The sequence below is a fragment of the Lepus europaeus genome, chromosome 9, assembly GCF_033115175.1.
Source record: "Lepus europaeus isolate LE1 chromosome 9, mLepTim1.pri, whole genome shotgun sequence".
Classification (NCBI taxonomy): domain Eukaryota; kingdom Metazoa; phylum Chordata; class Mammalia; order Lagomorpha; family Leporidae; genus Lepus; species Lepus europaeus.
The window spans coordinates 123,404,306-123,527,310 of NC_084835.1; the positions used below are offsets into that span (position 1 = coordinate 123,404,306).

The 123,005-nt window shown below is 56.6% G+C and overlaps 1 protein-coding gene across 6 annotated transcripts; it reads left to right on the top strand.

Annotated features, from left to right (window-relative positions):
- The first annotated feature begins 3,383 nt into the window (after positions 1-3,383).
- Positions 3,384-119,494, top strand: ZNF236 (zinc finger protein 236). 6 transcript variants are annotated; one of them, XM_062201816.1, is made up of 31 exons: positions 3,414-3,469; positions 17,202-17,344; positions 18,368-18,532; positions 30,615-30,793; positions 35,630-35,754; positions 37,863-38,035; positions 40,051-40,194; positions 43,166-43,369; positions 44,171-44,399; positions 49,133-49,405; positions 50,515-50,718; positions 56,496-56,637; positions 57,145-57,405; positions 59,547-59,800; positions 61,711-61,812; positions 62,164-62,315; positions 64,576-64,679; positions 70,730-70,881; positions 73,169-73,381; positions 79,907-80,186; positions 82,672-82,775; positions 84,180-84,545; positions 85,812-85,957; positions 86,051-86,291; positions 86,519-86,698; positions 95,751-95,938; positions 102,101-102,232; positions 106,888-107,085; positions 110,816-110,945; positions 114,185-114,361; positions 115,210-119,493. In XM_062201816.1, exons 1-31 carry the CDS (start codon positions 3,415-3,417, stop codon positions 115,329-115,331), a joined length of 5,538 nt encoding a protein of 1,845 aa, XP_062057800.1. In that variant the 5' UTR covers position 3,414; the 3' UTR covers positions 115,332-119,493. The 6 variants fall into 6 exon arrangements, with proteins under 6 accessions (XP_062057804.1, XP_062057800.1, XP_062057801.1 ...); XM_062201817.1 differs by having other exon boundaries at positions 85,842-85,957; XM_062201818.1 differs by lacking the exon at positions 3,414-3,469 and adding an exon at positions 4,583-4,894.
- Positions 119,495-123,005: the final 3,511 nt, after the last annotated feature.

The window sequence follows — 123,005 nt, forward strand, 5'->3', positions numbered from 1 at the left end:
AGGATGTGGCACCCCGAAAGATTCCACTTGGCATACCAGTCAGTCAGAACTGAAATCCCTTACCTGATGAAAAGCAGTCTCTGGAAAGACCCTGTCATAGCCACCCCCCTGCCCCCAAGCAACTTGTCTTCCCAGAGCTGAAGAGTCGGCACCGTATCCAGACACGGTGGACAAGGCGCTCCTGCCTCCTGTCTTTCCTAAGGTGTGAGCAGCTGGCAGAGAAGCCCTCAGAACTGGAGGTGAGATTGATGGGAGAATTCCAGGCCCTAGTAGTGCCTGTGACCCTAACAGCAGAGTGGCTGTAGGGGAAGCTAGGTGAGAAGTGGTTGGCTTTGGCTCATAGGCATTGGGAGCAGACAGAACTGGGAAGGGGCCAACCGAGGGCTTGGTAAAAGAGGACAAGCCGAAGGACTCCCAGGCACTAACCAGCAGCAGAGAGGAAGAGGTGTTTATCAACCAGGGATCAACCTCAAAACAATAAAAGGGGCCCAAAGGAGTGTGCACCATACGACCCATTTATATAGAGCATGAAAGATTCAAACTGGCCTACAGTGACACAAAGCAGAGACTCAGAAGGGGAGGAGGGAGACGGTTGCTTCCAGGCGCTGGGCGTCGTCACTGTGGCGCTGGTTTCGAGGTTCCTGCACATCCAGACTTACCGCAATTTACGTCAAGGGGGCCCAGAAAAGCTGGGGCACAAAAGGTCTCTGCTAGGTTTCCAGGGTACAGGATGGCAGGGATGAAGTGCTCCTATAGGGCTGAAGAGCCAGTGTGGCCGAGTGGTCAGGTTGGTGAGGTCGGAGCAAACTTTCAAGACGCATGCTTGGGAAGCCGGGGACGCAGTGAGGAAATGGCTGAGCTCGGGGAAGAAACCCTGGGCAGCAGGGCTCACTCTTGTTTCCGTGTCAGGCAGGCCTGCTGGCTGCGGACAGCGTTCTCCATCTCACTTGGATTTTAGGCTCCGATGACCTCAGTCCTTTCTGGGCTGTGCCCGCTCCAGCTGTCTCTGTCCTCAGCCCCAGACCCGCGTCCTCACGCTGCAAGCCTCACGGAACAAAACGCAAAGTCCTCGGAAGCCCCCCACCCCGACCTTCTTCCTGTGCTTCTCACATAATAACCAGGCTGACAGGATGATGGCAGGGACCAAATTTAGGGCCTGGGACAACAAACAGCCAAAAGAAAACCCACGTGCCACTGGGGTCCCCACGTGGGAACGGGCTAGCACTAGGAGGCGATTTGCGTGCCGACTCTTTCGTATACCGGTCCAAGTAAGACGTTCCCGAGGTTCCCGCAACACCTCACTTACAGCAACTACTTCGCTTTCATGCAGATCAGGCAAAAACCGCCCACTTCCCGCTCTGGTTCTCAGGTTTACCAATCTTGCTTTGGTGTTAGACGTTTATCTTCTGCTAAGAGATGGTATTAAGAAACAACACCATAAACCTGGTTGGGGGTAATGTCGAAAACACTGCTCACCAGGGCTGCTGCTGTGGTCTAGCAGGCGAAGCCTTCGCTGCGGCGCCAGCGTCCCATGTGGGTGCTCATTCGTGTCCTGCTGCTCCTCTTCTGACCCAGCTCTCTGCTATGGCCCAAGTGCTTGGACCCCTGCACTCATGTAGGAGACCCGAATGAAGCCCCTGGCTTCTGACGGGCCCAGCTCCAGCCTCTGCGGCCATTTGGGGAGTCAATCAGTGGATGGAAGACCTGTTCCTCCCTCCCTCCAGCTCTGCCACTCAGTGAGTCTTTGTTTACAAACTACCGCTCCCCTTACTACAGCAACTTCACTATGCCTTCGTAGCCACACAGGACAGCAAGCTCGCAAGACCAGCATCAGGGAGAACACGCGTTACTCAAACCGCAGATCAGCTCTGTGCGCTGCCCAGGTCACTATGCTCTTCCTGCTGGGCAGCCTAGGGGCTGATGATCGATCTGCTTTCCAACCATAACAGACCTCATGCAGTCAGTCTAGGCACTTTATTTTTCTTCATCCTGATTTTTCATCTATATATTTTTGCAAATGGCTTCAATCCTTTTCAGATCACAATAGGATATAAACCCACATACACCCCAAACACCCGTATGTCCATTTTTCTGGTTTGCCTTCTCACACACGCACAGTGCTCCTGCAGTTATCAGGTGCGTCCTCTCTGGTGCAGCCAGAAGCCACGTGGGATTAAGGGTAAGCAGATTTGGTTCCTATGCTGGGTCTCCTCACACCCACGTGGCCTCGGCCGATTACCGGAGTCCTCCGGATGCAGGCGGCTTTGCCCCTTGTAGGAGCCATGCGAGCAGAGGCGTTTACGTAAACGCTCGGGCTAACACGACAGCTACCAAATCCCGTCTCAACGCCCAGGGCTTCTCCGGACCCGGAGGAGAACGTGCAGACGCACCGCCCACCAAGGAGCCTCGGCTTACTTTTTTCTTTCTTCTCTCTTTGCTCGTCATGGCCTCCAGCTGTTACAGATGCAACCGGTTCCTAAGGCCCAGTTAAAAGAACACCTTTCTGGCTTCCACTCACTCGGGGCGGAGGGGCGTGTCTCCGCGGCTCCACCGGCACCTGAGTGCGGCGGGGTCGCTCCGGCCCGCCAGGTCAGGGGGCGCGTCTGTCCCCCGCGTCCCCGCAGCCCCCAGCTCTGCGCACCGCCTCGGGGGCACCTGCGGGCCACCCGGCGCTCGGGCGGACGCGGTCACCGCGCCAGGACACGCAGCCGGCTGCCCGGGCCTAGGGGCTCGTGCTCTGGCGGACGCCCACCAGGCTCCTCCGCGGCCCAGGCCCGCCGGCGCCCGCCCCCAGCCCCGCAGCCCAGCCCCAGGCCCAGGCCCGCCGGCGCCCGCCCCCAGCCCCGCAGCCCAGGCCCAGGCCCAGGCCCGCCGGCGCCCGCCCCCAGCCCCGCAGCCCAGGCCCAGGCCCAGGCCCGCCGGCGCCCGCCCCCAGCCCCGCAGCCCAGGCCCAGGCCCAGGCCCGCCGGCGCCCGCCCCCAGCCCCGCAGCCCAGCCCCAGGCCCAGGCCCAGGCCCGCCGGCGCCCGCCCCCAGCCCCGCAGCCCAGGCCCAGGCCCAGGCCCGCCGGCGCCCGCCCGGCCAGGTGACGCCGCCGCCCGCTCGGCCGCGCCGGGCCCGCGCATGCGCCCCGCGCCGCCCCCGCCCCCACCGCCCCGCGCCCAACGCCCCCACCGCGGCCCGCGGGCCATGGAACCCGCCGAGGCCGGCGCGGTGCGAGCGCCGCCGCCCGCGCGCCCGGGCGCCTGCCCCCCGTGAGCCCGGCCGGCCTCGCGCGGGCCCCGGCGCCGGGCCGCTCCGCCCGCCTCCGCCGGCTCGGCCCCGGCCCGGCCGGGCGCGCCCCCGCCGCCACCCGCGCGTGCGCGCGCCCGCCGCCGAGAGGGAGCGCCGAGTGAGGGGTGGTCCGCCGCCGACGATGCCGCGGGGCCGCCCCCCGAAGCCCAGGGACGGCGCGGCGCGAGGCGACTCCGGTAAGGCCCGCGGCCTCGCCCTCCGCGCCGGGCGCGGCCGCCGCCGCCGAGTGCCCGGATGGCGCGGGGGGCGCCGGGAGCGGCGCGGCGGGCGGGGGCCGCGGACCCGGGCCGCCGACTGGCCGGGCGGGCCGCAGCGCGGGCGGAATGATACGGCGCGGCGCCGCGGCCCCTCCGCGCGCTGGGCCTACTTTCCTGGGCCGGGCGGCGCGGGCGGGGGCGGCCGCCGGCCTCGCTCGCTCCCTCCCTCCCGCCCCGCCCGCGCCGCCCTCCTCCCCCGCCCGCCCGGCCGCTCGCGCCCCCTCCCCGCGCCCCCGCCGAGCCCCCGCCGAGCCCGCGCGGGGAGGGGGGGGGAGCGGCCGGAGGGGCCGGGGCGGGGGCCGGGGCGCGGGGAGGGGGGCGGGGAGGGGCCGGGCCGGCGGGGAGGGGGCGGCGGGGTCTCCGGCTCTCGCCCGGCCTCCCGGGCCCGCGGGGCTCCGGGCCCGGCGCACACAGTAGGCGCCGGCGGTCCCGGAAGCGGCCCGGGGCGCGGCCGGCAGAGGGCGCCGCGGCCGCGCACACAGTAGGCGCCGGCGGAGCCCGGGCTGCCTGAGGCGCCGCGGCCGCGCGGGAAACGCCTGAGGGCGCCGCCGCCGGCCGCGCTCCGTGGACGCCCGCAGCCCGGCCCCGCGTGGACGGCCGGCGCTCCCTGCGCTCCCTGTGGCCACGCCAGCCGGCGTCCACGCGGGGCTGGCGGGGACGGGGTCTGCGAGGTCCGCGGGCCCCGTGGGCGACACCCGGGCTGGAGTTGGTGCCCGGCGTGGAGAGCCGCAGGACCCACGCGGGCTCGGTGTGCACGGAGGCCGTGTCCACGCGGTCCTCTGCAGTGTCCGGCCGGCGGAGCGGCTGTGCTGGCCCGGGCTGCTCGGTTCCCCGCTGACAGCCCGGCTAGCCGCGGGCCTCCCCGGCCGTGTCCCTGTCCACGCCTCCCGGGGAGACTTCCCGGTCTCCTTCCCTGGCCGTGTCCCTGCCCACGCCTCCCGGGGAGACTTCCCGGTCTCCTTCCCTGGCCGTGTCCCTGCCCACGCCTCCCGGGGAGACTTCCCGGTCTCGTCCCCCGAGACGCGCGGCCTCGCACCCGGCCGTGTCCCTGGCATCAAGCCGGGGGTGCCCGGCTCAGACTTGCTGCCCCTCGCCAGGGCATGGTTCCCCGGGACGGGAGGCCACGCCCGGTAGCCGCCCCTGGGTCCCTTATCCCTCACCGCAGGGACCCTGCTGTCACCCTCCTGTCACCCCTGAGGCTGGGCCACGCCGATGTCGTGGGCCTCCTAGTGCCCGCGGGCTGGACGTGCCCCACCCCTGCCTCACCAGAGCCGCCTGGAGTCCACGCTGCCCGGGAAAGGCCGTCTTGACTCCGTACACGTTTTAATATGGATTCGTTTTTCTGTAAGAGATACAGGACCGTTCACGTTTTTGTTTCTCCTGGTGTCAGTTCGATACGTTTATTTATTATTTATTTAAAGATTTATCTATTTATGTGAAAGGCAGAATTACAGAGAGGCAGAGAGAGAGGTTTCCATCCGCTGGTTCACTCCCCAGATGGCCACAGCGGTTGGAGCTGTGTCCATCCAAAGCTGGGAGCCAGGAGCTTCTTCCGGGTGCAGAGGCCCAAGGACTTGGGCCATCTTGTTCTGCTTTCCCAGGCCATAGCAGAGAGCCGGATCCGAAGTAGAGCAGCCGGGACTCAAACTGGCGCCCACGTGGGATGCCGGCGCTGCAGGCGGCTGCTCTACCCGCTGTGCTACAGTGCCGGCTGTGGTATGTTGTAAGAGTCATCTAAATTTTAAATTTATAAACAGCACAAAGGTCCTAGGTGTCCGCTGGAGACCCATGGCCTCCCCTTTCCATGTCTTTTCCTCTCAGATTTGCCAGGGTTTCTCAGTTTTACTGATCGCTTCAGATAACCCAGTCTGGGTCTCCACTTCCACGTGTAGTTTTTTATAGTAATTTCTTCTCTTCATTTCCTCCTCTGTTTCCTGTTGTTTCTTCTCACTTCTTGATGTGACTTCTCCTAATTTTCAGCTTCCGTTTTATTACGTACATTTGAGGCTGCGTGCTCGAAGCTGCTGCCATTTCCACTGTGCCACAAATATCCTGTGAAAAAGGCCGGGGCGGGCGAGGGCCGGCAGGCGGGAGAGGACATCTGTGTGCTGGGTCGCTCCCCAGCGTGTCCGGACATTTTGACGTGCTTATTTTTCTCTTCATTAAGTTCCAGATTTTTTTTCCAATTCTCGTTGTGATATCTTGCAGTTTACTCAAAAGTGTACAGCCTAGTGTTTAAGCATTTGGGACTTTGGTTTTTTTTAAGAAAGATTCATTTTTTACTTATTTGAAAGGCAGAGTTACAGAGAGAGGAGGAGAGACAGAGATCTTCCATCCACGGGTTCACATCCCAGGTGGCCACAATGGCCAGGGCTGGGCCAGGCTGAAGTCTGGAGCCTGAAGCTTCTTCTGGGCCTGCTGTGTGGGGGCAGGGGCCCCGGCACCTGGGCCCCCTCCTCTGCTTTTCCCAGGCCATCAGCAGGGAGCTGGATTGAGAGTGGAGCAACCAGGACTCAAACTGGCACCCAGGTAGACGCCAGTGCCCCAGGTGGGAGCACAACGCCGGCCAACATTTGGGACTTTTAAAATCAGTTCTTGTGGTTGATTTCTGGTTGAGTGGCACAGTGGTCAGGGAGCACACCTTTCATCGTAAACGTGGAGCTTGCTGAGACGTGAGCCACGAAGTTTTACACTCATACGTGGTAAACGTTCTGTGTGCCTGAAGAGAGTACGTTCCGTATCGCTGCTTTTTGTCTTCCAGTCACTCCAGAAAATGTGTTAAGTACTGCGGTCTCCCCCGGTGACGGTGACCTGGTCTCTCCCTCCTCGCCGCCTCTCAATCTCCGTGTTTTCTCAGCCGTGCGGGACATGTGCTTTATCTGCAGCAGTGCCTGGTCTGCTGCTGGTGCCGGCTGGGTCTTGTTCTGTCCTGTCAGTTTGTCTGTCCGCCCTTGATGTAGGTCGTTCCTCCTGGAGAGGTCGCGTAGGTGACTTCTTTCTCTTTTTAAAGGTGGTCTGACATTCTTGTCTTTCAGGCGGCGTGCTGAGTGTGACTGCCTTTATGCAGTTTTGGATGTATAGAAGTTGATGTTTAACATCTCACTCTTCGTTTTATGTTTGATTCATCTTTTCTTGCTCAGCCAAGTCTTTGATCCCTCCGTGCTAGCCTGGCACCTGCGCACTCTCACTGTTCTTTCATGATTGCCCTAGGGAATACGGTGTGATTCTTCAGGTAGTAAAATGCAGTATAAATGTGTTCTTGTGCCACGTCCCAGACGGTTCCTGGGCCTCGGATGGCTTTCGTGCTGCTGTCCACCCCGCTGTTGGCAGTGCTGTTGGAGTGCATTGTGATTGTGCTTGGCGTTTAGACTGGAGGACTCAGGATGCTTCCTTGTGGCGCTGGCATGCACGTGACGTAAGCGTGCTGTGGTTTCTGGAAGGCATGGTTCCTGGCGTTAGCACGCACGGCGTTCTGCAGCCATCGACCGGAGATTGCTCGGAGCTCCACCTTGAGCTCCTTGGCAGTCGCTCCGTTACCCCCTCCCTGGTCGCTGGCACCAACGGACCTCCTTTCTGTCTGTGGATATGCCCGACCCGATGTCTCGTCTCAGTGGACGCGCGGTGCGCGGCCCCTTTCACCGAGGTTCTGTTGTCAGCGCCCGTCCGCGCTGTGGCACAAGTCAGTGCTTCCGTCCCTTCGGTAGCCGCTCACAAACTGCCGGTGGATCCGGTCGTCCGTTTATCGGTTGGTAGTCAGTCAGATGGTTTCCTCGTTGGGCTGTTGTGCGAAGAGCTGCTGTGAACATGTACACACTTCTGTTTGAACGCTGGTTTTGGTTCCTTGGAGTGGAGTTGCTGGGCCGCAGTTGCCAGACGGTGGGGCTGTGCGCTTTGCCATGGCCACCGGCGGTGTTCGCGTTCCAGTTGCTCTGCGTCCTCACCAATGCTTGTTATTTCCTGTTAATACTCACTTTGGCCATCCTCGTGAGTGTGACACAGGCTCCCATTGTACCTCTGTTTTTGGGGGAACTTTTCATTATTGTGTGCAGAGAACTCAACAGTGCACCCCCATTGCAGCTTCTTGGCCTTCCGCTCAGGAATGGGTAGCACAGAGTTTGGACCCGATGCATTGCCTTACTAGCGATGAAACGTAGAGCTCATCCTGTCTGTCATTGTAGTTGGGCCCAGTGGCTTCCACTAGCTTAGCAGGAGCATCTTTGTCTCCCAAGTTCACCTGCTGAGGGTGATGGTGGTACAGGTCATCCTTGGAACAGGCGCCCTAGCCTGCCTTGATGACGTGGTAGGGGAGCTCCTGACGACACAGGACAGCCAGCTCTGTGGGACCCACGTCCTGAGCCCTCTTCCCCTCCACCCAGGCGCTGACAGTGTTGACCCCCACTCCAGGCATGGGCCGTCTCCTGGTGGGGACATCCCCTTTACCTGAGGTTGCTTTTCAGCCCAGGCCAGTGGCCTCCGCTGCTTCTCTTGCTTTGTCTCTGCTCCGTGCTGGCGGGCAGCTCCCGTGGCTGAGTAGCTGTTTGCTGGTCCAGGGCCTAGGGAAGCTGGCTGATGGCAGGGGCCACTGGCAGCCACTGCAGCTGGACACGTGGGACCATTAGGTGGGGTCCCTTTGGGCCAGCTGCCTGTCGAGTGCCAAGGTCCTTGGACTTCTCTCCTCCCGCTGCCTTGTGCCGGCAGGGGCTGCTTTCCCTCGGCCTCTTTTCCTCTTGGTGTCTGGGGCTGCGGGAGCGCTCACCGTGATTTTGATGTGTCGTTCCCTGGTGATCAGTGAGCGAGGATCTTCTCACGCATCTGTTGGCCATTTGTGTTTCTGTGGAGAAACCTGCAGTTTTTTGCTCATTTATCTTGATGGTTTCTCCCGGGTGTTGACCTGTGAGAATCTTCCAGTGTTCTGGGTACTAGACTCGTGTTAGGCAGAGGATCTGCAGGTTTTTCCCGCATTCTACAGCTTATCTTTTTACTTTCTTGATAGCGTCCTTTGACACAAAAGTTTTTAATTTTGATGAGGTCCAATTTATCTGTTTTTTTCTTCGGTTGCTTGTAGCTTTTGGTGTCAGAATATTTAAGAGCTCCTCACTAAATCCACAGCCATGAAGCTTTCTCCTTACGTTTTACAGTTTTGTTTCCCAAATTGAGGTCTTTGACCTGTGTCAGGTTAGTGTGGTGTGAGGTGAGGGTCTGCGTTCGCTCTTTCTCCGTGGGACGCCCTTGATCCAGAGCCACTTGTTAGAGTCTGTGCCTTCTGTACCGGCCGACCTTGGCGTTCTCTGATTCAGAGGTCGGTGACGGCAGGTGTCTTAGCTTAGTTCTGACCTCTGCTCTGTCCCCTTGGTCTGTGTGTCTGTCTTCAGGCTGGTCCCACCCTGTTTTGCCGTGTCTGTTACACTTCGCATTGAGACACATTGAAAGCCATACGTGGGACAGCATTGTGCTTGTTTTGAGCAGTCCCCTCGCAGAGGCTGGGGGTGCCTGCCGCTCTGCGCTTTTAGGAGGTGGTAGTTGTGCATCACCGTGTGACAGACCAGGGCTAAGGCTCACTGTTGCTGGCGATGCTGGCGATGCTGCAGAGAGCATGCCGGGGAGGCTCACAGACGGAGTGCTCGGTAGATGTCAGGCAGAGGTGGTGGATGGGCAGTGGCCTTTGGGGCGGTGTTGGTTTGCTGAAGGAGGTTACATAAGAGAGTGCAGTGTACAGTGTATCTGTCCCTTGGAGGGACAAGTCCTCCTTGGTGGTTTTTTTTTTTTTTTTTTTTTTTTTTTTTGACAGGCAGAGTGGACAGTGAGAGAGAGAGAGAGAAAGGTCTTCCTTTACCGTTGGTTCACCCTCCAATGGCTGCCGCAGCTGGTGCGCTGCGGCCGGTGCACCGCGCTGATCTGATGGCAGGAGCCAGGTGCTTCTCCTGGTCTCCCATGGGGTGCAGGGCCCAAGGACTTGGGCCATCCTCCACTGCACTCCCTGGTCACAGCAGAGAGCTGGCCTGGAAGAGGGGCAACTGGGACAGAATCCGGTGCCCCGACCAGGACTAGAACCCGGTGTGCCAGCACCGCTAGGCGGAGGATTAGCCTGAGTTTTTTTTTTTTTTTTAAAGATTTATTTATTTTATTTGGAAGTCAGTGCTATAGAGAGGTAGAGGCAGAGGCAGAGAGAGAGAGAAAGACAGAGACAGAGAATCTTCCATCCGCTGGTTCACTCCCAAAATGGCTGCAACAGTCAGGGCTGGGCCAGGCTGAAGCCAGGAGCCAGGAGCTTCATCTGGGTCTTCCACATGGATGCAGGGGTCCAAGCAGTTGGGCCATCTTTCCCTGCTTTCCCAGGCGCATTAGCAGGGAGCACTGGGAGTGGAGCAGTCAGGACTGGAGCCGGCGCCCGTGTGGGGTCCCGACATTGCAGGCGGCGATTTTACCTCCTGCACCGCGGCGCCGGCCCCAGAGAAGTCCTCAGTTTAAGGAGGCTGCGCTTCAGCCGTGCTTGAGAAGACAGCGCGTGACACGTGCAACCCCTTACTGCCTTTTCCGCTGTGTACGTGACGGCGGTGGGGGAGCCGTGGAGCGCGGGAGGTGACGGGAACTCCGGGCTGCACTGGGTCCAGCTCGCAGGGACTCGTGGTTCGCTGCCGGGGCAGGATCAGCATACTCTCTGTGAAGGGCCGCTGGTGAATGTTTGGGTATTGTGGGTCATACAGTCTGTGCTCTAAGTGCCCGGTCTGCTGTTGCAGCCTGAGCGCCCACAGGCATGCTAAGGAGTGTGGCTGTGTTTCGGTGACAGCTGGTTGACAAACAGGGCTGGGCCCTCGTCCCCCAGCCTGGCAGGAAGGACAGGCCTGGAAAAGAAAGCTGTGTGTGGGACTTTGAGGTGGCTGTACCGATGTCAACCAGAAAGTGTGGTCAGCTCAGTGAAGAGCGAGGGCCTGTCGGCGTGCTAAGACGTCTCTAGGGTGCTGCCCCCTAGGCCGCCCCCTAGGCTGGCTGGTTGCTGGCTGGTTCCTGACAGCAGAGGCCAGCTGTGGCTGCAGAACTCTGTTGAGCTTTTGCGTGAAGCAGCCGTTCGACGCCTGGCCTCTTGGTGAAGGTAGGAGATTGGTCCGTGGGTACCATCGCGGGGCGTGCGTTCTCGTTTGGGTCAGTTTTGTTCTGTGTGGACCCCTCCAGCACGTCTCCCCGTTCTCTGGGGTATTTGTGCTGTTTTAGTTGCTGCCTGTTGTCAGCAGTGCTACTGTGAGTTCTAAACTTGCCTGTTTGGTGCCTTGATGGGCACGTTTTTCCTGGGCGTATGCCAAGAGTGGAGCTGCCAGGCTTGAGGGTGTTCAGCTCTGCTGGGCACTGCCAGACGGTTCCCAGAGTGGGGTCACAGTGACTTGCACGCCAGCGGAGTTGTCACTTCCAGCGGTGCCACACCCTCAGCAGGACTCCAGCCTTCCTGGTGGGCATGCGCCCTACTGGGTAAAGAGCATTTAGCAAGATCCTTTCTGCCCTGCTTAGAACCCCGGTCTCCGGTCTCCACCATGCCCACGTGAGTAGGGGGACCCGTCTTTATCCTCACCGTGTAGGGCAGGGTGTGGTCGGCAGGGCGAGGGGTGCGGGCCCAGCGCGGAGGAGGCGAGTGCTCTGACTCGGCCGTGTCCCTCGCCGTCTCCTGGTCTGCCGGGTCCCTGCCTTTCCGGGTCTGTTGCAGGTGGGCGTGGCGCTCCCCTGCACTCTGGACCCCACTTACCCCGCGAGCACACACGCTCCTGGTGCACTGCTGATGGCAGGTGTGTTTGTGGGAGTGGCAGCCAGCAAACCAGCAGTTGGTCTAATGTGGGAGTTAAGTTTTTTGCACCGGCAGAGGAAGGCCAGCCTGGAGCTGCGACCTGGCGAGGCGATGAGGCGCAGACACGCAGGGTTTCTTTTGTTGAGATTTTACTGTAGTTTCGTTATATTTGGGTGGCGCGGGTGTCGTTTCCGAACATACATCCCCCCAAGTTTAAATTGTTTTGAAAGCAAACACTTCAAAGGAATTGATGCTCCTTTAGAGTTGGCAAGGGTGAGGCAGCCACCGCGGCGTGACTGGGGCTCCGGCCACACAGCCTGGGAGCTGGCACAGCGGCTTTGAGTGCACACCTGCTGGCGGCACCTCCGTTCCGGGGAAGCACTTTGCCCACGTGCTGAGGGCGTGCGCTGGGTCTGACCCAGCTTCTTCCCTGAGCTGTAGGCCTATTTGACCTCATGTGGCGTGGAGAACGCTGCTGCTTCAGGATGCAGTTGTCATTGAAATGCCTCTCATCTGACACCCGGGGGCGCTGCGGCGTGGCTCCCGCTGAATGTGTTCATACACAGCCCCAGGCGCACATGATGGTGAGCTGTCTGGACATTGGGTGCCTTAGCTGAGGGAGCTTTGGCTTTGAGCTGAAAACGAGCCCTGGGGTCACGGCGGGCCTTGGCTTCCCTGGAGCTGAGGCCCCTGAAGTTTAGCTTTGCTTCCTTTCCTTTAAGCTTCTGTGAATGGGTAGTACATGACCACGGGTCATAATTCAGTTACTGTGCTGATTATACGAGTCCCTTCTTAGCCTGTTGTCCAGATAGTTAAGTTGGTTTTTATACAGGAAGCCCATGTGATTGTCTACAATCTTATTCTGTAGTTTTACAAGAAACTATGCATCTGCAACATATCTCTGCCCCTCCCCCACCCCCCTCTCATTTAAAGACATGGTAACCACTTTCCATGGGATGCTTTTGAGGGATTGTTTTTCTTATTGATTGATTTGAAAAGCGGAGTGACAGAGAGAGAGTCTTATATCTGCTGGTTCACTCCTGAGATCGCTGTAATGGCCAGGATGAGCCAGGCCAAAGCCAGGAGCCGGAAGTCTATACAGGTCTCCCACGTGGGTGGCAGGGGCCCAGGTGCTGGAGTTGTCCTCCTCTGCTTTCCAGGCACATTAGCAGGGAGCTGGATTAGAAGTGGAGCAGCCGGGACTCAAACTGGCACTGTGATATGGGATGCTGTCATCGAAAGCGGTGGCTGAACCCACTGTGCCACAGATGCCAGGGGTTGTTTTCCCTTGTGAGTTACGGTTCATTTCTGGCATACAGGTATTTGAGGAAATAACGCGAGAACACAGGAAGAGGGAGACTCCTTGGCTTCCCATACGTGTCAGGTCAGGTGCTTTGGGCTCGACAGGTGGGTGTTCTGCCCAGAGGAACGAGGTGCTCCAGGCGTGCTCAAGACCCAGTCAGGGCATTCGGTTTTCCCAGAGAGATCCTGCAGAGAAGAGCACAGACACGTTGAGGCTGGCTCCTGGGAGCAGCTTGTACACCTGTACAAGCTGAGAGTGGCCGGACCCAGCTACGGCTGGGAACCGACCATCCGCCTTGCGTGGTTCTGAGGGGCAGGCCGTGAGTCGGGAGTCTAAGTAGGAGCTGTGTTGATGGGCCACGGGGACTTCAGGTGGCTGGGCAGAGGCTGTCAGGTCGTGAAGGCTCTGGAGACACTGGCCTGCTGTGGGAAGCGTTGGGCAGGTGCCCCCACTGTGTGGGAACCTGAACGCTGGCCCTTGCGGGCAGAGCAGCAGCACAGAGGAAAACCTGGAGGAGAAAGGAGTTAGTAACAGGACAGAGAGTGCCAGAGAGTAGCCAGGGTGTCCAGGGAGTGCTGGTGACGGGGCACCGGGGGCCGAGGGCCTGGCCGTGCCAGCATGGGGAATGCAGGGTGACAGGCAGTGGGCACTGAGAGCACACAGGGAGGTCAGCTGTATTTTAGAAAGTTTTTAAATTCAAAACATAAAATCAAACGAATGGTTTGGGGGTTAGAGTTACTTTAGGAACAACCTGACGTGTTTCTCATTTTAGTGTTGAGAGTACTTCATGGGGCTACACGCGTGGCAGAGGTTGAAGTGGGTGCACGAGGCGTTGGCGTGCAGTAGTGCAGTGGGGTTGGCTGGAACTTGGCCGCGGATCCCGGAGAGGCATTTTGTGTAAGAGAACGGCACACAATATAGGATCTGTAGACAGAGACGAAAGGCAGGCCTTTGCTGTTAAGACTTGGCTGGTGAGCCTGCTTGGCTGCGCTTGATCTAGGAGGAGGAGGAGGAGGAGGAGGAGTTTGGAGATTGCGCCTATGGTCCGTGCATGTGTGTGAGTACCTGTCGTGGTCTAGGGGTGTGTGTGTGCATGTGTGTGAGTACCTGTCCTGGTCTAGGGGTGTGTGTGTGCATGTGTGTGAGTACCTGTCCTGGTCTAGGTGTGTGTGTGTGCATGTGTGTGAGTACCTGTCCTGGTCTAGGGGTGTGTGTGTGCATGTGTGTGAGTACCTGTTCTGGTCTAGGTGTGTGTGTGTGCATGTGTGTGAGTACCTGTCCTGGTCTAGGGGTGTGTGTGTACATGTGTGTGAGTACATGTTCTGCTCTAGGTGTGTGTGTGTGCATGTATGTGAGTACCTGTTCTGGTCTAGGGATGTGTGTGCACATGTGTGTGAGTACCTGTGTTGGTCTAGGTGTGTGTGTGTGCATGTGTGTGAGTACCTGTCTTGATCTAGGGATGTGTGTGCATGTGTGAGTACCTGTGCTGGTCTAGGTGTGTGTGTGTGTGTGAGAATGCCTGTTTTGGTTGAGGTGTGTATGTGTGAGTTCGTGCCTGTCCTGGTCTAGGTGTGTGTGTGCACGTGTGTGAGTACCTGTCCTGGTCTAGGGGTGTGTGTGTGTGTGCATGTGTGTGAGTACCTGTTCTGGTCTAGGGGTATGTATACACGTGTGTGAGTACATGTTTTGGTTTAGAGGTGTGTGTGTGTGAGTTCGTGCCTGTCCTGGTCTAGGGGTGTGTGTGTGTATGTGTGTGTGTGAGTACCTCTCTGGTCTAGGGGTGTGTGTGTGTGCATGTGTGTGAGTACCTGTTCTGGTCTGGGTGTGTACATGTGTGTGAGTACCTGTGCTGGTCTAGGTGTGTGTGTGTGCATGTGTGTGAGTACCTGTCTTGGTCTAGGTGTGTGTGTGCATGTGTGAGTACCTGTACTGGTCTAGGGGTGTGTGTGTGTGAGAGAGTACCTGTTTTGGTTGAGGTGTGTGTGTGTGTGAGTTCGTGCCTGTCCTGGTCTAGGTGTGTGTGTGCACGTGTGTGAGTACCTGTCCTGGTCTAGGGGTATGTATACACGTGTGTGAGTACCTGTTTTGGTTTAGAGGTGTGTGTGTGTGAGTTCGTGCCTGTCCTGGTCTAGGGGTGTGTGTGTGTGTATGTGTGTGTGAGTACCTCTCTGGTCTAGGGGTGTGTGTGTGCATGTGTGTGAGTACCTGTTCTGGTCTGGGTGTGTGCATGTGTGTGAGTACCTGTGCTGGTCTAGGTGTGTGTGTGCACGTGTGTGAGTACCTGTGCTGGTCTAGGTGTGTGTGTGTGCACATGTGTGAGTACCTGTCCTGGTCTGGACGTGTCTTCATACGTGTATGTGAATGCCCGTGAGTGCCTGTTCTGGCCTGTGTGTGTGTATGTGTGTCTGCTCTGCCCTGGGAGACATGGTACGTGTCTACTTCCAGAAATCCCACAGGAAGTTCTGCTTTCAAAAGCAGCCGCCCTTAGCCGGGCTGGCCCATTGGGTGGCCATGCACCTGATCACACCCTTCCTGGCTCACTGGGCACTGAAGACTCTCTTGGCTGTGAGGCCAGAGACCCCAGGACCGTGGGCCTGTGCCAGACGCAGAGCAGGGCTCATGGCTTACCTGCAGCCCCTCTGTGACCTCTTGTGGGGTTGGAGCCTTTATCCCAGGATGGGCCTGTTTGCTGGACCTCTTGCTGGACCACTGATGTTCTTGGGGAAAATACCCATGAACTTGAAGGTGTGGTTTGGAGGCCGAGGACACGGCTCAGAGAGAAAAGATTGAGAGGACGAAAAGGAGGCGCCATGTTGAATCTGGAGGCCACTTGGTCTAGCAGGAGGGGCTTCGGGGGGGCCGGGCCTCCTGGTTAGAGAGGGTGTCTTGCAGCAATGGGCGCAGGAGAGAAAGTCACAGTTGCTTTTCTTTTTTTTTTTTTTTTAAATAATTTGTCCTTTTTTATATTTAAAAGATTAATTTATTTATTTGAAAGGCAGAGTGATAGGGACAGAGAGATCTTCAGTCCACTGGGTCACTCTCCAAATGGCTGCAATGACCTGGACTAGGCCTGACCGCTACCAGGAGCCAGGAGCTGCATTGGGGTCTCCGTGGGGGCATCTCCCGCTGCCTTCCCAGGTGCGCTGTCAGGGAGCTGGATCAGAGGTGGAGCAGCCAGGACTCCAGTGGGATGCTGGCTCTGTGCCCCAGCGTGGGCCCCTGTTTAACATCAAGCTCCACGTGGAAACTACAGTACCTTTGTTTTTCTCCTCTAGTCACACTTAGAATTACCGGTTTCCGTTTGTTGATTAAATGGCTTCTCGTGCGGGGTCGTGTTGAGGAGCGTTAGCACGGAGGCTGTGAGCCTTGCTTTCCTCTATGCTGAAATCGCACTTCAGAAGCTAGGTAGAGGCGCTCTTTCTGCGCCGTACTCGGCCGTAGGTTAGGACGCCAGCTACTGAGCTGTTGGACTCACTCTGTGGAGCTTGTGGTCCGTGCTCATGGGCACACTGGGTTGTAGGTGAGCCGACCATGGGCTGACAGCCCCGGCCTGGCGGAGGGGAGCTTCCTGTGGCTGTGCTGCTCCTGAGTGGACCCAGGTGTCTGTGGATTGAATTTGACCCTAGGATTTGTGTGTGAGCATGTCTAATCCTTACAGATGAGGTGAGCTGCATGTGTGTTCACTTAGCGCATCATGGATACGCAGGACCCTTGATGGTGTTCTTGGCGAATCCTGAGATTCTTCAGTCATGACGTTGGTTGTTGTACCGGTCCGTGTTTGAAAACACCTGTGTGTTCAGGGAGGGTCCCTGGGATGAGTTTGTGGACACTGAGGGCTGGTCGAGGCACTGCAGCCCCTCGTCTCCCAAGCCGTGGGGGGCCACAAGAGTGTGTGAGTTTGTGGACACTGAGGGCTGGTCGAGGCACTGCAGCCCCTCGTCTCCCAAGCCGTGGGAGGCCACAAGAGTGTGTGAGTTTGTTTTTTGCTTAATCTTGCTTTGCAACCATTTTCTGAGATAGACTGAATTAGTGAGAGTTAGCCTATAAAGGCTTTTCTATGTTTGGTGAGTGGTTTGTGAATCTGTGTATTTTCAGTGACTTTTCCAAGTGACTAGGTGAAAACTCTGTGTCTTGTAGTGAAATAACCCTGAGAAGCTAGGTCATGGTGCATGCATGTGTGTGTGTGTATGTATGTGTGTAGGTGTGTCTGCATGTATGTGTATGCATGTGTGCATGTGAGCCTGTGTGTGAGCTTGTGCAGGTGTTTGTGTAAGGGTGTGTGTGCAGGGGTGTGGGGGTGTACACCATTGCATGTGGGTGGGTGGCTGTCCAGTTTCAGGAATCCAACCACTGGTTTCTAAACATCCCACCAACAAGGATTTAGAATTCTCTTTTCCCAGATCTCCATCATCTTAACAGTTCTCATTTCTAACTTTAAAACATGTTCATTTAAAAAGTTCTCATATCATTAACTTCATGTGATATTTGGTTTGTAAATAACAGCCACAGAGTTTGGTTTCATTGATGGGATCAGAATAACAGCGGTATTCATTGTCTGCACCTGTGCGGTTTTGTAGATGGCGCTTTACCATTGAATGCAGAGAACACTAACTATGACGAGCCAGTCCCAAACTTCCACAAGTGTGAGATCTGTCTGCTGTCTTTCCCCAAAGAGTCCCAGTTCCAGCGCCACATGAGGGCTCACGAGCGAAATGACAAGGTATGTATTCCCTGAGGGAGGCCCGGCTGCGAGCCTTGCGACAGCGGCGGCTCGGTCAGCACAAAGTTTCTCCCGTGAATTAGGCTCCTCAGTCGTACAGCCCCGCGTACGATGTACGTAGTTTGGCATTTTTCCTCGTTTCTGAGAGCCTACTCTAGGGAATCAGTGTGCATTGAAGTCATTGTGTGTGCACAGAGAAATGCTTTAAAAGTACAATTTTTTGGTAGCTTTGACTGCTGGTGTATTTTGAAGGGTTTTCTCCAGCAGGGAGTTTCGCCCTGCGTGGTCTCGGCTGTGCGGTGGTCGTGTGGAAGGCGTGGGTCTGCAGGGAGCAGCAGGAGCCCCAGCAGACCGTCGAGCCCTTTCCCGAGGGGCCCCGTGTGGAGTCTGTCACGAACTTCGGTGTCGTACAGGGATGGTCAGGCACAGTGGCAGTTAGGAGGGCTTGCTGGCTTTTCCCCGAGTAGGGCACCTGGAAGCCGGGAGCTCTCTGGGTTGGCTCTCAGCCATCTGGCGGAGCCGCAGCTGTAACTACGGAGCACCAGCACTGGGCCCTTGGGTGGCATTCTCCTACCAGGCTGATAATCCCAAATCTGGACTGGCCCTCACCAGGCTCTGGGCCTTCAAGTAAGAGGCAGGATCCCTCCCAGCCTGGGAAAATTTGGGGCTGACATAAGCAACTCTGTTCAAATCTAGAAAAAGTGGGTCTGATGACTTCGGTTACTTGAAGTGGATTGGTTTCCGAGAGTGAGTGGGTCAGAGGAAAAACCCCCAGTGAGCGGAAGTCTGTCCTGTGTCTGCCGGGGCCCCCTTGCCCGAGACGCTGCGTGTGCTCGAGAGCACGGCCGGCCTCTGCCGTGTCTGCTTGGGACACGCGGACTTGAGGTCCAGGGCAGGCTTCCCAGATTTCCCGGGAGACCGGCTGCAGGCTGTGCTACTTGCTAAGGTTCTAGGAGCAGTTACTGAACACGCGTGTGCGGGACAGTTGTATTTCAGGGCTTTTTTACTTTTCTCTCCAAATAGCCACATCGCTGTGACCAGTGTCCCCAAACATTCAATGTTGAATTCAACCTGACACTGCACAAATGCACCCACAATGGGGAGGACCCCGCCTGCCCCGTCTGTAACAAGAAGTTCTCCAGAGTGGCTAGTCTCAAGGCGCACATTATGCTGCACGAGAAGGAAGAGGTATTGTGACCGTTTCCCTGTGCTCTGCCGTGAGTGTGAACACGCATCTGATCGGTAGCAGGGTGTTAGGTGTGAACCAGCTGTCAGGGATCTCATGACCATTTCATTTGCCTTGGCAAATCTCTGGTTCACCAGTAAAATGTCTTATTTCGTGGCTCTGTCAGTAGCTAGGGGAGAGACATTTTAATGGTAGTATACTTGTATGTCCGCGTGAGGGGCCGGCCGCATGTTACAGCAGGTTAATGAAACTGGCATTCCATATCAGAGCACTGGTTCGTGTCCCGGCTGCGCTGCCTCTCATCCAGCTCCTTGCTAATGTGCCTGGGAAGGCAACAGAGATGGCCCAAGCACTTGAGCCCCTGCCGCCCGTGTGGGAGACCCATACGCAATTCCAGGCTCCTGGCTGAATCCTGGTATAGCCCTGGCTGTTGTGGTCATTTGGGGAGTGGACCAGCGGATGGAAGATCTCTATTTCTCTGTCTCTTTCTTTATCACTCTGCTTTCAAGCAAATAATAAATAAATCTTTATGGGGCCAGTGCTGTGGTGTAGTGGGTAAAGCCACTGCCTGCAGCGCTGGCATCCCATAGGAGCACCGGTTCAAGTCCTGGCTGTCCCACTTCTGATCCAGCTCTCTGCTATGGCCCGGAAAAGCAGCAGAAGATGGCCCAAGTCCTTGGGCCCCTGCACCGACATGGGAGACCCGGAAGAAACTCCTGACTTCGGATCAGTGTAGCTCTGGCTGTTGCAGCCAATTGGGGAGTGGACCAGCAGATGGAAGACCTCTCTCTCTCTCTCTCTCTCTCTCTCTCTCTCTCTCTCTCCTTCTCTCTCTGTGTAACTCTGCTTCTCAAATAAATGAAGAAATCTTAAAATAAATAAATAAAGGTCCACATGAAGTAGGTCCACACAAGCAGAAGCTATCCCTATCTTCACCCCCTTCTTTAATTTTTTAAAATTTATTTTATTATTTGGAAAGGAAGCGAGACAGAGACAGACAGGTGGACAGAGAGATCTTACATCTAGTGGTTGACTCCCAAAATATCTGCAGCATCCAGGGCAGTCCGAAGCCAGGAGCCAGGAACTCAGTCCAGATTTTCCATAGGGCTCGCAGGGTCCCAGCCACTGGAGCCATCACCTGGGCCTCCCAGGAGGCACGTTAGTAGGAAGCTGGGATTGAGAGTGGAAGCTGGACTTGAACTCGGGCAGTCTACCCTGCCGATGTCCCGCGTGATGTCTTAACTGCTACACCAAAGCCTGCCTCCCCAAGCCCCCTTGTTCAAACAGGGATGAACTTACGTAGGATTCCACGGTGGCCAAAAATACTTTTTCCCCCTTGAAGATGATGGAATGTTGTTGCTTGGCTCCTGGATGCCTTGTCGGGTGGGCGTCCGGGGCAGAGCAGAAGGTGCTGGTGGCCAAAGCAGGGGGCGGTTCTAAAAGGCTCCAGGCACAGGGTCCTGGGCAGAGTTCAGGAATGCGGGCGCCTGTGCTGGGCTGGGTGTCTGATTGGAAGTGCGAGTGGCTGTAGCTTTGAAGCTGTGCACGCTCTTCTGCTTCCCATCCCAGACTGCTCCTGTGGCGCGTAGGAAGAGTGAGAGCGAGGAGGCAAAGTCAGCCCTGTTCCTGAGGTAGTCACTGATCATGACCTGGTGTGTTTTCTTCCTGAAGCACACAAGTGCCTACAGTATTTCCATTGCAGAGATAAAATTTATATCCTAAAAATCAAGTTTGTGTTTTCTATGGGGGTCTGCGTCCTCTTTTTATAAGTGCCTTTAATTTTTGTTTTTAAATAATCTTATTTTTGTATTGAAATCTTACTAGACCAGCAGTTCATGTTTATTCTGAAAAATGGTAGAGTCAGAAGCGAGTGGAAGCCCCGTGGCGGGGGCTGCAGCTGGCACGGCTGGGGGGCTGGCTGGGGGCCGGAGCTCTGGCTGGGCAGGAGCAGTCTGCACAGGTCTGTCCTATGCCAGAGGTGCAGTTAGCAGGGCCTCGTGCATGTCACACTGCCGGGATTTCGTGTTCGCACCACCGGTATGTTGAACACTCTGATCCAGCCAGTGCACGTGTATGAGTGTGTCACAACATCTGTTGTACGCCGTGGGTGTATAGTCAAGAACTTTTTTTAAATCTTCTGTAATCTCCACATTTGGAGAGAACGCATGGGCTCCTGCAGACTTTCTCTGTGCCTGCTTTCCGTGCTGGTTTTTGGTGTTTGGAAGCATAAGCGTACCGTTTTCTGTAGTCATTGTTCTCCACTTGCTTCCCCATCAGAGTGAGGCGCACATGGACTTGGGGTCATGTTTAGTCCTTTGCTTTATTTCTCAGCACTGGAGCTGTTCGTTCATGTTCAGTCTTACAGATAACATACCCATGTATGCAAATCTTCCTGTGCGTCTTCCGCTATTTCCTTGGGGTGGGCTGTTACAGTTGGATTTGGTGAATCAGCAGATGAGCGTCTTCCCAGGTCTTCACAGACACCACCTTCTGTTCTAGAAATGCGTGTTGATTCAGATCTGCGGGTGTAGGAACGCACGTCTCCTTCAACTGCAGTGCTGTTGGGAAGTGGCCTAGTTGTACTTCTGGAGAGCAGAACTGTGTTAATGTTAGACTAGTTTGCAGTGAGCACACTGTGCCCACAGGCAGGAAGCAGTGCAGAGTGTGCTCACTGCACTCGGTGCAGCCTCCCGGAGCCACTTGTCCTTTTGTATCCTCCGGAGGACAGGGCGTCTCACGCTCATGCAAGTCTCCTTTACACCTTCGTTCATCCAGCCCACATGGCTCACTGCCCTTCTTCCTCGGAACATGGTGCGTCTCAGGGGTGTGACCTAGGGTCGCAGAGCTGGCTCCTCCGATTGACCCCGGCCGTGTGTTACATTGGTCTGTGGTCAGAGGGGCGCTTCAGGCCCTCTGTGTCCACAGAGCTGTGAGGAGCACAGGTGTGCAGGCACAGTTCACCAGATGAGGAGCCGCCCTGTCACCACCATCACTTGTGAGGATGAAGACGCCTGGGCGGATATAAGTGGACAGCTGATTCTAGAGATGGAATTGTTAGAACAAAGGATATGCAAATCTCAAATTGGGGGTTGTTCAGTTGTTTTTCAGAGGGGTTTTCTCAGCTGATACTCCAGCCAGTAAACAGTACATGGCCATACCCAAGTCTTCGTATAACCTTCAGTATTCTTGTAAATCTTGTCTTTGCCAATCTGATAATTGTAAGATGGGATGTTTTTGTTGTTTTATATTTATTTGAGTGAAATTTACTATGTTTTTATTTTTTAGCCATTAATATTTTTCTGTCTTTTAGGTTTTTTTTAAGGATTTATTTATTTATTTATTTATTTGAAAAGCGGAGTTACAGAGAGGCAGAGGCAGATAGAGGGAGAGAGAAGTCTTCCATCCACTGGTTCACTCCCTAATGGCCAAAAGGGCCAGGGCTGAGTCAGGCCTAAGCCAGGATCCAGGAGCTTCTTCTGGGTCTCCCACATGAGTGCAGGGGCCCAAGGACTTGGACCATCTTCTGCTGCTTTCCTGGGAACTGGATCAGAAGTGGAGCAGCGGGGACTTGCTGGTGCTCCCCTGGGATGTGGGCGTTGCAGGCAGCAGCATAACTCACTGTGCCCCAACACTGGCTTCAGTTTTCTTTGCTTTTGAGGAGGGGGGGGGAGTGGACTCAGATTACGGACTTGCTCTTGTAGATTTATGCAAATGTGTGTGTACCTGGGAGTGTTTTCTGCCTTCTGTGATGGAATTCTTTCTGGTCTGTGATTATTATTTTTTTCTGGAAGATATTTTCATTATAGATTATTAAAAATTAAAAAAAATTGTATTTGAGAAGCGAGACAGAGATGGAGGGATAGAGGAAGGGAGAGAGAGAGAGAGAGAGAGAGAGAGAGAGAATGTTCTCTCATCTGCTGGTTCACTCCCCAGATACCTGTAAGAACCAGGATTGGGCCAGGCCAAAGGCAGGAGCTGGGTGCTCAATCCATTTTGCTCCAGGAGGAGGCAGGAGCCTAAGCACTTGAGCCCTCCCCTGCTGCCTGCCGGGTGTGCATCAGCAGGAAGCTGGAATGGGGTGCAGAGCTGGGGCAGGAAGGCAGGCACTCTCACAGGAGATGCTAACAGGTGGGCCAAACTCTTATCTGTTTTCATACACACGGATTGGAGAGGCAGAGAAGCAGAGCTCCTGATTGCTGGCTGTCGCCTCTCCGGACGCCTTCAGCGACCAGGGCTAGGCCATCGATGTGCTCGGGGCTAGGCTCAGCATCCACTCTTGGCAGATATTTTTAACTCGCCATGCACTGAATTGTTCAGTCTACTCCTTTATAGATTATGGTCCTGTGACTTCCTGCTCTGACATTATTTAGAAGGAGTCTCACCGCATCTTCTAGTGCAGGCCCTGCACACAGAAGGCAGCCCACACTCCTTTGAGAACTGGGGTTTCTGCTGCTACTTCCAGCCCTGGTGCCCCTCTGCTGGGCGGCACCACCCTCACACACTGCTCTGCAGAAGCCCGGCTGCTGCTTACCCTCCCTGCCCCTGGGGCAGGGAATGAAATAGGTCTTCCTCTTCCTCTTCCAGTTTGCTTGGGATCCAAGGCCCCCAGTGAATCGCCCTGGTGAGGAGCACAAAGACAGAGCCTGGGCAGATGGGGGCTGCGGGCAGGGGTTAACTGTTTGAAGGTTTGGAGATGAACGTCCCTTGAAAACCAGGAGACACCAGCGGTGCCCGCGGTGTCGTGGGGGCCCAGTTCCCCTCACGTTGCCTGGGGCCATGTCTCCTTCTGCGGTGTCTCCAGTGTTTCTCTATCATAATTGGCAAATGTCTGTGTGCTCTTATTTCTCTTCCCTGGCTTATTACCTGGGAACTTCAGAATTTTGTGTAGCTTTTTAGCTGATATTTTAATTTTGATTGCGTTAAATTTTGGAGTTGTTTTGGGAGGGAATTGAACATGTTTCCAGTATTGGTTCCTTGTGGGAATGTGCCGAGTCAAAGCCTCATCGGGCAGCGTCTTGTTTCTGTGTACTCAGCACACCAATTAAATGTATTCTTAAGGCCGGCGCCGTGGCTGAACAGGCTAATCCTCCACCTTGCGGCGCCAGCACACCGGGTTGTAGTCCTGGTTGGGGTGCCGGATTCTATCCCGGTTGCCCCTCTTCCAGGCCAGCTCTCTGCTATGGCCCGGGAAGGCAGTGGAGGATGGCCCAAGTGCTTGGGCCCTGCACCCCATGGGAGACCAGGAGAAGCACCTGGCTCCTGGCTTCGGATCAGCACGATGCGCCGGCCGCAGTGGCCATTGGAGGGTGAACCAGCGGCAAAAAGGAAGACCTTTCTCTCTGTCTCTCTCTCTCACTATCCGCTCTGCCTGTCCAAAAAAAAAAAGTATTCTTAAGTAGGTTGAGGGAGTCTTTCAGTAGTTTGTTTATTATTTGTTACTAGAAGAGCAGGCATTTTGTGTACTGATTTTAGAGGCTCTTTCCTACCAGGTCGTGTTGGGTTTTTTGGGTATGCATCCCAAATGATAGTTGGGTGGTAGGTTGTTTAATTTCATTTTCAGCTGGCATTGGGGGTTTGAGACAAGCCCAGGTCACATCTGTCTCTGGGGAGGGTACATCCTCCTCACGTTTTCCTGGAAAGTTCAGATTTCAGAGTTGCAAGAATGGGTGGACGAATATTCGCACCGCACTTTTTAGACTCACTGATGGCTAACATTTGTGAAATCTCACCTTCCCTGATTTTCTGAACAATTTTAAAACAAGTTCCAGACATCACATTACTTCACCGCTAAATGCTTGAAAGATTTGTCTCCCCAAAGACGGTACTTCTCTCATCACACAACAGTGATCCCAACGAGAACCGAACAGCGCCTTAGCAGTCCGTCCTCAGCTGTCCTCATTGACAGGGGAAGGGAGAGACTCACACAGATGTGTGTGTGTGGGGGGGTGGGGAGAGGAGTTCCCAAAGGAGGAACCCTGACCTAGCATGTGAGGGTCAGGTGGACGTGGTGCGGGTGGAGGAGGACGGGGTGAGGGTCAGGTGCACGTGGTGTGGGTATAGGAGGAGGGGTGAGTCAGGTGGACGTGGTGTGGGTAGGAGGAGGGGTGAGTCAGGTGGACGTGGTGTGGGTAGGAGGACGGGGTGAGGGTCAGGTGAACGTGGTAGGAAGATGGGCTGAGAGGTCAGGTGGACGTGGTGTGGGTGTAGGAGGATGGGGTGAGGGTCAGGTGAGCGTGGTGTGGGTGTAGGAGGACGGGGTGAGGGTCAGGTGGACGTGGTGTGGGTGTAGGAGGACGGGGTGAGGGTCAGGTGGACGTGGTGTGGGTGTAGGAGGATGGGGTGAGGGTCAGGTGGACGTGGTGTGGGTAGGAGGACAGGGTGAGGGTCAGGTGGACGTGGTGTGGGTGTAGGAGGACGGGGTGAATCAGGTGGACATTGTGTGGGTGTAGGAGGAGGGGTGAGGGTCAGGTGGATGTGGTGTGGGTGTAGGAGGACGGGGTGAGGGTCAGGTGGACGTGGTGTGGGTATAGGAGGAGGGGTGAGGGTCAGGTGGACGTGGTGTGGGTGTAGGAGGACGGGGTGAGGGTCAGGTGGACGTGGTGTGGGTAGGATAACGGGGTGAGGGTCAGGTGGACATGGTGTGGGTGTAGGAGGAGGGGTGAGGGTCACGTGGACGTGGTGTGGGTATAGGAGGAGGAGTGAGGGTCAGGTGGACATGGTGTGGGTATAGGAGGACAGGGTGAGGGTCAGGTGGACGTGGTGTGGGTATAGGAGGAGGAGTGAGGGTCACGTGGACGTGGTGTGGGTATAGGAGGACGGGGTGAGGGTCAGGTGGACGTGGTGTGGGTATAGGAGGAGGGGTGAGTCAGGTGGACGTGGTGTGGGTGTAGGAGGATGGGGTGAGGGTCAGGTGGATGTGGTGTGGGTAGGATAATGGGGTGAGGGTCAGGTGGACATGGTGTGGGTGTAGGAGGAGGGGTGAGGGTCACGTGGACGTGGTGTGGGTATAGGAGGAGGAGTGAGGGTCACGTGGACGTGGTGTGGGTATAGGAGGAGGGGTGAGGGTCACGTGGACGTGGTGTGGGTATAGGAGGAGGAGTGAGGGTCACGTGGACGTGGTGTGGGTATAGGAGGACGGGGTAAGGGTCAGGTGGACGTGGTGTGGGTGTAGGAGGACGGGGTGAGGGTCAGGTGGACGTGGTGTGGGTGTAGGAGGATGGGGTGAGGGTCAGGTGGATGTGGTGTGGGTAGGATAATGGGGTGAGGGTCAGGTGGACATGGTGTGGGTGTAGGAGGAGGGGTGAGGGTCACGTGGACGTGGTGTGGGTATAGGAGGAGGAGTGAGGGTCACGTGGACGTGGTGTGGGTATAGGAGGAGGGGTGAGGGTCAGGTGGACGTGGTGTGGGTGTAGGAGGACGGGGTGAGTCAGGTGGACGTGGTGTGGGTAGGAGGACGGGGTGAGGGTCAGGTGGACGTGGTGTGGGTGTAGGAGGACGGGGTGAGGGTCAGGTGGATGTGGTGTGGGTAGGATAACGGGGTGAGGGTCAGGTGGACATGGTGTGGGTGTAGGAGGAGGGATGAGGGTCACGTGGACGTGGTGTGGGTATAGGAGGAGGAGTGAGGGTCAGGTGGACGTGGTGTGGGTATAGGAGGAGGGGTGAGGGTCACGTGGACGTGGTGTGGGTATAGGAGGAGGAGTGAGGGTCAGGTGGACGTGGTGTGGGTATAGGAGGACGGGGTGAGGGTCAGGTGGACGTGGTGTGGGTATAGGAGGAGGGGTGAGTCAGGTGGACGAGGTGTGGGTAGGAGGACGGGGTGAGGGTCAGGTGGACGTGGTGTGGGTGTAGGAGGACGGGGTGAGGGTCAGGTGGATGTGGTGCATGTGTGAGCATACGGTAAGGGTCAGGTGGATGTGGGTGCAGGGCTGGAGGAGTGACAGAGCCACTCGCTCAGCATCCTGTGGGTGGTCCACCCTGTCTCAGTTACTTTGTGTGTCATTAGGGTTCCGTGACCCTCTGGCACGGCCTGGCAGTTTTACTCCCTGGTTAGATGCACGGGGTCTGAAGGGATTGGAAGTAGAGTCGTCGTAAGCCAGGGGCATGAGCGCCTGCCCTGGGTCCTGCTCCGCTTATCCCTAGGGTTTCCTGTTCTACGCTGATGCTCGATGATTTTGGAATTCCCTGGTCCACACGATTTTCACCGTTTTGTGCCTGCAGCACCTGTGGAATCTCAGCTTCACAAAGCTGCGATGCTGTCCACGCTCACCTGTCTTGACTGGTTTCTGCATGGTGTGGACCCACAGGGCCCTGACCTTTTCCTTGAGGATAGAACCTGGCCTCAGATACCCTGTGGGGTTGTCTTAGACTCAGGCCTTTTTTCCCTGTGAACGGATGCATTGCTCCGTGTTCACAGATGCGCGGGGTGACCTGGGAGCCCAGGGTTGAGTGTGGAGGTTGTGGTGGGAAATGGGAGCTGGGCCCAGGACAGTGGTGTCCTTTGTGCTGCCCACAGCACAGGGCAGCAGGAGGGCGGGCCCTGTGGCGGGGCCCGGGAGGTGAAGCTGGGTATGGGTGAGTCCTCTGGCGGGGTGAGGAGCGTGGCGCAGAGGGCGGGAGAGGTGCCCTCCCACAGCGCAGAGGGCAGAGGATATGCTCCATGTACCCCAGGAGCGCCTCAGCACTCACTGCGGCTTCCCCGGGCGTGGAGAGCGGGTGAGAGTCGTTTCCAGAAGCCTGCAGGTTCCATGCGGCCCTTCCCAGGCCTGCCTTCGTCACGTCTTGTCGGTCATAGACTTGCCCCGGTTCTTCTCTGGGTCCTTCCCAGATGGAGCCCAGAGTCCTCCCGGTCGGCTTTGCTTGCTCGGGCCCTGTTTCTGCTGCTGTGTGGAGGAGGGTGGCAGCACGCCGTGCTCGAGCCCCGGGGTCGTGGCAGTGGATCGTTTTTGGGGTTTCCTGCAAACACGTCAGTCATGTGTGCTTGCTCCCGCTCCGCTTTTGAGGGTCCAGAGCACTGATTGGTTTTTCATTGCTGAATGGCCCGCAGTGGCCCGCAGTCTACCAGGACGAATCTCAGTCAGAGAGGCGAGCCAGGGAGGTGATGGCAGTGTTTAATCACTTGGGAGAGATCCTTACCGTTCACATCGCCTTGCAGCTGGCGTTGCTTCTTGAATGGGCTGTCTGCCCGAGTCCTGGAGCCCATACCCACAAGTGGACAGGAGGCCTCCCAGGCCCATGGGTGCTGAGGGCAAGGTGGGTTCTGTGGGCCCTGAGCCCTGCCTGAGGTCAACAAAGGGAAATGACTTCTGGGAAGAAAGAATCTTCCCAAGGAGCCCTGGGGGGTGGGGTGCAGAGGAGGGGAATCCGCCCAGGGGCTTCTTGCTTCTTACGGCTGGGGCCAGTGTGGGGGCAGGGGGCTGGGGATGGGGGCAGTGTGGGGGCAGGGGGATGGGACTGGGGCAGTGTGGGGGCAGGGGGCTGGGGATGGGGACAGTGTGGGGGCAGGGGGATGGGGCTGGGGCAGTGTGGGGGCAGGGGGCTGGGGATGGGGCCAGTGTGGGGACAGGGGGATGGGGCTGGGGAGTGGCTGGGGCAGTGTGGGGGCAGGGGGATGGGGATGGGGACAGTGTCGGGGCAGGGGGATGGGGATGGGGACAGTGTGGGGGCAGGGGGATGGGGCTGGGGCAGTGTGGGGGCAGGGAGATGGGGCTGGGGAGTGGCTGGGGCAGTGTGGGGGCAGGGGGATGGGGCTGGGGGCAGTGTGGGGGCAGGGGGATGGGGCTGGGGCAGTGTGGGGGCAGGGGGCTGGGGATGGGGACAGTGTGGGGGCAGGGGGATGGGGCTGGGGCAGTGTGGGGGCAGGGGGCTGGGGATGGGGCTGGGGAGTGGCTGGGGCAGTGTGGGGGCAGGGGGATGGGGATGGGGACAGTGTGGGGGCAGGGGAATGGGGCTGGGGCAGTGTGGGGGCAGGGGGCTGGGGATGGGGAGTGGCTGGGGCAGTGTGGGGGCAGGGGGATGGGGCTGGGGGCAGTGTGCATGTCCTGTCCTAGCCTGCTGGAGCCTGAGAGGCAAGCTTGCCCCTGGGAAGGCAGGGGTGGAGGCGGGTGATGCTTACTGCTGGCCGCACTGCACCTGCAGAGGTTGCCTCAGGCTGCTCTGGGGAGGAGACTGGAGCATGCAGAGGGCCGCCGCTTCCCCAGGGGTGTGGCTTCATCTTGGCTGTGGCCTGAGGGCGGGGAGGGGCTCCATCCCGCTGTCGCCTTTGCTCAGTTCCCCGAGTCTGTGCGCTCCAGGCCCAGGGTCCTGAAGTACGTGAGTCTGATCACTTGGTAATAAAGTGTGGGAATCGGAGATGGAGGTGAGCCACAGCTGCGACAGCGGGCGTGAGGGTCAAGTTTTAGTCTGTAATTAAGACAGGTGCTGTGGCCGGCGCCGCGGCTCACTTGGCTAATCCTCCACACCTTGCAGCGCCGGCACACCGGGTTCTAGTCCCAGTTGGGGTGCCGGATTCTGTCCTGGTTGCCCCTCTTCCAGGCCAGCTCTCTGCTGTGGTCTGGGAGTGCAGCAGAGGATGGCCCAAGTGCTTGGGCCCTGCACCCCATGGGAGACCAGGAGAAGCACCTGGCTCCTGCCTTCCAATCAGCGCAGTGTGCCAGCCGCAGCACCTCGGCCGTGGCGGCCATTGGAGGGTGAACCAGCGGCAAAGGAAGACCTTTCTGTCTCTCTCTCTCTCACTGACCACTCTGCCTGTCAAAAAAAAAAAAAAAAAAAGGAGCTGTAACAGGGTGGTTGTTGATGAAAGAGAAATGTTTTCTTCAGATTACACTTGCCAGACACACCCTAGAGTGCAGAAGTTGTACAGATGTACATGTTTATGTATTTATTTTGAAGAGGCGCTGTGCGTTTTGATAGATGAATTTTTCCTTCTGTCAGTTTCCTAGAACAAAGTTTCTGTCAGCAGGTTGCACGCAGCCGAGTGGTTCATGACTTCTTCACACGGCAGCCACACAACAGTTCCAGTTTACAGGGACCCAGGTCCCGGACGTGTGTGTGTGTCTGTTCTCGTGCGTCTCTGCAGTGGCTTTGGGTGATGGGGTTCAGAGACACCGGCGAGCTGGCGCTGGGCAGGGTGTGAGGGCAGCATCAGTGACTCACCCTGCTCTTTGGAGATGACGCATTGCATCTGTTGACAGAGCTGCCCCCTTTCACCTGGCACAGCTCGTTGAGGAAGATGTTTCCGGAAAGGACTATGTGGGGGACCCTCGGGGTGAACGGACAGCAGCGTGGGTGGAGTCACAGTTGAAGTGGTTATTGAGCACTTACTGCATGCTCTCTGCTGTAACGTCCCCTCTTACGCCTTCATGACAGAGGGGAGGGCAGGTGTTGCTGGGCGCCCTCCCACGGGGCAGTGGGTCACGCTGGGTCCGTGCAGCAGGTGACTGGCAGGCCAGATCCTGTGCACCAGCATCATCTATTGACATGAAACGTGAGTGATGTCAAGCTTCCAGGAGCCACGTGGAGAGCAGCCAGACAGAGGAAGGACACCAAACAAGCAAAACGAGTTTCAAGTCGTGCATGTCGGTTATTAAAACATACCCAGAGTATTGCTGATTCACATATCAAGGGTGATCAGGAATTTCGTGTTACTTGTTTCTGCCCCGAGTCCGTGGACCCTCCCTCTAGCGCCACACTCAGTCTGACTGTCCAGAGGCATCGTCCACCCCACTGCAGACCAAGCTGAAAGAATCCGTTTAACTCAGGGTATGAGCTGATGTTACACTCTGACTTGAGCCATCTGTAGCAACCTCTGAGGTCTTCCTGGAGCAGGTAGACTGGGTGCCCGTCACCCAGCAGCCAGTGAGAATCCACCTTGCCCAGATGCTGTGTTGTCGTCTTTCCTCTTCCCCGTGTTTCTGTCGTTTTCTTCCAGTAAAGAAATGGTTCTGCATGTTCAGATTTGTGTACAGTGCTGTGTTTTTTGATGAGTAGAGGATGATTTGTGCACAGGCCGCTTGTGATACTCGATCCTTTGAGAAGCAGTTCTTTTGAAATACTTGCTCTGCTTATCAGTGGCGTTTTCCTTTGCAGAACCTCATGTGTTCCGAGTGTGGAGACGAGTTCACTCTGCAGAGCCAGCTGGCCATACACATGGAGGAGCACCGGCAGGAGCTGGCCGGGACCCGGGTGCACACTTGCAAGGCCTGCAAGAAGGAGTTTGGAACCTCGTCAGAGCTCAAGGAGCACATGAAGACTCACTACAAGATTAGGTAGGAGGTGTTGCCTGCCGGAGCTCGCTGAAGAGGCCGACATGATGCGTAGTGGAAGCGGCCTGCCTCCAGTCCGTCACGTGGAAATATTTGCTGCTTTAGAAACAAGCACACAGCAAAGTGTAACTGCACAGCCGACTGGGGTCAGAATGGCCTCTGGCAGGCATGGCTCATGTGTTCAGGAGGCAACGCCTCCAGCAATTAGTGGGCAGCCGGCATGACCACACCCGCCACACTCAGGGTAGCCGCTGAGTGTTGCTGATGGGAGCTGGCCAGGTGTGTGACGGAGTCTCGGTGGACCTGGCCAGCACCTTCTGCAGGGAAGTGGTTTGTTGCTGGCAGCGCCAGAGAAGGCACATGTGCCCAGCACGTGTGTTCTCGGCCTCGTGTGAACGTGCGTTCCTCCTGAGCGTCACCCTTTCTCACATCTTCCCTCTTCTGTCCCTCTGCCCAGATCAGATGCCGGTGCCATCATTTGTCACCTTACTGAGTTAGATTCTCCAGCAGACTCTAAAAGCTGGTGTCAGTTTCCATTTTTACCGTGGCGTCGTCGGCGTTCGGCTTGTCCTGCCTGGGTGCCGGTGGCGAGGTGCATTTCCGGTACCAGGTCCCACACCAGGGCGGAGCCCTGTGACCGGCCGGCTGCCTGGCGCGCCGTGCTCTGCGCAGAGCTCATCTCACACGGCACTGTTGAACCGTGCGTTCTCCGTGCACCCCACATGCTTGCTTTGATGAAGTTCCTCTTTTATGTCGATTAACACGGTTTCATTTGCTTAAGTTGGTCTGCTTAAACTTACTTTTATTTTACATAGAAATTTATCATTTTTCTTGGCTTAAAATTTTAATAGTCATTTGCACAAATGTAAATGCCTATATGGCTTTATTTTATATATTTTTTATGTTTAAAAAGTTTTTGTTTAGCGTGTAACACTTGGGTGTACAGAATAAACAGATCGGACAGGCAGCCCGCTGCGCGCGTCCTGGTGTTTGCAGCTGTTCCTCTGCTCCAGCTCTTCACGCACTGGGAGTCGGGGGCCGTGGTTGCCCCTCACCGGGAGTCGGAGGCCGTGGTCGCCCCTCACTGGGAGTCGGGGGCCGTGGTCGCCCCTCACTGGGATTCTGGGGCCGTGGTCGCCCCTCACTGGGAGTCTGGGGCCGTGGTCACCCCTCACTGGGAGTCTGGGGCCGTGGTCGCCCCTCACTGGGATTCTGGGGCCGTGGTCGCCCCTCACTGGGGAGTCTGGGGCCGTGGTCGCCCCTCACTGGGAGTCTGGGGCCGTGGTCACCCCTCACTGGGAGTCTGGGGCCGTGGTCGCCCCCCACTGGGAGTCTGGGGCCATGGTCGCCCCTCACTGGGGAGTCGGGGGCCATGGTCGCCCCTCACTGGGAGTCTGGGGCCATGGTCGCCCCTCACTGGGCAGCGCTGCACCGGGAGTCTGGGGCCGTGGTCGCCGCTCACTGGGGAGTCTGGGGCCGTGGTTGCCCCTCACTGGGGAGTCTGGGGCCGTGGTCGCCCCTCACTGGGGAGTCTGGGGCCGTGGTCGCCCCTCACTGGGAGTCTGGGGCCGTGGTCGCCCCCCACTGGGAGTCTGGGGCCGTGGTCGCCCCTCACTGGGAGTCTGGGGCCGTGGTCGCCCCTCACTGGGGAGTCTGGGGCTGTGGTCGCCCCTCACTGGGGAGTCGGGGGCCGTGGTCGCCCCTCACTGGGCAGCAATGCACCGGGAGTCTGGGGCCGTGGTCACCCCTCACTGGGAGTCTGGGGCCATGGTCATCCCTCACTGGGAGTCGGGGGCCGTGGTCGCCCCTCACTGGGAGTCTGGGGCCATGGTCGCCCCTCACTGGGCAGCGCTGCACCGGGAGTCTGGGGCCGTGGTCGCCCCTCACTGGGGAGTCTGGGGCCGTGGTCGCCCCTCACTGGGGAGTCGGGGGCCGTGGTCGCCCCTCACTGGGGAGTCTGGGGCCGTGGTCGCCCCTCACTGGGAGTCGGGGGCCATGGTCGCCCCTCACTGGGCAGCGCTGCACCGGGAATCTGGGGCCGTGGTCGCCGCTCACTGGGGAGTCTGGGGCCGTGGTCACCCCTCACTGGGGAGTCTGGGGCCGTGGTCGCCCCTCACTGGGGAGTCGGGGGCCATGGTCGCCCCTCACTGGGCAGCGCTGCACCGGGAGTCTGGGGCCATGGTCGCCCCTCACCGGGAGTCGGGGGCCATGGTCGCCCCTCACTGGGGAGTCTGGGGCCGTGGTCGCCCCTCACTGGGCAGCGCTGCACTGGGAGTCGGGGGCCGTGGTCGCCCCTCACTGGGGAGTCTGGGGCCGTGGTCGCCCCCCACTGGGGAGTCTGGGGCCGTGGTCGCCCCTCACTGGGCAGCGCTGCACTGGGAGTCGGGGGCCGTGGTCGCCCCTCACTGGGAGTCTGGGGCCGTGGTCGCCCCTCACTGGGGAGTCTGGGGCCGTGGTCGCCCCTCACTGGGGAGTCTGGGGCCGTGGTCGCCCCTCACTGGGAGTCTGGGGCCGTGGTCGCCCCTCACTGGGAGTCTGGGGCCGTGGTCGCCCCTCACTGGGCGGCGGCACTGCACTTGGGGAGTCTGGGACTGTGGTCGCCCCTCACTGGGCAGCACTGCACCGGGAGTCTGGGGCCGTGGTCGCCCCTCACTAGGCAGCACTGCACCGGGAGTCAGGGCCGTGGTCGCCCCTCACTGGGCAGCACTGCACCGGGAGTCTGGGGCCGTGGTCGCCCCTCACTGGGAGTCTGGGGCCGTGGTCGCCCCTCACTGGGAGTCGGGGGCCGCGGTCGCCCCTCACTGGGCAGCACTGCACTGGGAGTCTGGGACTGTGGTTGCCCCTCACTGGGCAGCACTGCACCGGGAGTCTGGGGCCGCGGTCGCCCCTCACTGGGCAGCACTGCACTGGGAGGCTGGGACTGTGGTCGCCCCTCACTGGGCAGCCCTGCAGCATGTTCCGTCCCCTCCTTTTAAAGTATTTATTTACTTGAAAGGCAGAATCACAGAGTAAGAGAAGTCTTCTGTCTGTTGGTGTTCTATTCCAGGCTGGGCCACCTGGAATCTAGGAGCCAGGAACTCCATCCGGGTCTTCCACATGGATAGTGGGAACTCAAGTACTTGGGCCATCATCTGTTCCCTCGCAGGGGCATTAGCAGGAGGCTGGACTGGACACATGGAGTGGCCAGGACTTGACCAGGCACTCCAACACGGGACGTGTTGTCCTAAGCGGTGCCGCAGTTCCTGCCCCAGAATGTGCTAGTCCCTTTTTTTTTTTTTTTTAAATTTTAACAGATTCATTTATTTATTTGAAAGGCAGAGTTTACACACACACACACACACACAGATATCTTTTATCTGCTGGTTCATTCCCCAAATGGCTGCAACTGCCGGAGCTGGGCTGGTCCGAAGCCAGGAGCTTCATCTGGATCTCCCACATGTGTGGCGGGGGCCCAAGCACTTGAGCCATCTTCTGCGTCTTCCCCAGGCCGTTAGCATGGAGTTGGATTAGAAGTGGAGAGCCAGGACGTGAACCAGAGCCCATGTGGGATGCTGGCGTTGGCGGCAGTGGCTTTACCTGCTACACCGGAAGGCGGGCCCCAGAATGTGTTTCGGTACCCATCACCCAGCCTCCTCTTGTCCCTCTCTCCCCCTTCACAGCCTCCGGTAGTCACTGCCCTGCCTTCGCATAGATTGTCGTTACTGTTGTTTTTAACTCTCACGTAGGAAAGAAAACAAAAGGTGCCTTCTGTGTCTAGCGTAATTGACATGAGGATCTCCGGCTCTGTGCAGTTTGCTGCAGATGTGAGGATTTCATTGTTTCTGTGGCTGAGTACTGTCCCATCGTGTATGTGCACCCACCTCTACCCAGCCACGCAGCCACTGAACACCCCGGTCGGCACACCGTGCAGTGTGCGGGGAGTACAGGTCTCTCTTCCATGCGCTGCATCTACAGCCAGAAGTGCGTTATCTGTGGCCTCTGTACTGTGCTCCGTGTTTTCATGTGCACCCCTCCGGGGGTGTGTGGGACCCGCGTTCCGCAGCCATTCTGACCGCAGCGAGATGGTACGAGATGGTAGGGCCTGGAGGTTTCGCATCGGCCTGATGGCTAGTCTGTTGAGCATGTTTTCACCTATGTGTTGGCTGTTTGTGTTTTGTCCTTTGAGAACTCTGTTCATATCCGTTAGCTGAATTCTTTGTTGTTGAGTTTGTTTCGACTGCTTTGTGTTCCTGGAGTGTAACCCTTTGCCGGATGAATCATGTGTAGATGTTTCCTTCCAACCTGTCAGTTGTTTCCTCACTGTGGATTACTTCCCTGTGAAGAAGGTTCTAAAGTTTGATAGAATCCCGTTTACCGTTTTGCTCTTGCCGGCTCCCACGAGGCCAGGCCCAGGAGAGAGCAGCCATCTGCCTTGGAGCGCGGAGGAGAGGCTGCAGTTGTTGGAGGCTGGCGTTTGGACCTGTCAGTCCCAGGCGATCCTGGGAGCCGGGAGCCTGGAGCAGTCGGCACACGCGCAAGTGGCTGTGGGAGTCACACTGTAGGGCTACCCGGGCGAGCTTTTTCTCAAGACTCTGCCTCCCCTGCCCCCTGCCCACTGTTCTGGTTGTTTGACCCGGAAAATCCAAGTTTCTCTTTTCATCAGATATGAGTGAAACGGATTTGATGATATTGAATATACAGAGCTAACACATGTGTACACACACAGACACACACACACGGTTGACTTACCATTGAAACGCGCTCCGATGACCACGTGGCTGAACTTCCTGGTGGGATTTGTGTTGGAATCTGTGCTACGGGGGACTCGTCCTAATAAGTGTTTCCCCTGCCTTGCATTAGGGTGTCAAGCACGAGATCCTATAATCGCAACATCGACAGAAGTGGGTTCACGTACTCGTGTCCACACTGCGGGAAGACATTCCAGAAGCCAAGCCAGCTAACCCGGCACATCAGGATCCACACAGGTAGGGAAGCCTTGTCCTCTGCGTCTCGAGGGAGGCTGCACCTGTGTCCTGGCTCAGGTCTGGCCCCTGCAGCTGCACGCTGTCCTGATGAAGCTGCTGGCTCCAGCAGTGGGTTCCTCTCCTGCTGGAACTCGAGGCGGTCGGGCCGGTCACTGTCGTAACTGACAGAGGAAGCCCGTGTCTAGTGCCGTGGGGAAGTGGCTGATGTGCGGCAGGCCAGCGGCGTCGGGAGGGGGCGCCGCTGGTGCTTTTTTGTTGGTGTGCTGTTTGCTCTCACTGAACCCACCGATGCTTGTGGAGGGATGAAGTGTCAGGTGCCGTGGGAGGCTCACCAGATCTCAGCTAACACAGAGCACACTGGTCTTCATTTCCTCCTATAATTTTGCCTTTGCTAACTGGGCTGTAAAACATTCAGTAATAAAAATTTCGTTTCTCCACGCCTCATCTGGGTCCTCGCTTAGTTGTGCTCGGATGTTTGAGAATGAGCCGAGCACTCGTGGAGGGTTACTCTGCCTTGGCACGGACCCCTCTGTCTTGGTGTGAGGCCTGTCTTCTGAGGAGGACGGAGGAGAACAGCACAGGTGTTCGACTTGGCCGCCGCCGGCGCGGATGAGGCTCTGCGGGTCTGTGCGTGGCTGCGGTGTGTGTCAGCCCCTGCCAGTTGTGCCACGCCTTGTGGCTTTTCCCCTTCTCCCAATTTCGGTGGAATGTCTCTGGGCCGTGTGCTGTAGGAAGATTTTGAAGATACCTGCCAAGGGGAAAAATTGTCTTAAATATGTGCTAATGCGTTATTATAGTTGTGAAGTGCATACTGTAGTTTGTATGCCTTGGAGTTACAGTCCAAAGAGAAAACAGTTTAGAAAAATGTTAACTTTCCCCCAAGCAGAGCTGTGAAGTAGGCCATGGAGCGAGTACTTCCCCGGCCCACTTCCTAGACGCCGTTTACCGTTGCCTGCCGCTTGTGTTCTTGCCCTGCACACGTCAGCGCAGACACCCAAGCACCCTCCGCCCCAGAGGTCCACGGGCACAGGCCGCACACCTGTCCCTGGGCTTTACACACCCTTGTTGCTGCCGCCTTTGGCCCGTGGGCTGCCTGCTCGCCCAGCCCTGACAGCTCTCTCTCACCGGCCAGTGGGGTTCAACAGGAGGAAGCTGGCCTGTGAGGGAGGTGGGGGCGGTCATCTGCGGGCTGCCACTGCCCCCTTCTCTCACCCACGAACTGGGCTTGGTCTTGGGATGGAGGTGCCTCGTGGCTGCGTTGCGATGCAGTGAGGAGCCTTCTAGGGGACCATGGTGCGCCTGGGGGTGCGGAGCAGGCAGAATGTTCCCGTGACCCGCAGCTCTCAGTGTGCTCCCTGGCTGCCCGCCCCTGCTCCCCACCTTAAATCAGGGCCATCTCCTGTCGGGGCCACTCTGAGGTTGGTGTGTCCGATTCATTTATCAGCGCGGGTAAGAAGTGTTCCCAGAAGCAGGCCCCGCTGTTTCTTCTTACTCCACTGCTTTCCTGTGGAGTCAGGGGAGGACGTTCTGGGCAGCGGGGTTGCAGAGGCCCAGAACAGAAGCGTGCCTGGTGTGTCCAGGGAGCGGGGGCGTCGAGCAGAGCAGCGGGAGTGGCTGGGGGTGGGTGGGAGGCTTGGCACAGGGGCCCTGCAGATGCTGCGGACCCCCAGCCTCTACTAAGAGTGGGCGGGGACGCCCTGGAGGGTTCTGAGCAGAGTGCCGCTGACTTAGACTGTCAAGTGGAGAAAAGCGTGTGGAGGACCAGAGTGGAAGCGGGAGCCTGCTTCAGGGCAGCGCGGGGGGTCCTGGGAGAAGGACGGTGCTGCAGCCCAGGGTGCCCTGGGTGCAAGGGAAGGGATGGCTGCAGGGCCTTCATCCTGCTTGCCTGTGAGGTGTGTGGCCCCGGGCAGGTTTGGGAGGGGGTCCAGGGGCCAGCTTTGTAGGTGTTAATTTTGCGATTTTGAGTAGACTCTTGTTAATGTGAGTCTGGAATCCCAGAGAGCTGTTTTGGCTGGAGGAATAGCTTTGGGCTGTTGCGTCTGGGTAACATGCATATTCTGCATTCATTTCAGAATGAGGAAGTGACTTTTGGTGCCTTCTCTCTCTAGGTGAACGGCCATTTAAATGTAGTGAATGTGGAAAAGCCTTTAACCAGAAGGGGGCGCTGCAGACCCACATGATCAAGCACACAGGTGAAAAGCCCCACGCCTGCGCCTTCTGTCCGGCTGCGTTTTCTCAGAAAGGGAACCTGCAGTCGCACGTGCAGCGAGTTCACTCGGAGGTAACGGGCCGCTGGGGACCAGAGAACCCGGGAGTCTGACATTCCCTTAAAAAGGCGCTTGTGTGTGTGCCGAGCGGACCGCGCCTCAGAAGACGTGTGTGTGGAACCTTTCTGGTTTGTTGTTTATGGGAGACACAGTCAACGTGGTCTCTGTCTTTGATGAGGATTTTGAAAATCATCCACGTAGCTTTGTGGGTTACAGCTGCGTCAGCCTGATCGGTGTATTTCATTCCTTCAGCAAACCTGAAACACGGACCCCGTCAGGTGTGAGAAATTGAAAGACAGGGACTAAAAAGGAGAAAACAGCACTTTTCCCAGTGCTGCACTTCCCGCCCCTCCCCCCAGAGCTCAGGACCCACATTTCCTCCTGGGCGCCTGGTGAGCGGCTTAAGCCTGCGGTGCTCCCTCTCCTGTCTTCCTCTGGAAGTAGTTCTGTTAAGCAGCTGAACTTTGACTAATTGTCGTCATGTGATGTCTTATTCATAGTCTAATTGTAGAATATGAAGAAATCTTTAAGCAACACAAATAACTTTTATCATGAGTTAATTTATTCTATAAAACTGTTGTGCAAAATGAAAACTCTGGTTTTCCTAAAGGCAGTGTATGTTTTTATTTTTCCCTTGGAGTAATAGCTTAAATAATAAGTGAACTGAGAGTAAATTGTGTACTTTTAGCCAAACCTAATAAAAACAAGCAGACATTATCTTTGCTCTTAAATGAGCATAATAAAATTTAAAATGGAAAATCCTCACACACATCACATAGTTTCATAAGCAGATGCAATGAGGTACTTTAAAAAATCTTTCTGGGGGCGGGCATTGAACTGCTGAGACACCTGCATCCAGTGTTGGAGTGCTTGTGTCCGTTCCCTGCCCTGGCTCCTGAATCCAGCTCCCTGCTAATGCAAGCCCAGGGAGGCAGCAGTGAGGGCCCAGCTAACGGGGTCCTTGCCCTCATGGGGAGACCTGGGTTGAGCTCCCGGCTCCCAGCTTCCGCCCTGGCCCAGCTCTGGCCGTGGCAGGCATGTGGGGGCATGAAGCAGCAGACAGGAGCTCTGTCTCTTTGCTGCTTCTCTTGCTCTGGTTCTCAAATAAGTAAACACAAAGGAAAAGAAATCTTTCCATTGTTTGAGGCCCAGAGGCATTGGGAAGGGTGTGTGAATAGTAGTGAGGAGCTGATAATGTGAAGTGGGGAGTTGCCTTGAGTGAAGGTGGCTGCTCACGGTAGAGAGAGAGAGAGACTGTGTGTGTGTGTGTGTGTGTGTGACACACAACAGTCCCTCACTAAGCCCCAGAACAGCCCGAGGTGCTCCCCAGGGCTGCTGAGTGACTATGGGACCTGTACGGGGTGGACTGTTCCAGAAAGGGCCTCTGGCCTGGTCTGTGGCTAGTGCCCTCTCCTGTGGGGTGTCCCGAGCGTCAAGCTGGCCTCCCAGTGAGACGCCAGGTGTGGAATGGTGGACTGATGGAGCCTCCCTGGTGGCAGGGGTGACCGTGCTGGGCCGAGTGATCCTGAGAGAGCGTCTGGCGTGCTGTGTTCTTGGTTGTCTCACTGCCCCCTGGAGTCTGTTTCCGGCTTAGTGGTCACAGTCATGTGGGATGTAAGCACTGGTGATGACAGCTCGCACTTGCTGCGCCCATCCTTCCGGCCGTGTCAGCCGTGGCCCCCGAGCTCGCTCACGGCCAGGCTGCCGTCTGACCATGCTGCCTGCACTGCTGAGGGATGGTCAAGCCGCATACCGAATGGGGAACGTCTCAGACAGGACAGCCGTGCTGTTCTCCTTAAACTGCCTGAGTGACTGGAAGATGCTGCTGCACTCTTGAACCGCTTGTCATTCACAGGAAAGATGTCCGCTTCAGCGTCTGGCACCGGCAGTTCCGGCGCAGTTGGGTTGTTGATGTTAGATGCCATGGTACACTGCTCCTGCCGCGCAGGAGGGGATGCTGGGTGCTGTCGTCGAAGTCTGCTAATGTAACGGTTGTGAAAAGGCTCTGCCTCCTTGTGTCTTTCCTCAGGTCAAGAACGGGCCCACCTACAACTGTACAGAGTGCAGCTGTGTGTTCAAGAGCCTGGGCAGCTTAAACACCCACATGAGCAAGATGCACGTGGGCGGGCCGCAGAGTACCACGCGCCCCGCAGAGACTGCCCACGTCCTAACGGTGCGTCCAGGGGGCTGCTGGCGGGAGGCCGCTGCGTGCCTCTGCCAGTGGACCATGTAAACCCAGAAGGTGCCATGTGGACATAAGGTGGCCGTGTTTCTAGATGTCCCGACTGATGGACTGTCAGTGACCGTTCAGAATGAGACGTGTGTTGTCATTTGTATAGTCAATGTCACTGATGATTAACTGCGTTATCGTTCCATTATAATTTAATTACCTTCTGTAGATGACATTTCTTCGTTTCTAGAGTGACTGATGATTTTTTACTAGCCCTTCTGCGAAAATAAATTGTATTTTCCAGTACATACATTTAAAAATTGCACACACAGACATTACCCCTGTACGCAGCACACACAGACACACATACAGAGATGTTACCCTGCACGCAGTGCACACACACACACACGTTACCCCTACACACAGTACACACAGACACACACACCGACGTTACCCCTCCACGCAGCACACACACATGGTTCTGTCCTTTTGTGTTAGGCTCAGCCTGTTACTTCAACGCTACCCTCTCAGTTGATAGGAAGAGGCAAAACCTAAACGTGGCCTATGGCACCTATGAGGTGTTGCCGTTAAACACAGATCTCGGAAGTCCTTGGGTGAGCCCCAGATGCCGCTAGAATGTGGCCCCGATGGGTAGTGGCTCAGCAGCGCTCCGTGAGCCCAGGGCAGACACTTGCCGCTCGTGTGAAGTCCACATCCGCCTCCTGCCAGCATGGCACCTGGGCCCCGGCAGGGCTGGCTTGCCATCACTGGGATCACTTCCAGTGTCTGGCACGTGGGCCCCGGCAGGGCCGGCTTGCCATCACTGGGATCACTTCCAGTGTCTGGCACGTGGGCCCCGGCAGGGCTGGCTTGCCATCACTGGGTTCACTTCCAGTGTCTGGCACGTGGGCCCCGGCAGGGCCGGCTTGCCATCACTGGGTTCACTTCCAGTGTCTGGCACGTGGGCCCCGGCAGGGCCGGCTTGCTAGCACCAGTCCTTGCTCTTTCTTGCCTCCTGTCTTTGCAGCTTGCTCCAGTTCCTTGGTCTCTTCCTGATCAGGGAGAATGTTGCAAAACTGGAGAGTAAGATCTAATAGTAAAGTCTTGAGAATTGTGTTTTGAATTGAGTATTCTTTATGTAAAAATTCTGTGTAAATTAACCAAATATTAAAGAGTTTTCATGGTTTCTGCTGGCAATATACAAGTCAAAATGTAGATGCATTGTCGAATAACCTGAAGTAATAATTCAGATTATTTTAAAGTTCATGTTCGCAGTACAAAACGGAAATAGCAGGGCAGGGGTGGAAGCCTGGCTGCCCGTCGCCCGCTGCCCTCCCGGAGCTGTTTGTGGCACGGCCAGGGCAGGTGCGCGTCCTCCCGCTGCCGCCCAGCGTCAGTGTCCTGCCCCGCGGCTGGTTCTGCACGCTCCTGATCTTCCGACCTCCACTTTGGAGACGTCCTCTGCTTCCTGTGGTGGCTGCACTTTTCACTTCCTCGTAGTCATTCCTGTTTGTAATCAGATTTCTGATTTCTGAGGCTCTGCTTGTGACCCGGTTGCCGCCGCCTCAGGACATTTGCCCGGGTTGAGGCACTTTCCTCTGGGCTCTAGTTACAGGGGTCGTCTCCCCTCCCCGTCTCCCGCGTGCTGGGAGGTGCAGCGGGCAGCCCCGTGCCCACTTCCCCCGGGGCAGGGCTCCCTCAGTGCCAGTGCCAGGCAACCAGCTCCCACCGTGGGGACCTGGGCAGCACCCAGGGTGGTCGTGTTCGGCCGAGGCGCCCTGGTCCTCCCCGGGCAGGCCGTGCGCGCTAAGCCCTGCTGCACCTGTCCTGCAGAGGACAAGGAGCTTCGATTTGGGGACTAAGTAGTTTTTCTGCTGTTTTTTTCATTCATTAAGAAAGTTTTGGTAGAGCAGTTTGAGGTTTATAGGAAATTTGAGCAGAAGTTACAGAGAATCCCCATGTCCCCTCAGCCCTCGGTTCCCCTGTTGCTGACACCACACTTCGGTGTGGTTCGTGTGCTCTAGGTGGGAAGTGCACAGGACCGTGTTCAGCTGCAGCCCGTGGTCTCCCGAGGGCTGGCCGGGGGTTGTGTGGCCTGTGGATGCAACGCCCAGGGCCCCAGCTCCGCTGTCTTGCCGTTGCCTGAGTTTGTGTGGGAACCCCAGCCCTCCTCGCGTGTTCTTGGCTGTAGCATACGGAGTTTTTTCCTCTAGTGTCCCTGGTTTTCAGAAGTTTGTTGCATTTCTTTGACCTCAGCAGTTCCTTATTTTTAGATTTTGTGGGTTTATACTTTTTAAGTTCCTTCCCTTTGTTAATGGGCCAGCAGGAAGGTGCAGGCCTGTGTGTTAATGACCCCATGGACTTGGTCGTCGGCACTGCGCGCTTCAGGTCTTTAGAACGGCACAGCTCACCGAGGTTGTTCTGTTAATAGCCAGTATTGTGCGTCCCAGGAAAATCGGCAAAGCTGGCGTTTAAAATTGAAGTTTAGGATAGCGAGGTTTTCAGATTCTTTAGAACATTGCTGGTTTTTCTTTTCTATTTTTAATCAAAGAGCAGAATTGTATATTTATTCATTGATGTATTTCAGTGCAGCATACAAAGTGTATTTAACAACATAACAGGGAGAGTCAAGCGGGCCCTTGTATTAAGAGAGAAACTGGCCAGAGCTATGGGCTCCTAGCAGCTGTGTCTGTGCCCGGTGGCTGTGAAGGACACGCAGCGCCCCCTCGTGGACACGTGGGAAGGCGCTCACTGAGACCCCCCCAGACGGAGGAGCCCTCCAAGGGGAGACCCAGGGGCTCGGCTGGGTGCCAGGCCTCCCCCACGCCCCTTGGGGCACCGCAAGGGCTTGGGCGCCTGTTGGGAAGCTGCTGTGGGTTCCGTGAGGCTGGTGGAGGGCTCGTGCCGGGATGCATCTGCCAGTGGCCGTCCTGCGGGGGACCGTGTTTCTGACGGCCGCGTTGCTGTGTTTCAGGCCACGCTCTTCCAGACTATACCGCTGCAGCCGGCAGAGGCCCAGGTTGTGTCCACGGCGAGTCAGCAGAACTCCCAGGCGGTGACCGACGTCATCCAGCAGCTCCTGGAGCTCTCGGAGCCGGGGCCTGTGGAGTCCAGCCAGTCCCCGCAGCCAGGGCAGCAACTGAGTATCACCGTGGGCCTCAACCAGGACATCCTCCAGGTGCAGCCCGGGGCCCGCCGGAGACAGGGCTCGCTGCCGGGGACCCAGAGAGCAGGGCCTGTCAGTCAGGTGTCCTCACTGAAAGCTGGTCTGAGTAGAAAAGCTAGAACCAAAGGAGCTTGTCCAGCGGCTCATGGGCAGTGTAGACCTCTCCATGCTCTGCTAATCTAAGTTAAAGGAAGCCGAGAGCAGGCTTCTCCAAACTTCTCTGGGGTTGGCCCCTGTGGGTGGAGGCGGCGGGAGGCTTGGCTGTGCTGCTGCCCGGCAGGCATGGGTGTCCCCAGAACAGCGCAGGCCCAGGGCAGGGGAGGAATGGTGGGCCTGGAGCTCGCCTCTCTGTCCGACCCCCGCCCAGAGTGGCCGCCGAGCCTCTTCCAGACACGGTGCCTCCCCCCACTCTCTGCTGTTTGTGTGAGCCAGACTCTGCACCTTCCTGGTGACGAGGGGGCCAGGGGTGTGCAGTCTGGGTGTCTCCAGGGTACACCCGGTGACCCTAGGCTGCCCACATGATCCCAGGTCAGACTCTCAGCAGTGAAACTGATTAACTTCGCTTCCCCTTAGTGTAGAGATGAGTGAAAGCTTAAGCTTAATGTCTGGGCTGGGGGGCTGTCAGATCCCCAGGGGATGTTTCTGGCCTAGCCTTGGCAGCCTGGCTTCCGCGCGAGGACTCGGAATTGCAGGCTTGTAGTTTGTGGAGTGGAGTGAGATGTGGTGGGGAAGCTCTGTGACGTCTGTACTTGACTTTGGCAGGCAGACCTGGGCCGTTGCATCTTCTAACCTTTTAGTTCTGTTCTGTCTCAGCAAGCCTTAGAAAACAGTGGGCTGTCTTCAATTCCAGTTGCAGCACATCCCAGCGACGCCAGCCACGCCAAGGCCTCAGCCACACAGACTCAGAGCCCAGATGTTTCCAACGTGTCCACCGAGCCAACGGACCCCCCAGATGCAGAGCAAGAGAAAGAACAGGAAAGCCCAGAGAAGCTGGATAAAAAAGAAAAAAAAATTATGAAGAAGAAATCACCATTTTTACCCGGTAATTGTTTGCGGGTGCCAGCTTTGGGTGTCCTGGAAGGCGCCGATGGGGGTCCGGTTGCTGCAAGTCTGGCTCGGGCTGCCCTGGAGTGGTATTTAGCGTGGCAGCGTGGCAGCTGTGACGTGTCTTGAATCCGGCCTCTCCCCCGGTTGCCTTCTTTCCGGCGGCCGGTCTGCTGCCGCGTCCCAGGCCTGAGTGCGGAGCGCTCTGAGTGTTCTTGAGATCACTGCTTCCTTCAGTTCCTGCCCCCGGTGCCTGGTGCACCGTGGCTGCCTTGCCTTCCTCCTCACTTGCACCTGCGTGTTGCGCATGACGACTCCTGTGGGGCGCGCCCACCTCACCTCACCTCTCCTCTCTGAGCCCAGGCACCTGGCCCGCCCTCATCGCAGTCTTCCTCCACTGTTCGGCCACGCCACGGAGGCGGAGCTGGATTCCTGCTGTTTCTCACGTCCCCGCGTTTCCTGGACGCGCTTTTCCCCATCCACAGCCCTGTGCTGCTCTGCCTCCGTTCTCCCTGCTGGCCCGGGCCACCCTGGTGCTGCCTGCCCTGCGCTCCTCCCGCGCCCCCAGCACCCGGCCTCTGTGGGTCTCGGGGGTGTCAGTTGCTGCCTGTTCTTGTGTGAGCCCACAGTGCGTCCTGTGGAGCTGGCATTTACCGGGTCTTCCCTGTCTCCCTGGCACACTGCTCTTAGGAGACTTCTTCCTGGCACGTGGGCAGCAGGAGCTTTCCCACTACACGGCCTGGGGCACTCTTCCCTGGAGTGTGGTAGTGGGGTCTGGCTCTCTGTTCCCTGGATGCAAAGTAGGGTGCTGGGGTCTATGCGCCGTAACCCCTGGGACTTCCAGGCTCAGGAGGGCGAGGAAGGAGGAAGAGAAGCCATTGCCGCACTCTGATTAGCTCTGTGTTTCGTGGGTTGTGGGTGTCTGGTGCTGGGGCGAGCGGGGGCTTGGGTGCACACATCCGTGTCTGAGTGCCCGCTGGAGTGCTGAGCTAGCTTCTTGCTGCTGCATCCTGGGAGGCAGCAGGTGCTGGCTCAAGTGCGTGGACCCCTGCCACCCATCTCAGAGGCCCAGATGGAGTTCTGGGCTCCTAGCTTTGGGCCGGCCCCGTCTTAGCTGTTGCAGGGAAGTAAAACAGTGGATGGAAGGTCTCTCTCTGTCTCTCTTGCTCTCGCTGTTGATCTTGCTCTGACTTTCAAATAGGTGAAAATAAACAAATAAACACATAAGGAAGTCCCCAAACGTTTTGTATTAAATTTGTTATCACTGATATTTTATCTGATCAGGCATTCCGTGAGGATGTGTTTGAGCTGTGCGGGTCGAGGACGACAGTGTGCGCCTGTCCGCCTGCTAGAGTTTCGGCGGGGACGCAGAGTCAGTTGCTGGCGTTCTGGTCTCTTTCTGATGAGTTGTTGGAGCTCTTGTGCCTTCTGGATGTTAATTCTTTGCTGTTAAATTTGCTTCAAGTCTCTTCTCCAGCTGAGTGCTGCCTCCCTCTGCAGTGTGTTTTGATGAGTACGTGGATTCAGCCACTCACGTTTAATGAAGGTAAACTGGCCAGACTTGATAATCCAGGCGCCTGGTGTCTGGTTTAAGAAATTCAAAAATTAGCCGTTCGCGTTTAATTTGTCCATTTCCCTGGCCTTTAGTGTGGTGTGTGATGTGTTACGAGGCTGGCATCTTGGGTTTTCTGTGCTGATCATGTGGGTAATAGTTGTCTAGCGCCTTGTGCTGAGAACTCTGTCCCCCGCAGCCGCGTGTGCCGTGAGCTTGGTTATCTTCCTGGTGTCAGCTCTAGGCTCTCGGCGTGGGCCGCGTGTGTGCGTCTGTGCTGCTGTGCGTGGGCACCGCTGTGTGAGGAAGTGGATACCTTGAGGGCGGGGTGTCTCTCGCACCTGCGAATGCCTTTCCCTCCTGTACTGCGGGCAGGTCTTGCGCATCCTCTGTACGACTTACTCTTCTTATTTTCTTTGTTGCTGCTGGAAACCAGGGGCAGGCAATGTCCAGCCTGCGGGCCACTTAAGGCCTGCAGAATCATTTCGTCTGACCCTGGCAAGCAACCGCAGGTGGGACTCGAGATTGGAACTTGCTCTCGTGCCTGGCTTTGGCTCTTCTTTTTGTTTGGGAACCGTGCCTCCAGCGAGGGCCTCCATGGCAGTCAGGTGCTGCCCACAGAGCTGAGGCATCCGGAGTGCTTGAGCCTGCACTCCCTGCAGGACCCATCGGCCTGGCGGCTGCCCCCCACCCTCCCTGGGGACCCATCGGCCTGCGGCTGCCCCCAGGGAATACCTGCTGTTCTGAGCGGTGGCTGTTTCCCAGGGGAGCCTCACTCCTGCGGCCTCGCCCGTGCAGTGAGGAGGGCAGGGCCCCTGCTGCTCTGTCATCCATCCCTCCCAAGGCAGCCTTTCACCACACGTGGGCAGGGTAGGTCACCTACGTGGACGTTATTTTTCAAGTCGTCTTTTTCCACCTACTCCCTGATTTTTCAAAGTGCTTGAGTAGCATTCTGCTCAGTGACTACATCACGGTTCGCTTCACCCGCTGTTGAGGAAGTACGGGGATATGTAAGTTATTTGCGGACTTTTGCTGCAGTGGGTGCGTCATAGACATGTGTCCATGTACCTGTAGGGCACATCTCCAGAAGTGTTGGAAGCTTTGAAGGGTACATTATATAAGATGGTTGTAAGGTTATACTTTTGAGATAATTTCAGTCTTAATAGAAATGTTTCAGAAACACAAGAGAGAACGCCATACACCTAGCGTCGGTGGTGTCCGACTCACTCTCTCTGTTTTCCTATTTTTTCTCCTGAATTTTCTGAGAGAGACTTGTAGATACCACAGAGCTTCAGAAAATTCTTAGAAAAAATAAAAATGCAAAATTTCCTTGAAGTTTTGAAGCCCTTCATGTAATATCCTAAATGCTTTCTAAGACCCTAAATAACTCTACACCCGTGAGCGTGCGTTTCCTAAAATCAAGGCTGTCCTCCTACATCACCATGGTGCCGTCATCAGTACCAGGGAGCTGTACGCTGGTCTGGTGCACGGCCCTCCCTCAGTCGCTGTGTCGGTAAGTGCCCGGAACTCGAGGAAGGCAGTCTTGTCCGTCCTCTGAGTGCTGACAGCAGAGTGGAGTCACAGCCCAAGCCCAGCCTCTCCACAGGCTGCGCTCAGCTAAGCTGATGGGTTAGGAAATGGCATCCTAGTGTCCTTGTCATCCGCGTTTTCTTACAAGGAGTGGGGTGAGGGCCTTCATGTAAAGAAAACCTGTGTTTTTCCTTTAGACTAGTTCTTTTTTTTTTTTTTTAATATTTATTTATTTATGTGAGAGGTAGAGTTACAGAGAAAGGAAGAGACAGAGGGAAAGGTTTTCTTTTCTTTTCTTTTCTTTTCTTTTTTTTTTTGACAGGCAGAGTGGACAGTGAGAGAGAGAGAGAGAAAGGTCTTCCTTTGCCGTTGGTTCACCCTCCAATTGCCGCCGCGGCTAGCACGCTGCGTACAGCGCACCGTGCACCGCGCTGATTCGAAGGCAGGAGCCAGGTGCTTCTCCTGGTCTCCCATGGGGTGCAGGGCCCAAGGACTTGGGCCATCCTCCACTGCCTTCCCTGGTCACAGCAGAGAGCTGGCCTAGAAGAGGGGCAACCGGGACAGAATCCGGTGCCCCGACCAGGACTAGAACCCGGTGTGCCGGCGCTGCAGGCGGAGGATTAGCCTATTGAGCTGCGGCACTGGACGGAAAGGTTTTCCATCCACTGGTTCACTCCCCAGATGGCCACCAATAGCTGGAACTGGGCCACTCCGAAGCCAGGAGCTTTTTCTGGGACTCCCATGTGGGTATAGGGGCCCAAGCACTTGGGCCAGACGCATTTAGCAGGGGCCTGGATCAAAAGTGGAGCAATGGAGACTTGAACCTGTGCCCATGAGATGCCTGTGCCACTGGTGGAGGCCTAGCCCACTATGCACAACGCCAGCCCCTCGACTAATCTTAATTTTTGTTGGCTGTGATACCCCGAAGATGATAGTGTTTTGCCAGCTGTTTTTGTAACATGCTTGCTTCTCTTTTTGACCATGTTGATTTTATCTGGGTTTTTCATCTGAAATGTGTGTATGTTTCCATTTCTTTCGGTGAATAAAGCTAATCAAAGTTAAAAAGGCAAAAGCGAGCCTCCTGGACTTTTTTAATATTTCAGAGATCATTTTACTTAGTACATTTTCATGAGCTTTATTGAGATTGTTCTTCAGTTGGAAATAGTTTTAAATTTTATTCAGAGTTGACTAGTATTTTGAGTTGTAAAAGATAAAACTTACATTTGATCTGGAATTCTGCAGTATCATATGTCCTGTTTCTTTGTCGTAATTGTAAATTCCATTTCATGGATGAAGAAATTACTGCTGCGTCATTGTTTGTGTTTGTAACATCATCTTGGGATGTCAGAGAGGCTCGGAGAATTCCTGCTCTACCTTCCTCCCTTCTCGTGTCTTCTCCGAGTGAGCCGGGCGTTAGTGACGGCGTCCCTCCTGTTCCCGCGCGAGAGCCGATCTGTCCTGCTGCCTCCTGGGGGTCCTGTCGCCTGTTCCCTTCACTCTTGTTCCTCGTGGGCTGGGGACTGTGTGTGTGTGGACTCCCGGGGTCTCGCGCGGGGCGAGCCGTGGTCCTCGGTGACTGCTGGCCATGGCTCAGTTGCCGTGCTGCACCTCTGGGCCCAGCTGTGCTGTGTTCCGTGCCCTCGCTGCAGGCTCCATCCGAGAGGAGAACGGGGTGCGGTGGCACGTGTGTCCCTACTGCACCAAGGCGTTCCGGAAGCCCAGCGACCTGGTGCGCCACATCCGTATCCACACGCACGAGAAGCCCTTCAAGTGCCCGCAGTGCTTCCGGGCCTTCGCGGTGAAGAGCACGCTGACCGCGCACAGCAAGACGCACACGGGCATCAAGGCCTTCAAGTGCCAGCACTGCATGAAGAGCTTCTCCACCTCGGGCAGCCTCAAGGTGCACATCCGCCTGCACACAGGTGCGCCGCGCAGAGCCCCACCCCCCACCCTCCGCCGGGGTGGCCTTCCCCCCCTGGAGCTAAGGACGGAGAGGGGGGCTTGGACGAGTGGCGCTTAAAGATGAACATAGGACTGCAGGGTGAAGAGGCTCCTCCTGGGGGGCCAGATGGAGGGTAGCCTCAGCCTGGGTGAGTTTTCTAAGGAGGAGACCCTCTAGGACCCGTGCGGGGGACTCGTGGTCTTGAGCCGGCAAGCAGGGGAGGCTTGGCACCTTGGGGCCAGGGCCCATTCGCAGAGGCCTTCAGCAGGAAGGGAGCCGAGAGCGTCGCCCTACCCTGCGGTGCCTCTCATCAGCACGGATGCTGTGTGGGCTCCACGTCTCCTTAAGGAACAGCATCACTGAGATCTAATTCGCACATCGTAAATTCTCTCCTTGAAAGAACACGATTCACAGTTGTGCAGCCCATACCACTGAACAGTGTTGTGGCATTTTTATCACTCCCGTGGAAGCCCGTGTTTGCGAGCAGTGTCTCCGTGTGCTCCATTAGCGTGCCCTGGCTGGGCTGGCCCTGGGATGAGTATTTGGAAAAGCTGGCGTTGCTCAGCTGTTGTCTGGGGTCTGCATTGTTATTCCCTCAGACAAGGGGGGATGCAGCGGTGGGGGACAATGAGGGCCGGTCCCCACTGTCATTCTCATCACTGCTTAGAGCCGGTAGCAATCACTTGGCGCTGGCTTGGAGACCGCCAGGTGCCGTGTGGCATCCCAGCAGCCACCTGAGAGAGCCGGGGGAGGGTTGGTGTAGGGGTCTGGGGTGCTCTCCATGCTGTGCAGTTCTGCAGGACTGCTTGCTAGTTGTTGCCATGTCTGTGTTAGTTTCAGGCTTTGTCCTGAAAATAGTCAATGTTCCTTTTTTACTTAAAATTCTCCTATTGCATGCCTTAACATCTGTAATATGCATTGTACAAACATGAGGGAAAATAAAATAATGGATGAAGTCCTTGAAATTCCAGGCGTGGAACAGCAAACTGAACGTTCAGTGGTGTTGGAGTGCAGATGTTTTACGTTGGCACTCTGTGTTGAGGTGCCGTTCCCTGAAATGATTCTAAAGTGTGCTTTTATTTTTCTCAGGAGTTAGACCTTTTGCTTGTCCTCACTGTGACAAAAAGTTCCGAACCTCAGGCCACAGGAAGACCCACATTGCTTCCCACTTCAAACACACGGAGCTAAGGAAGATGAGGCACCAGCGTAAGCCTGCGAAGGCCCGTGTTGGCAAGACGAACGTCCCTGTCCCCGATATTCCTTTGCAGGAGCCGATTCTCATAACCGACTTGGGTAAGGTGGATTGCAGAGTGCTCTTGGGATTGGTCCTATGCTCTTTGCTCTGGGCCCCTGTGTAGGATGTGGCCTTGGGATGGTCCATGTGGCTGGGTAGTATGAGGACTTAGCATGGCCCGTGTGGCTGGGTAGTGTGAAGACTTAGCATGGTCCGTGTGGCTGGGTAGTGTGAGGACTTAGCATGGTCCGTGTGGCTGGGTAGTGTGAAGACTTAGCATGGTCCATGTGGCTGGGTAGTGTGAACTTAGCATGGTCCGTGTGGCAGGGTAGTGTGAACTTAGCATGGTCCGTGTGGCTGGGTAGTGTGAAGACTTAGCATGGTCTGTGTGGCTGGGTAGTGTGAAGACTTAGCATGGTCCATGTGGCTGGGTAGTGTGAAGACTTAGCGTGGTCTGTGTGGCTGGATAGCAGTATGACTTATTGTGGTCCATGTGGCTGTGTAGTGGTAGGAGTTAGCATGGTCCGTGTGGCAGGGTAGTGTGAACTTAGCATGGTCCGTGTGGCTGGGTAGTGGTATGACTTAGCATGGTCCGTGTGGCTGGGTAGTGGTATGACTTAGCGTGGTCCATGTGGCTGGGTAGTGTGAAGACTTAGCGTGGTCTGTGTGGCTGGATAGCGGTATGACTTATTGTGGTCCATGTGGCTGTGTAGTGGTAGGAGTTAGCATGGTCCGTGTGGCTGGGTAGTGTGAACTTAGCATGGTCCATGTGGCTGGGTAGTGGTATGACTTAGCGTGGTCCATGTGGCTGGGTAGTGTGAAGACTTAGCGTGGTCTGTGTGGCTGGATAGCGGTATGACTTATTGTGGTCCATGTGGCTGTGTAGTGGTAGGAGTTAGCATGGTCCGTGTGGCTGGGTAGTGGTATGACTTAGCATGGTCCATGTGGCTGGGTAGTGTGAGGACTTAGCATGGTCCGTGTGGCTGGGTAGTGGTATGACTTAGCATGGTCCGTGTGGCTGGGTAGTGTGAGGACTTAGCATGGTCCGTGTGGCTGGGTAGTGTGAGGACTTAGCATGGTCCGTGTGGCTGGGTAGTGTGAGGACTTAGCATGGTCCGTGTGGCTGGGTAGTGTGAGGACTTAGCATGGTCCGTGTGGCTGGGTAGTGGTATGACTTAGCATGGTCCGTGTGGCTGGGTAGTGTGAGGACTTAGCATGGTCCGTGTGGCTGGGTAGTGGTACGACTTAGCGTGGTCCATGTGGCTGGGTAGTGTGAAGACTTAGCGTGGTCTGTGTGGCTGGATAGCGGTATGACTTATTGTGGTCCATGTGGCTGTGTAGTGGTAGGAGTTAGCATGGTCCGTGTGGCAGGGTAGTATGAACTTAGCATGGTCCGTGTGGCTGGGTAGTGTGAAGACTTAGTGTGGTCTGTATGGCTGGATAGTGGTAGAACTTAGCGTGGTCTGTGTGGCTGGATAGCGGTATGACTTATTGTGGTCCATGTGGCTGTGTAGTAGTAGGACTTAGCATGGTCCGTGTGGCAGGGTAGTATGAACTTAGCATAGTCCGTATGGCTGTGTAGTGGTATGACTTAGCATGGTCCGTGTGGCTGGGTAGTGGTATGACTTAGCATGGTCCGTGTGGCAGGGTAGTGTGAGGACTTAGCATGGTCCGTGTGGCTGGGTAGTGGTATGACTTAGCATGGTCCGTGTGGCAGGGTAGTGGTATGACTTAGCATGGTCCGTGTGGCTGGGTAGTGGTATGACTTAGCATGGTCCATGTGGCTGGGTAGTGTGAGGACTTAGCATGGTCCGTGTGGCTGGGTAGTGTGAGGACTTAGCATGGTCTGTGTGGCTGGGTAGTGGTAGGGTTTAGCGTGGTCCACCTGGTGTCCAGAACTAGAACCTTTAGAAAGATGATCTCTCAGAACTGGAATAAAACTGGGAGCCATGCTGTCCTGGTCTGTCTGCGCTCCTCCCACAGTTCCGGAGGCTGGGCGCCTAGGATCCGGGTGTGGACGGATGTGGTGTCTGTGAAGGGCAGAAGGAAGGGGGAAGGTCTCCAGGCCCCACCTCTGATTGTTGCCACATTGGGAGTAGGCTTCAACATGTGGCCCATAAGCGTACAGTCGGTCTGTGTGTGAATTTACACTTCTTATTTTTTAAACATTTATTTATTTTTAAGATTTTAGTTATTTATCTGAAAGTCAAAGTTAGAGGGAGAGAAAGTGAGATCTTCCATCTGCTGGTTCAGTCCTGAGATGGCCACAATGGCCAGCCTGGGCCAGGGCGAAGGCAGGAGCCAGGAGCTTCTTCTAGCTCTCTCCCACGGGTGGCAGGGGCCCAAACCCTTGGGCCATCTTCCGCTGCTTCTTCCAGACCAGTCACAGGGATCTGGATTAGAAGTGGAGCAGCCAGGAAACCAGTTGGCACCCATATGGGATGCAGGTGTAACCAGTGGCAGCTTTACTGGCTACGCCACAATGCTGGCCCCTCTGTCTACCCTTTTTCCCAGGCACTTTACAAAGGATCTGGATTGGAAATAGAGCAGCCAGGACTCGAACCTGCCCACATGGGATGCCAGCATTGCAGGAGGCTTCACCTGCTGGGCCAGCCCTGAGTCCTGATTCCTGAGAGTTCAGTGGGATGCCTGGGGTCCTTGTAGGCATCACAGGTGCCTGGATCTTAGCCTGGTCAGTGGAAGCTGAGTTCTCCCGTGTCTGGGCCGAGGACGGCGGGTGGGAGTGGTTCTGGGAGATGGCATAACGGTTTCTTACCATGTCTGGCTTCACTGTTATTTCTATTTGTGTCATCACTTCTCTGACTCTGAGTACCCCGGGGCCAGAGCAAGGATGCTGCTCTCCTCATCTGTGTGGGAAGGATTTTGATAGAAACTTGATGGGGAGAGGGTTTAGGTATAGAATTCTCACAGCGACTTGGCTTACTGGGCCAAGTCTGGATATTCCAGTCCAGCAGAGTTCCTTAAACCACAGTGTGTTGTACACCAAGACTGTCACTTTAAAAGAATTAGGGTGCACTAACAATACTATACCAGGTAATTTAATCTCTGGTCAGTAGGGGTAGATGGGCCTGATGCACTGGAGGCCAGGATCCCAGGCCACGGCTCAGCTGACAAAGGACAGGCTGGCAGGAGGAGCGGTGTGTGCAGGGCGAGCTGTGGTGTCGGGAGGGGGTCTGGGAAGCAGAGTTGTGGCTTCCAGGGCCACAGCAGAAAGGGCTGCAGGAACTGGAGAGGCAGGTGGGCGGTTTCTCAGGTCAGTGGTGGGAGGCCTGCACTCGAGGGGGATGGCATGGATGTGGAGGGCTTGCTGCGGGCTGCAGGCTGGGTGGCCGGGTGTGCAGGCGACCAGGCATCTCCAGAGGAGACTGTGGGTCACTTTGCTTCAGGGGAGGCTGGAGCGTCAGCAGTGGTGGCTGTGTGAAGACCCCGGCATCGGCCATAACCAGGAGCCTGGAGAGCTCGAGGCTCGCCTGCTGTGGTGAGCTTGGTGTCCAGGTGGCTGTAGGGAGCCCACACCTGGGGCCTCCCTTGGGCCCTGCCTTGCAGTCTGACTGCCTGGGAAGCCTTGAGCATGCCTCATCCTTGCTCCTCAGACAGATTCTCTTTTTTTGTTTTAATATTTTATTTATTTATGTGAGAGGTGGAGTTACAGAGAGAGGGAGAGACAGAAAGGTCTTCCTTCCGCTGGTTCACTCCCCAGATGGCCGCAACAGCCAGAGCTGGGCAGAATCGAAGCCAGGAGCCAGGAGCTTCTTCTGGGTCTGCCATGCGGGTGCAGGGCCCAAGCACTTTCCCAGGCCACAGCAGAGAGAGAGCTGGATTGGAAGGGGAGCAGCCGGGACCAGAACCGGAGCCCACGTGGGATGCCGGTGCTGCAGGTGGATGGTTAGCCTAGTGTGCCACAGCGCCAGCCCCCAAATGTTTAGTGTGGGAAATGGCAGAAGCGACACAGGTTTTCCTGTCCATGGTGTGCGCGGTTTCTTCCCCGTGAAACACGTGTGAAACTGTCATTGGGGGGTCTTGGGTCTTAACAATTAGGAGGTGAACGTGGAATTCCTGGTCCATCTACTTCACTGGAATTCTGTTTCTCTCACTTTGATGAGTTTGATTCTAATTACTTAGAATTTATCATATTCAGTATCGGTCTGTCTTACTGCTTTTGGTATGACTTATCTAATGAACAGCATGAATCCGTCTTCCTGGTTGTATGTCACACAGTTCACTTTAGTGCAAAGAGGAGAATTCCAACAATTCTGTTTGGTGGGGCCGGCTGCTGCTGCAACACCAGCATCCCATAGCGGACTGCTGGTCCAAGTCCCGGCTGTTCCTCTTCTGGTCCAGTCTGCTGCTGATATGCGTGGGCAGGCAGTGGAAGATGGCCCAAGTGCTTAGGCTCCTGCCCTCCTTGGAGGAGACCAGGATAGAGCTCCTGGCTTCTGCCTGGCCCAGATCTGGCTGTTGTGACCATTTGGGGAATGAACCAGCAAGATGGGAGATCTCTTAGTCACTCTGCCTTTCAAACAAATGCACACGTCTTTTTAGTAAAGTGGTCTGAGAGACCATTCTATTAAGTCCAACAAGGAGCAAGAAAATAGCCAATCAGATGTTATTCGAAACTTATAATTTTAAAAATTTTTTTATTTTATTTTTATTTTATTTGAGGGACAGAAAGCAAGAGCTCCCATCTACTGGTTCGTTCCCTCAAATGCCACAAGGGTCAGGGTTGGGCCAGTGGCTGGAGCCAAAGCTAGGAGCCAGGAGCTCAATCCAGGCCTCCACACCAGTGGTAGGAACAGTTACTTGAGCTGTTACCCATGGCTCCTGTCCTCACCGGCAGGAAACTGGGGCCAGGAGTGGAACTGGATGTTGAGCCCGTAAGAGATTGTACTCTGGTATGAAACTTGGGCATCTTCACCACTGGTTAGGTTTTGTACACTTGGTAGACTTCGGGCATATTCTTATTTGCCATTTTGGTGAATATTCACATGTTTTGGAGGTGCTGGACAGCAGTGAATGCAGTGAGCCAGGGAGGGGCTCCCAGTGGGGGAGCAGTCAGTGCCTGCCTGGTGGACTAGGAGATGGCATCCCATGAGCACAATGGTGGAAGCTTGGAGGAGACGGGTTTTGAGGGAAAAAATTGAAATGGAACCTGGACTTTTAGGGAGAGTCAGGAAAAACAGTGCGTCCAGAGATGCGTACTCGTTGCATGGAAATTGGTGTGGCTGGAGGAGGGGAAGGGTGCGAGTGTGGCGCTGGTTCAGGTCCCAGCTGCTCCACTGCCAGTCCAGCTCCCTGCTGATGCCCTGGGAAAGACCTGTGCGGAATTCCTGGCTCCTGGCTTTGGCCTGGCCCAGCCTCAGCCGTTGTGGCCATTTGAATCAAGGGATGGAAGATTTCCCTCTCTGTCATTCTCTCTTTTTGTAAGTCTGCCTTTCAATTAAATAAATAAATCTTAAAAAGAAAAATTTTTGGTAATCCCTGATTCACCTACATTTTGCATGTAATTTTGTAAATACAATGTCAGCCATGCCTGTATAGAAAGTAAATGTGGAGATCCTAAAAACTGTCTCTGGGATCGAGGGAAGTCATATGACGGTGGAGATCCTCCTCTTGCTACGAACAGTAAACTCAATGACAAGTGTTCCTCCGTAAGTGTTCTCTCAGTGCCAGCTCCTGCCCAGCCGAGGGAGCGCTGGGCCCCAGGACTGGAGTCTGTCGCAGAGTGTGCAGCGTCTGCGTGACGCAGGTGCCCTTTGCTCCACGTTAGTACTTGCAGCATGACAGCAAATCTTTCCTGCTTTGTTTGGCTCTGTAGGTCTTATCCAGCCCATCCCAAGAAACCAGTTTTTCCAGAATTATTTTAATAACAACTTTGTCAACGAAGCAGATAGGCCGTACAAATGTTTCTACTGTCATCGTGCGTACAAAAAGTCTTGCCACCTGAAGCAGCACATTCGGTAAGGCCATGGGTGCAGAGATGGAAATGGTTGTGTTGCCTTTTGATGTTTACAGTATCACATCTGACCCACAAGACACTATTGATAATTAATAGTTTTCATTGTTTAGTGTCTTGACTAAGATATTTTACCCAGAAATTTCCACCAGACCTTGTTTTAATCCCTATCATATTTCAGTATTTTCAGTTGCAATGAAAAGTGAAAGAACTACTTGGTTTATTTAGCATTATGTTTACTTTTTTATCTGTATTCGTTGTTAATTCTTAGTGCTAGTTCAGTGGAAAGAAAGTGGCAACTTGACCATGACTGAGTGGAGTCAGGAGGACAGTGTGGTTCCCTGCACACCCGCACTGCAGCAGCCGTGTGACCTTGGGGCCCAGGGCTTCTCAGCTGTGAGGTGGCAAGAGCTGCAAGCGTGGCTAAGACGTGGTGGTGGTGAAATAGTGGCAGGAGTACAAGCTAGTCGGAGGAGTGGAAGACATTCCTGGCAATATTTCTTCTTTGTAGGTCACACACAGGTGAAAAGCCCTTTAAGTGCTCTCAGTGTGGAAGAGGCTTCGTGTCTGCAGGCGTGCTCAAGGCACACGTACGCACGCACACGGGGCTCAAGTCGTTCCAGTGTCTGATCTGTAACGGGGCTTTCACCACAGGCGGCAGCTTACGGCGGCACATGGGCACCCACAACGACATCCGGCCCTACATGTGTCCCTACTGCCAGAAAACGTTCAAGACCTCACTCAATTGCAAAAAGCACATGAAAACCCATAGGTAGGTGTGCTTCCGGGGCCACCTTTCCCCGTCTTGATCATTCCCAGGTGGTGCTGGGGGCTGCTTTTAGGAAATACTCGTCTTTGACTCCTGTGTTAGTATCTGCAGCTGGGTACGTGGGCAGAAGAGATGGAAGCATCAGTGTCAGATGGTCTCTTGAGACCCCTAAACTAAACGTCCACGTCTTTCTTTTACCATGGCACGCATGTAGTCTGTGCTGGCTCGGTGCCTTGTCCGCTGACAGTGGGCGATGAGCTGAGATGCTGGGCTGCGTCTGACGCAGTCAGGAGGACGGGATTTTGGAAGAGAAGTCTCCGGTGGGCCTGTGACTCCCGGGCATGGCATTAGCACGGCGCGTTGCTGCTCATTCTGTGTCAGCCGTCCATGAGGCCTCCTTCAGTGTGACTGACGGCTCGGCCTCACAGGGCATCTACAAGCAGCGTGTTTGGACCTGGCGCAGCGTGTTTGGACCTGGCGCAGCATGTCTGGACCTGGCGCAGCGTGTCTGGACCTGGCGCAGCGTGTCTGGACCTGGCGCTGGCTGCCTGAGCCCTTGAGCAGCACAGAGTCCTGTACCGTACCGTAGGGCGTGGCTAACGTGGCAGCCGCGTCTCCCTCCGGGAAATGCGATGGAAGTTACAGCAGGAGTACTGACCCTCCACCCGAGAATGCTTACTTCTGAGTGGTGTCACCCTCACGCACGCCATGGAACCCTGGCAATGGTTTCTGTGGTGGTTTGGCTCTGGATGCCACGTGCCGTCCACCGAGTCGTCTTGTTTGATTTGAGCAGATGGTGGCTTAGCTGAGACCTGTCCCCACTGCTCAGCCCAGTATTGGTGGCGCCGGTGAGCATAGGGCGTTCCATTCAGTTATACTTACTGCCTTTCCTGGAGGGAGTTATGTGCCACGCTTATGTCCGGGGACTGGGGGTCTGCATGGCCTTGACACGCAGGATGCCTGCGTCTGTTCACTGCCATGGGGTCGGGTCGCCATGTCCTGAGGAACTTGGACCTCGCTTGCCCATGGCCTGTCTCTGTCAGGCAGCCAGGCCTCTACAATGCACCTTCGGTGGTAGAGTGGCGACTGTGAGTGTTAAAGCCCTGTTTATGCAGCCAGTGGCCAGTGGGCTGATTGTGGGACCCGCTGCCTGCCGTGGCCTGCCACGGGCTCGCGTGTGGTGCTGAGGAGGAGCCCCCCAGGCCGAGGGCTCTGCGCCTGACAGTGGTGCTTTTCTCATGTGCAGTGCGGGCACCTGCTCCTGCAAGGAGGGGGCAGGCTCAGCCGCCAGCGCGCTCTCTGAGGTCTCGGGAGCTCCAGAACGCTTAGACTAAAAATAGGCATAAAAGGCTGCAGTAAAATCCATGAAAGCGAAAGTTGAGTGAACAGAACTCAGGTGTCCACCTGGTCAGGTGCTTGTGCAGACCGGGGCCCTGGCCGTGGGGCGGTGTGCCCCGGCTTTGCTGTCGTGGTCGCAGTGCGGGCCTCCGTTCTACAGCAGAAGCAGTGGGGCATGGACTCTTCTGGGACATCAGAAAGGAAGAGGGGAGATTTTGTTTGGAACTGAGTAAGGGTGGACTTCAGGTGGGCAGATTGAGAGGAACCTTGGGTGGATCGTGTGGGTGTGGAATGAGAAGGAAGGAAGAGACGACACCTCGCCTTAACCTGTGCAGGCACCGAGCCAGCCTGCTGAGCAGGTCTGTGTGTGAGGTGGGTTGTTTTTTTTTAAGGTTTTTTGGATTCATTTATAAAACTCAATTCTCTTTTTTTCTCTTTGGAAAAGAGACTGTTGGCCTTGATGCATATGTGCTGGGTGTGTTTTGTACCGGCTCACCTGGTGTGGTTCTTTGAGCCCTGGGGCCCTCTGTGGGATTGGAGCTGGGGCGTTGCACTCTCAAATGGTGGCATCCTTTCTTGTCCTGAGACTCGTGAAAGCTCAGGGTGTGCTGTCCTGCCTCCCCGTGTGCCGTGGCCTGCAGCCTGAGACGGCACTTGTGCATGAGATGCCGTGATTTCTCTGAATTGCTCAGAGTGACGTAATTTTTAGCTGCATTGTCGTCACGACTTTAAAATGAAACGTGTGACGAGTAGGTGGTTGGCAGCGGTGCCAGCATCTAATTGCACACGTCCTTGGCCTCTCGAAGGTACGAGCTCGCCCAGCAGCTGCAGCAGCACCAGCAGGCCGCCTCCCTTGACGACAGCACCGTGGACCAACAGAGCATGCAAGTGTCCGCCCCCATGCAGGTGGAGCTCGAGAGCTCCGAGCTGCAGCAGACGGCTGAGGCGGTTGCTGCAGACCCCGAAGCCATGCTGGACCTGGGGCCACAGCACGTGGTGGCTGCAGAGGACACGGCACTGGGTCAGCCGCTGACCGATCAGCCTTTGGACGCAGATGAAGGTAAATGTTCCAGGAGGGCTGAGGTCAGGACGACCCTTGTAGAGTGCCGTAGCGCTTCACCCGGTGCAGTGCTTTGCTCCCTCATCTCTGACTTCTCTCTGTGTCTGAGAGGTGGAGGGAGACACACAGAAGAGAGCGGTCGTCTGCTGGTTCTCTCCTCGCCTGCCCACGGTGGCCCACTAGTTGGTGCTGAAGCTGGGAGCCAGAGTGAATCTGCGTCTCCCACGTGGGTGGCCTCAGCCCTGCGTGCCGGGCCCTGTATTAGTAGGAAGCTGGACTCAGGAGCAGAGCTGAGTGCTAAACCCAGGTGCTCTGCTGTGAGATACAGGTGTCCGAACTGGCAGCCTGACTTGCCGCCCCATGCCTGCCCCTTAGATCACAGTGTGTCTTGGATGTGCGCGTGTGCACGGATGCCGCTGCGTGTCTACCGTTGCTCCGTGTACTCCTTAATCAGACTTCCACTCTCCACCGTACTAGGTTTTTGAGGGCAAGTTTTTTGTTTTTTTGAACATCTGATTACTTGGTAGCAAATAAAGTATGTGAAATCTTCAGACTGTCCATGTTTTGGTGTGGGTTCTTCCCAGTATTTTGGTGCAGGTATACAGGCCCATGTGTACCCACGTGCGTGGTTTGGTATGCCTCCAGAATTATGGAAACGCAGTCTTCATAGGCCTGCTTCTGTGTGACATTGTGTCCCTTAACACATGGACAGTGTCCTTCCTCCCAAGCGTGCCTTTACGCGGTCATTGGTACTCTGCTGTGGTGCCCCGGCTGTCCACCCACAGGTGGAGCAGTCAGGGAGCTTTTGCCAGGATGGACAGCACTTCACAGAAGGCCTGTGCCGTCACAGGCAGTGTGCCTGGTGGCCACGCTGACCTGTGTCCTGGCACAGGTGTCTTCTCGGGCAGCCCTGGTGACAGCGTGCTGGCAACGTCTTTTCACTTTTTGGGCGTGGCGTCCCCACATTGATTTAGTCTGTGGGCAAGGTCATATGCCTCATCCCCAGTGACACTTGGGCCTGCACGTACCCTAACAGCCTTTAAATGGCATTGAACATTCTAACAGTTTAGAATATTACCTTATAGAACAATATCTAAGTTTTAGGAAAAACTGGAACAACTTTATGAAGATAATGCCATAACCAAATTTTTAGCAGTATATTTATGCTTCCTGTTTTTTTCCAAAATAAACTGTTTAAAATTTGAATACGTATGCATGTACGTATTTTATTTGAAAGGCAGAGAGAGACAGAGACGTATGCCCACACAGGCAGGGCTGGGCCCTCAGTCCAGATTTTCCATGGGTGCCTCCAGCACCCAAGCCCTTGAGCCGTCAGCACCGCAGCTCTGGGTGTGCATCAGCAGAGTGCTGGACTCGAGAGTGGAGCTGGGACTTTAATGCAAGCACTCCAACACGGGATGTGGGCATCCTGAGTGACCTCCTAACTGCCGTGCCACACCTGCCCTTAGGGCGCTGTGGAAAGAATTTTTATGTTTCTTTATGTTATATTGCAAAGGCAGACGCACAGAGAGACAGAGATCTTCTATCTGCTGGTTCACTCCCCACATACCTGCCCCAGGCAGTGATGGGCCAGGCTGAACCAAGAACCCAGAACTCCATCTGTGTTTCCTAAGTGAGCGGCAGGGACCCAAGTACTTGAGCCATCACCTGCTGCCTCCCAGGATACGCACTAACGGGAACCTAGGTTGGAAGCAGAGCAGTCAGGACTCCGTCAGGCACTGTGATGTGAGATCCGGGCAGGCACCCCGAGTGGCAGCGTGACCACTGTGCCACACCCCCACTGCAAGGCTGGTTTTTACAAACACCCTGGAGTGGGCCTGGGGCAGAGTGGCAGGTGGGAAGTAGCTGCCAAGTGTGTGGTCTCCTTTCCTTTGCACGCTCGTCCTTAGATGGGTTTGCGGCCCCCCAGGACCCTCTCCGAGGGCACATGGACCAGTTTGAGGAGCAGACCCCGCCTGCGCAGTCCTTTGAGCCAGCAGGGCTGTCACAAGGTCAGTAGTGGGTTTTGAGTGAGCTGTGGTAAGCAGCGCCTGCCGGGCTTCACGTAACGAGTCCAGTGCTGTCTGCGTGTGTTGTGCGTGGCTTCAGGAAGCGGCCTGCGTGTCCACGTCCACCGTAGTTTCTAGCCAAGAGCAGGGGCTGAGGTTTAGCAGTCGGGGGAAGGTGGCAGGGAGGGGGGTCCTGGCACACGGCACTCCGTCCTGGCTGTGGCCAGACACTGGCTGCACTGATCTTGACACCAGTTCGGAAAGCGGAGATGACCCTTTAGGTATTTTTCCTAGTGTTTTGGAGGCTTTTCTGTTGACTTTCCCGTTTCTGAGAACTTGTCTGACTCGTTGCAGGTTTCGCAGTGGCCGATACGTACGGTCAGCAGCCCCAGTTCCCAGCCGTGCAGCAGCTGCAGGACTCCAGTACGCTGGAGTCTCAAGCCCTGTCCACAAGTTTCCATCAGCAGAACTTGCTGCAGGTCCCTGGTGCCGAGGCAGTCAGCGTGGTGAGTGACGGAGGGCCCACACCGGTCAGCGGTCCGCAGGTGCCGTGCTGGTCTTCACTGTCATAGCTGAGGTGTATGTACTTCTCGGGAGAGCATGCAGCCTTCGTGCAAAAATCACAGTGTTTAGCAAGTGGAGCCTCCCGTGTTCCTCAGAATATTTTAATTTTACTTAAGGTTTCCAATACCATGATGTGAATTTGCCTTTTTGGTTAAAAGCCAGGAAGGGAGTGAGTAGAGTATAACATAACATCAACTGAAGGGTGTTATGTTGCCTTGGGCACTAAACCTAAACGTTTTTGTTTGTAGAGTTCTAAATATGGCAGAAGGAAAATATTATGAATGATGATACATTAAAAGCTTAAATGCATTTTTTAAAAAGATTTATTGATTTTACTTTTGAAAGAATTACAGAGAGGCAGAGACACAGAAAGAGAGATCATCTATCCGCTGGTTCACTCCCCAGATGGCCGCAATTGCTAGAGCTGGGCCAGACCAAAGCCAGGAGCCAGGAGCTTCTTCCAGGTCTCCCACATGGGTGCAGGGGCTCAAGCACTTGGGCCATCTTCCACTGCTTTCCCAGGCGCATTAGCAGAGAGCTGGACTGGAAGTGCAGCAGCAGGAACTTGAACCGGCGCCCATGTGGGATGTAAGTATTGCAGGCGGCAGCTTAACCTGCTGTGCCACAGCACTGGCCCCAAAATGCATAATTTAAAATTTTTATCTCTTAAAAATTTTATCTCTTATTCAAGTTGGAAACATTGGATTTTTGTATTTGGAAATTTTTTAGTGCTGCTGCAAATGATTGACCAATGAATTGTGATCTTTCTCTTTTTAAAAATATTTATTTATTTATTTATTTTGAAAGTCAGAGTTACAGAGAGAGGGGGAAGACAGAGAAAAAGAGAGCGAGCAAGCGAGCGAGAGCCTCTTTTGCTGGTTCACCTCCCAGATGGCCACAATGACCTGGGATGGGCCAGCCTGAAGCCAGGAGCTTCAGGCAGGTCTCCCACGTGAGTGCAGGGGCCCATGCATTTGGGCCATCTTCCACTGCTTTCCCAGGCCTTAGCAGGGAGCTGGATCAGAAGTGGAACAGCTGGGACATGAACATGTGGGATAGTGCCCACATGGGATGCTAGCACTGCAGGCTGCAGCCTCACCCACGATGCCACACGTGGGCCCTGGTTGTTCTTTCTTTAAATTCCACCATTGTAGTTTTGCCCTAGTGGCAGGGCTGTCTCCTCTGGAGAACAGTTCGAGGGTTCTTTCATAGCTCAAAGCTCTGTGACTGACAGCAGATGCTGCCTGGGTGGTCGAGAGCATGCTAACACTAGCTTACCTGTTGCTCCACGCTATGCAGGCCCAGCTCAGGTGTTGCAGAGCTGGGCCCTGAAGGCAGGCAGAGTGGACACAGGCCCTTGCTTGCAGCATCTTACAGCGGTGCCCCACGGTTGGCACTGTGTCTGTCACTGTCCCTTGCCCTGAAGGTTGGCTTCCCCTGTGCCCTGTGTGTGACGTGTTTGTGGAGTGACTGGGAAGCGCCGACCTGGCCATGTCAGGAAGGCGGGGTCACGAGACTGGCTACAGGCCTTGTTCTGTTTCTGACAAGAGAGAAGACAGTCTTCTCAGAAAGGGAGATTTGTATTCTCCGTCAGTGAGGGTCAAGCTGATGGAAGAGTGCTTTTTCATTAAGATGTTTCAGAGGGGCTGGCCCTCTGGCGCAGCGGGTTAACGCCCTGGCCTGAAGCACCGGCATCCCATATGGGCGCCAGTTCGAGACCCGGCTGCTCCACTTCTGATCCAGCTCTCTGCTGTGGCCTGGGAAAGCAGTAGAAGGTGGCTGAGGTCCTTGGGCCCCTGCACCCGCTTGGGAGACCTGGAGGGAGCTCCTGGCTCCTGGCTTCGGATGGGCACAGCTCTGGCCTTTGCAGCCAATTGGGGAGTGAACCAATAGATGGAAGACCTCTCTGTGCCTCTCCTCTCTCTGTGTAACTCTGACTTTCAAATAAATAAATAAATTTTGTTTTTTAAAGTTTCAGAGTCTGTTTCATGGTAGATTAAAGTTTGTGTTGGAGGACGTTAATAGACAATAAGCAGGCCTTGATTTTAAAGTGTTGTCGGTGATGTAACTGTTGCTTGCGGTTCTTGGGTTGGTTCAGATGACCGCAGTGGCCTGTTGGGTTCCTTCCTCGTCCTTGTCCCGCATCATGGTTGTTTACTCCCAGACACTCAGAATCGTCTGCTTGATGCCGTTCCGTTTCAGACAACACGCTTGATTCCGGAGTCTCCCCAGGAGCAGCTGGACCTCCGGGCGCAGCGGCCCGCATTTCTGGAGGATGGCGAGGATCAGAGCAGGCGCTCATACAGGTAGCCCCTGCCCGTGCCGGGTACCTCTGTTGTCCCGAGGGCGTTGCAGTGTAGTCATCGCGATTCTCTGCCTTAGGTCCGTTATCGTCCTCATTTTATAAAGAAAGATCTGAGACAGAGGAGCTGACCGTGCTCGTTCTCGCACAGCTCACAAGCCCCAGGGCCAGGTCGTCTTCAGCCCGGCACTGGATGTGCTCTCTGGAAGCTTCCTTGCCGTGTTAAGCCATCGTTGCCCTTCACCTGGCCCCTTTCTGGCCAATGAGTGGTCTTCAAAAAGTTCATGGAAATGAATATTGTGAAAAAACTATGCATGGATCTCAAAATTTTTACAATAAAATAAACTTCATTTTAAATTCCATTTTCACAAACTTTTTGGAGTCCCCTGGCATGAGCAGGTGATCCCTAGGACAGCTGCCCCAGGGAGCCTGCCCCCGTATGGAGCAGGTGCTTGGAGGACCTGGTGAGCCTAGGACAGCTGCCCCAGGGAGCCTGCCCCTGTATGGAGCAGGTGCTTGGAGGACCTGGGGAGCCTAGGACAGCTGCCCCAGGGAGCCTGCCCCCGTATGGAGCAGGTGCCTGGAGGGCGCTGGTGAGCCTAGGACAGCTGCCCTAGGGAGCCTGCCCCTGTATGGAGCAGGTGCTTGGAGGGCGCTGGTGAGCCTAGGACAGCTGCCCCAGGGAGCCTGCCCCCGTATGGAGCAGGTGCTTGGAGGGCGCTGGTGAGCCTAGGACAGCTGCCCCAGGGAGCCTGCCCCCATATGGAGCAGGTGCTTGGAGGGCGCTGGTGAGCCTAGGACAGCTGCCCCAGAGAGCCTGCCCGTATGGAGCAGGTGCTTGGAGGACCTGGTGAGCCTAGGACAGCTGCCCTAGGGAGCCTGTCCCCGTATGGAGCAGGTGCTTGGAGGGCGCTGGTGAGCCTAGGACAGCTGCCCCAGGGAGCCTGCCCCCATATGGAGCAGGTGCTTGGAGGACCTGGGGAGCCTAGGACAGCTGCCCTAGGGAGCCTGTCCTGTATGGAGCAGGTGCTTGGAGGACCTGGGGAGCCTAGGACAGCTGCCCTAGGGAGCCTGTCCCCGTATGGAGCAGGTGCTTGGAGGGCGCTGGTGAGCCTAGGACAGCTGCCCCAGGGAGCCTGCCCTGTATGGAGCAGGTGCTTGGAGGGCGCTGGTGAGCCTAGGACAGCTGCCCCAGGGAGCCTGCCCCCATATGGAGCAGGTGCTTGGAGGGCGCTGGTGATCCCTAGGACAGCTGCCCTAGGGAGCCTGCCCTGTATGGAGCAGGTGCTTGGAGGACCTGGGGAGCCTAGGACAGCTGCCCTAGGGAGCCTGCCCCCATATGGAGCAGGTGCTTGGAGGACCTGGGGAGCCTAGGACAGCTGCCCTAGGGAGCCTGCCCTGTATGGAGCAGGTGCTTGGAGGACCTGGGGAGCCTAGGACAGCTGCCCCAGAGAGCCTGCCCCCATATGGAGCAGGTGCTTGGAGGACCTGGGGAGCCTAGGACAGCTGCCCTAGGGAGCCTGCCCTGTATGGAGCAGGTGCCTGGAGGACCTGGGGAGCCTAGGACAGCTGCCCTAGGGAGCCTGCCCTGTATGGAGCAGGTGCTTGGAGGACCTGGGGAGCCTAGGACAGCTGCCCCAGAGAGCCTGCCCCCATATGGAGCAGGTGCTTGGAGGACCTGGGGAGCCTAGGACAGCTGCCCTAGGGAGCCTGCCCTGTATGGAGCAGGTGCTTGGAGGGCGCTGGTGAGCCTCAGACAGCTGCCCTAGGGAGCCTGCCCTGTATGGAGCAGGTGCTTGGAGGGCGCTGGTGAGCCTCAGACAGCTGCCCTAGGGAGCCTGCCCTGTATGGAGCAGGTGCTTGGAGGGCGCTGGTGAGCCTAGGACAGCTGCCCCAGAGAGCCTGCCCTGTATGGAGCAGGTGCTTGGAGGACGTGGGGAGCCTAGGACAGCTGCCCCAGAGAGCCTGCCCTGTATGGAGCAGGTGCTTGGAGGGCGCTGGTGAGCCTAAGACAGCTGCCCCAGAGAGCCTGCCTGTATGGAGCAGGTGCCTGCAGGGCACTGGTGAGTTCTTGACTGGCTCACGCTGTGGCTTGTGCTCACAGCGAGTAGGGCAAACATGTTGCTGAAAAATCAAAGACAACTCTATGTGTTTCCAAAAATTACGGTGAATGTTATCTTCTGCAGAGACAGCCTTAGCTTCAAAACATTTTAATAATTTAATTTCCTTAAAATTCTTTTGAAGTCAGCTTTTCCAGAGCCATTTAAGAAAAGCTGCATTTCGTGACTGTACAGTCACCCTTGCACACTGGTGAGCCACCTTGCAGGAAACGAATGGTCTCAGACAGGATTTCTGGAGGAAGGAGCCTGCTAATATTGATGCCATGTGATTTTTGAGAGGCCAAGTAACTCCTGTGTCCCAAACATGTCTGTTAGCTTCTTCACCTTCAGAAGTACACTGTCCTGAGATACTTATGAATTCGTGAATCCAAAAATGCACCAGGGCAGTGGTTCTTACTTTGAAGAGCGATGGGTCCGGGGGCTGCGCAAGTGGGCTTTGGCACCTCTGCAGCTCTCCTGTTACTCTGTTCATGCGTTCGCTCCACGTGGACTGTGTCCTCATGTCTGCTTTGAGAATTTGCGTTACGGTTCTTAAGTACCACTAATCTAATGTTTGCTCATGACTCCTTCGTGACATCTGCTCATGCATTACTGGGCCTTACCCTTGCATCACCCACCCACCCAGCAGTCTGTCCACTCATGTGTCCACCCACTGAATCGTCCATGCATCCATCCAGTGTTTGTTAAGGACCTGCAATGTGCCAAGCACTATGGGCTGTAATAGTCAGCAGAACTCAGCACTCATGAAGCTCAGATCCCAGTGGAAAGAGAGAATAGCTCAATGAGGAAGTAGACTGCGTGTAGATGAAATGTTCCCTGGGCACTGGAGGAAGAGAGCGAGGGGGAGCTGCACCTGCTAAGTGCCCCGTGTTAGCTAATCAGGGTCACGGCTGTTCTGGATGCATTCAGGAGATGGAACCTACGGGATCTGTGGCAGCCGAGAAGTGAGAGAAGGAGGAGGCTCAAGGACCTGCCAGGATTTTGAGCCAGATGTCTGGAAGGAAGAGGTTGCTGTCACCTAGGAAGGGGAGACGAATGTTGAACAGGATTCAGGTCCCCAGGCTGACATCTGAGGATGGCGGGAATTGAGGGGTGGTCCGGACTGGAAGTACAGGTTTGAGAGTTGTCAGCAGAGACCAGCATTTCAGGCGGAGGGGTGCATGTCCACAAGAAGAGGCGTGGCGGGAAGACCCCAGCCTGGCCATGCCACTTAGAGGCGGGCTAGGCAGGGAAGAGCCTGTGCAGGCCTGAGGTGCTAGCTGAGAGCTGGGAGGGAACGAGGCGGGAAATGTTGTTGTGCGCCTGGGTGCCCGGGAGATCACGGGCCCTTCTCCAGGACATAAAGAATTGTGGAAGCTGTCGCCCTGCCTGCCCCATGGAGTGTGGTGGAGTCACCTGCACCCCTGGCGCTCAGCTTGTTTCCTGTTCTCTGCCTGACCTCGTCTGGGGAATGCGCTCCGCGAGCTGTGGGAAGTCGCTGGAACCCTGCACACGGCTGCCTCGTGGTTGCTGCCTTCAGTGACAAGGCCATGTGCGCTGGCCTCTGGGACTTAGGCAGCTGTTGGGCACTTCAGGAGGACTGTGGTCGGCAAAGAAGGCAGGTGCAGGCTGGGAAGAGGGCAGGGCCCTTGCACAGGCAGAGAAGGGTCCATCTTCTTTGTTGTTACTTTTTTAAAGATCACTTATTTGAAAGAGTTAGAGAGGAGGGGGGAGGACAACATGTGCTCTTCCACCTGCTGGTTCACTCCTCAGATGGTCACAGCAACCAGGGCTGAGCCAGGCCAAAGCCAGGAGCTTCATCCGGATCTCCCATGTGGGTGGCCGGGGCCCAGACCAGCTTCTGCTCCTTTCCCAGGTGCACTACAGGGAGTTGGATCAGAAGTAGAGCAGCTGGGACTGAACCGGCTCCCGTATGGGCTGCCAGCGTCACAGGCGGTGGCCTTACCCACTCCACCACAGCAGCCCCAGAAGGGTCCATCTTGTGTGGACGGTGCTTGGTCCTTAAGGTGAGGGTGAGACCAGAGGGAGAGGGCCTGCTTGTCGGACCTGCTCTCCCCAGGACAGCCAGGAGCGCCTGGAGTGTAGTTGACTCTGGGTAGTACATGTGACTGCTCTGCAGAGCTCGCTCTCCCCACCCGAGAGCCTTTCCTCAGCGGATTCCAGCTGGCTCCGTGGTACAAAAAAACCGTGCCGATCAATGCGTTTCTCTCCCCCACTGACACGGAGACGAGAGCCCATCCTGCTGCCAGTCAGCTTTGTCTTTCCATCATTAGATGGAGACCAGTGCTTGCTTTCTGGTTGTTTTTTTTTTTTTTTTTTTTTTCAGGCAGAATGGACAGTGAGAAAGACAGAAAGGTCTTCCTTTTTTTTTTAAATTTTTTTTTAAATTTTTTTATTTTTTTTATTTTTGACAGGCAGAGTGGACAGTGAGAGAGAGACAGAGAGAAAGGTCTTCCTTTTGCTGTTGGTTCACCCTCCAATGGCTGCCGTGGTAGGCGTGCTGATCCGATGGCAGGAGCCAGGTGCTTCTCCTGGTCTCCCATGGGGTTCAGGGCCCAAGCACTTGGGCCATCCTCCACTGCACTCCCTGGCCACAGCAGAGAGCTGGCCTGGAAGAGGGGCAACCGGGACAGGATCGGTGCCCCGACCGGGACTAGAACCTGGTGTGCCGGCGCCGCAAGGCAGAGGATTAGCCTAGTGAGCCGCGGCGCCGGCCGGTCTTCCTTTTCCATTGGTTCATCCACCAATGGCCACTGCAGCCGGTGCGCTGCAGCCGGTACACTGTGCTGATCCGAAGCCAGGAGCCAGGTGCTTCTCCTGGTCTCCCATGCGGGTGCAGGGCCCAAGCACTTGGGCCATCCTCCACTGCCTTCCCGGGCCATAGCAGAGAGCTGGCCTGGAAGAGGAGCAACTGGGACAGAATCCGGCGCCCAGATCGGGACTAGAATCCCGTGTGCCGGGGCCGCAGGTGGAGGATTAGCCTATTGAGCTGCGGTACCAGCCATGCTTTCTGTTTTTAATAGATGGCCTTGCCAGACCCCATTTTTTTTAAAAGACATTTATTTATTTGAAAGGCAGAGTTAAAGAGGGGCAGAGGCAGAGAGAGAGAGGTCTTCCAACCACTGGTTCACTCCCTAGATGGCCGCAGTGGCTGGAGCTGTGCCGATCCAAAGCAGTAGCCAGGAGCTTCTTTCCGGGTCTCCCACGCATGTGCAGGGGCCCAAGCATGTGGGCCATTTTCCATTGCTTTCCCAGGCCACAGCAGAGAGCTGGATCGGAATGGAGCAGCCAGGACTCGAACCGGCACCTGTCTGGGATGCCGGCGCTGCAGGCGGCGGCTTTACCTGCTGCACCACAGCTCTGGCCCCACCAGACCCCATTTGTTCGTGGGAGTGAAACGCATTCGCATGTGTGCAGCCTTTAGTGCAGTGTCCCTAGCTGCCTCCTCGAGGCTTCAGCCGGGGCACGGGGGAGCAGAGCCGTGCCAGTGGAGTTCGCTCTGAACCTTGAAACGCAGGGTTGTTTTAATCCTAAAATAATGTTACTTGTTGGGTAACAACTGAGGGTAAAGGAGTCCTGCAGCTTAATGCGCAGCACAGCCTGGTACACTGTTCTGGACAGCAGAGGGGTGGGGATTGACGTGGACTCACTGGAGAAGGCAGGGCGGGATGCTCTTCCTGCCGGGTCGGTTTCTCTGGAGCTGGACTGCTGTCTGCAGGCATTGTTCCAGGACTCACTGATGTGGAAACAAGATACATTTCAGACCCCAGACACTTCGCAGAATTTGGTTGGGCATTTTATTATGGCTCACTCTGTGTGTTGTCAGGTTTAGAGTCGGAGAGCTGGCGTGGCTCGTGTAAGGGTGCCCGCCTGTTGAAAGGCCGTCGGGGAAGATTGTGTGATGGTGTCTGAGCGCTGTGTGTTTGGCTTACAGGTGTGACTACTGCAACAAGGGCTTCAAGAAGTCCAGCCACTTGAAGCAGCACGTGCGGTCACACACGGGGGAGAAGCCCTACAAGTGCAAGCTCTGTGGCCGTGGCTTCGTCTCCTCCGGAGTCCTCAAGTCCCACGAGAAGACACACACAGGTCCTTGTCTGCCTCTCATGTGGAGAGTATCCCTTGTTGCTGTTTTCATTTAAAGGACTTAGTTATTTAACAGGCAGAGTGATGGAGGGGGGGGGGGGGGGAGGAGAGAGGTCTTCCAAATGCCCACAACAGCCAGGGCTGAGCCAGGCTGAAGCCAGGAGCCAGGAACTTCTGGGCCTCCCATGTGGGAAGCAGCAGCCCAAGCACTTGGGCCGTCCTCCACTGCTTCTCCTGCATATTGGCAGTGAGCTGGGCTTGAGCTGATAGTCTGATAGAGGATAGGTGTCCCGGATGCTGGCTCACCCTGCTGTGCCACAGCGCCGGCCCCGTTGTTGTTTGAGTACATAGCAGTCAGTTCACCCACTTCGAATGTACAACTCTGTGGTTTTAGCATGTTCGGTTTTGCAGCCTCCCTACTGTCTAATTTCTAAACATTTTTGTCACGCACTAGCAGCCCCTGCCCCATACCTGGTGCTGGGTGACCCTGGGTCTACTCCAGCTTCATGGACTTGCATGTGAACAGCCTGAAGGAGCACGTGGTCCCCACCGAGCAGAGGGTGTGCAAGGGCACGTGGTCCCCACCGAGCAGAGGGTGTGCAAGGGCACGTGGTCCCCACCGAGCAGAGGGTGTGCAAGAGCACGTGGTCCCCACTGAGCAGAGGGTGTGCAAGGCCACCTGTGCGGCCTGTGCCGTGCATCGGTCCTCGCTTCCCCATGGTGGCCAGGCTCTGGCCCACCACGCGGCCACCCAGCACTCAGTGGACAGCTAGGTCATTTCCATCCTTTGAGTATTATGAGTCATCCTGCTGTGAACATTTGGGGAGGAGTTTCTGTGTCGGCTTCTCTTCATTTCTCTACCTAGGGATGGAGTTACTAGGTCGTGTGGTAACACCGTCTGGACTGTTGAGCCTAGCAGGTTGTTTTCCAGAGCCACTGCATCGTCGTGCAGGCCCATCAGCGGGCACGTTTGGGTTCTGATTTCTCCCCACCCGCGCCAGTGCTTGTTCTTGTCCGTCTGTTCTGCTGTGACCCTCCTCGTGGGTGTGGAGTGGCCTCCCTGGGGTTTAGACTTGCATACTCCAGTGGCTGACGATGTTCTAACTCTGTGCTCATTTTCAAATTAGAACAATTGTTTTATTGTCATTGAGTTGTAAGAATTTTTTTTAATATGTTCTGACTACTCAACCTTTATCAGATAGGTGGTTTGGGATCACATATGTTGTTAAACATACTGCGTTTATTTACTTAACACAGCCAACATACTTGCTTAGCGTATTAATAATAGATATTGAATATCAGCAAGTGTTCTAAGGGCTTACATGACTACGAAGGAGCCCTGCTCAGAAACACCCACCCAGGCAGGAGGGACAAGTTTTGTGGGTGGGTCTGTGGCAGATGGCTGGCGCTGGGTGTCAGCGGGTTTTGGGAAGGCTCATGGAGGGTAGTAGGCCCTGCTGAGGAGGCAGAGAGGGGCCTGTGCCCTCACCAGGGACAGGCTGAACTGTCCTTGGCAGTGGGCCCCCAGCTGCTGAGGCAGATCGCTGTGTACTGCTGGGGCCTCAGCTGATGGGAGAGGGGAATCATGTGGGAGCTGTGTAGACTACTCCCGGTGGGAGCCGGGTGGGAGCTGTGTAGATGACTCTTGGTGGGAGCCGTGTGGGCTGTGTAGACTTCTCCTGGTGAAGCTGTATGGGAGCTGTGTAGACTACTCCAGGTGGGAGCTGTGTAGACTTCTCCTGGTGGGAGCTGTGTAGACTTCTCCTGATGGGAGCTGTGTGGGAGCTGTGTAGACTTCTCCTGGTGGGAGCCAGGTGGGAGCCATGTGGGAGCTGTGTAGACTACTCCCGGTGGGAGCTGTGTAGCCTTCTCCTGATGGGAGCCATGTGGGAGCTGTGTGGGAGCTGTGTAGACTTCTCCTGGTGGGAGTTGTGTGAGAACTGTGTAGACTGCCCCCGGTGGGAGCTTGTGGGAGGTTTGTAGACTACTTGTAGGGCCTCGGCTGGGTCACTGGCTGTGGGGCTGAGGGGAGTGGGTTTGCACAATCTCCTTGGATGGGGTAGAAGTGGAAGAGGACAGAAGCCCTGAGTTGTCAGGACGCACTTCTGGGCGGCTGCAGCTTGCACTGGCCAAGTTCTTGGAGCAGCCCATTCCTGAAGGCTGGGAACCCCAGCACACACCGTGTCTGCACCGCGGTGGCTCGTTGGCGGTGTCTGGGCTCGCTTCTCACTGCGGACAGCCGTCAGCTAACAGATGGTCTCTGCCGTCTCTGTCCTGTTGTGCCGCCCAGGGGTCAAGGCCTTCAGCTGCAGTCTCTGCAACACCTCGTTCACCACCAACGGCAGCCTCACGCGGCACATGGCGACACACATGAGCATGAAGGCCTACAAGTGTCCCTTCTGCGAGGAGGGCTTCCGGACCACCGTCCACTGCAAGAAGCACATGAAGAGGCACCAGGCAGTGGCCCCCGCGGCGCCCACTGCGGGGGAGGCGGAAGCAGGAGGTACTTCCCACTTTGGCCCTGGCTCGCTGATGCTGACTTAAGAGTGAATTCCTGTCCAGATCCAGCCTGGCTGGGCGTGGCTCAGACGCAGTAGCACCCTGGACTTTAGAGTGTTCTCCAGTCTCATTTTCTGATAGTGACAGCATGGGTGTTCTTTGTGAAAACCCCCGCGGCCTGGTGAAGAACACTCAGGTCAGCAGCCACAGAGCGGAGCTCACACCCACCCTGACGCTGTCCTCCTTCCCTGTCGGCACACGTGTGGTGGAGGTTTTCCTGTTTTTAACAAGCGTGCTGTATTCTCCCTCCACCCACGTCAGTCAGCACGTTAAGCACAGATCATTGATTCGAATAACCACGAGGCGCTCCATAGCCTTTCCCTATGCTGAGTCCTGTGGACGGCCATGGCACTGGCACGTAGTCGGTCACCGCCTTGGTAACAGCAGGCGTTGGTGGAGCCCCGCCCCCCATGCCCCGTACCCCGTTTCCCCTGGGTCGCAGCCCCATCCCCCTGCTCGCCGTTGCCCTCTCGTGTTGGCCCACATAGACCGCTAAACAGTGGAAGGCAGCAGTCCCATCTTGCGCAGGAACCAGCTAAATCAGGCAGGCAGACTTGCCCAGTCCCACAGCGCCTTCTGTGTTTGCAGGAGATTGCACTGTGCAGCTTGCTGCCAAGCCTTTTAGTCTTCTAAGTCAGCATTTCCTCTGTACGCTGCGTGTGCTGCTGGGCTGACCATGTGCCACTCAGCACCTGGGGTTTGTGGAGCTGAGGCACCGTCACATCTGCTGTGACTCCGGCCTTCTCCCCTCAGTTGCTTGTCCTTCAGCTGCTTTGTGTCCCTTTGGACTCGAGGCCGCAGTCAGAGTGTCCAGCGTCCCCAGTGTCTCTGCATGGGAGGAGTGAGTCCTGAGAGTTTCCCTGCCCTGCATTCAAATAACCAAACCACAGTGTGCACGTGGCAGAGCAGCTGCGCACCCTGCTTCTTCCATAGACAGCTCCGAGCAGACAACGGGAGTGCCTGCTTCCGTGTGAAGGGACTCGAGTGTTGTACCTGCAGGTGTTGTGTCCAGAACCTGTAGTTTGCAGCGAGCTAACTGGTCACTGACGTGCAAGTGCAGCATCTCCAAGTTAACTACTTGTCCCCATCAGCTCAGGAAGCTGCAGGGCCATGGAGCCAGTGACTAGGGACTGTTAGGGCCTCACCAGCAGCCGTGTACAACCGTGCGTGGACTCTCTCCACGGCAGAGAAATCGCTTGCTAAGTCGTTTTGTTTTCCCTGAGCTCACTACGGCTGTGGAGGGGTTTGGACTTCCTTTCACTCTCCCCACTGTGCCTTTTTAGTGTAGTCGGTCCCTGCCCTCCTCCTCCTGTCCCTGTACTGTGTGTATCTATTACTCAGTGTTCTCCTCTTCTGTACCGTGTGTGTATATTACTTGGTGTGCTCCTGTCCTGTACCGTGTGTGCCTGTTACTCGGTGTGCTCCTGTCCTGTACCGTGTGTGCCTGTTACTCGGTGTGCCCCCTGTCCTTTACCGTGTGTGTCTGTTACTCAGTGTGCTCCTGTCCTGTACCGTGTGTGTCTGTTACTTGGAGTGCTCATGTCCTGTACTGTGTGTGTCTGTTACTCAGTGTGCTCCTGTCCTGTACCGTGTGTGCCTGTTACTCGGTGTGCTCCTATCCTGTACCGTGTGTGCCTGTTAACTCGGTGTGCCCCCTGTCCTGTACCGTGTGTGCCTGTTACTCGGTGTGCCCCCTGTCCTGTACCGTGTGTGTCTGTTACTCGGTGTGCTCCTGTCCTGTACCGTGTGTGCCTGTTACTCGGTGTGCTCCTGTCCTGTACCGTGTGTGCCTGTTACTCAGTGTGCTCCCTGTCCTGTACCGTGTGTGCCTGTTAACTCAGTGTGCCCCCTGTCCTGTACCGTGTGTGTCTGTTACTCGGTGTGCTCCTGTCCTTTACCGTGTATGCCTGTTACTCAGTGTGCTCCCTGTTCCTGTCCCTGTCCTGTACCGTGTGTGTCTGTTACTCAGTGTGCTCCCTGTCCTGTACCGTGTGTGCCTGTTACTCAGTGTGCTCCTGTCCTGTACCATGTGTGTCTGTTACTCGGTGTGCTCCTGTCCTGTACCGTGTGTGCCTGTTACTCAGTGTGCCCCCTGTCCTGTACCGTGTGTGCCTGTTACTCGGTGTGCTCCTGTCCTGTACCGTGTGTGCCTGTTACTCGGTGTGCTCCTGTTCTGTCCCATGTGTGTCTTTCTCGGTGTGCTCCTGTTCTGTACCGTGTGTGCCTGTTACTCGGTGTGCTCCTGTCCTGTACCGTGTGTGCCTGTTACTCGGTGTGCTCCTGTCCTGTACCGTGTGTGCCTGTTACTCGGTGTGCTCCTCTTCTGTACCGTGTGTGTCTGCTACTCAGTGTGCTCCTGTCCTGTACCGTGTGTGCCTGTTACTCGGTGTGCTCCTGTCCTGTACCGTGTGTGCCTGTTACTCGGTGTGCTCCTGTCCTGTACCGTGTGTGTCTGTTACTCGGTGTGCCCCTGTCCTGTACCATGTGTGTGTCTGTTACTCGGTGTGCTCCCTGTCCTGTACCGTGTGTGTCTGTTACTCAGTGTGTTCGTGTCCTGTACCGTGTGTGTCTGTTACTCAGTGTGCTCCTGTCCCTGTACTGTGTGTGTCTGTTACTCGGTGTGCTCCTGTCCTGTACCGTGTGTGCCTGTTACTCAGTGTGCTCCTCTTCTGTACCGTGTGTGTCTGTTACTCAGTGTGCTCCTGTCCTGTACCGTGTGTGCCTGTTACTCAGTGTGCCCCTGTCCTGTACCGTGTGTGTCTGTTACTCGGTGTGCATCTGTCCTGTACCGTGTGTGCCTGTTACTCGGTGTGCTCCTGTCCTGTACCGTGTGTGCCTGTTACTCGGTGTGCTCCTGTCCTGTACCGTGTGTGTCTGTTACTCGGTGTGCCCCTGTCCTGTACCATGTGTGTGTCTGTTACTCGGTGTGCTCCCTGTCCTGTACCGTGTGTGTCTGTTACTCAGTGTGTTCGTGTCCTGTACCGTGTGTGTCTGTTACTCAGTGTGCTCCTGTCCCTGTACCGTGTGTGTCTGTTACTCGGTGTGCTCCTGTCCTGTACCGTGTGTGCCTGTTACTCAGTGTGCTCCTCTTCTGTACCGTGTGTGTCTGTTACTCGGTGTGCTCCTGTCCTGTACCGTGTGTGCCTGTTACTCGGTGTGCTCCTGTCCTGTACCGTGTGTGCCTGTTACTCGGTGTGCTCCTGTCCTGTACCGTGTGTGTCTGTTACTCGGTGTGCCCCTGTCCTGTACCATGTGTGTGTCTGTTACTCGGTGTGCTCCCTGTCCTGTACCGTGTGTGTCTGTTACTCAGTGTGTTCGTGTCCTGTACCGTGTGTGTCTGTTACTCAGTGTGCTCCTGTCCCTGTACCGTGTGTGTCTGTTACTCGGTGTGCTCCTGTCCTGTACCGTGTGTGCCTGTTACTCAGTGTGCTCCTCTTCTGTACCGTGTGTGTCTGTTACTCAGTGTGCTCCTGTCCCTGTACCGTGTGTGTCTGTTACTCGGTGTGCTCCTGTCCTGTACCGTGTGTGCCTGTTACTCAGTGTGCTCCTCTTCTGTACCGTGTGTGTCTGTTACTCAGTGTGCTCCTGTCCTGTACCATGTGTGCCTGTTACTCAGTGTGCCCCTGTCCTGTACCGTGTGTGCCTGTTACTCAGTGTGCTCCTGTCCTGTACCGTGTGTGCCTGTTACTCGGTGTGCTCCTGTCCTGTACCGTGTGTGTCTGCTACTCAGTGTGCTCCTGTCCTGTACCGTGTGTGCCTGTTACTCGGTGTGCTCCTGTCCTGTACCGTGTGTGCCTGTTACTCGGTGTGCTCCTGTCCTGTACCGTGTGTGCCTGTTACTCGGTGTGCTCCTGTCCTGTACCGTGTGTGTCTGCTACTCAGTGTGCTCCTGTCCTGTACCGTGTGTGCCTGTTACTCGGTGTGCTCCTGTTCTGTACCGTGTGTGCCTGTTACTCGGTGTGCTCCTGTCCTGTACCGTGTGTGTCTGTTACTCAGTGTGCTCCTGTCCTGTACCGTGTGTGTCTGCTACTCAGTGTGCTCCTGTCCTGTACCGTGTGTGTCTGCTACTCAGTGTGCTCCTGTCCTGTACCATGTGTGCCTGTTACTCGGTGTGCTCCTGTTCTGTACCATGTGTGTCTTTCTCGGTGTGCTCCTGTCCTGTACCATGTGTGCCTGTTACTCGGTGTGCTCCTGTCCTGTACCGTGTGTGCCTGTTACTCGGTGTGCTCCTGTTCTGTACCATGTGTGTCTTTCTCGGTGTGCTCCCTGTCCTATCCCTGAGCTTCTCCTGTCCCTTGCTGTGGGCTGTGTTCGCGGTGTGCTCCCTGGCCTGTCCCTGACCTCTCCTGTCCCTTGCTGTGGGCTGTGTTCGCGGTTACTCAGGGATTCCCGACACTCATGTGCACATTTCTCGGCTGTGCGGGTGGTGACCAGAGTAGACTCTGCCCCAGGTTCTGCAGGTGGGAGGTGGAAGTTTGGTTGGCTGTTCTCTGGAATTCTAGCAGTAGATGTTGAGTGTCTGGCCTTGTGCCTGTGGCTGACTCTCTGCTGCCTCCATCCCTCCCCTTCTCTCTCCTCTCTCTCTTGTCGATTTTCCCTTATGTTCTATGAAAGACTATGCAGTTTTTCCAGCTAACTAACTCGTTTTTAGTCACTGCTCATTTTGCTGTTTAGTTTTTCTGTTGCATTTTAGTTTTTTTTTAGTCTGTTACGCAGTGGTGACCTCCCTGCGCCCAGACTTCATTTTCCTCTCCGTGGTGTATGCTTTCTTAATTTATATTCTTCTTTTTTTTTTTTTTTTTTTTTTTTTTCATTTTATTTGATAGGCAGAGAGACAAAGATGTTACGTCACAGCTTCTTTCCTCACGCTGTGGCAGCTAGGGCTGAGCCAGGCGGAGCCAGGAACCTGGAATTCAGTCCAGGCCTCCCCTGTGGGTGGCAGGGACCCAGCTACGTGGGTGTCACCTGCTGCCTCCCAGCAGGAAGTGAGAATCTGGATTGGAGCTGGGACTCAAGCCCAGGCGCTGGAACGCAGGCTGTGGGCGCCCAGGGACCTGCTGCCCGCCCCATGTGACATTGTAATGGCAGTTTATTCTTGCCTTTACCCCATTGAAATACACCCTTACATTTTGCTGAGAAAAAAAACACATACACACACACACACATATATATATATTTCAATCTTTATTTATATTAAAGAGTTACAGTGGAGACGGAGAAAGAGAGAGAGAGAGAGGGAGGGAGTCTCCTGTCTTCTGGTTTGCTCCCTAAATTGCCGCAGTGGCCAGAGCTAACCTGATCTGAAGTCAGGAGCCAGGAGCTTCTTCAGGGTCTCCAACGTGGGTGCAGGGGCCAAGGACTTGGGCCGTCCTCTACTGCTTTCCCAGGCCATAGCAGAGTGCTGGATTGGAGGAGGAGCAGCCGGGATTAGCACTGGCACCCATATAGGGTGTCAGTGCTTCAGGCTGGGGCATTAACCCACTGTGCTACAGCGCCGGCCCCTGTACATATATATTTTTTAACTTTTATTTTCTTTTTTATAGTAAGTCTTTTAAATAGAGGCTCTTTGTTAATTTCTCGGTTTCGGTTCCCATTTTTAGGCTCCTGGTTTTCCTTACCTGATGATAATTCATTTTGTGCCCTCATTGGTAAATGAGCACTGGCAGCCAGTGTACACGTGGGCAGTTTCAGAGCCCACTGTGCACCTGCAGCCGGGCTGCACATAGAGCTTTCACCCTGGCACCTGCTGGTGTAGGCAGGCACCACCCCAACCCAGGTTCACTTGCCCTGCCAGGCAGCCCCAGGTGTAGACAGTCACCACACACACACACACATACACACACCTACCTGTCAGGCAGCCCTGGTGTTGGTAGTCACTCCCCCGACAAACACACACACGTCGCTAACTGATGTTGGCAGTTACCTACACACACACACACACACACACACACCCCTGCCAGGCAGCTCCTGGTGTTGGTAGTCACTCCCCCGACAAACACACACACATGTCGCTAACTGATGTTGGCAGTTACCTACACACATACACACACACACACACACCCCTGCCAGGCAGCTCCTGGTGTTGGTAGTCACTCCCCCGACAAACACACACACATGTCCCTAACTGATGTTGGCAGTCACCTACACACATACACACACACACACACCTGTCAGGCAGCTCCTGGTGTTGGTAGTCACCCCCCTGACAAACACACACACATGTCCCTAACTGATGTTGGCAGTCACCTACACACACACACACACACACACACACCCCTACTGTCAGGCAGCCCTGGTGTTGGCTGTTTTCCCCCCATGTTCTTGTTTCGTTTTCCAGCAAAGCAATGGTGGGGAGAGGCAGCTCTTTACCGTGGGCAGAGCTGATGGAGTTACTGATCTCAGCATGGCTTCCTTACTGCTGAGTGACTCTTCACCAGCAATGTGATCCGTGTCGCTGTGTTTGATTTAGACATGGCGATGGAGGAGGAAGACAGTTCCGACAGAACTGTGCCCAGAAAATCTCGCCCTGAGGTCATCACGTTCACCGAGGAGGAGACGGCGCAGCTGGCCAGGATCCGGCCCCAGGACAGCGCCACCGTGTCCGAGAAGGTGCTGGTGCAGTCGGCCGCCGAGAAGGACCGCATCAGCGAGATGAAAGACGAGCAGGCGGAGCTGGAGGCCGAGCCCAAGCATGCCAACTGCTGCACCTACTGCCCCAAGAGCTTTAAGAAGCCCAGCGACCTGGTGAGGTGCGGCCGCAGACACACCCTGGGCGATCCCTCCCGGCACAGGGACGAGGGGGCTGCTGCCACGCAAGCTCCCTCTGAGTGTTCACCAGGAAATTGGCGTCTCTAGAGACTGCTGTGCTTACTTCCTGTGATGTGGAAGTTCTAGTAAATGAGAACTTAGAAAGTTCATTCATTTTTATGTATTTGAAAGGTAAATTGACAGAGGATGATAGAGACAGAGAGCAGGATCTCCCATCAGCTGGCAATGACTGGGGCTGGTCCAGGCCAGAGCAAGGAGCCAGGAACTCCAGGTCTCCTCTGTGGGGTCAGAGACCCCAGCATTTGAGCTGCCATCTGCTGCCTCCCACGTTGCCCGTTAACAGGAAGCTGGACCAGAAACAGGTGGACCTCTGTTCTAGGAGCTGTAGGATGTGGGTATCACAGGTGACTGCTAAACCTGCTGCACCACGGCGTCCACCCCAGGACGAGCTTATTTGTCGAGGGAGATGTGGTGCTCGGCTTGTAGGCGTGCACAGGAGCAGCAGGCACCGTCCTGGCCCAGAGACCCTGGTCTGTGCAAGGAGCGCAGAGGCAGGCCTGGCGAGCCGGGCTCAGGAGGAGGGGGCAGGAGGCTGCTAGCCAGCCAGCAGGGATCGGCACACGAGTCCGGGTCCACACAGTGCTGGGGAAGCTGGCAGACAAGGCGCCTGGTGGAGGTCGGCAGGCGCCAGGACAGGAGGGGCTGTTGGCGTGTTTGGACTGTAGGAGAGAAAAGGCCAACTCCAGCTTTTCTCCTGAATATTAGAATAGTTGCTCAGACAAAAGAGAGATTCTTCATTTTTGTTCTAGGAATCAGAACAAGTGAATGAAAGTATTTAATAAAAGCAACCAAGATTGTAGGGCGGCAGTAGCACAGCAGGCAGCTACAGAGGACTGCGTAGGGCACCTTCTGTGTGCTCCTGTTCCAGAGGCCTGGGCAGCTCCCAGGACAGCGTGGCTGTCTAGGGAACGTCGCAGCTGACAGCGCCTCCACAGTCCATTCGGAGGCTCACTGCGGGTGAGAGGATAGAGAGGAAGCCGGGTCGTGGGGGCCTAGAGAGTCTGTGGACTGCGCTCTGTTGGATCCGTGGGTGCAGTTCCTGAGTAGGAATCGTGGAAGCTGACGTGTGCTCTGAGGCTGCATAGTACAACCAGAAAGTTAGAGGAAGGAGAGGTCCGGGGCCTGGTGACAGAGGAGTTTGGTTGTTGTATAAGTGGGAGTCCAGCATGGCCTGCAGCTGCCTGTGGCCAGAGGTCAGTGAGGAGTGAGGAACATGCTGACCGGGAGAGCTGGCTTCACCAGTGGGTTCGTGGTGGGTCACAGAGGAGAGCTATGCCAGGCCCAGGAGCCAGTTTGGAAATGTTGAGGCAGCACCTGTGGTGGTCACCCGCCAGGCTGAGGCCGGCAGGTGACCAGGGATGGGACATGGCACCGTGGTGTCTCCGAGGAAGGTGGAAGGGACGGGAAGCCTGGCTGAGCCTGGCAGCCGCGGTAGCTGCTTCTCCCTTGCTCGTTTTAACCCCGGGCAGCTTCAACCCCTTCAAGCACAACCTGAGGTAAACAGGTGTCTGCTCCGTGTACAGGTAGTCAGTGTTTACACAGACGTCAGTGGTAAATCCTTTCCTTCTTTCATCTTCACGTATCCATGCGTCTTCGCATCGACGTCTATATCACTCAGGTGTCCTGTGAACGTGGTGTTCCATCTGTCTCCAGACCGCTGGTGATGACCTCGTCGGGGCTTACAGGCACCTCCTGTGCCCGTGAGGTCCTCGGGTCCCTGGGGGCCCCTGGCACCGGCCTTCTGGCTGTCTGTTCCCCCAGACCTGCGCCCTGAGCTTGTTTTTGGTGCTGATAGGTGCTGTCTCCTGGCTGACCTGTAGGAGCTCTTTGGTTTTTATGAAAATGACCGTGTTTTCCTTTGTCTTGCAAATATTTTTGGTTCTTTGTTATTTGGATCAGTTGTTTATGTTTTTTTTTTTAATAGAGTGAAGCTCAGAATTTTATTTGGCCAAATTTAAGCAGCAGACAGCAATATAATTTTATATTTTTGTGGTTAATTATAAATTTAAAATCATTAAGTTTTTTCTTAAGTTTCTTTTTATTTATTGGCAAGGCAGAGAGTTTACAGAGAGAGAGAGAAAGATCTTCTATTTCTTAGTTTACTCTCCAGATGGCCGCAATGGCCAGGACTGGGCCAAGCAAAGTCAGGAGCTTCTTCCAGGTCTCCCCCGTGGGTGGCAGGGGACAGGCACTTGGGCCATCTTCTACTGCTTTCTCAGGCTCATTAACAGAAAGTTGGATCAGAAATGGAGCAGCTGGGACTTGAACTGGCAGCCATATGGGATGCTAGCATTGCAGGCGGTTGCTTTACCTGCTGTGCCACAGTGCCAGCTCTGTGAAGCTGTGTGTTAATGTGTATATAATTAAAAAGAAAAAACACTTAACTTGCAAATATCTTTTGGATAGGCATGTTCGAATCCACACAGGAGAAAAGCCATACAAGTGTGACGAGTGTGGGAAGAGTTTTACTGTCAAATCCACCCTTGATTGCCACGTGAAGACGCACACAGGTGAGGAGCAAACCCCTGCATTGTTGGCAGATCCTGTATGTGTGGCTTTGTTTCTCTGTGTGTGGTGCACATAGCACTCTGGAAATGAGCAGTGTGTGATGGGAAGCGTGGGCTGGAGTGACATATGCAATCGCCAGTCTGGCTGAGTGACGCTTCATTGAGTTCTCCTGTGAACAAGGTCTCCCCTGAGTCTCATCTGGGCCAGGGCTTCCCAAAACCTGCGGACTCAGCAGATCCCACGGCAGCGCTCGGGCTGCAGTTGTGTTTATGGGGAGAAGAACCCCACATGGGACAGAATTACTGTCTAAGGAGCTGGAAGGTCGTTGCACGGCTCCCAGCAGGAGGCTGGGCGTCTCGAGGCTCGAGGCCAGTTCCCCACCTCTGCTGAGTGTGGCTCCCACACTGGCTGCGCAGCCTCACGGTCCTCGACGGGATGCCGCCTGGGAGGCAGATTGCTGGTGAAGGGGCTGCTGCCCCTCCCTGCCGCGGCGTTCAGATGAAGTTCCAGTTGCCATGGGAGAGTCTGTGTCTGACGAGCTGTCTGTGACCATCACGGGCCAGGCGTGTTGTGAGTCCTAGGGTTACGCTGATCGGTCGAGTTTATATTCTCAGCCTGAACAAGTGGATGCATGTGGAGTTTACACCTCATGGGGTGGTGAGTTGACGTGGCCTGGCTGTCCCATGTGTGGATGCCTTAGCTTCCTGAGCCTGTCTGCTCGTGCAGCACCGAGAGCCTGCTAGCCATGAGGGCACGGGCTGTCAGCCAGCGCGCAGATTCCCGACTCCCAGCGGCGCTTGGCACCTGCTTCCCCCACTGCAGGCTGTGGGGGCAGTGAGCAGAGAGAGCACGTCTGTGGAAACCCCACCTATCACCCCGGCTCCACTGTGGAAGAGGGTGGGATTTCCAAGGCCCCAGAACAGGGCTGGGAGCACAGCGTCACTAGCCCTTGGCAGTAAGGCCTGGCTCTTGTGTCCTGGACCAGTACAGGGCTGTTCAGAGCAGCGTCAGAGCTGTTGACACCTGGCAGTCTGGGCACAGGACACGTGAGCCACAGGCCTGGGACCCTGCAGTGAGCGCTGGCCCGGTACACTGTCCGGAAAAGAAAACGAGAGGTGCCGCAACGCTCGGGTGCCCTCTCTCAAACCAGGCAGAAGTGGCGGTGGTGCCGAGTGCACTGAGTGGCCGCCCTGGCAGCTTCTGTGCCGGGGAGTGGCATCCACCAGTCAGGGCTTGGTGTCCTGCCGGCTGCGGGCTGTGGAATGCATAGCGTCCCGGGGTGAGAGAGCTTCTCCCTGCAACCCCGTGTCCATGGGCTCAGCACCTTGGCGGCCTCACGGCCTGCTGGGCGGGCGTCTGAAGGTGGCGGTGGTCCTGGCCCCGCTGACCCGGCTGTCTGTGCGCAGGTCAGAAGCTCTTCAGCTGCCACGTGTGCAGCAACGCGTTCTCCACGAAGGGGAGCCTGAAAGTGCACATGCGCCTGCACACGGGAGCCAAGCCCTTCAAGTGCCCGCACTGCGAGCTGCGCTTCCGCACGTCCGGCCGGAGGAAGACGCACATGCAGTTCCACTACAAGCCCGACCCCAAGAAGGCCCGGAAGCCGGCGGCTCCAGGCTCCTCGGAGGGCCTGCAGCCCGTCAGCCTGCTCAGCGCCACCTCCTCCGACCCCAGCGTGTTTATCATGAACAACTCTGTCCTCACTGGGCAGCTTGAGCAGAGTCTGCTTCAGCAGGGGCTGGTGGGCCAGGCCGTTCTCCCCGCCTCCGTGTCAGGTGAGCCCTGGGCCCGTGACCCCTGCCCGGCCCACAGCAGGACGCCTGTCTCCCCTTCCCCCACGCTCCATTCTGCCTCCCGCGCTGCCGCCTTTGGTACCCTGGCCTTGTTTCACTGTGGGGTCTATGTATTTGCACCTGTGGTTCTCACCTGGCACTCGTGGATTTAGTAGTGAGCTGTGCGGCTGACAAATGCTCCTGACTGCTGCTGTGAGCGCTGGGTCACTGCGGGCCTGTGTACGATGGCCTTCCCATGACAATGGCAGCTCCTGGTAGTGATCAGGTGCCACGCAGGGGCCTTGCCTTCTGCCTCTGGGACTTGTGCTGTCTTCTGGGACTGTGCTGGATAGTGCCCATCAGTGGGCCACTTTCTGACCTTTTTTCTAAATTTATTTATTTACTTGGCATAGTTACAGCCTGAGGGGGAGACAGAGATATCTTGCATCCACTGATTCGCTCCTCAAATGGCTGCAACCCCTGAAGCTGGGCAGTCTGAAGCCAGGAGCTTCTTCCTGGTCTTCCACATGGGAGCAGGACCCAAGCACTTGGGCCATCTTGTGCTGCCTTCCCAGGCCATAGCAGAGAGCTGGAGCAGCCGGGACTGCAGCTGGCACCCACATCGGATGCTGGCGCCTGAGGCAGATGTTTAACCTACTGTGCCACAGCACCAGCCCCTGACAGTTTAAAATGAGCAATATTGTTATCTCTTTTACAGTTTGCTTTGCAATGGTTAAATCAGATCATGAGTGTGTGCGCATGTATGTGTAGTACAGAGCATGCATTAACAGTCCTTAATTAGATCACATTGCAGTACTATGAAACTTGCTCATTTAAAAGTCCTCCTGTCCTGCAGGTGCTTGGCCTAGAGGTTATGACACTGTATGATGCCTGCATCCTACATGGGAGGGCCTGGGCGCCACTCCTGGCTTTGGCTCCTGATTTAGTTTCCTGCTAATTTTGATGCTAGGAGACAGAGTGAAGGCTCGGGTGACTGGGTTCCTGCCACCCGTGTGGGAGGTTGGAATCGAGTTTTGGCTCCTGACGTTGGCCTGCCCGGCCTGCCCAGCCCTTGCTGTGGTAGGCATCGGGGAGTGAACCGACGGCGGGAGCTCACTGTGTCTCTGCTGTCCATCTTTCTCGCTGTTTCCCCCTCTGGTCTCTCTGAAAGCGTGAAAACAGTAAAGACGTAAAGATCGCCCTGTAGGGAGCGACGTCAGTCTGAGAATGTCGGTAACGCTCAGCCGGTCCCTCTCTCTCTCTGCCCAGCTGGAGGTGATTTGACCGTGTCTTTGACAGATGGGAGCTTGGGCGCCCTGGAAGGCATCCAGCTGCAGTTGGCTGCTCACTTGGTTGGACCAAACGTTCAGATTTCTGGAATCGATGCTGCCAGCATTAATAACATCACACTGCAGGTAGGACCCCTGCCGTCAGCCCCGTGCTTTTGTGTGGTCTGGAGCACGGGGAAGCGCGGCCTCTTCATGACGAGCATCTGTGTTGCCTTCCAGATCGATCCGAGTATTCTACAGCAGACGCTCCAGCAGGGCAGCGTGCTGACTCAGCAGCTCACGGGGGAGCCTGGCGTGGCCCCACACACCAGCTCTGTCCAGACAGGGGACAGCACCGTGCCCGCCAGCGTTGTCATCCAGCCCATCTCAGGCCTGTCCCTGCAGCCCACGGTGACGTCCGCCAACCTGACCCTCGGCACGCTGTCTGAGCACGACTCTGTGCTGGCCGCCAGCAGCAGTGGTACGAGCTGTTTGCTTCTCTCTTGCTTTGAGTCACGTGGGTGGTATCAGGACCGTGTGGTGGCCTTGCACCCGTCTTCCTACCTGAAGTAAATAGAGATGACTGCTGTTTCATTTTGAATCGTTCTCTTTTTGAAGTAGCGACTGAAGTAAAATATTTTGGCCTATCGAAGGGGGAAATGTGTGTTTTCAAGCTTGGTTTTGTTTTGCTTTGTGTTGCTTGACCAGGAACTCAAGACCTCACTCAGGCGATGGCTTCCCAAGGTCTGGTGTCCACCTCCACTGGTCCGCACGAGATCACCCTGACCATTAACAACTCGAGTTTGAGCCAGGTCCTGGCGCAGGCTGCTGGGCCCACCACCACGTCCTCCTCGGGGTCGCCACAGGAAATCACGCTGACGATCTCTGGTTAGTGAGTCACCGTCCTGCACGGCCTTTCAACTGCAGCTTCTGTCTGTCTGATTTGAACCTCTTCCCATAGCACTTAGCAGTAATGGAGATTGTGCTCAGTGAGCTGTGTAATTCACGTGGGCTATCCAAGTGTAGTGGACGTGATGTGATGCAATCCAAATCTAGTGGTGGAGGTGGAAATGGTGGTTTGTCCTGTCAGATTTTGAGGAGAGTGGGTGACTTAATTATTGTGGTTTTATTCTTAGCGATTTTGCTGCTTCTGGTGAAAGTGTCCTGGTTAGCAACAAGGAGGTGATGTGAGTTCGTGAGTGTTGCGTTCCATTCGACTGGGAGAACGCTTAGCGGCGTCAGCGTGTGCGCGAGGACAGTAGGCACCTCCGTGCTGCTGCTGGTGTCTTCCACATCCACACAGATGACACAGGGCTGTAAAGCTGGGAGAACGCTGGGGAGTGTCAGCGACAGCATCTGGCGCCGTTTGGCAGTAGAGCTCACTTGTGGTTGACAACTGCAAGCGTCGGTCACAAGGCCATCCCTGCCTGTCCCGGACTCTGGCCTTCTGAGTTCTGCTTAACCTTGGCTGCGGTCCCCGGAGCTGCTGGCGGCTCTCAGCCGGTGTTGCTGGACTGTCTCCTGTGCACGTCACCCTTGCCATCCGTAGCTATGAGCTCTTCCTAGCCCAGCACCAGTGCTTACTTTGGTTACAGCCCTCCCTGTGTACCTGGTGTTACTGTAGCAGTTGTTAAATATCAGCGTTGGATAGTAATTCATTTACGCTTCCTAACCATCCATGAGATCGAAGCATCTGCTGGAAATCCAGACCACCTCAGTGGAAGCCAGAGCCCTGTTTCTCTTTGTGAGGGACGGACTCCTCGGCCCTTCACCCAGGAGGTCTGTCCAGGGTCTTAGTTCTTCAGGGCAGTGCCTGTACAGATTAACAGTGGAATCGAGAGGAAAGCTATTTAGAAGAAATCAAAAGCCTTTTATTTTAGGGAGTGTCTTTATTCGTTTTAGTATGCGAGAAATTTGAAGAGTTTATGTTTTAGGTGGGGCGTTACTTTTGGATGACATGCCCTGATGAGGCAGCAGAAGTTAGCCATGAATTTTCTATAATTCAGTGACCTTCCTCCTCCCCTTGGAGAGCTGTGAATTTCAATGTTGGAAATATAGGGGAATGATTTTTAAGAAAGCCACTTTGCTGACCACATTAACTTTTAGTTGTTAGTCCCTGCAGCGTAGGAGGCTTCGTGCCTTCAGAAGCAGTGTGCGTTTCACACGCGGCCCTGGTGTGTGTTTCGCATGCGGCCCTGGTGTGCGTGCCGTGCTGCGCTCCTCCTGAGTGCCCTCGGTGTTGGTCGCTTGTCGCCTTTCTGCTCACAGCACTGAAGAGTGCAGAGGCATGTGACCACTCCCAGGAAGGACTGGCCGGAAGGCTTACCCAGGTACAGGACTGCACCTCCGTCGGGGAACCTCGGGTGCGGTTCCTTGTTCGCTGCTTCTCCCTGGGACCCCTGCTCATCGCCTCCTCCCGGTGCTCTGGAGAGGCTGCAGGAAGCCATGTGACTGTGGAAAGCTCCCAGAAGCTCTGGGCAGGCTTCCCGTCACGTGCTACGGTGGTCTTTGTCCCATTAGTGTACAGAGTTACAAATGCTGTGAACACCAGAGAGTGGAGCTGTCACTTCAGTTAAGGTTTGCAAATGTCCAGCAGCTTATGAGTCCCAGTTTAGAGAAAACGTAAACCCTGGGTAGAAAGCAATGGCAGTCTTTTCCCTCCCCAAGTTGATCTTACCCACAAACAATAACAGCTAACTGGTGCTTGTAGCCAGTTATTAATGGAGAATTGTGTAAAGCAGGAGTAAAGCAGTTGACACCTGCCTACTTTGTGCAGCTCCCACGCGTCGTTCACACGTGCATCTTCCCTGCAGAGGACAGCATTTCTTTTTGCTTTGCCTGTGCTCATGCCCATAGTGCGTCGGCCTTCGCTGTTCTGGCTCCTCCCGGTGGCCTTGACATGGGGATCTTCATAACGCACTTGGCGGTGCGGCATCTTTTTGTCTTGTTTACACCTAATTTGGAAGTGGGATTTTTTTTTTGTTTGTTTTTTTGTTTTATTTATTTGTTTGTTTGAAAGGCAGAGTGGCACAGCAAGGAAGAGAGATAGGAGAGAGACTTCCCATCATGCTTGTAGCAGCCAGGACTGGGCTAAGCCAAAGCCACAAGTCAGGAACTCCAAGTACTTAGGCCATCATCCGCTGCCTCCCAGGTGCATTAAACACAGATCAGAAGCGGAGGCGAGCCTTGGTCGCAGCCCTCCACTATGGGTGTGGCCGTCCAAGCTGGGGCTTCACCTGTTGTACAAGACAAATCCCTGGATTTGTAAAGCGTCTGTCTTGATGAACTCTCTCCAAAGCATGCAGTTTACTTTCCAGGAAAAGTTCAGTAGTTCGTTTTATTCTCACGTTCATTTCCAGTTGCCACACATACCCGCTGTGGAACCAACGGCACGTGGTGTCCCAGGATGTCCTGTCGTGCTAATGGCCACAGAGTGCATGTGCTGGGGACAAGCAGGGGCCTTGTCGGCAGCCTGAGGAGTAGGGGTCAGGGGGTGGGCTTCTGTTCCCTTTCGTGATGTCCCTTAGATCCATTGCAACATGTTTTCGCCAAACTTGGCAGCCTACTGCATTTGGAAATATTTTATTTTATTCAGTAAAGTATGATTTTAGTGCTTACATACGGAGAAAAATGAGAACTCTCCACATCTATTTTAATACAGCATGTAGAGTGTGTGCCAGTATGTAACTTCGGGGAGTGTAGTTCATCCTGGTTCCTACTTCTCTGTAAATGTTACTAAAAGTGAGAGCTTTGAGGATGGTGGTGTGCTTGTAGACACGCTGGAACATACAGTGGAAAGTTATTTCCAGACACCACAATGTCCATTCCCATCGAGGTCAGGATCTTAGCACAGCACAGCCCCAGTGGAAGTAGTGGACTCCGCGGGGCGTCAGACTGTGGACCCCTGCAAACAGTAGCGGTCGGCAGGTGCCGCCTGAACAAGGTCCAGTGCCTCAAGAAGCTCTTCGGGCCCACAGCTCGTGATTTGCCGAGAGGAGTGACCCGGGAGTCCTCGGCTCTTCCTCAGCGTGGGGAGCGAGCCAGCTGTTTGCACACAGGCTCAGTGTGCACAAATGCAGAGTACCGAATCCTCTCTGGGGTCATCTGGGGTCATCCAACAGCTGACAGCGCTCTGGAGCCACGCTGCATCCCTGACCCCTGACCCCTGACCCCTGGTGGCGAGTTCTACAGGGCGGGTGTCGGGCAGTCATGCAGACATCCGGAGTGACCTCTCGCAGTGCCTGGCTGTACTTGTGTTTGATGTGGGCTACTTGGTATTTATGCAGCTAGCACTTGGGGACTTTGCAAAGCCGTTCCTTCCTGGCCCAGCACTGGACGTTTCTCACGCCCTTGCCGTTGCCCTGCAGTGTGCATCTTCTGGCGTCAGGGGAGCATAGAGGAAAGTGCAGGAAGCAGCGTGGCCGCACTGTGCAATGTGACACTGGAGTCAAAGCTCAGTTTTATAAGTAACCGGAGTGTCGAGGAGAGCGTGTCTTGTTTTTCTGTACCTTACAGAGCTGTCCTTGGATCTGTTTGGGGGAAACGTTTTGTGTACTTCACAGGTGTACGTCCTAATTTAGCTGTTGGTTTGTGTGGTGGAAGCCATGTGTCTGCTCCACGCTGGGAGTCGTAGGGACTCTGTCACAGTGTTCTGGGTCACAGTGGCTACCAGGGGGCGGACGTTTCCTGATGACTCCACAGATACATGTGGCGTGGAGGGGGAGGCATGACGTCGTCGTCACGTGGCGACACAGTTGATGGCTTCTCAGGAAGCCCTGGACAGCCCTGGGACTGTGCAGGGACTTCTGGACGCTTCTCCTGTCTGAGGGAGGCCCCTTAGAGGAAGCAGGGAGGAGGCCTGAGCTCTGTCCATCTTCTCATGTATGAAGGGTAAGTGAAGAACCTTGCCAGGGGGCTGGCGCTGTGGCCTGCAGTGGTATCCCATATGGATACGAGTTTGAGTCCTGGCTGTTCCACTTCCCACCCAGCTCTCTGCTGTGGCCTGGGAAAGCAGTGGAAGACGGCCCAAGTGCTTGGGCCCCTGCACCCACGTGGGGGACCCGGAAGAAGCTCCTGGCTTCTGGCTTTGGAACAGCTCAGCTCTGGCTGTTGAGGTGATTTGGGGAATGAACCAGCAGGTGGAAGACCTTTATCTCTCTGGCTCTACCTCTCTATGTAACTCTGTCTTTCAAATAAATGTTAAAAAAATTAAATAAACAAATTAAAAAACAGATAAATTAAAAAAAATTAAAAACAAAGAAGAGCCTTGCCTGATCACAGGTGGGCAGATGGAAGTGGCTCCAAATCTGGATTTCCAGCCAGTGATCTTTTCTTCAGGGACATTGCCTCCATTACCGCCCCTGGTCAGCTCAGCTGTGGCATCTGTGTGCTCCCCTGTGAGCTGACCTCTGACCTTCATGTGTCCCCCTGTTAGCTGAGCCGTACCCCCCACATGCTCCCCTGTGAGCTGACCTCTGCCCGCCGCGTGCCCCCTGTTAGTTGACCTCTGCCCCCCATGTACCCCCCTGTGAGCTGACCTCTGACCTCCACGTGCTTCCCTGTGAGCTGAGCGGTGCCCCCCACATACCCCTCTGTGAGCTGACCTCTGACCTCCACGTGCTTCCCTGTGAGCTGAGCAGTGCCCCCCACATACCCCTCTGTGAGCTGACCTCTGACCTCCATGTGCTTCCCTGTGAGCTGAGCGGTGGCCCCCACATACCCGTCTGTGAGCTGACCTCTGTCCCCCATGTGCCCCCTGTGAGCTGACCTCTGCCCCCCATGTACCCCCCTGTGAGCTGACCTCTGACCTCCACGTGCTTCCCTGTGAGCTGAGCGGTGCCCCCCACATACCCCCCTGTGAGCTGACCTCTGACCTCCATGTGCTTCCCTGTGAGCTGAGCGGTGCCCCCCACATACCCCTCTGTGAGCTGACCTCTGTCCCCCATGTGCCCCCTGTGAGCTGACCTCTGCCCCCCATGTACCCCCCTGTGAGCTGACCTCTGACCTCCATGTGCTTCCCTGTGAGCTGAGCGGTGGCCCCCACATACCCGTCTGTGAGCTGACCTCTGTCCCCCATGTGCCCCCTGTGAGCTGACCTCTGCCCCCCATGTACCCCCCTGTGAGCTGACCTCTGACCTCCACGTGCTTCCCTGTGAGCTGAGCGGTGCCCCCCACATACCCCCCTGTGAGCTGACCTCTGACCTCCATGTGCTTCCCTGTGAGCTGAGCGGTGGCGCCCACATACCCCTCTGTGAACTGACCTCTGACCTCCATGTGCTTCCCTGTGAGCTGAGCGGTGCCCCCCACATACCCCTCTGTGAGCTGACCTCTGACCTCTATGCCCCCCTGTGAGCTGAGCTGTGCCCCCACATGCTCCACTGTGAGCTGACCTCTGACCTCCATGTGCTCCCCTGTGAGCTGACCTCTGACCCCCACGTACCCCGCTGTGAGCTGGCCTGTGCCCTGCATTTTCAGTTTGTTTTATTTGGAGGATGTGTAAAGCCGTATCATAGGAGCTAATCCTTTACTTTCTAATTTGAGATGAGTGTGTTACTTTTTTCATTTAAAGGGAATCTTGGATTGTACGATTGTCCTATAATCGACTTGAGCTGCAGGCTTCAGGTTCTCAGTCTACAGTGTGTGACCTCTCAGAGTCTGTCGTGCTACTAAAGTTAGATGAGCTCTCGACACTGTCTCCTGCGTCATTGCCTGCTTTGTGGTCGTGTGTCGTTCTCTCTGGAGTTCCTTAGCGGCTGTGATTCTTCGCCTGTCCCGCTCTGAGTTCCTCCTGCCGTTCAGACTTGCCTTTCCTGCACCTGCGCCGGGCCGTGTGGCTGCACCCTCGGAGCTGTTAGGAATTCAGCCCCCACTTGGCTGGGGAGAGAACTGGCCATCAGTGCAGCCGTCTTGGCTGCCAGGGAACTGCTGGACAGTGCCAGGGAGCCCGTGGCAGATCTCCAGGGCGGCGTGCTGAGTTCTGTGCTTCAGTTTATGTGGTTTCCTGCGTGCGTCCCGTAATCTTAGACATTGGTTGGTACAGCTAGTTACTTAATGCACAATCGTAGATGCTATGACAGGATTGAGAAGTGACATAGAATGAGGATGCATGCTTCTTGTGCTGTCACACGGCCAGTTAGACGGTGAGAGTCAGCCCCACCCCGACGGCCAGCACAGCCCCACCCCGACGGTCAGCACAGCCCCACCCCGACGGCCAGCACAGCCCCACCCCGACGGCCAGCACAGCCCCACCCCGACGGCCAGCACAGCCTCACCCCGACGGCCAGCACAGCCTCACCCCGACGGTCAGCACAGCCTCTCGGCAGCGTCTCAGGCTTGGGGTCCTTTGGGCAGTGGTGCTGTTTCCTCTTTGCAGAAGCAGGCGCTTTTTGCTGATTGGATTTCTTCCTTTCCTTTAGGCTCTTAGACTTTAAACAGTTATTTATTTACATCTGTGCGTATTCATTTATGTTTGTATCAGAGACAGAGCCCCCATCTGCTGATGTTTTTCCCAGATGCCCATAGTGGTTGAGGCTGGACTTGGGCTGGAGCCGGGAGCTGGGAACTCAGTCCAGGTCTCCATGTGGGTGACAGGAACTTGGTTCCTTGAGCTCTGACCACTGTCTTCTGGGGTATGCACCAGTAGGAGGCCGGAGTTAGGAGCTGGAAGCTGCTGTGGAGCCCGGGGACTCAGGCCTGGGGTCCTTAGCCGGTGAGTGTCAGCCTCCCACCAACGGTCGGCACAGCCTCCACTGCTGGGCCGCTGCCTGCTGCTAGACTTGTCAGTGGTGACGTCAGCTGAGGACGTTTCTCTCTGTGTGTCTGTTTGTTTTTTTAGATTTATTTATTTATTTTTGGTTTTGAAAGAGTTACAGATACAGAGGAAGAGAGAGAGGGAATCTTCCATCCACTAGTTCATTCCCCAGATGGCTGTAATGGACAGGGCTGGACCAGGCCAAAGCCAGGAGCTTCCTCCAGATCTCCCGCATGAGTGGCAAGGGCCCAGGCACCTGGGGCACCCTCGCTGCTCTTTGCAGGCCATTAGCAGGGACCTGCAACAGAAGTGGAGCAGCCAGAATTCAAGCCAGCACCCAGGGGACCTGGCCTCCTCTCCTTTCTCCTCCTGACTCTCTACCCCTTAAATAAATTGTTTGTTTGTTTGTTTGTTTTGTATTATGACTTCTAGAGCTTTTAAGAAATATGTAATTAGGAGCTTTTTGTGACTTGTAAAATCAGTTAATTTTATGCTCAAGAACATTTCCATGTTTTCCTATGTAGTCTTGTATTCCTTTCAGCCCATTTGAGGCTGTTTCTCCTTGCTCTGGTATCTGGACAGACTCTTGAACTGAGACCCAGAGGTTCGCCCTCGGAGTTGACCCTCTGTGTGGTTGTTCAGCTTCCCTGCACTTGGCATCGGGATTGATTGATGAACAGAGGCTTCTGTCCCTCTGAGGCCCTCCCCTGCTGCACCGCCCTGCAGCCTTTGGATGCATTAGTGACCCTGAGAAGTCGCAGGGGCTGCTCTGCTGGGGCCTTCCACTGCTGAGGTTAGGGTGAGGGCCGGCCTCCTTGCTGGCTGAGCAGCGTGAGTTGTCTCAGCCTTGCCTTTTTCCTTCCCGTGTGACCCTGGTAGGACTCAGGAATGGCTTCCCCGCGCTGGGCCAGCCCCCACCCGGCCCTCCTGGTGACCCGCATCGTGCAGCACCCTTCCTGTCTTGGTCCAGTCCTGTTGCGTGTGGGTTGCAGGAGCCAGGAAACGTGGCGGGAGCGCGGGTTGCTGGTAACTGGAGTGCTCAGGCGTACAGGCGTCCTCCACACATCCACACTCCCCCTCCTGCCCCGCGTGCCTGAGGATTCAGCTCTGTGCGGGGCGCCCGGGCAGGCGGGAGGGAGCTGGCGTGGTTTCTGCGGAGCCCCAGCCTCCTAATGGTTATACTGCTTTTGAAGGTTCCAGGTGTGTGCAGCACAGTGTGGGACTCCAAGAGTGTGGATCTGTGGAGGCCTTGTAGTTGGAGAGCTCCAGTTCAAGTAAGTAACCAGTTCCCTGCTGGCCCCGTTCCCAGGGGAGGCTCCCAGCCACTGTGCCCAGGTCACAGAAGGCGCTCAGAGGTTGACTTGGTTTTGTTTGGAAATTTAGTTAGGGAACAGCCTTTCTGCTTATCTTTCATTGATTGTCTTGGTGTCCTTAGCCCCTAGCCCAGGGGCTGCTGTGAGTGGCTGATTGGTGCCTGTTTGTGGCCGAGTGGGCCGATGGACAGGGTGGCGGGGTGCGCCTCCCTACGTGCGTGCTCACGCCCACCAGCCACAGCTGGAGAGCTGCTGCTGCCGCCACCCGCCCCAGGACTCTGAGGGCCCTTGGCTCCTCCGTGTCCAAGAAGGTGCGCGGTGTCTGTCCAGCTGCGGGAGAGGCCTGTCTTTGCCCATTCTTCCTTCCTCACCGTTGGCTGCAGAGGGGGAGTGGCTAAAGGTTTTGTTGCCATTTCCTGAGGAAATGAAGATGTCACGCAGGATAAGTTGATGATAAAGATACGTGCGGCTTCTTTTGGTGGCCTGTGTTCCGAGTAAGTAGACGCGCAGGGGATGGCGTGAGGCGGTGAGCAGAGGTGGTCGGATCTGTCCGTTCAGCTTGCACCGTCGTTGCTCACTCAGTGCTTCGTTCGGCCGGAGCTCCTGAGTGCTGGTGCTGCAGCAGGAGCCAGGACTGGGACTGCAGGGCCGCGCCTGCGCGCTCCTTTCGCTGGCTTTTCTCGGTGCGGACTCACTCGGAAGAGCAGCCTTGTCAGGTTATTGGAGTGAGAGGTCTGTGGTTTCCTTGACGCCTCTGGCACAAGTGCCAGCCGCTGTAGGGTGCTGCCTGGTGAGGGGAGCTGGCGCTCTCCTCCCTGCGCTGACAGCCGGCCTCGCTCAGCTTTCCCGCTGACAAGCTGTCTGGCCTCTTTCGTAGAGCTGAATCCTGCGAGCGGGAGCCTGCCTTCGTCAACACCCATGTCCCCGTCAGCCATGTCGACTCAGAACCTGGTCATGTCTTCGTCAGGCGTGGGGGGAGACGCCAGCGTGACGCTGACCTTGGCGGACACTCAGGGCATGCTGTCAGGAGGCCTGGACACCGTGACGCTCAACATCACCTCTCAGGTGGGTACCCTGGAGCGTGCTGACGGCGGCCACGGACCTCTCAGAGCGGCCTCTGCACGCAGTCTGCATTTACTCTCCTAAGTGTATCTTCTGAACACTGATTTTCGTGATGGAAGTATTCTCTTTTCCGGCTTAAAAAAACATGTTTAAAGGGGAAAAAAAGGGCTCAGTCAGTATGGAAAAGTGTAGAAGATAGAGCTAAAGAGAAACCACCAGCCATCACAGAGCCGCAGGGACCTCTGTTCTCACATACAGACACCAGCCTCCCCTCCTCGGAGGCAAGTACACCCCCGCACGGGCCGTGCCTGCTCCCCGTTCTGTCGTGAACATGGCCCCTCTGTCTGACAGCTCCCGGGGCTCCGCTCTGTCACTCCAACCCTAGGGTTGGATGGGATCCAAGGCCGCTATATTCGGACACGATGCCTTGAGCTCAGACGCCATGCACCTCCTCAGAGTTTGGCCAGCCAAGCCATGATGATGAAGGACTAAAGGACATCTGGCCGTGAAACGCGGTGCCGGGAGGACACTGGCGACCGCGGCTGAACCTGGCCGCCGTCGTGCGGGGAAGCTGGGCCCTTTACAGCTCACTTCTCGGCCTTCTGGGCTCACTGTATCAGAGAATGGTAACGACTCCAGCGACCAGAGCAAGGCTGGTGCCCGTCCCTGTGGGGCACCTCCCTGAAGCTCAGGCTCTGCCCCGGAACAGTGGCCAGAAAGACCTTTCCGTCGGGACGGTGGCAGGACGCTCACACCCGAGGCAAGCAGGCCTTCCCCAGGCCCTCACCAAGATGTCCCCAGCACAGCCCTGTCCCGGCATGACAGGCCGGCCGCCAGCCTGGGACCCATGCCTGTGGACACGGTGGCTTCCCCTCTGGCTCAGTAGCATCTGGGTGATCAGCCTCCTCTCCTCCTGTCCCAACCCGCCACGTTTCTTCCACGGAAGCTGCTGGGCCAGCCCAGGACAAGCCTGTGTGGGCCCAGGAAGCCACGTCTGGTGTGTTCTGTGCAATAGAATGCCTGCCCGGTTTGGCCCGGGGGTGCCTGCTTACATATCCTAGCAGCGTTTTCTTGTGTGTTATTCCACTTAGAAGTGGTGGAGTAGAAGCAGTCGTCTTAGGTGTAGAGGGCAGGTGTGTCTGGGTGCAGGAGCTCGACTGTCCTGTGGTGGGGCGGCCATGTACAGAATTCCCCACGGTGACGCCACGCTGGGCGGGGCGCCTCTCACTCTCAGAGCTCACTGCTTCCTCCCCCTTTTCCTTGGCGGTCGTGCTGCTGTGTTTCTGTCTAGAGCTGGGCATGGTCATGCGATGTCTCTGGTTCAGACCTGGGGGCTGTGGGCAGCTGGGGGCCAGGGCCTCTGGTCACACACAGCAGTCTGCTCTTGGTCCCCTCTGTATTCCCCACCGTGCACTGTTAACTGGCCGTCAGGAAAGTCGTCAAGGGGTAAAAATAACCAAAAATGTGAACTTGAGTCAAATTAAGTGCCTTTGATTAACCTTTGGGGGCAAAGCTGCAGTTTGCTCAGGGGAGTCCAGAGAGCCATGGAACCAGTGACTGAGCGGTGCTGTCTGCGTGTCGGATCGTGCTGCTGGAGTGTGAGTGACTGAGCGTCATGGGTGGGGTGTGCTGTGGCCCAGGGTCTGGCTGGCCTTGCTCACAGGTGCGGGCTGCCCTGGGAAGCCCCAGGGAAGACTCCAGAGTGAAGTGTTAGGTGCCCGTGACGCACTGGGGCTGGCTCTGTGCAGGCTGAGCAGCAGGTGGGGACAGGTGACAGGCAGTCCCAACTATTCTTTTCTGTACTTTTTAAATTCTCAAGTGCAAAATTTTAAAAATCAAATTGGCACGTTAGCCTACCTTGTCCAAAAAGTGGTTAAAAATTCCCAGCACAAATGAGTGGCTTTTTCTGGCCGGCGCCGCGGCTTAACAGGCTAATCCTCCACCTTGCGGCGCCGGCACACCGGGTTCTAGTCCCAGATGGGGCACCGGATTCTATCCCGGTTGCCCCTCTTCCAGGCCAGCTCTCTGCTGTGGCCCGGGAAAGCAGTGGAGGATGGCCCAAGTGCTTGGGCCCTGGACCCGCATGGGAGACCGGGAGAAGTACCTGGCTCCTGGCCTCGGATCAGTGAGATGCGCCGGCCGCAGCGGCCATTGGAGGGTGAACCAATGGCAAAAAGGAAGACCTTTCTCTCTGTCTCTCTCTCTCTCTCTCACTGTCTAACTCTGCCTGTCAAAAAAAAAAAAAAAAAAAAGAAATGAGTGGCTTTTTCTGAATCTCTGCTGCTGGCTGAGAACCGTTGGTCCTGCGCTGATTCAATCCTCTGAAAACCTGGGAAAGCCAGATCAAACTTTTCTTGACCTTGCGAGTGGTATTTTCTAAATATAATGAATCCTGGTACAAATTAACTCATCACTGTTCTCAAGAGACTAATGAACGTACAAGAAAATGTCTGTGGGTATTGTAGTTGATAATGATAAACATTAGACCTGAACATCAGAAGCTGGTGATGAGAAGTTAGCCAGTTTCTAATGATTAATGTGGAAATCGGTATAGGTCAGGAGATGAATATGGAATGGCTTAATGTGAGTTCTTAAAATTACTTGTGCTTCTTGAATTTGAAGAAAGCTAACAGCGTGGAAAGAGGAGCAGACATAGAGAAATCCGGTAATTCAGCATTTTCCTGCAGTTAAAATTTCATGCAGATTCATGAAAAATACTAAGACCTCCCTAAAGGAAAACGACTACAAAGTAAACATTTAAATTATTGTAAATTTATAAAGAAATGAAAAGAACAGATGCTTATTATTTATTATATATATTTGGGGGGTTGTATCATTGTGACGTCTTAGAAAATAGTTGTAGAAGAAAAGAAAATTGGTCTTTTTTTTAAAAAAAAGATTTATTTATTTACTTGAAAGAAAAAGAGAGATCTCCTGTCCTTTGGCTCACTTCCCCAGAACGGCTGGGGCTGAGCCACACAGCAGCCAGGAGCTCGGAGCTTCTTCCGGGTCTCTCATGTGGGTGCAGGGGCCCAAACACGTGGGCCGTCTTCCACTGCTTTCCGAGACCCTTGGCAGGGAGCTGGCTTGTGAGTGGAGCAGCCGGAACACAAACCAGCACCCTTATGGGGTGCTGCCTTGTAGACGGTGGCCGTACCTGCTGCAGCACAACGCCAGTCCTGAAAATTGGCCTCAAGTGCTTTTGTTAAGTAGTTTAATTATGGGCAAAGTTGAGCCCATAAAAGCCGAAATTTTGAAACAAATACATTTTTATAAATCCATAATTAATCCTGATTTAAATTTGAAAAGGGCCCAATTATAGGAGAATATTATTCTGGGTGGGTGATAATTCTAATCCAGAAACAGTTATTTTATTTTGAAATATGATTTGTTGAAGTGGAAGCTGAAGTGCAGTGATTTGAAACATACTGACATGAAAATGACTTGGAGGGACAGTGCCGAGGGCGGCAGCGGGCGGTAAAGTTTCTTTCTCAGTGGCACGCTTGAGAGGACTCCGTCTCCCCGAGCTGCGCACAGTCGTGAGGTGGGAGGGCCTGTGTGTCTGTGTTCTGTGAGCAGGTGCGGGCATGCACCTTGGGAAGCCTGCTCCGCAGGACAAGGTGATCTTCAGTTTTACTCTGACATCCAGGAAGAGTAGTTTCCTTATAGATGAAGGGAGTTATGTCATCTGTATTCTTACATTTTATTAAGCTCATTACAGATGATTGACCTGGGGAAGCCATTGCAAACTTGCTATTTGGGCTTCTGAGTATGGTTTTCTTGGGTGTCCATGAAAGGTCAGTTTGCTGTGGAGTGTTTTACCGCAGTTGGCAATGTCAGGTAACGTGAGCAGGGCGGCCAGCCCTGCTGTTCAGGGCTTGCTTTCTTTTGAGCCACAGCGTCCATCCTCTGCAAGTCACAGGTGTTAAACACTCGTGTCTTCCGTGGGTCTGCATGTGAGTGGAGTGGTGTGGCTGGCCATCTCTGTGTCCCTGCTGTTGCCGAGGCTCCCCCATGCTGCAGCGTGTCCCCGCCCTTCTCTCCTTGTCCAGACCGCGACACCCGGTCCTGTGTGCGCCCCACTGTAATCCCCGCCCCTCAACCCTTGTCCAGACCGCAACACCCGGTCCTGTGTGCGCCCCACTGTAGTCCCCGCCCTTCTCTCCTTGTCCAGACCGCGACGCCCGGTCCTGTGTGCGCCCCACTGTAGTCCCCGCCCTTCTCTCCTTGTCCAGACCGCGACGCCCGGTCCTGTGTGCGCCCCCCTTGTAGTCCCCGCCCTTCTCTCCTTGTCCAGACCGCGACACCCGGTCCTGTGTGCGCCCCACTGTAATCCCCGCCCCTCAACCCTTGTCCAGACCGCGACACCTGGTCCTGTGTGCGCCCCACTGTAGTCCCCGCCCTTCTCTCCTTGTCCAGACCGCGACACCCGGTCCTGTGTGCGCCCCACTGTAATCCCCGCCCCTCAACCCTTGTCCAGACCGCGACACCTGGTCCTGTGTGCGCCCCACTGTAGTCCCCGCCCTTCTCTCCTTGTCCAGACCGCGACACCCGGTCCTGTGTGCGCCCCACTGTAGTCCCCGCCCTTCTCTCCTTGTCTAGACCGCGACGCCCGGTCCTGTGTGCGCCCCCCTTGTAATCCCCGCCCCCCAACCCTTGTCCAGACCGCGACGCCCGGTCCTGTGTGCGCCCCCCTTGTAGTCCCCGCCCTTCTCTCCTTGTCCAGACCGCGACGCCAGGTCCTGTGTGCGCCCCACTGTAGTCCCCGCCCCTCTACCCTTGTCCAGACCGCGACACCCGGTCCTGTGTGCGCCCCACTGTAGTCCCCACCCCTCTACCCTTGTCCAGACCGCGACGCCCGGTCCTGTGTGCGCCCCCCTTGTAATCCCCGCCCCCCAACCCTTGTCCAGACCGCGACGCCCGGTCCTGTGTGCGCCCCCCTTGTAGTCCCCGCCCTTCTCTCCTTGTCCAGACCGCGACGCCCGGTCCTGTGTGCGCCCCCCTTGTAGTCCCCGCCCTTCTCTCCTTGTCTAGACCGCGATGCCCGGTCCTGTGTGCACCCCACTGTAGTCCCCGCCCCTCTACCCTTGTCCAGACCGCGAAGCCCGGTCCTGTGTGCGCCCCCCTTGTATTCCCCGCCCTTCTCTCCTTGTCTAGACCGCGACACCCGGTCCTGTGTGCGCCCCCCTTGTAATCCCCGCCCTTCTCTCCTTGTCTAGACCGCGACACCCGGTCCTGTGTGCGCCCCCCTTGTAGTCCCCGCCCCCCAACCCTTGTCCAGACCGTGACACCCGGTCCTGTGTGCGCCCCCCTTGTAGTCCCTGCCCTTCTCTCCTTGTCCAGACCGCGACGCCCGGTCCTGTGTGCGCCCCCCTTGTAGTCCCCGCCCTTCTCTCCTTGTCTAGACCGCGACACCCGGTCCTGTGTGCGCCCAAAAACTGTAGTCCCCGCCCCTCTACCCTTGTCCAGACCGCGACGCCCGGTCCTGTGTGCGCCCCCCTTGTAGTCCCCGCCCTTCTCTCCTTGTCCAGACCGCGACGCCCGGTCCTGTGTGCGCCCCCCTTGTAGTCCCCGCCCTTCTCTCCTTGTCTAGACCGCGACACCCGGTCCTGTGTGCGCCCAAAAACTGTAGTCCCCGCCCCTCTACCCTTGTCCAGACCGCGACGCCCGGTCCTGTGTGCGCCCCCCTTGTAGTCCCCGCCCCTCAACCCTTGTCCAGACCGCGACGCCCGGTCCTGTGTGCGCCCCCCTTGTAGTCCCCGCCCTTCTCTCCTTGTCTAGACCGCGACACCCGGTCCTGTGTGCGCCCCACTGTAGTCCCCGCCCCTCTACCCTTGTCCAGACCGCGACGCCCGGTCCTGTGTGCGCCCCCCTTGTAATCCCCGCCCCCCAACCCTTGTCCAGACCGCGACGCCCGGTCCTGTGTGCGCCCCCCTTCCGATGCATCCAGCACTTGCTGGACGTTAGGCGGTTTCCAATTCTTGCTGCAGTGGACAACGCTGTGTGCGCCACTTCCCAGTGGGCATGGGCACGTCTCTGGGGTGCTGAGCTAGATGGTGATTCTACCAGCTTGTTTTCCAAACTGGCTGCCTCATAACACGTCATAAAAATCACCATTTGCATGGCTGTTGTGCAGTGTATGAAAACCGGAATTGTCTTTTCCAGGGCCAGCAGTTCCCGGCGTTGCTCACGGACCCCTCCCTGGCCAGCCAAGGAGGCGCGGGCTCCCCACAGGTCATCCTAGTGAGCCACACCCCGCAGTCGGCAGCTGCCCCCTGTGAAGAAGTGGCCTACCAGGTGCGGTATATTCTTTGTCCATGCACCTACAGCTTTGGAAGGGGTGGTGGTGCAGGGTCATGGCCAAGGGTGGCCTGGGCAGCTGGGGCCAACCTCTAGGGACGTGTCCCATGGCCGAATCCTGTGGTGACAGCTACAAGATCGCATTGTTTCATGCCATGATTCTTGGGGCTGAGGTTTTATTACCACTAAACTAGTGGGCAGGCAAGACCCAGCTGTTAGGGTCTTCGTGGATGCCCGCATCCCTGCCGGAGTGTCACTGTAGGGGCCCCAGCTTCCTGCCTTGCAGACCCGGGAGCAGCAGGGGATGACTCAGGTAGCTGGATCCCTGGCGTCCACACGGGCGCTCTGGAGTGAGTTCCTGTGTTAGACACTGCGGCCCGGCAGGAAGTGCAGGGCCTGTGGCTCGTGTCCCAGGGGCCGGCCAGGTGCAGACCAGTTTTGGAGCACGCAGGCCTGTGAGCCGGCTGCGCAGCCTGGGGCAGATGGAAGCAGCCGTGGCCTCGAGGTGGCTGTGGTCATGCCTGAGGAGTGCAGCTGCCCAGTCCTGTGTCTGAGTGCTCCTGGCGCAGTGCAGGCACACACCTTACCTGCTGCCTGGGTGTACCAAACCAGCGAGCCAAACGGCCATGCTGTCTTCTAAGCTGTGATTTCAGCATTCAGCTTAGTGCAGCTAGAGGAGTCAGTTCGTCGAGGATTCCCGTGCCCAAGTGAGCCTGAATGTTCTCAGGCCAGGGACAGCCTCCGCCTGACAGCCATCGAGTGCTGGCTAGCAGAGCCACAGAGCACACAGTCTGAGCCGGCAGGGAGGAAGCGGCCGGGGAAGCCCTGCGAGGTGCTGTCTGTGTTGCTCTGTCGCGCTAGAACGACAGCTTCCGGTCGCTGCCTGCTCTTCCCGTGCTCCTGGAAGCTGGAGCCAACTAAAGCTTCTGGGCCCGGGTTGGCCTCAGCTCAGTCCCTTCTAGCCCCTGCTGCGCCCTGGCTCCGGCCCGTGGTGCTGTGCGCCTCCTGACTCCATGTTCACTGCCTGGGGCCGTAGACAGCCCTCCGGCAGTGTGCCATCCCATGCTTAAGACGAGGTGTCTCCTGATGGCCACCCCAGGGACAGGTCAGAGAGACAGAGAGACAGGACACAGCAAGCTCCTGGCCCTGGGTGCAGGTCCTGGCACAGCGCTGTCATGCTGGCGTCTCGCTCGCCTTGCCTTTCCATCCCAGGTTCTGAAGACAAACCCATGCTGAGTGAGACTGCGGTGTAGACGTGTGTGTGTTGGGAAAGGGCTGTCAAGAGCCGCCTCCACAGCCAGTCTCTGCTGCAATGGCCAGGGCTGATTGGAAGCCAGGAGCCAGGAGCTTCCTCAGGGTCTCCCACGTGGGTGCAGGGGCCCAAGGACTTGGACCGTCTCCCACTGCTTTCTGAGGGACCTCAGTAGGGAACTGGATCAGAAGTGGAGCAGTCAGGATCTGAAGGGGTGTCCATATGGGATGTGGACACTGCAGATGGCGGCTTAACCCACCATGCCACAGTGGCAGCCCCCCTAGACACTTCTGCAGTTTATTTATTTAAAAAGCGGGGTCCAGAAAGGGAGAAAGAGAAAGAAGGATCCTCCATTGCAGATCCACTTCCCACATGCGCATAATGGCTAGGGCTGGGCCAGACCAAATCCGGGAGCCTGGAGCTCCTCCATCCGGGTCTCCACACGGGGGCAGGGACCCTGAGCACTCGAGCTCCTCCATCCCGGTCCCCCACACGGGGGCAGGGACCCTGAGCACTCGAGCTCCTCCATCCGGGTCCCCCACACGGGGGCAGGGACCCTGAGCACTCGAGCTCCTCCATCCGGGTCCCCCACACGGGGGCAGGGACCCTGAGCACTCGAGCTCCTCCATCCGGGTCCCCCACACGGGGGCAGGGACCCTGAGCACTCGAGCTCCTCCATCCGGGTCCCCCACATGGGGGCAGGGACCCTGAGCACTCGAGCTCCTCCATCCGGGTCCCCCACACGGGGGCAGGGACCCTGAGCACTCGAGCTCCTCCATCCGGGTCCCCCACACGGGGGCAGGGACCCTGAGCACTCGAGCTCCTCCATCCGGGTCCCCCACACGGGGGCAGGGACCCTGAGCACTCGAGCTCCTCCATCCAGGTCCCCACATGGGGGCAGGGACCCTGAGCACTCGAACTCCTCCATCCAGGTCCCCCGCATGGTGGCAGGGACCCTGAGCACTCGAACTCCTCCATCCAGGTCTCCCGCATGGGGGCAGGGACCCTGAGCACTCGAGCCAGCCCCGCCTTCCAGCGTGCACGCCAGTGGCCGGATTGGATCCCAGGCACTCCCACAGGAGATGCACGTGTCCCCAGGCACTCCCACAGGAGACGCACGTGTCCCCAGGCACTCCCACAGGAGACGCACGTGTCCCCAGGCACTCCCACAGGAGACGCACGTGTCCCCAGGCACTCCCACAGGAGACGCACGTGTCCCCAGGCACTCCCACAGGAGACGCACGTGTCCCCAGGCACTCCCACAGGAGACGCACGTGTCCCCAGGCACTCCCACAGGAGACGCACGTGTCCCCAGGCACTCCCACAGGAGACGCACGTGTCCCCAGGCACTCCCACAGGAGACGCACGTGTCCCCAGGCACTCCCACAGGAGACGCACGTGTCCCCAGGCACTCCCACAGGAGACGCACGTGTCCCCAGGCACTCCCACAGGAGACGCACGTGTCCCCAGGCGCTCCCACAGGAGGTGCACGTGTCCCCAGGCGCTCCCACAGGAGGTGCACGTGTCCCCAGGCGCTCCCACAGGAGGTGCACGTGTCCCCAGGCGCTCCCACAGGAGATGCACGTGTCCCCAGGCGCTCCCACAGGAGGTGCACGTGTCCCCAGGCGCTCCCACAGGAGATGCACGTGTCCCCAGGCACTCCCACAGGAGACGCACGTGTCCCCAGGCACTCCCACAGGAGACGCACGTGTCCCAAGCAGTGGTGTCACCCACTGAGCCAGATGAAGCCCCTCTGCCCCTCCGCCCCCGGGCACCTCTCGGTGTGCGATGTCTGTGGCAGTACCTGTTTTTGTGCACAGGGAAGCAGGTCCAGAGGTAAGTGAGACCCTCGAGATGGGTTGCCTGTGAGACAGCAGTGTTGACCCGCGGGTGTCTGAACAGAGGAACGGCGCTCTCGATGGTCGCGCTCGGGCTTCCTGGGAGTCGCCGTCTGCTGGCCTCCAGGGAAGTTTTCCGGAAGAAGCCAGCTTGTTAGAGGGAGGTTGGTTACGTGCTGGGCCTCGTCTGAGGTGAGCTCAGTGTCTGTGGCCGCGGGTCGAGGCGGGCAGGGCCAAGTCCCCTCGCCCCTGCCCAAGCAGACCTGCCCCGAAAGCTGATCCAAGAGACCGGTGTGGGCACGCTGGCAGGCTGCCTGGCTCAGCTCAGCCCCACCTGGAACGGATCCCCCTCTCAGTGGCACCTCAGTGCGTTTTCACGTGTGCGTGGTCCCTGCGAAGGCCGGGAGCCTCGCTGTTGTTGGAAAGTGTTGGTGTGTAGAAGCAGCATTGCGGTGAGTGGGCCTCACGTAGAATCCTTGCGTGCCGTGAGTGAGCTGTCTGTGCTGTGTGCTGGTGACCGTGCCTGCGGATGGACACTGTCAGCGTGGCCTCTGTCTCAGCAGGTGCAGGAGTGTGTGCACCACCACTGCAATGTTTTCCTCTTGCTCTTTGTTCACAGGGAGTACCTTGTGTGTAACGACCTGAACACGTCCAAGCGTGTTTTGTTTGTGTGCGTACCCACATGCATGTACACACACCTGTCTGGGGCGTGTCACACACTCACAGTGTCTCTTCTATTTCAGTCCTTCTTCCCCCACACAATTCTTTTATTCCAGCACAGATTACTAATGCCTGAGCACCTGGTGGAAATCTTGCTGCAGTTAAATATTTCCCTCTAGTGTGTATCCAGGATTATGAAAAGTTAGCTGAGAAATTAGGAATAATGAAAGTGTCAGAAAGCACTGTCAGTTTTCTTGTCATCGTTGCCTTAATCCCCACACAAGTTTCCGTCGCACAGCTGAGCCCTGTTGTGTGCTGAACAGCTGAGTATCAGCCCCTCCTGAAGCAGTGGCAGCCGGGCAGAGGCCCTGAGCCCTCCCGGTCAGTGTGGCTCCCACGTTGAGGGAGGCGCCTTCTGCAGCTGCCGGTTGGCGTGTGGCGCGGCTTGGTGGGAGTGGTCCTCAGGCAGAGCATTCTCAGGGTATGTGCTGGATTCCTGTCCCAGCCCACGCTCGGCAGCGCCCAGGGGGCACGTGCTGTGTGCAGGAGCTCATTTGGTCCCCCTCCCGGCAGGCTGGTGGCCGTGTCACTGTGAGCTCTCAGCTGCGGGAACAGGCATGTGGGGTCCACTCTGGCCCACAGTGGCCTGGATGGCAGTGCTGGCGCTGGACTCTGCACCTGGTCTGTCTGGCTCTGGCCGTCACTCGTTTGTCAAATCTTGGTTGGTCAGCCCTCGGCCGGTGTCCCTGGCTAGATGTGACCGAGATGATGAAATGTGTGCCCTGCGGGCCAGCGTGTCCACACCTTCGTGGGCCTGTTGTGTTCCTGCCGTCTGCTGCCGTGTAGGATGTGCTCATCTGATGCTGAGAGAGGCAAGTCACCACGTTTCTGACCCACTCTAGGTGACCGACGTCTCAGCCGCCCTGGCCCAGGGCCCCCAGCCTGAGAAGGAGGGCCGGGCGCGCCAGTGCCTGGAGTGTGACCGCGCCTTCTCGTCGGCCGCGGTGCTCACGCACCACAGCAGGGAGGTGCACGGCCAGGAGCGCGTCCACGGCTGCGTCGTGTGCAGGAAGGCCTTCAAGCGCGCCACGCACCTCAAGGTAACCCTCACCCGGGGCCGGCTCCCGCCGCCGGGGCTCACGGCCTTGCTGGCCCAGACAGGAGCCCAGGGAGAGATCACCCCGCGTTTCCGAGAAGGCTGGGGTACACAGCCCTTTACCACGCGGTTTTGGTCGTAGCCGTCTCTGGTGTGCATCCTCCGTGCACTTCAGTGTCGGTTTCTGGTGTGGGTTGGAGTGGCGTGGAAGCACCACTTCTCACCTGTCACACGTCCTGGGAAGGCTCTGGGAAGCAGGCGTGCTGGCCACAAGGTAGCAGGCCTCCCAGGGGAGGTGGCCGCAGCTGGTGAAGCGCTGTGCACTCACCTTGGGCAGCAGCCCTGCCTGTGCACCTCCACACACACAGGCTCCCTGCACGGTGTTCATGGCCACGGCCTTGTGGTCGCAGGTTGTCGGATGTCCACATGAGAGGCAGCTCAGGGAGGGCCTGGGGCAGCAGGAGCAGGAGCAGGAGTGGGGAGACTCCCAGCCCAGTGATATGCAGTCCAGGGCTCTCCTTCCTTCTAAGGGAAACCATGCAGAAAGGGACAAAAGCCAGACAAAGTCTGTCCTGGACAAACCTGACCAGTGCTGCTTGAGCCGGAAGTCGCACGTGGTGCGTGTCCAGTGCAAGGTCATAGTGTGGGTCCGTGAATCTGTGCTGGTGCCTCCTAGGCCTGCTTCTGGTGCTAGCAAAACGAGCTAGATCCCAACAGAGGGCGTCCTACAGACCCTGGCCAGCCCTGTAGAACCGTGCAGGTCCTCACAAGCAAGGCAAGTCTGAGAAATGGTCAGGGGAGGAGCACGAGGAATAGAGCACAGAGTGGGGCGGAGGGCACGCGTGGGCCTAGCGACCGCGCGGCAGCGCCAGGACAGCGCACACCGCATGCAGAGCTAGCCCAGTGGCCCTGGGTGCGTGGGGCGTGCATGTGTCTGCTCGTGCTTTCTGTCCGCTAAGACGCTCGCTGGGAAGGCTGAACTTGGGGTGGGCGGTGGAGGAGCGGAGGGGCCTGGGGCTGTGCTCTCGCTCCTGGTGAGGAGTGCAGGGCCAGGAGGAAGAGGAGCCCTGCACTGCCGTGCCTGCCGGCCGAGCTGGCCGCTGTGGACGTTGTCATGTGGGGCGATGTGAGGACATCCTTGGTGTCCACCTGCTCAGACGCCGCCTGCACGTGCCCGCAGAGCCGAGAGCAGAGGCCCCGAGAACAGGGGGCTGGGGGCGGCAGGCTGTCCTCCCAGCACAAGTGGGAAGAGTGAGAACTGGGGGGGAAGTGGGAATCTCTAGCAAGGTGCAGGATGGGAGGGACGTGGGCCCACGGCAGAAAGGCTAAGTGTGTGAGCAGGGGCCTCCAAGGGCCTCACAGATCAGGGCGGTGTGGCCTTTCTCCCTGGGGACCAGCAGTGCTGGCCCAGCTTGGGGAGGGCTTGGCGGAGAGCAGACAGACACCCAGGTCGTCTGCTAGCGCTGAGCAGCCTGACAGCTCGCAGCCCCGTCACTCCTGAGTGTCCTGGGGCACAGGACTCTCCCCGCCCAGCCGGTGCCCCTCCTTCCCAGGCACGGAGATGCTGCCTGCAGTCTCATCCCAGAGCCTGAAGGAGCTACACATGTGGTCTCCTCCATCTCCACATTCGCCTACTGCGTCAGGGTCAAGAGCGAGCCACCTCGGGCGTCCCGTGTGAGGACAGCGTGAGAAAATCCACCAGGGACGGAGCCACTGCTCTCTGGCGAGCTATCCAGGGAAACGCCAGACGGGAGAGAGCACGTGGGAGCACCCTCCTGTGAGGCCTGCCTGCTCGCAGGGCCAGGTGGACAGGACACACTCGCTCCGTCTTAGGGAGGGAGGCTCTGTCTGAAGCCCAGACGGGGTCTCAGGAGGAGGCTGGAGCCAGCCCTGGCGAATGGATGGGGTGGCAGGACCCTGAGACAACAGCCTGGGGTGTCCGACCACGACCCACTTCTCCCCAGAGAGCCTTCTCTGGGGTTCCAGCAAATGCCCAACACCCAAGAGTGCCACGGGAAGCAGGGTTAAGGTGGGCTGGATGCCACCCCTCTGACCTGGACGACACACCACCGTCCTGTGCGGCAAGGGGGCCGGAATTACAGGGGGCCGTGTGGGTGCTATGTAGTGAGCTCGAGGGTGCCAGGAGAGGCTCGCAGCTCCCACGCCCGCCTCTTCTGCTCTGGCCCAACATGACAATGTCCACAGCGGCCAGCTCGGCCGGCAGGCACGGCAGTGCAGGGCTCCTCTTCCTCCTAGCCCCGCACTCCTCGCCAGGAGCGAGAGCACAGCCCCAGGCCCCTCCGCTCCTCCACCGCCCACCCCAAGTTCAGCCTTCCCAGTGAGCGTCTTAGCGGACAAGGAAGCGCGAGCAGACACATGCACCCCCCACGCACCCAGGGCCGCTGGGCTAGCTCTGCATGCGGTGTGCGCTGTCCTGGCGCTGCCGCGCGGTCGCTAGGCCCACGCGTGCTCTCCGCCCTCCCGGGGGGGGGGGCACCTTCTGCACTTCGGTTTTGCTCTTTGAGGAGGCAGAACCACTTCCTCAGCCAAGCAAGGGAGGCTTCGTGGGGCAGTGGATGCAGAGAGCAAGTCAGGCACAAGGGCTGCTTTCGTGTCCAGGCACCATGAGGGTCCTGTCCACCAGGGGCCCAGGACCAAGGAGAGACGCCCTCCCATCCCCCACTCCCTGGGCTCCTTGTTCCTGTGCCCGGTCTGGGTTGTGCGGGCAGTGGGACAGGCTCGCCAGCAGCTCTTCTTCCCATCCGAGCACCCCACCACAGACCACAGCCGCCGTGCCACAGTGTTCCATCGCCCTGCGAGAGGCGGCTGGCCGCGTGCCCCTGCAGCCTTCTACGTTGCACATAGTAGGCGCTCGCTGTGTGAAGACAGTGGTCCCAGAAATGGGGAACTCGGTCCTTAGCACGCTCGGGGTTCAGTGAGATTGTCGTTAGCTGTGCGCTGCCTGGGGGAGCAGAAGCCCAGGCTCAGCCTGCTCACCGCGGAGGGCACCTGCCCCCGGCCAGGCCGGCACTCGGCCTGTGCTGCCAGAGCGCCCAGCGGAGCCAGGGCCTGGCCTCTCGGTCTCCTCCTGTGCTGTCTGGCCGTGGAGTGACGTGACGCCTGTGCATGTCAGACACTCGCCACGCATGGCCTAGGGGAGAGTTCCTGCAGACTTGTGGCTCTGCCGGCACTGGTGAGCCTGGGGAGCAGGAGGCGGTGGCACCCAGTGCCCTGCGGGTGCAAGCAAGTGAGCACCCTGGTCCCAGGGCGCAGTCTCTGACACACGTGACCCTGCAGCTTCAGAAGGCTGGGGCTATGTGAGGCAGGAGCCTCCGCGGTCTGCAGGCTCTCGGGAGAGTGTCCTTGAAGGACGTCTCTGCCACCGGCTGGGCCCACCGCTGATGGAAGAACCTGACGTGGAGCTGTCCCTGGACTGGCGGCCCGGCATCCGTGGCCTTGTGTGGTGTCCTCATTGCAGCCCGAGGAAGGACTGCGTGGCCTCATTGAAGCAGGTGTGGCCAAGGCCACGTCGTTTGTGGTAGAGCTCAGGTTGGAGCCGGGGTCTCCATCTTGCTCCTGGTGACAGGCTCTGGTCCTGGGGAACACAGCGTCACGTGGCCTGGTCTTGTGGTTGCCACCGGTGCGTGTGTGTGGGGCTTGGCTCCCCTTTGTGCTCTGTGGTCTTAGGCTCTGTCGGCGTCCTGACGTGTGTCTGTGCTTGTGCTCTCCGGCAGGAGCACATGCAGACGCACCAGGCGGGCCCTTCCCTGAGCTCCCAGAAGCCGAGAGTGTTTAAATGCGACGCCTGTGAAAAGGCGTTCGCCAAGCCCAGCCAGCTGGAGCGGCACAGTCGCATCCACACAGGTAAGGGGTGCAGGGCCGCGCACTTGCTGTGGGGAGGAGACAGCGGGGCTGGGGGAGATCTGCACGTACAGGGCCACACCTGCAGGTCCCCTTGTTGTGATCAGTGCGTCATCCTCCCTGACTCTCAGCTCGGAGACACTGCTGCTGGCGTCATCACCCTAGAACGGAAGCCACGGGCAGGAGCCCCTCCTGTTAGGACAGGCACACGGCCCCCACCTCAGCCCGGCCCTGCAACCCCTGTCCCGCTGGTGACGCGGTTGGAGCCCTTCTGTCTCTGCCTCCTTCCGTCACATCACTGCCTCTCAGTCCCCTGCTCCACCCACAAGGCTCGGCCTCCCCAGGGCGCCTCACTGCTCCCAGCCCTTCATCCACACAGTGGCCATACTGAAACCCTGGGCCCAAAGGAGCTCCTCACACACACCCCTCCCCGGCCTGGGTAGAGGCTCGGTCACCCACGGCTCCGTCACAGCACCTGGCACAGCCATGCCGGATCCTCCACTCGCCTGCCCCATCGTGCCTCTGCTTTGGAGCACGGTGTTCCCGGGGCCAGCAGCCTTCCCCTTCTCCCCGAGCTGTTTTCTGAGTCGTCCTCTGGCCTTGGCACATGTGGCCCTTCCCCAGGGGGCTGCTCCATGGCCACCAGGGCCCCAGGGCCCACATGGCCAGCCCTCCCTGGGTTCCCTACCATCTCCCTCCCTGGGCTGTGGCCTTTCTCAGGGACCTGGAGCCTCCGTGTGTGTGGTTCAAGTTCGATGCTGAGCTGCTGTTATTTGCATGCTCGCTCCAGGTGAGTGCTGTTTGCTGTTGGTGGTGAGGTAGATGCAGGGCCCTGAGCACCGTGGGAGGGCGGAGGTGACTGGACAGTGCAGGGGAGCTGCACTGCGCCGGCAGGTGCCATCTGGGAGTGTGGAGAATGGGCGTGCCGCCTACACTGAGCTGCACTGGTTGTTGTCTTCCTTTAATTTCCTGGTTTATGTGCTTCATTAAATATTTCCATAGCGTCTCTCAGAATGAGTGGTTTAATAACAGGTATCTATTTTGTCTTTTTTAAAAAGATTGATTTATGTATTCGAAAGGCAGAGTTACAAAGAGAGAGAGGGAGAGACAGAGAGATCTTCCATCCACTAGTTCATTTCCTAAATGGCCGCAACGGCCAGAGCTGGACTGATCTGAAACCAGAAGCCAGGAGCTTCTTCCAGGTCTCCCACGTGGGCGCAGGGCCCAAGCAGTTGGGCCATTTTCCACTGCTTTCCCAGATGCGTCCAGGGAGCTGGATCAGAAGTGGAGCAGCCCGGTCATGAATTGGGGCCTGTATGGGATGCCAGCACTGCAGGCAGTGGCTTTTATCTGCTGTGTCACCATGCCAGCCCCTCTTTTTTTAATTTTAAAAAATGTGTTTGTTTTCATTTTTGTTTGAAAGGCAGGGAGACAGATACAAAAACATCTTATAGTCACCGATTAAATTCTCAAATGCCTGGGCAGCCAAGGCTGGGCCAGGCTGGAACCAGAACCTGGACGCAGTCCGGGTCTTGCACTTGGGTGGCAGAGACCCAGGTACCGGAGCCCTCACCACGGCCTCCCCGGGTGCTCGTCAGTAGGACGCTGGGTCAGGAGCGGAGTGTCTGGGACTCAGACCAGCCCCTCGAGCAATGGAGGGCGTAGCTACCGTGCCGGATGCCTGCCCCAGGCCCCTGGGCGCCGTGTGGATTTTTCCCTTTCAGTTTCTCAGATACTCCTCATGCAACTGTGGAACATTTAACATTTTAGTGTTTTTATCTGATTTTTAAAAATAGCATTTGTACTTGTTTCTGAGTTTTGTTTTATCCTTTGTGACTTGAGATAATGTGGTGGTAGCATCTGCTGTCCTGCTCTTTGTAGTTAAGCGGATCGTGAAGACTGGTGTTGGGCCGTGTGTGTGTGTGTGCGTGTGCACGCGTGTGCACACTGGAGCCCACCAGGTGGCTAATGGACCTCATCTTGACTGTCGCTTATGAGGATGTTCTCTTCACCCCCCCCCCCCACTTTTTTCATTTTATGCAAAAGGCAGTGAGACAGATCTTCCGTCTACTTGTTCATCCTTAAGTGCCGTGCGGGTGGGAGCTGGGGCAGTCTGAGGCCAGGACCAGGAACACTATGCAGGCCTCCCGTGTGGGCACGCACGTCAGCGTGTGTACCGCGAGCGCATGGACAACCAGGGGTGTGCACTCATGACCCCAAGCCCGGCTCCCTGAGGGTCTCTTGTCTGCGGGTGCTTGGTGCCCTGCGCCTTGATCTGCCTGTTGACAGCACACGGTGTTCTGGCTTTAGCGCCTAGTACTTGTCCTCCTGCTGCAGCCTCTCGCTTCGTGCAGCCCAGCTAACCCCTGAGAGCTCTGGGAACGAGCCAAGCATGTTCTGGCATTGTTGCCAGTCATGCTGCCTTGGCTGGGACTTGTAAAACTGCAAGGACTGGGGAGGGGACCGGCTTGAGTTTCCCTTTGTTCCGGACCCCATGAGACAGCTTCCACGGGATGGGAGGGGAGGAAGCAGGTGGCGTTGGGGCAGTGCGGGGTGGGTAGCGGAGCCAGACGTCGGCCTGGTGCCCCTTCCCCTTGCTCTTCAGTCTCCCTGTTAACGCGAGAGCAGTTATGTAGCGTTCACAAAAGCGTGTGTGTCTGTTGAGTGGAGCTGGTATTCTCGTGTCCTGTCTTCATTTAAACCATTTATGCTCTGCTTTTTATCATGGGTGCTTCTGGGGCTCTGAGTAGTGCTGATGAGAGTTCTGTCCTGGCACGGAGTGGCTTCACCAAAACTCTTGGATGGGCAACAGGCGGCTCATCGCCGTGTCCCAGTGCGCAGGTTAAAGCACTGCCTACAACAGTGGCACCTGGGATCGGTGTGCCGGTGGAGTCCTTGCTACCCGGCTTCGGATCCAGCTCCCTGCCGACGTGCTTCAGAAAGCAGGGGTGATGGCCCACGCACGGGGGTCTCTGCCCTCGTGTGGGAGACCCGGATGGAGATCAAGGCTCCTGGCTCCAGCCAGGCTTAGCCCTGGCTGTTGCTGTCATCTGGGGAGTGACCCAGTAGGTGGGTCTCTCTGTCTCTTCCTCTCTGTCCCACTGCCTTTCAAATAAAATAAGCAAATCAAAAAAAAGGAACACAACCAAACCAAGCGTGGCCTCTTTTCTTCAGAGTCCCGCTTCTCTCACACACGCTTGTCAGCGGCGGCTGAGATGCTGACCGTGGCCTCTGTCCTGCAGGGGAGCGGCCCTTCCACTGTACGCTGTGCGAGAAAGCCTTCAACCAGAAGAGCGCGCTGCAGGTGCACATGAAGAAGCACACGGGCGAGCGGCCCTACCGGTGCGACCACTGCGCCATGGGCTTCACGCAGAAGAGCAACATGAAGCTGCACGTGAAGCGGGCGCACAGCTACACCGGTGAGAGGCCCTGAGCGCCGTGGCCCTGCGCACGGGCTTTCCCGAGGGCCCGCGGTGACTGTGTGTTGTGAGGGGCCCGGCAGGGCACGGGCCGAGAAACCCAGCTTGGGGCCAGCGAGTGCTGAGGTCAGGAAGGGGCACAGTGGGGCCGGACTCTGGGCTTTGGGCAGCTCATCCCTTAGTGTCTGCTGGCTCCGAAGTTGGCTGGGAGTGGCCCCGCCCCCAACACAGGACCTGGTCAGAATGTATTTCTGATTTGTTTCGGCAGAGGATACAGAACTTTCTGGGAGCAAAGCGCCCCACCAGACTTGAGTGGGTGCATTGAGTGGTCAGTGGACAGAGCTTCCCGTAGCCTGGGGGCAGCACTCAGGAGGCCCTGTCGGCGCTGCTGCCGCCTCCGTGTGCTGGTCTTGGGCCATGGAGGTGCCGGGCAGCGGCCGGCAGGTGCACTGCTGCTCAGTCGGTGTCTGTCGGCCCAGAGGACACCTGGCTGCTGCACTCCACCAGCCCGGTGCTGCCAGAGTAGAGATCCCGGGCTGTGGGACCGCGTGGGCTCCCTCTTGTTGACTCCAGGCTGTGTTTCGGAAGGGGTATAGCAAACACGCAGAGGAGGAGTTAGAAGTAGGGAAGTCCGCCAAGCCTGGCATGATGGCTCGGTTTGACAGGAGTGAAAAGGTGTGTGTGTGAGCAGCGGGGCCTCTGGGGGGCAGGCGGGCGGGACATCCCCTCCCCAGGGCGAGATTGTGTGCTCCCTCCTTGCCTGAGCCTGCCACCCGAGCCCACAGGGCGAGGCGAGCCAGGAGCTGCCTGTCTGAGGCTGTGCCTGTCCTTTCTCTGCCCGCGTGCAGGAACCTTGCCGGAGGCCGCGGGGCACCCGGAGCAGGACGGGGAGGAGCTGAGGACCTTGCACTTGGAGGAGGTGGTGCAGGAGGCGGCGGGCGAGTGGCAGGCGCTCACCAACGTGTTCTGAAGCCGGCCGGAGCACGCGGCCCGGGCCAGGGGCCAGGACGGCGCACCGGGATTTCTGTTTCAGGGCTTCACGGGTTGGAGTGCTGCACGATCGGTTTTTAGCTCTGAAATTCCCTACGGATCATTGTCTTTCAGAGACTGACAGGAGGGAAGCTGGGAAAGACGCAGACGCGGCGTAGCCCGTGTCTGCAGATCCCTGCACTCAGGTACTGCGAGGGGCAGGTGCACCTCCACACCGCGGCCAGTGCACCGTTCTGGCAGAAGCTGCGGTCTTTCTGTCATTTAGTGTGATTTCTTCGTCTTAGCAAGACAGACGTCAACTTGGAGCAGCCTGCGGGATGCCCGCCGTGCTTCCTCTTGGGCGAGGCGTAGCCTAGAGCAGGAAAGTGTCCCACCGCACAGGGACGCTTTTGCCACTTTTTTGTCTGTCCATTTGGAAAATTAGAAGAAATCGACTCTTTGTAGTCTGCCATGAGTTAATGCAACCAGTACCTTGAGAGCTGGCTGGCCCAGCGCTCTCCGACGCGGACCTCGGGTCCTGCAGAGCAGTGCAGTGTGGGGCGGCAGCAGGGGGCCAGAGGAGCTGGCCCAGGGCCGGTGCCACGGCCGCTGCAGGAGTGTTTGCTCAGGTGCGTGGGGTGAGGACCACACAAGCCATCCCTGCAGCCGGGGTGCGCAGGCCGTGTGCCGGAACGGGCAGCGCTGCCCTGTGGCCTCCACGCCGTGACCTTCTTGTTCATCCTGAGGAGTGTGTTTTATTTCAGGGACTTCTCAGTATCATCAATGGTGCCACAGCAAACACGTCCCCCACGGAATCCCACCCATGCTGGGGCCGAGCGCTCATCGTCCAAAGATGGAAAGGTCCCTGACTCCACGTTGGTGTCCTGTGCTGTGTACAGACGGCCGCGGACAGGCGGCAGGCGGGCTCTGCGCCGGGGCGTCTGCTCTGTGAATAGCGCCCGGGGCTCCGCGCCCCACCAGCACTTCAGACCAGTATTGTGTTCCTTCTCCCGCAGAGGGGTATCTTCTCCACTGTAATATAAAGCTGGGTTTTATTTTATTTTCCTGAAAAATAATTGCCTTTATTTTCTCTCGCTGCCTCCTTGGTTTCAGAAGAGAGTAGTTTTATTATAAATATCGTATGGACTTTGTATCATAAGAGGGGCTCGTTGCCGATTCCTAAGAAGGAGACGTTTCACTGTTAGTCTGGAAGGCACCTTCCGATCTCGCTGTTGTTCACCTCTGCGGATGTACATAAGTACTGTTGATGGTGAGATGGAAACTTTTGTTACGTGAAGATATTTAAGTCAGAAAACTGTTAAATAATATTACTTTTTTTCCAAACTGCTTTGTGTATTGTATATTTTTTTAAGAAAACGAAAGCCTTATTTGACTTATTCTTGTGATGCTGGACTTATTATAAATCTCGAGGTTTCCCTGAGTGTCAGTGTGTGTAACTGGCTACTGTCAGTATATTCAGAATAATTGTAAGTGTGCTAGAGTTTCAAAGGTTCTGCTTTTAATGCACTTTTTTCTTTTATATACAATTTTGTATTAAAATATTTTAGAAATGTTAGTTAATTTTGATGAACAAATATCCCCCAAAGTTGAAATTATTGGAATTTTAAATTTTCGTTCTTGCTGGGCTATTTATTTTGCTTTTAGCATTAAATGTCACCTCAGGACCCCTTTGTAAAGGGTGGTTTAGTTTCCAAATTGTACAGAAAACATAGTTTAGTGAACTGTATTAATTAATTATGCCTACGTCAGGCCTTAACAGATGAATCTAAAGCCTATTTTTATTTTGGTTAAAGAAAGAGAAATCTATCAATAACCCATTCTATGTCTTCTCTCTGATTATTGGAAGGCAAACACAAGGCATCTACTGACTGGTTTGATCTCCTTCCTAGTCACAAAAGCTGCTGCTTTGCAAAACAGTCTGTGACAGATGTGAGGATTTGGACAGGTGCGCTTTCACTGGTTTCTTGTGGTTTACAGGCTGATCTGTATCTTCTGCTGGCTGATTGAAACGTCCTCTTAGTGAGATCCAACTTCCTGCGTAACCGGGGTTTTGAGCATAGAGTATTGTGTTTCTAGCCCATCTCTGCGTAGCATACTGCCTTGGGATGACCATAAATTTAAAAGTGATGTTAGGAAATGTGATTAATGTTTTTCTTTTAAAAATATTGAAGGTAGACTAGCTCGCCGCTTGGGTAAACTCCAAGTCCAGATATTTTTCACAGAAAAGAGTTTCACTGTGGCTTGGCTCTGCCTCCAAGTCCGCACAGCACAGGTATGGCTCAGGAGAGCTGGGGCCCCGGCCCGGGCCCGGCCCCCTGGCCAGCAGGCCCTAGCTGTCTCTAACCCAGTGTCCTGGTGAACTCTGTTAAGCACGTAAAGGAGCTGAGATGGATCCCTCACCGTCCCAAAGACACTGAACTTCAGGCCAAGCTGGGAGCTGGTGCCGCGTTGAGACCAGCGCCGCGCTCCTCATGGGGGCCTCCCAGAGCACACACTCAGGCGCCCCCGCTCCATAGGCTCCGCTTTGCTGCTTGTCAGGGGCATAGGTGGGAGTGCGCCGGGGAGCCCCTCCCCCAGCAGCCCACCTGCGGCAGCTCTGGCCCCTGAGGGCGCTGATGAGGGGGGAGTGTTAGCCACGGGTCCCTCTGCTCCTCCAGTGTCCTCTTCCTACCCTTTCTGTCCTTAGGGACAAGGAAGTCTGGGTGTCAGGCTGACAGCTCGTGTTCCGTGACCCCTCCAACCTGATGTGCCGGGCACGCGTGTGTCAGTGCAGGCAGGAGAGTTTTGACAGTGGCAGTGAGCTTCTGTGCTGGCTTTTCCTCGCTTTGGGAGAATATTTGCAACGTATTGAGACAGACATATCAACCTTAGAGGGCCTTCACGTGAGCAGCATCCTGCAGGAGCCATACAAGCTACATGGAACTGCTTTCCTAGTGCGCGTTTTTAGGGATATTTCATGCCTGCTTCTTACGTAATTGTTTTTCCCCAAAGGTTATTTCAAAGTCGAAACTGTGCCCTCCCCTCACAAAAAAACAAAACAAAAAAACAAAAAACAGTTAATCAAGTGTTGATCATTGCTAATTTATTATTTTTCTAAAACGTATCGCATAGCAAGTGAGGTGGGGGAGATTTCGCGACTGACCCTTCCAAACTAGAGTTACCCTGCTTTGATTTTAAGATTTGTGTATTTATTTATTTGAAAGGCAGAGCAACAGAGAGGCGGAGACAGACAGAGAGAGAGGTCTTCCATTGGCTGTTCACTCCCCAGAGGGCGGCCACAGCCAGATCTGGGCCAGGCAGAAGCCGGGAGCCAGGGGCTCCATGCAGGTTCCCGTGTGAGCCACCTTCCACTGCCTTCCCCGAGGCGTTGGCAGGAAGCTGGATTGGCAGTGGGGCAGCCAGGACTCGAACCAGCGCTCTGACATGGGCTGCTGGCCTCGCAGGTGGCGGCTTCACCACATCACACCACCAGCTTTGCCAGATAATCTGTACTCTTGTAATGTAGATGCTTTTGTTTCTTTTTATCATAAATCTTCAAAGGAACACACATGACCCAGCTTGATGGGCCATCTCCACCCGGGGCCTCCATGTCTTGACTTCATTGTAACGCGAAACCCACTCTTGTCTGCAGCGTGAGGCGGCGGGGTTGTGAGCGTGCAGGAGCCTGGCACCTGCCTCCTGCTGGCCTCGTCTTGGCCTTGGCAGGGTCCCGGACCAGGCGTTGTGTGGTCCCTGTGTGTCCCGTGCGCAGACACACACGTGCTCAGACGGGCGCGCTCACGGTGTCCGCGTCCACTGCCCTCAGGCGCTGTGGCACGGCTTTGTTTTTTTGTTTTTTTTTTTTTTTTTTTTTTTTTTTGTGAGAATGACTAATAAATATTTAAGACACTAAAAAATAGAGATCAGTAGAAATGGCAGAGCAATAGCTGGTAAGCATAAAGGATTTTGCTATTTAATCTTTTTTATGTGTAACACTTCACAGCATGAACACTTTTGTATTAAACCGAGATTTGTATTCTATTTGAGATTCTAAAATGACATAGTGATTTGTTCTTAATTCACCACTAGAGAAAGTTTTTAAAGTTAATTTTTTTTATTTTCAGAAGAGTTCTCTTTTTATCTTGAGAATTGTTTCATGGTCTATTTATACATTGGATGATATTTATTTAATCCAATTTTGTATTAGAAATGGATAGTTATGCCAAAAGCCACTGTGCTGGCTTTAAAAATAATAAAAATAGTTTTTGTATTATTTTAAAACTCCTGTATATTTACTTATTTGGGTTTGGGGTCAGCTGTAGCTGGTGTCCAGGTAGCACGCTCGGCACGGGCCCACACACCAGGTTGCTGGATTTCATGCAGTGAGGACGCCGTCCTCCGATCCTTCTCCAGGGCTCTCTGCTTTGTCTCACCTTGGAACGGTTCTTAGGAGTGGCTTGAAAACCAATCGTACTACATCAGTTTGCTGCCCATGATGTGTGGGTGTTGGACTTTCCTGGGGACATCAGCGTTGGCTTGTAGCATCTGCTTTAACCGTACGTGAGTGCGTGTGGTTCTGTGCCGCATTCGCAGGTGGAAGTTCCCGGTCTGTAGACCCATTATCCCCTTTGGCAAACTGAGGGCCTCTGTGCAGAGCAGGGACCCCACACAGAACTGAGACAGTGGAAATGGTCCTGCAGGACGCGGCCCCAGGCGTGGAAGCCCGCTGCGTGCGTGCAGAACTTGAGGCCTTCGTGAGGAAGGGGCTAGTAGTATTTGTTTTACAATTTATTTATTGGAAAGTCAGCTAAGAGAGGGAGAGACGGAGATCGCCCATCCGCTGGTTTGCTTCCTAGGTGGCTTCGACAGCCAGGGCTGGGCCAGAAAGCTGGATCAGAAGTGGAGCAGCCAGGTCTTGAACTGGCACCCATAATGGGATGCTGGTGTCACAGGCAGCGGCTTTACCCACTGCGCCACAACACCGGCCCCAGGATTTTTTTTAAACTATGGGGGGGGGGGGTGTCTGCGCTCGTCCATCATTCCAGGGAAGTGATGGGAGGTCAGACCCCACGGTGGGCCCTGAAACCAACGTGTCCCCGGCATCCCGGGTACACTGTACTCCCCCACACACACACACACCGCCCTGCTCCTGACATTCTGAAAGCCGCTGTCCCCAGGCCTGGGCGGGAATCCTGTTGATCGCTGGGTTAGGGGACTCTGCCGGCCAGGCCTCCTCCCTGCGGCCCCTTCCCCCTTGCTGACAGTCTGTGAGCCGTGAGGCCCTGCAGCTGGGTTTCCCCGTCTCCACTCCAGTGTGTGTGCCGCAAGTCCTACACCACGACTGGACCTCCACGTCCGTCTGCACTTGCTGCTGGGAGGCCGTTGCCTCCCCTCCCTCCCTCTTTGCCTAACGTGGGCTGGGCTCGTGGATTCCTGCCATGTTCAGTGGACTGCAGCCTAGGGCCTTGCTTTCCTGTGGTGCCCACAGAATCCCGCTCCTTGGGTAGCGCCGAGGCCTTTGGCTAGGGGCACGTTACTCCCTGAAACGCCTTGTGCCTCCTGGCGGTCACGCCTCGTCCAGAGACCCTTCTTCCCTCTGGTGGAGAGTGGGGTTTGGGAAACTACAGCAGGGCAGCACCGTGGCGGGCGGGTAAAGCCGCCGTCTGCCGCCGGCATCCTGTATCGGCTCTATTCCGGGGGCCCCACGCCCACTTGGGAGACCCAGAAGAAGCTCCTGGCTCCTGGCTTCAGATCTTCCCAGCTCCCGTCATTGCAGCCATTGGGGAGTGAACCAGCGGGTGGGAAGACCTCTCTAACTTTCTCTCTCTCTCTCACCCTGCCTTTCAAATAAATAATTCTTAAAAAAATAAATAGAAACCTCCAGCAGAGGGGCCCGTGTGGTGGAGAAAGCTGCATGTGTGCACTGCACACGTGTGTGTGCTGCCTCACACGTGTGCCCACATGTCCACCTGTCTCCACCTACATATGGAGCCTCGGGATCCCACTGATGCCCCCAATCCAACCAGTGGAGGCTCCTCCCCAGCCCAACCCCATCTGTGGGCACCTGCCTCCCCGCCCAGCGTGAGAAGCTCAGAGCCCGCCCTCTGCGGTCTGCTAATTTGCCGGTCCCCTGTCAGTCTCAGCGCTCCTGCCTGGGTCCTCCAGGTGGACGAGCCCTGGCCATCCCCGCCGTCCCCCAGGAGGGACCGAGAGCCCCCTGTCAACACCGCTGAAGGGAGACCAGGAGCCCCCGTGGGTGTTCCATGGGATCTGCCGCCCGTCGTCTGCCTGTCCTCTGGTCTCCGCGGTAATGTAGATCGGAAGCTGGAGCCGGGCTTGGAGGGTCGGGGCCTGGCTGGGCCCGGACAGCTGCTCACAGGGCGGGCGCACGGCCAGCCGGGTGCTCTGGGGTCTTGGGTGAGCGTTTGCCAGGCGCTGCTGCGGCTGCTCCGCCCGTCACTCCCCGGTGGTGGAGAGGGGAGACTGCAGGGCCTGCACCTCCCTGGGCTTCAGGCTGTGCCCTGTGGCCGCAGGGCCCTGCCTGGGTCCAGAGCTCCGGCTCCTCCTGGGGACACAGCGAGACGGCCGCCTAGCCAGGTACCACCTGCCAGCAGCTCCACCTCCGACGGCGGGGAACACAGCCCTGCCGCTCCTCCCACTCAGCCTGGGGGTTCTGTAGTGCCGGGGGCGGACCCCCAAAGCCTGAGAAGCCAGGGCTTGTGGAGAACTCGCCGGGGTCCATTACGGGGCCTCCCCTGCCCCACCTGCAGCCATGCCCAGCCTAGGAGGCCGGTTCTTCCCGCAGAGGGAGCCAGCACCCCGCCCTGCCCTGCCCGCCCCCACCCTGTGCAGGGCCCCCTCCCTCTGCGCCCCCCCGGCGGGACTGACGGGCCGGGGCGGGGAGGGCAGGGGCTGCACAGGTGGCCGGGCCAGCGCGGGGCCGGCTGTGGCCCTCGGGGCCGCGCCCACAGCCAGCGCCGCCAGCGAGCAGGGTCCGGCTCCCCGCCCTCCTTCTCGGAGCTGAGCCTGGCCCGGAACTGTCAGCCGGCCTGGGGGGGCCTGTTGGGCGGCAGCAGCCCCGGGTGTCCTCTCTGCTGTTTCTCGTTGATAGGGTAATGCAGCCCTGGCTCCCCGCTGAACGCGTTTCCACCGGTGTAACGCCGGCCGCAGGCTCCGGAGCGCACTCTTTAAATGGACTGTAGGCGGCAGGCTAGGCCTGCAGCACCGGCATCCCACATGGCGCCGGTTCGAGTCCCGGCTGCTCCTCTCCCAGCCAGCTCTCTGCTGTGGCCCACGTGCTTGGGCCCTGCACCCGCGTGGGAGACCGGAGGGAGCTCCTGGCCCCAGCCTGGCCCAGCCCCGGCGTTGCAGCCATCTGGGGAGCGAACGGTGGGCGAAGACGCCTCTCCCCTCTCCCCAGATTCCGCGGTGGGAAGGGGCCGGCGCAGGGGCTCGGCCCAGCCCGGAGCAGGTGAGCCCGGGGAGACAGCGCGTGGGCCCGCGCCCTCCCGCCCCGACACCACGCAGCCACACGAGCGCAGGCGGTCTCACGAACGCGGATTACTTTATTCCACAGCGGGCCGGGCCTCGGGCCTCGGCGCCCCGCTGCCCCACGCGGGCTGCGACCCCGTCACGCGCGGGCCGGGCAGGTTAGCTCGGGGTTAGCGGGGCGTGG

What these genes read in the sequence shown, in the direction of transcription:
- ZNF236 (XM_062201816.1), top strand. Translation starts at nt 3,415, where the DNA reads ATGCCGCGGGGCCGCCCCCCGAAGCCCAGGGACGGCGCGGCGCGAGGC. An exon ending in GTGCCGAGGCAGTCAGCGTG is followed by an intron (nt 62,316 to 64,575) that starts GTGAGTGACGGA and finishes GTTCCGTTTCAG; the next exon opens with ACAACACGCTTGATTCCGGA. An exon ending in CCACGTGAAGACGCACACAG is followed by an intron (nt 82,776 to 84,179) that starts GTGAGGAGCAAA and finishes GTCTGTGCGCAG; the next exon opens with GTCAGAAGCTCTTCAGCTGC.